General features: G+C 48.9%; 5 protein-coding genes across 5 annotated transcripts in view; 4 read left to right on the plus strand and 1 right to left on the minus strand.

Moving 5' to 3' along the window:
• E2F2 (E2F transcription factor 2) overlaps positions 1 to 2,811 on the plus strand; it is a gene marked incomplete at both ends in the record, with an annotated part of 18,822 nt that extends 16,011 nt beyond the window's left edge. Inside the window, 2 exons of the mRNA XM_081086692.1 lie at positions 1 to 540; positions 2,588 to 2,811. The exon at positions 1 to 540 is cut by the window's left edge and continues 593 nt beyond it. The remainder of the gene's footprint in view (positions 541 to 2,587) is intronic.
• An 11,783-nt stretch (positions 2,812 to 14,594) lies between these two features.
• On the plus strand, positions 14,595 to 62,752 carry ASAP3 (ArfGAP with SH3 domain, ankyrin repeat and PH domain 3). The gene is given in 27 exon segments (XM_081086683.1): positions 14,595 to 14,828; positions 38,454 to 38,526; positions 38,622 to 38,767; positions 41,222 to 41,296; positions 42,420 to 42,469; positions 49,341 to 49,499; positions 49,748 to 49,859; positions 50,077 to 50,162; positions 50,628 to 50,703; positions 50,880 to 50,966; positions 51,133 to 51,242; positions 52,781 to 52,850; positions 53,163 to 53,250; positions 54,313 to 54,361; positions 54,466 to 54,656; positions 54,743 to 54,876; positions 55,076 to 55,170; positions 55,394 to 55,571; positions 56,479 to 56,564; positions 56,726 to 56,841; positions 57,849 to 57,916; positions 58,007 to 58,114; positions 58,232 to 58,427; positions 59,264 to 59,474; positions 60,439 to 60,472; positions 60,474 to 60,530; positions 61,421 to 62,752. Coding segments are annotated over 27 exon segments (2,859 nt in total). The 5' UTR covers positions 14,595 to 14,699; the 3' UTR covers positions 61,496 to 62,752.
• A 2,855-nt stretch (positions 62,753 to 65,607) lies between these two features.
• TCEA3 (transcription elongation factor A3) lies at positions 65,608 to 108,996 on the plus strand. Its single transcript, XM_081088207.1, has 11 exons — positions 65,608 to 65,842; positions 70,216 to 70,278; positions 71,019 to 71,124; positions 71,675 to 71,819; positions 81,040 to 81,105; positions 95,449 to 95,615; positions 95,786 to 95,842; positions 98,428 to 98,582; positions 103,622 to 103,768; positions 106,185 to 106,256; positions 108,657 to 108,996. The coding sequence occupies exons 1-11, from the start codon at positions 65,774 to 65,776 to the stop codon at positions 108,663 to 108,665; spliced, it is 1,056 nt and encodes a 351-aa protein (XP_080944333.1). The 5' UTR covers positions 65,608 to 65,773; the 3' UTR covers positions 108,666 to 108,996.
• Positions 84,303 to 86,654, minus strand: LOC308517146 (ubiquitin carboxyl-terminal hydrolase 1-like; the record flags this gene model as incomplete). The annotated part of the gene is made up of 1 exon (XM_081088206.1): positions 84,303 to 86,654. The coding sequence occupies one exon, from the start codon at positions 86,652 to 86,654 to the stop codon at positions 84,303 to 84,305; it is 2,352 nt and encodes a 783-aa protein (XP_080944332.1).
• Positions 108,997 to 115,769: 6,773 nt separating the features above from the next.
• Positions 115,770 to 125,182, plus strand: ZNF436 (zinc finger protein 436). Its single transcript, XM_081088102.1, has 3 exons — positions 115,770 to 116,167; positions 117,090 to 117,216; positions 122,030 to 125,182. The coding sequence occupies exons 1-3, from the start codon at positions 116,135 to 116,137 to the stop codon at positions 123,280 to 123,282; spliced, it is 1,413 nt and encodes a 470-aa protein (XP_080944228.1). The 5' UTR covers positions 115,770 to 116,134; the 3' UTR covers positions 123,283 to 125,182.
• The last annotated feature ends 5,203 nt before the right edge of the window (positions 125,183 to 130,385 follow it).

Below are 130,385 nucleotides of genomic sequence, written 5' to 3' on the forward strand. Positions count from 1 at the left end.
TAATTCGGACCCTCAGTGTACCGCAGAGCACTTACTGCCTTTGTATTTATTTCAGGTTGAGTTTTGTTTGTGTGTCTTCCCTGGGTTTTAGCAGGGACATCGTTCTGGTTCCAGTAAGACCTCCGACAGGCCAGCACCGTCTGCTGTGCCCGGGCCCCTGGGCTCCCAGGGACGCAGGCCAGCTCCCCGGCCGCCCCGCCGCATGGGGGCGGGGCCCCTGAGCGCCTGTCCAGGCTTCTGGACCTCACTGCACTTCGGCTCCTAATTCTAGATGGTTCCAGGGAGCCGTCCCAGCACGGGTGGCACTGGAGCTCCCGAGGAAACCGGAATAGCCAGCTCAGGAGCCTCGCTCCCTGTGGAATCCCTGTTTCCCTGCCTGAGAATGTCAAAGTGATCCTCGAGGGAGAGCAGGGTGCTCCTGAGGGACAGGATGTGGGGGCAGCGCGGTGGCTGCTGCAGGCCCCTCCTCCGTTTTGGCCTCTCGCTGGGACTGTGTTACACGGAGGACCGGGAGGCAGAGGCCGCACGTGGAGGAGAAGGGTGAGATGAAGACAGGGAACCGCCAGCACACACCCCTCTAGCTGCAGGTGTCCCTCTCCCTTCCCTGGAAGGATTTTGGTTTTTGTTCTTTGTTTGTTGTTGAAGGGGTGATTCTTTAAGGACCCCCCTTCCCCCCAGCTCTCACACAGACCCCCAGGGACAGAGGTGACCAGGGCTGGATGGCATGTTGGCTCCTTTTGTCACAGGAATGCAGAAGGGGGGGGGGGGTCTTCGTTGCAACCAGACTTAGCAGCTAATGGGGAGATGGGCTTGTGTTACCTCTTCAGACCTGGGGTTCTGAGGTCTTTATCCCTCACCCTGTCCCCCCACCCCACCTGGGCTGAACCGAGGCTGTGCCTTCTGGAGGGAGGCAGCAGGGGCAGTGGTCTGAGGCCTATACCCCCCACCCTCAGGGAGCTAGGTTTACTTAGGGTCTCAGATAGGTAGCACTTTTTTTTTTTATGTTTGTAGCATTAAGTTGGTTTAAAACATGAATTTGGCTTCCAGGGTTGGCTCCTGGCCTGGCCGATGGGCATCTGGAGTTTGGGAGGTGGGCTTCTCTGGGGCTGGGGTCCCAGGTGAGCTGATGCCCAGCTGGGGACAGTTGTGCCTTGTCATTTGCAGGTCAAAGGTGCCCGGTTCTAGAATTTTGTAGGATTTACAGAAAGGCTTTTGGCCTCCCTGCCTCCACAGGTCCGCAGGGCTCTCGTCAGAAGCCTGTTTTGAAGCTCAGCATGGCAGGGCCACCTTGGCCCTTGCGGGAGAAGGGCGCGCTGCATGGGATCTGGTTTGGGGCATGTAGGGCTGGCGGTGGCATTGCTGTTCTGCGTTCTTTATTGGGCTGCTGTTCAGCCACTCACCATCTCTGAGGGCAGGGTTGTTGGACTTCCCTGCCTTGGGCTCTATCTAGAGCTTTCTCCTGGAATTAAACCAGAGAAAAGGAAGGAGAGGCCTGGAGGACCCACCGGGAATGAGTTTGAAGGGTGAAATCTGGCCAGAACTGAGGCTCATTCTCCAGATGCCCAGCCTTAGGGTTGGACAGAGGGGCTGCCCCTTGGGTGCATGGCCTGTATTCTGAGCAGCTGCCCTCCCTCTCCTGTGTTGTCCCCTGCCTGGCCCAGCGGCTGGCCCACCAAGGCCAAGCCTCAGGCTCTGGGTAGGATACAAGCTTGAGCCTCTTTCTTACTAAAGACACTTGGAAACCTCCCAAGTTCACTCAAGTGCTTTTAGGACACATTTTGAGGAGTATTTCCTTGAGATGCCAGGTAAACTTTAAAACAAGGTCAGAAGAAAAACCAGGTTCTTTCTTTTTTTTTTTTTTAATATATTTTATTGATTTTTTTACAGAGAGGAAGGGAGAGGGATAGAGAATTAGAAACATCGATGAGAGAGAAACATTGATCAGCTGCCTCCTGCACACTCCCCATTGGGGATGTGCCCTCAACCAAGGTACATGCCCTTGACCGGAATCGAACCTGGGACCCTTGAGTCTGCAGGCCGACGCTCTATCCACTGAGCCAAACCGGTTAGGGCAAAAACCAGGTTATTTCTAAGGTACGTTATTTCTGCCAGGAAGTTCCCCAGCCCCTAAGTCACCTGTGTCCCCAGGGCATCAAGGGCTCAGGGCTCCAGGGAACCCCATCGTATTAGATTGTTGAGTAGAGTCAGTGACTCTAAGAGATTTCTTCAAACAGGGACATGCTCCTGTGCCCCTTCTCGTTGGAAGTGTGAGCTAGACCAAAGTGGTTTCCCTTCCCCACTGCAATGCCGTCTGCCCCCTGCGGCTGCGGGGAGGAAGGGGGGCTGGTGAAGCTCTAACGCTGGTCCTGGGATGGTTTGGGCTTTATTTCCTCCCCACGTGTTCTCAGCATCAGTTCTGCACAGGGTTTAGAGTTTTTAGTGAGAGTTTGGATGTCCCCGCGTCCGAGCAGCGTGTGGCTTAGTGCATTTGAAGTGAAAGCCTTTTGGGGTTGTTTGCAAGTAGCTTTCTGGTTCTCATCGTTATGTCCCGAGGTCCCCGCCTCATTTTGGGACCCTGTTCTCCCAGCGGGGCCCTCAGTCACCAGAAGCCCAGCCAGCCTGGGTGCGGGAAGAAGCCATGTATGCGCCACATGCATCTCGAGGGTGAGCACACCCGAGGGGCCTGTTCTCGGTGCTGGGACCCTACGGGCCACTTCCCTCCGGCCTGGTTTCACCCTGGGCCCCACTTTGATGAGGACCGTGTAAACCTCTGTGAATTGTGATCATCGAGCATTAAACAGCAACTCCGGGCGCCTTGGCTCTTGTGCTTTCTGAAGGTCGTTACCCGTGTGGGTCAGGTCCCCCCAGGTCGGGCGCGGGGACTGTTCTGACCAAGCCTCCTGTTCCCACACTGGCTTATTCCCATGCCTGAAACCCCACCGTTAAGACCCTGAAAAGGTGGCAGCCCCCAGATCTAAAAAGCGAGTGCCTGCCTGGCTCCGCCTCCACCACCTCTCGCCTGGGCCATTTCAATAGCGTCCTTAATATCCTCTCTGCTACCCACCCCCTATCGCATCCTCCCTAGCAGTGTTTTTGTTTTGTTTTTTGTTAATCCTCATCCGAGGACATTGACATTTGTTCCATTGCTTTTTAGACAGAGTGGAAGGGAAGGGGAGAAAGAGAGAAACACTGATTGGGTGCCTCCTGCACACACCCCAGTTGGGGTCAGGGATTGAGCCTACAGCCAAAGTCTGTGCCCTTGACCAAAGTCAACCCCAGGATCCTTCAGTCCGCAGGCCGATGCTCAATCCACTGAGCCAAACCCGCTAGGGCTAGCAGTGGTTTTTACTTTATTATTATTATTTTTTTAAACTTAAAAAAAAATACATTTCCATTGATTTCAGAGAGGAAGGGAGAGACAGAAACATCAATGATGATAGAGAATCACTGACTGGCTGCCTCCTGCATGCCCCCCACTGGGGATCGAGCCCACAACCCACGCATGTGCCCTTGACTGGAATCCGGGGACCCTTCAGTCCACAGGCTGTTCTATTCATTGAGCTGAACTGGCCAGTGCTAGCAGTGGTTTTTAAAGCGTGGTCCTCAGACCAGCGTTACCTGGGAACTTATGAGAAATGCATATTCTCAGGCCCCATTCAAGACCCTCTGAAGAAGAAACTCGGGGCAGGACCCAGAACCTCATTTTAAACTTAGTAAGCCCTCCGGGTGATTCTGAGGCAGCCGAAGTTAGAGGACCACGCCCTCTGGTACCCCAGAGAGATCTTTCTAAAACACAGTTCTAGTTACACCGCTCCCCCACTTAATGGTGGCTCCTCTCTGCCCTGAGGACGAAACCTTCCCCTTTGCTTGGCACGAGGGCCCATGTACAACCTTACCACTGGCTGACCCTACCTTTCCAGCCTCACTGCCACTCCTTCCCACCAGCGGGCCACACCGAGCGTCTTCATTAGCACCTGGAAACAACCTGCCTCCTCTCTTCCGGGCCTTTGCACCTGCTGGCACTCCGCTTGGCGTGTGCTTCTCTCCATTTCAGCTGAACAGGCTCTTGGTTATTCTTCAAGGCCCAATTGAAGAATCTTTTGTAGTTTTCCTTGACACTCACATGTAAACTTAAATACTTTGTATATGGAAGGTTGCTTATGCTAAGCACCGCGGAGATAGAAGGGAATAAGGTTAGTCCTCCTCCTCAGGATGCTCACAGTACACAGACAAAAATATAATTACAAATGTGGCAGTTGCAGTAATAAGCATTATAGGAGTTGAGGGGTCACTAGGGAAGGCTTCCTGGAGGAGGTGATGTCCAAACTATGTCTTAACGGATAAACGGAGTAGCCTGGGGTTGGGCATATGGGGGATCAGAATCCTCCCAAGCAGGGCAATCAGTAACTTCTGTCCTGTGGTCCAGGAGACAGAGGTGAGTATCACAGAGCACTGCTCGCTGCCCCAACTCTGCCAATGTGGAGCTCTTGCCCAGAAAAGCCCCCTGAGTCAAAGAGGTTGGCACAGATCCTAAGGGCAGTGGGATGGGGGACAAGGTCTGGGGGTCCTGTTTGACCGTAGGGGTTGACTAATGAGAAGGGTCTGGAACTTGACACCAAGAAGTCAGTTTGCATGGAAGGCATGAAGACAATCCCTTCCAGGTAAGCCAAGAAAGGTCTAATTGGGGACATTAGCATAGACAAGGGAACATTAAAATATGCCATTTATTAAGCCTTTTGGGTGGCGAGGCCCAGCACTGTGCTAAGTCCTTGATGCATAATCTCATTTAATGTTCACTTAATGAAGTCAGTGTCGTTGCCACTTTACAGGTGTTTTAAATATGTTCCCAGGTAGCCCTCACGCTTTGCTGGTGGGAATGTAAAATGGTATAGCTATTTTGGAAAAACAGTTTGGCAGTTCCTCAAAAAGATAAACATAAAACTCTCACAGGACCCAGTAATTCCATTCCTAGGTGTCTACTCAAGAGAAATGAGAACATGTCCATGCAAAGACAGGACTTGCACATGAGTGTTCATAGCAGCATTATTCATAATAGCCCTGAACTGGAAAGAGCTAAGTATCCATCAACTGGAGAACAGAGACAAATGCTGGATCCATGCAGTGGAACACTGTTCAGCCATGAAAGGATACACTATGGATGCTCAAAAGCAATATGCTAAGTGAAAGAAGCCAGTCCCCAAAGATAATATCCATCCATCTGTACGACGTCCAGAATAGGCAAATCTATATATAGACAAAAAAAAACAAACAAACACCAACAACAATAAATTAGTGGTTGCCTGAGATTAGAGGTAGCAGTGAGATTAACTATAAATGGGCATGAGGGCTCTTCTGCATAGAGATACAAAAATTTTTCAAAAAACAAAACAAAACAAAAACACTAGCAAATCAAATCCAGCCACATAAATAAAAATAATTAGACACTAGGGCATTTATCCCAGGAATGTAAAGTTGGTTTAAAATCTGAAAATTAGTTAATGCAAAGAACCATATCAATAGAATAAAGGATGAACCACATGGTCGTCTCAATAGATGCAGAAAAAATATTTAACAAAATTCAACACTCCTTTGTGATAAAACAAAACAACAACAACCCTCAACATGATAAAGAGCATCTATGAAAAACCCACAGCTAGCATCATACTTAATTGTGAGATCCCAGATACTCCCCCTCCCACATCCCATCCCCCGCCAGATCAGAAACCAGACAAAGATGTCTACTTCCTTCATTCTGTTCAACATTGTGCTGGAGGTTCTACCCAGGGCGATTAAGCAAGAAAATGAAATAAAAGGCACCAGGTGAGAAGGAATGAAAACTAGCTCTATTTGCAGATAACATGATTTCATATATAGAAAATCCTAAGGAATCCATTAAAATATATAAAACTAATAAATGAGCTCAGTAAGGCTGTAGAATACAAGCTTAACATACAAAAGGCAGTTGTGTTTCTATACTCTAGCAATAAATAATAAAAATAAAGTTAAGATTTAATTTATAATCCTATATAATAAAAGGGTAATATGCAAATTGAAAAACCAGTCGCTATGATGTGCACTGACCACTAGGAGGCAGACACTCAATGAAGGAGCTGCCCCCTGGTGGTCAGTGTGCTCCCACAAGGGGAGCACTGCTCAGCCACAAACCAGGCTGAAGGCTGGCGAGCACAACGGCCCACCTCTGCGGCAGTGCTAAGGATCCTGTGGGGAGTGGGCCTAAGCCATCACTCGGACATCCCCTGAGGCCTCCGGGACTGTGAAAGGGCACAGGCAGGACTGAGGGATCCCCCCTCCCCAGTATGCACTGGGCCTCTAGTAGGATAAATAATAAAATACTTAGAAATAAATTTAACAAGTGCAAAACTTGCCTTCTGAAAACTACAATACATTGTTGAAAGAAATTAAAGAATACCTAGCCTGGCCTGTGTGACTCAGTGGTTGAGCATCCACCCAGGAACCAAGAGATCACCAGTTCGATGCCTAGTCAGGGCACATGCCCAGGTTGCCCACTTGATCTCCAGTAGGGGTGTGCAGGAGGCAGCCGATCAATGATATGTCTCTCTTATCAATGTTTCTATGTATCGCTCTTCTCTCTCTAAAAAGCAATAAAAACATTAAAATAAATAAAGAATACCTAGATACATAAAATGACATCCCATGTTCATGGATTGAAAGACTTAATAATGTTAAGATGCCAATACTCCCCAGACTGATTTACAAATTTAATGCAGTCTCCATTAAAATTTTACTGGCTTCTCTGCAGAAAATTGACAAGCTGGTTCTAAAATTCATATGGAAATCTAAGAACCCAGAATAGCCAAAATAATCTCAAAGAAGAAAAAAACGTTGGAAGAGTCAACACATCCAGATTTCAAAGCTTATTACAAAGCTACAGTAGTCAAGACAAAAAGAAGGACAGACATAGATCAAGGGATTAGAACTGAGTGTCCAGAAATAAGCCTTTACATTTACAGTCAGTTGTTTTTTTACAAGGTGCCAAGACAATTCAAAGACAAATATTTTCAATAAATGATCTGGAACAATTGGATATACATATGCAAAAGAATGAAGTTGGACCCCTAACACAACACAAAATGTGACTCAAAATGGATCAAAGACCTAAATATAAGTACTAAAACTATAAAACTCTTAGAAAAAAGCATAGGCATAAATGCTCATGGCCTTGGATTAGGCAATGGTTTCTTAGCCATGACACCAGGATATTGAAAGCCGGACCTGTCTCCAACGCTTATCTTCATTAAGCTCGAGAAAAGACTTTAGACCACTTATCATAGCCTCTACTTGAGATTGCGTGTGTGTGTGTGTGTGTGTGTGTGTGTGTGTGTGTGTTCTGTGTTGCTTCTAAGAGATCACTGATCACTAAGCAGGTTATTTTCCCAGTGTGGAGACCACTGCCCTCTGGTGGCCACTTTGACAAATGCCGAAATTGGAGGAAAAATTACCCTTTATTGAGACTGTTAAGGATCATTAAGGACCAGGTTTTATTTTCTTTAATCTGCCCAAAACCTTATTGAATAGATATTATTGTTCTCAGTGAGGCCCAGAGAGGTGAAGTTACTTTCCTAAGGTCACACAGCTGGAAGTGGCGGACAGGACCATGAATAGGTTGAGGCAGTAGGGTGAGGCCAGAGAGGCGCCTCACCTGTTTTATCCTAGTCCCAGCCCTGGTGATGGGACAGGACTGGAATTGGGCCAGCCAAACTCCAAGACTCCTGTTCTTCGCCACCAGGTGGCCCAGCCTCCTAACCGGCATTAAGGGGATTCCATTCTGACCTTGGACATTGCCTTTGTGTGTACAATGCTAAATGCTGGGGAAACAAAGACACAGCCCTTTACCCATGGAAAGCATGACTTATGTCATGAAACTGAGTTGTGAGAAGACACCTTGCTCCAGGAGCAGCAGAGGAAGCGGTGTGTGTGTGTGTGTGTGTGTGTGTGTGTGTGTGTGCTGTCCTAAGGGAACAGATCTTAGGGAAGTCTGGAGGCAGTGGTCCAGCCACAGGGCATCTGTGCATCCCCTGAGGCAAGCCAGCGGGCACCAGGCAAGCTCCTTGGAGGGGCTGAGGTAACATTGTTGGATAAATGACCATGAACTCAGGATATAGCTGATCTTCTGTCCATTGTGATGATACACATGACTGTTATTGTACTGTGTGGTCACGAGGCATAGAAGGAAAATGCTCACCAGTGTGAAGGTAATTAGCATTCCTTTCACCGAGACACACAGTTTGGCTATTTTAACTCTTCTCATTTTGCCAGCATTTTTACATCATGGTCCAAGTCGGCAGATTTCCCTAAAACCAATTCTCAGGTTTTTGTGTTGTTTATTTAAATATATTTTTATTGATTTCAGAGAGGACGGGAGAGGGAGAGAGAGATAGAAACATCACTGATGAGAATCATTAATGGGCTGCTTCCTGCACCACCACCCCCCACACACACCCCTGCACTGGGGATTGAGCCTGCAACCCAGGCATGTGCCCTTGACCAGGAATCGAACCGTGACCTCCTGGTTCATAGGTTGGCACCCAACCACTGAGCCACGCAGGCCGGGCACAATTCATAGTTTTTTACTGAGCACCCAGTAAAGTGTCCAAACAGAGGGAGAAGGAAATCATAGTGGTAGAGCACTGTGTCATTCATTCAGCACCGTCAAGGTGCATGGCGCTATCCTGAGCCTGTCACTCCTTACATCAGCCTAATGTGGGGGAGGGGGAGAATCCTTTTAGGGACGAGAAAGCAGCTCAGAGAGGGCAAGGATGTATCCAAAGCCTGCAATGAGAGGCAGAGCCGGGAGAGCCCTAGGCTAGCCTCATGCCAACACCCCAACTTCTGTGCCTGTGGTCCTCAAAGTGTGTTCCCTGACCAGCAGCATCAGGATCACCTGGGCACTTGTTAGAAATGCAGGTTACCAGGTCCCACTGCAGATCTGAATCCGAAATTCTGGATGTTAGATCCAGCAGCCTGGGTTTTAACAAGCCCTCCAGGTGATTCTATGCAATTCTCAAGGGTGAGAACCATCCTATATAATAAAAGGCTAATAGCAAATTGTCCCCACAGGCGGAAGTTGGACTGACCAGGAGTTAGATATGCGCTGACCACCAGGGGGCAGCGGGGAACATGGTGGGTGTAGGTGAGGTGGCACTGGCAGCGGGCATCAGTGGAGGCACTGCCGGCCCTGATGGGCCCCAACAAGAGCAGGACTGTGGCGGGATGGTGGAGCAGGTGAATGGGCGGTGCCAGGCAAAGGCAGGTGCAAGCGGGGGGCCCCGATTGCCCTGCTGGTCCACAGATGGCAATCAGCGGCAGCAGCGGGAGGTGGGGCTGGCGAGCAGGCAGCATCAGGCCAAGGTGGGTGCAACCGTCACCCTACAGATCGGCCCTGATTGCTGGCCAGGCCTAGGGACCCTACCCGTGCAGGAATTTCGTGCACCGGGCCTCTAGTCGACCTGTAACAGTCCCTGTGCTTCAATTGCCACAGTCAGATGGGGACTAACTCAAACCAGGACATACACAAATAAGCCCAGTCAAGACATTCTGTAATCGTGCCAGAGGAGGGAGAATCATTCTGAGGGCTCTGAAAAGGTTTCATGGAAGAGATAACATCTGAACTTGGCCATGATGAATGGAAGGACTTTAAAGATCGTAAGTGGAAGAAAAAGCCTTTTAGGTAGAGCAGAGGCAAGGAGGCCAGAAAGTGCCTGCTCATAAAAGGCCTTACCTGCCAGGCTGATAGGTCTGGCCTTATCCTGGAGGCAATGGGGAGCCATGGTAGGTTTTTGAGCATGGGTGTGCTCATAGCTCAGAGTCCAAGTATGTCACTGCCCAACAGTGTTTTCTTTCTTTCTTTCTTTCTTTCTTTCTTTCTTTCTTTCTTTCTTTCTTTCTCTCTCTCTCTCTCTCTCTTTCTTTCTTTTTTAAAAATATATTTTTATTGATTTCAGAGAGCAAGGGAGAGAGAGATAGAAACATCAATGAGGAGAGAGAATCTTGATCGGCTGCCTCCTGCACGCCCCCTACTGAGGATCGAGCCCACAACCCCAGCATGTGCCCTCGACCAGAATCGAACATGGGGCCCTTCAGTCCACAGGCCAACGCTCTACCCATTGAGCCAAACCAGCTAGGGCTCTTTTTTTTTTTCTTCCTGCTGCAAAAAGATTTATTGTTTCATTTGGTCCAATGCATAGGAGAGGGCTTCAGGGTGGTTAAAAGAATGGCTAGTAGTTTCAGGGAGAAGCTCAGGTAAAAGCCAGACACCAGGGGAAGCAGAGGGGCCCCCAAAGGCTCCTAGTCATGCTGGAGGGTGAGCCTTTCGAAGAGACACTCGCCCAGCCCAGCCTGGGGGCCGTCAGCCTGCGGAGGTGAGTCAGGTGTCCCCCATCTTCTTGATGAGTTTCACCTCCACACCTGGAAGTGGTTCTGCAGGAAGTCCCAGAGGTGAGGGTCTGTGCGGGTGGAACCAGAGCCGGCAGCTCCACCAGGGCCTGGTCAGGTGCCTCTCCAAGGCCAGGGCAGCTGCCATGGGCCCTGGGTTTTGCCCACGCATCTTGGGGGGCCTCAGCGGGTCCTGGGAGAGAAGGCGGCCGCCTCGCTGGTTTTCAACTTTGAGATGCTCAGCACCCTTGTGCGTCTTCTCCACCAACTCGGGGAAGAGGTGGCCCACGCCCTCCAGAGCCACGTCCTCAGGGGCGAAATAGAAGCCCAGAGAGGTAGGTGCGGGAGGCCCGCAGGGGCAGGCTGGCCAGGCGGTTGGCCGCAGCCTCCACCTCGGTGGAGCAATTCTGACGGATTTGGGAGCTCACGGTTGTTCGGCAATAAGGAGTTAAGGTAGAAAAAAACCGGTGTGTTGGCTGGTCCCGGAGGTGGTCCCTGCGTCTGTTGCATCCAAACACTGTTGAAGCAAGAGACAGATCCGGGACCGCCGAGGGAACTGCCCAACAGTGTTTTCTTCCCCCCTGTCGTAGGCAGAATAGTGTTCTAATCCCAGAGCCTGTGAATATGTTATGTCATGTGACAAGGGAAATTAGGATTGCAGATGCAATTAAGGCTGCCGATCAGCTGATCCTGAGATGGGGAGATCCTAGATTTCCAGATGAGCCCAGGGGAATCACAGGGGTCCTTCCTTATGAGTGAAAGAGGAAGAAGAGGCCATGCCAGAGTCAGGGAGGGACCTCAAGATGCTATACTGCTAGCTTTGGAGATGGAGGAAGGGGCCAAGGGCCAGGAAGGCACACAGCTATTAGAAGTGTGAAAGGCAAGGAAATGGATTCGTTGCTTTAAAGGAACACAACCCCACCAACACCTTGAATTTAGCCCAGTAAGACCCATGTCAGACTTCTGAACTCAGAGCTATAAGACAGACCTCCAGAAAACTGTAAGTTTTTTTTCTTCAATCAAAGACAAATAATAACGCCAGTCACCATTTTCTGGGCGCTTTAATCCTCACAATAGCCCCATAAGACAGGCATTATTATCTCCATTTTCCACATGGGGAAACTGAGGCTTTCCCAAGCTAATAAGGAGCACAGCCAGCATTGAGAGCCAGACCGGTCTCCAGAGCTTGTCTCCACGAGGCTCGAGAAAAGGCCTGAGACCACTCACCTCATCCTCCACTGGAGGGCGCCTGGATGGGCTTCAGCCAGAGGTGCTGGAGGTCTTTCCTGGCTGGAGCGGGGACAGAGGGCTAGAGGACCCTGGAGATCCTCCCCCTCTGAGGCAGTCAGTGAAGACAAACTTGAACTTTTCAGCGTTCCTCCCTGGCTTGGGTCTGCTTTCATAGACCAAGACAAACAGAAGCCCAGACATTGGGCACCGGTTCACAGCCAGATTGCCTGTGTTGTCTCCTGATTCCATCAATCACTTGCCAGTACCCTTGGGCAAGTCCCTTATGGCTCCCTGTCTTAGATTCCCATTCTGTAAAATGGGGATAATAATAGTACCGACCTTAGAGAGAATTCATGAGTTATTGTATGTAATGGGCTTAGAAGAGTACTTACATAAACTAACTCTGATAACGGTTATTGTTCTTATTATTATTTCAAGTTGTGGAATTTTGCGGGAGTGGTTAATTTAAAGATCTTTGAGATGGGGATTACCCTGGATTACCCAGGTGGACCCTAACTGTACTAACAAATGTGCTTAGAAGACCGAGGCTGAGGGCGATTTGACCACAGAAAAGAAGGCAGTGTGATGCCTTTGCAAGCCCAAGATGCCCTTGCAGATAGAGGAAGTCGGCCACAGGCCAAAGAATGCAAGGTATGCAGTTCTAGAAGCTGGAAAAGGTTAAGGAAACGGATGCTCCCCTAGAACCTCTGCAGGGAGTGTGGCCTGCTGATAACCTTGATTTCAGTCCTGTAAAATGTTTTCAGACTTCTGGCCTCTAGAATCGTAAGAGAATAAATGGGTGTTGTTTTAAGCCACCAAATTTGCAGTAATTTGTTAAAGCAGTAATAGGAAACTAGCACAGAAAACATCAACATTAACGGTGAAAAGGAATCTGGTGGTGTTGGATGAAGCCTGGGTAGAGTGAGAAGAGCCAGGGGTCCAGCAGAGGGCTCCCAATGGCTCCGGCATTTAAGATACACGCAGAGGAAGCACATTCAGAAAAGGTCTCTGAGAAGGAGCCCTCAGAGAGGAGGGAGGACCACCAAGGAAAATGACTGTCCCAGCCCTTGTCCATTTGGCTCAGTGGATAGAGCGTCAGCCTGCGGACTGAAGGGTCCCGGGTTCGATTCCGGTCAAGGGCATGTACCTTGGTTTCGGGCACAGTAGGGGGTGTGCAGGAGGCATCTGATTGAAGTTTCTCTCTCATCGATTGTTTCTAACTCTCTGTCCCTCTCCCTTCCTCTCTGTAAAAAATCAATAAAATAGATTTTTTTTTAAAAAGGGTCTCAGGTTCAATTCCAGTCAAGGGAACGAACGTACTTCGCCACCAATCGATGGGAGAGAGAGACACATGTTTCTCTCTGTCTCTCCTCTCCACTCTCTCTAAAAATTGATGGGAAAATATCCTCGGTCAAGGGAACGTGTGTTTCAAGAAGGAGTGGCTAACAGTGCCAGATGCTCCCAGAAACCAAGCAAGAGAATTAAGTGCTTCTTGTGTTTTAAGAGAAGGAGAGCCTAGCCCTGGCCGGTTTGGCTCCATGGATAGAGCGTTGGCCTGCAGTCTGAAGGGTCCCGGGTTCGATTCTGGTCAGGGGCATGTGCCTTGGTTGTGGGGCGTCCCCGGTTGGGGGTGTGCGGAGGGCAGCTGATTGATGTTTCTCTCTCATCAATGTTTCTGGCTCTCTGTCTCTCTCCCTTCCTCTCTGTAGAAAATCAATAAAATATTTAAAAAAAAAGAGAGAGAGAGAGAGAGAAGGAGATCCTAGTTGACCTCCTGCTAGTACTTGGGGTTGAAAACAGACTGGAGCGATTAAAAGGTGCCTGAGGGGTGAAGCAGAGTTGTACTTCACAGCACATTTGTCCTGTCTTCACCAGATTGTACATTTTTTTTTCAACTTTTAATTTTATTACCTAAGTAGTATATGTCCCTTATAGAAAAGTTAAGATACACAAATTAACCAAAAGAAAAAAAAATGTACTCAAAATGTCCTCGGTGGTAATATTTTAGTGGATAGCTTTCCAAGTTTTCTTTTTCTACGCAAACTATAAAATTCTCTCGATCTCCTTATGGGACAACATACCATTAGGCCATTTTAAGAGGAAGAGATTCCGTTTTAGAGAAGCAAGCAATTTCCTCAGCTGCACACAGCTGGTCAGTAGCAGCACAGGATTGGAACTTAGATCTATCAGACTCCACAGCCGGCTGGCTGGCTCAGTGAGCATGGACCTATGAACCAGGAGGTCACAGTTCAATTCCTGGTCAGGGCACATGCCCGCGTTGCCGGCTCGATGTCCAGTAAGGGGCGTGCAGGAGGCAGCCGATCAATGATTCTCTCTCATCATTGATGTTTCTGGCTCTCTCTCCCTCTTCCTTCCTCTTTGAAATCAATAAAAATATATTTAAAAAATATATATATAGCCGAAGCCGGTTTGGCTCAGTGGATGGAGTGTCGGCCTGAGGACTGAGGGGTCCCAGGTTTGGTTCCGGTCAAGGGCATGTACCTGGGTTGCGGGCACATCCCCAGTGGGGAGTGTGCAGGAGGCGGCTGATGGATGTTTCTCTCTCATTGATGTTTCTAACTGGGAACCAAGGGAGGAAGGAGAACCAGGGAGCGGGAAGGAAGGGAGCGGAACCTGGAGGTCGGCGGGGGGCCTTAGGAGCTTCAGGGAGGCCGGGGCGGGGCCGAGACAAGGGGCGGCGCCGAGAGGCAAGAGGCAGGGCTGTGGGGCAAGGGGCGGGGCAGTGAGCCCGGCGCTGGGAGGCCAGGGGGCGGAGCCGAGAAGAGGACGGGGCGGGGCCTAGAGGAGGACAGGGCGGGGCCGAGAGGAGGATGGGGTTGGGGACGGGGTGGGGACTCCGGGACCCGAGGTGACTGGACAGTGCGCGGAGAAGGCAGCCGGGGGCGGGGCGGGGCGGCGCGAGGGGTGGAGCGTGCGGAGGCCCTGACGGCGCCCTCGGAGGGCTGTGCGGCCAGCCCAGAGCTGTGAAGTGAGCGCGCCCCGCGCCCGCAGCCCCCGAGCTCCCGCAGCCCCGGAGCCCCCGCCCCGCACCCATCATGCCCGAGCAGCTCAGCGTCGCGGAGTTCCTGGCCGTCACAGTGGAGGACCTCAACTCCCCGGCTGGGGCCGCAGCCTTCGCCGCCAAGATGCCCCGGTGCCGGGGGGCGGCACTGGTGCGGGAGGAGGTGAGGGGGCCGAGGCGGGCGGGGTTCAGGGTCCCGGCAGGGTCTCGCCTTGATGTTCACCGGCGTGACGGCGTGACGGGAGCTACGTTGGCCCTTACCACTCCCCAAAACCTGCCCCCTTCCTAGATCTGTGAGAAGTGCGTGCATCTCAGACATCCGCGTCCTCACGTCGCGTCCTCACCGTCGAGGCCTTGGGGAGGGCCGGAGGGATGGTTTGTGGGGGGCCTTGAGGTCACCTCGACGACAGGTCACAGGTCGGGGCTCATACCCCCCGTGCTCTCGGTTACCTGCACCATCGCATGTGCTTGCTCAGCGCCTCACTGCATCTGTTTGCGTTTTCATCTTCGGAGCCCCACGGGTTTGGCCCCAAAGTCACTCCTCTTCTGGGAAGCAGGCCTGCCCGCCTCAGACAAGAACCTTTCCCTGGCTGCAGGGAGGCCCCCTCCCCCTGGCTGCTGGCTCTGAGATTTGGCCGGTGTTTGTGGAATGAATGCAAATGAGAAGGCGCCGGGAGCCGGGGTTCACCTTGGCCAGGCTGTTGGCAAGTCTCTAGTCTCCTCCCCTTCCCCTCTCCTCTTTGTCTTTCCCAGCAAGGCGTCCCAGGCCTTTTCTTTCCCCCTTGCAGGCTGCCCCACCCCATTCCCCTACTCTGTGGAGTTCATTCCTCTCCTGGGACCTGCTGCGCTTTACCGGGCTTCCCCTGCAGAAAATGTTCTAGGGCAGACACCCTGCAGCTCTGGGCCAGTGCAGGATAAGTTTTTGCAGCTCCCTTTCAGAGGGTGGCCTGAATTTGGGTGACATTTGGGGACCTCAGCTGTTGCCGTCACCTTCCATCCTTCACCATAAGCGTATTGAGCACCTACTGTGTGGCTGACACCAAGCTCAGTAGTTTATAATGCTCTGGATCAGTGTCTTGGGGAAATTTCTTTTCCTTCTCTCCTCGGGCAGGCTGCGCCCCCTTCTCAGAGTCTGTGTCTGTCACTTTGAAGTGGGGTGATAGAGGACTGCGGAAAGAGCACCAACTTTGGGGGAGGCAGACTGTGTTCAAATTCTGGCTCTGCAGTGTGCCAGCTGTGTGAGCTTGGGCCTGTGACCTGATTTGTTTGAGCCCCACTCTGGCATCTGTAAAATGGAGATAATGATATTTACCTACGGGGCTATGGTATTACGTGAGGCAATGCATGTAAGGCATGCATCTTGATAAATGGAATCATGACCAGGTGAACCGACGGACCTCTTTGCAGAGTGACTAGGTCTCTTGTCCACGTCTTTCACAGAGCCCAGCCTAGTGCTTTGCACAAAGCAGGGGTACAAGTTTTAATTAAAATAAGCAGCCAATCTTTGGCCGCCTTCCTTGGGCAGAACCAGTAGCTTAGAGTCCACCAACTATGACTACAGCTTGTATTTTACTGGGAGGCTCACAGGGAAACAGCCACAGAGCCTCATCCTGAGGAGAGAGCTTCCTCAAGTTTGTCTTCATAGTCTCATATTTCATGACCTGGAAGAATTCAGTGCCTTTGGCACCCATAGGGCTGTCACAGTTCAGCCTCCTTTTTGGGTTCATTAAAATGTTAAATCAGAGCAGGAGAAGGAACTGTACTATGAAGCCTTCGGCAGGGACAGAAATGCCCATTTATGCTGGTGCATCTGGCCTTGCCTGGCTTGGTGTGTGTAAGCACTTGTGTGTGTCTGGAGGGGAAAGGGAGCCCTTAAATGGGTCTGGAGGTGGAAGCAGGCTCTGGTTAGGGTTCAGCTTTGCCCCAATTCAGACCCAACAAAACTCGGTCCCTTTTGCCTTTGAGACTTTGATTTGGCGCACGTGAGGTTTGTTTTTACAGGAGAAAGCCTGTGGCACCCACGCGTTTCTCTGTCACTGCCCCAAAAGTTAGAATCTGACCTTTGGATTGGACTTGCCAGAGGTTTCCTGTTTGGTTTTCCATTTGTGTTTATATTTACACTAGAGGCCTGGTGCACGAAATTCGTGCACTTGGGGGGGGGGTCCTTCAGCCCGGCCTGTGCCCTCTTGCAGTCCGGGAACCCTCAGGGGATGTCTGACTGCTGGCTTAGGCCTGCTCCCTGCTAAGCCGTCAGTCGAACACCCTTAGCGCTACTGCGGAGGCGGGAGAGGCTCTCGTCACTGCCACTGCACTTGCCAGCCATGAACCCGGCTTCTGGCTGAGGGGCGCTCTCCCTGTGAGAGCACACTGACCACCAGGGGGCAGCTCCTGCATTGAGCATATGCCCCCTGGTGGTCAGTGCGTGTCATAGCGACCAGTCATTCCACCTTTTGGTCAATTTGCATATTAAAATACAACTGATTCTTTTTTTTTTTTTTTAATCTTTATTGATTTGAGAGAGAGAGAGAAACATCAATATGAAAGAGAGACATCAATCAGTTACATGCCCTGACAGGGGATTGAATCCGAAATCTGGGTATGTGCCCTGACTTTGGAATTGAACCCATGACCTTTCAGTGTATGGGACAATATTTCAACCAACTGAGCCACACCAGCCAGGGCACAACTGATTCTTAAGTCAAGTCTTCCACTCCCAGTTGGTTTCCGGGGAGTATCTAGGGACTCTGTCCTAGACTTGCAGACCTTTTGAACAGTCCTGCTGAGAAGGACCCTGGGCAGGTCACAGGAATCTAGAATATTAGCCCTGAGGGACCCTTTAGATAGAGATCACCAAGGGAGGCTCTTATTGGAGATGGGGAAACTGATGTCCCCGGAGAGCAAGAGAATTATCCAAGCTCCTATAGCTGAGTAAGGGAAGAATTGGCATGTCTACGCAAATTTCTAATCGCTGGTTCTGTTCTCTTCTAAAGATCTACTGCCTGTCCTCCCTTTGTAACCTCCCTGAATCGCAGTTATTTTCCCTTAAAATGGGTCTAATCATCCCTCCTTCTCTGGGTTGTTAAAGGTTTTTGTTTTTTATTGTGAAACTCTGTACAAAAGTGAGAGAGGGTTAAGACAGATCACCATTCTGTCAACCACCTTTTCCTGTTCTGGGGCCCCTTTACATCCATCATCTCATTGATATTCACAATAACACAGGTGAAAGTGGGCCCAGGAAGGTTAGCCCGTTGCCTTGTGTCACATAGTGAGTCTGTCTGACTCTAAGGTCTGACCAATTCTCCATGCCATCTCTATGCTAGGCACCAAGGACATTAAGATACTGCTCTTGTTTGCTGGCTGGTTGGGAGAAGTAGCCTATCTTAGAGAGATAAGTAGGTACCCTAGGAATTTGTCCTGAGTGCCCAGAGAAAGGTACAGTCAGTGCCATAGAGGCTGTTAAAGTAGGGCAGGGAGAGAGCAGTGAGGACTGGTGCAATCAGGGAGAGCTTCCTGGAGGAGGTGACACTTCCAGATGGGTATTGAAGGATGGGAAAACTCCATTAAGTGAAGAAGATAAGAGTGAATTTTGAGATTGGTGGGAAGAGAGCATATTCAGGAACCAAGTAAGCCATTTTGACCAGTGCTGAGAATTCCTGCTACATCATGCATCTCAAACTACTAGTGAACTTATATCTCCTACTGGGTCTCAAATAAAGCAGTTCACCACAAATAGGAGAGCTTCAAAGGTTTGTGAGATTATATATATATTAGACTTAATGAAGTTTTAATTGCACAAAGGACATAATTTTTAATTTAAAAATTTAAAAACAGCCCTAATCGGTTTGGCACAGTGGATAGAGTTTTGGCCCATGAACTGAAGGGTTCCGGGTTCGATTCCAGTCAAGGTCATGTACCTCGGTTGCAGGCTCGATCCCTGGCTCTTGTTGGGGCACATGAGGGAGGCAACCAATCGATGTGTCTCTCTCACATCGATGTTCTCTTTCTCTGTATCTCCCCCCCCCCCCCGCTTCCATTCTCTCTAAAAATCAATGGAAAAATATCTTTTGTTGAGGATTAACAAAAAAAAAATTTTTTTTTAAATATACTTCATTGACTTCTACAGAGAGGAAGGGAGAGGGACAGAGAGTTAGAAACATCGATGAGAGAGAAACACCGACTAGCCGCCTCCTGCACACCCCCCACTGGGGATGTGCCCACAACCAAAGCACATGCCCCTGACCAGAATCGAACCTGGGACCCCTCAGTCCGCAGGCCGACGCTCCATCCACTGAGTCAAACCGGCTAGGGCAACAAAACAATTTTTGAAAACATAACTGAAAAATGTAAAGTCATCTCTGACCATGTCTCACAATCCCTGTACTCTCCCCAGAGGTAATTGCATTGGGACTGTGCATGCTTTCCAATGTGTGTCCTCAGAGAAACTATATTATCAGGGAGAGGATGGTAGTTAGGGGGAATATTTGCCTAAATTGGTATCATGTCTTATAATTCACAGTTTTAAATTTTATTAGAGTCAAATTTATCTTTTCTTTTGTGACTTTTGCTTTTTTGTTGTTTTATTGATTTACTGATTGATTTTAGAGAGAGGAAGAGAGAAAGAAAAACATCGATTTGTTGTTCCCCTTATTTATGCATTCATTGGTTGATTTCTGTATGTGCCCTGGTTTTTGTATGAAATCTTGGTGTGTTGGGATGGCACTCTAACCAACTGAGCTACATGGCCAGGGCCAACTTTTGCTATTTTGAATCTTGTTCAGAAAGGATTTCATTCTCAATTCTTAATATTCTCGTGAAGTTTACCTGCTTTGTCTATATTCATTTTACAAAAACAATAAAAATTGTGTAATCTTGCCCTCGCTGGTTGGCTCAGAGGATAGAGTGTCAGCCTGCAGACTGAAAGGTCCCAGGTTTGATTCTGGTCAAGGGCACATGCCTGGGTTGTGGGCTCGGTCCAGCGTGCAGGAGGCAGCCAATCAATGGTTCCCTTTCATCATTGATGTTTCTATCTCTCCCTTCCTCTCTGAAATCAATAAAAAAATATATATTTTAAAAAAATTACGTAATCCTAGAGATGATCTGTAAGAAACATAAACCCTCTCAAGCTTGTTTACATTGAAGATAAATTTGTTTTAAAGATTTGGAGGTGCCTCGTGGGACTGAAGAGCTGTCAGTAAAAGTAGACTTCACCAGGGCCTCGGTCGTCAGGAACAAAGGCAGCTGCATCATCATCCTCTCTGTCTCTTGCCTCTATTTCTTTCTTTTTCTTCAAAATATCTTTTTATTGATTTTTTTTAGAGAGAGAGGAAGGGAAAGAGATAGACAGAAACATTGATTGGCTGCCTCCTGCGTTCCCCGCCCTGCTCAGGGGATTGAGTCAGCAATCTGGGCATGTGCCCTGACTGGGAATCAAACCGGTGGCCTCTTGGTTCCTGGGTTGCTGCTCAACCACTGAGCTACACCTGCCGGGCTGCCTCTATTTCTTTCTGCATATCTGAGCAGTGCTTTTGATCGCTTGTCATCACACAGGCCCCAAAGAGCATAACAATCTTCTGGGGAGGACAGGTAGCTTTAGCCCCCGCATTCACGTGACCTCACTGGTCCAGCATCTAAAAGTAATCAAGCCAGTCTTGTGTGCCACATCCAAGTTCTTGGCAGAGAGGTTAACGACCTGGCCTAGTTCTGGATTGGTTCCAGAAGCCGGGTCTCCACCCTGCTTTCATCAACAGAGGTCATGGAGACTTGGGCAGGGTAAACATGGCACAGAGTTCTACACTGGGAAGGGGTGCACTTCTCAGAGAAGAGGGGCAGGGCCTAGAAAGCACTCCCCCCACCCCCCCACCCCCCCGCCATGTCCATGGTAATTCTGCTTCGGTTGGGATAACCTAGGATCAGGGAGAGGCACTGTGCTCATCCTGTTTTGTGCCCACCTGGTTGTCCAGGTGTAGATGAATCCCCACTTTGGAAAGCTCAAGTGTAAGGGAATTAAAGAGATAGATTGGAGATCTCAGGGGATACAGCACGACTTGGAGGGCCTTGAGTGTCAATAAAGCATTTGGGCTTTTTGTAGAGACCAGTGGACCCAGTCGTGTTGGAATGGATGAAACCGGTCCTCTGAGGGACACAGCAGCCAGCATAGTGCCTGGGGACTGTTCCCGGCCAGGCCCTGTGTTAGTCACTGGGTAGCACACAGCTCATTAAAGAGATGCCGTCTCTGCTGCATTGGGCTCACAGTGTTCTGGGAAAGACAAGCAGCAAACAGACAAATCGGTAATTGCACGTTGTGACCAGTGGCAGGAAGGCTCATCCTCCCGGTCAAGGCCTTCCTTTAGGTTTGGTCCTGTGTCCTCATCTCTTCTCCTCCTAGCCTCTCTCCCCAGGCGATCTCACCCACACCCATAGCCTCAGTCCTCTCCCATCTTTATGTTATTTTTTAAAAACATACTTTTATTGATTTCAGAGAGGAAGGGAGAGGAAGAGAGAGAGAAACATTAATGATGAGAGAGAATCATTGATCGGCTGCCTCCTCCACGCCCCCTGTTGGGTGTGATGGTGGTCCCATAAGATTATCATGAAGCTGAAAAATTCCTATTGCCTACTGACATCGTAGCTGTTCTGATGTTGTAACGCAGTGCATTCACAATTGCCTACAGTGTTCAGTACAGTAACATGCTGGGTAGGCCTGTAGCCGAGAAGCAGTAGGGTAGATCTTATAGCCTAGGTGTGTAGGAAGCTATGCCACCTAGGTTTGTGTAAGTGCCCTCTATGGTGTTTGCACAACGACAGAATCATCTAACGACCCATTTCTCAGAATGTATATCCGTTGTTCAGTGATACATGACTATAGTAACATCAAGATTTGTTAATGGAGTACATGTGGGAGGTGGTCAAGAATGGTTCCCAAATTCCTAACGGGGGAGTGCCATTCCCCCTTCTTAGGAAGGGGGAACCTGGGAGAGGGACAGGTTTCAGGGAAAGTCAAGAATTCTGTTTGTACATCTTATAGGACTTTGAGACATCCAACTAGAAATGTCAAGCAGGCACTTGTGTATATGAGTTTGGAGATCAAAGGAGTGGACTGGAGATACACATTTGAGAGTTGTTAGCATTGAGATACTGAGTTTCAAACTCTGTGTATGAATCACCTGGCACCACTCCCAGAGAGTCCAATTCAGTGGCTGTATCTTACTTGGGCTTCTTATTGCGAGTAACAGAAACCAACCTGAGCTGATTTAAACAGAAAAGGAGTTCATTCAAAGGGAATATTCAGCAGTTTGCAGAATTTCTGGGAAGCTGGAGACTGGGGTAAGGCATCAGGCAGGATCTCAGCCAAAATCGCTCCACGGAGCCAGTTTGGCCAGGATGCTGCTACTACACACTAAATGTCACAGCTTGCACTGTCACCATCCCCTGGAGACTGGGCACCTTCACTGCTGTTGCCACCAGCATAAGAATGGATCTTCTACTCTCTCTGGCTCCTAATTCAAAGTTTGTAGTGATTGCCTCTTATTGGCCAAGCCTAGCTCATACACCTGTACCCTAGCTGCAAGAGAGGCTGGAAAAGCAAGAATTTGATCTTATTAGCTCTTCTAGGAGGCAAACTCAGCCAAGATTTGTGCAGGAAGTAATTTCCCATAGTGCCAAAAAAAAAAAAAAAAAAAAAGAAGAAGAAGAAGAAGAAGGAAAAGGGGCGGGGGGGGGGGGGTGCAAATGTCCTTGGCGGGTTTGCCAGCATGCAGGAGGGTGTCTGGGAATCTGCATTTTAACCAGCACCACAGGAGATGCTCAGGCAGGCAGTCCATGAACCACATATGCATACATTGAATTAGCTGGTGTTTAAAGCCGTGGGAATGGATGAGATCACCCAGGGAGAGGAATGAAGAGGGCCCAGGCCCAAGCTCTGGGGAGCTCCAGTGTTGAGAGGTTAGGATGGGAAGAGGAGTTGATAAAGGAGGCTGAGAAGGAGCTGCCAGTGAGGAAGGAGGGAAATCAAGAGAGTACAGTGCCTCAGAAGCCAGGGGAGGGATGTTGGGAGGAGAGAGCTCCCTCACATGCTGCCTGCGTGTCCAGAAATAAAATAAGGAAATGACAGACATGACCCCTGGCTTTGATAACAGGGAGGTCATCCATGACCTTAAGAATAGATTTAGTGCTATTTTCCCTCCACACCGGCCTGGGCTGATTTCAGGAGGGGGCAGATGAGAAGTCCCCCCCGCCCCCCCCGCCCCCCCCCCCCCCACACACACACATAGGGGAACAGAGACATGGATGGCAATCAGGGACCTGGGCCAAGGGCGTTCTCCAGGATGGACTTAGGACCAGCTCTGCTGAGCCCAGCTTCTTCCCCTACCAGGCTGGCTCTGCACAAGGGCAGGGAGTCTCCCTGGAGCTGTCAGCCTTGAGCTCAGTGTCCCAAAGTCTCCCCCCCCCTCCCCCTCCACCCCTGTCCTCAAATTTCTGTCTTCCGTGCTTAATTCCTTGTCTGGTGTTGAGGTGTTTCTGGCAACGAGATGACATAGGCAGGCTTGGGAACTTGAAGTCAGAGCAGAAGGAAAATGCTTTCCCCCAAAGGCAGACCTCAGAGATACTCAGGGTTCATTTCAGACCACTGCAATAAAGTGAGTTTGGCACTAAAGTGAGCTATAAAATTTTTGCTGGTCTTGGGTCTTGCCTTCAATTTGTAAAAAAAAGAAAAAAAAAAGCAACATCTGTGAAGCACAGTAAAGTGAAGCACTATAAAACATCTGCTTGTATAGTCCTCAGACAGAGTTATTGCTGGAAGTTTCCTTTGAAGGGCCAGAGCACATGGGGCAGTGAGGCCCACGGAGGCACAGTGAGTTCCCTGAGACACAAGGGCAGGACTCTGGGCTGTGTTTGTCCGGGGAGCATTGTGATTGGGCCTCACTGTGGAGGGTATGGGAGGCTGAGCTGGAAACAGCTGCCTTCAGTTCCCTAACTCAGCTGGTTTTTGACCTTGACTGCTTTTAAGAACTTCAGGCTCCACCCAGATCTACTGAATCAAAATCTCTCCCGGGTGAGGCCTGGACAAATAAGCAGTTCAAAAGTTCCCCAGGCAACGCTGAGGAGCAGAGTGAAAACTATTGTGAGCTATTGCTTGCCCACTCAAGGTTAGTAATCCATTGAAATCTATTTATTGAACCCCCTGTGTACAAAGGTGGGATGGTAGGTTCTGAGGGCATGGATGATTGACATCTGGGAAGGATGTCAGTCATTCATGAAAAGATGATCGACAACCCACAGCTTACAGGCTAGTGGCTGAGGTCTATGGAGACAGTAAGAAATAGACAGACCTGGGTTTGAATTCTTACTAGTTGAATGGCCTCAAGCAAATGACTCAACTTTTCTGAATCTCAGTTTCCGCATCTGCAAATCAGGCATGATAATAACAATCTTATGAGGTTGTTTGAGGGGGTTACAGATCAAGAACCTAGCATATACCTGGCACATAACAGATATTTAATAACTTTTTAAAATCCCCTTTTAGCCCTGACCGGTTTGGCTCAGTGAATAGAGCGTCGGCCTGCAGACTCAAGGGTCCCAGGTTCGATTCCGGTCAAGGGCATGTACCTTGGTTGCGGGCACATACCCAGTAGGGAGTGTGCAGGAGGCAGCTGATCGATGTTTCTAACTCTCTATCTCTTCTCCCTTCCTCTCTGTAAAAAATCAATAAAATATATATATTTCTAAAAATCCCCTTTTACTAAAAACACAAATACACCTGCACATGGATAGTTACAGAGATCAGGAGCCACACAAAGAAAAGGAGGAGATAATTGCAACAGGGATGCGGTAAATACGATGAGTGAATGTTAAAGTTGTCTGTGCAGCCCTGGCACCAGAGGAAAAAGAGAAATGGTGTTTACCTTGAAGTGTCCAGGAATGAGTAGCTGAATCTAGGCAGGCTCTCTGCCTGAGCTCTCTCCCATCCAATCATTTCTTCATCAAACACTTGTTGAGAGTCTACCCAGTTCTCAGACCTGGCTGGACATCATAATCCCCTGGGTTGCTTTTAGGTAGACTTTCAAAAGTTGAGAAAAATTCTCCATTTCAACTATTTTATTTTATTTATAAAAAGTTTCGTTGTTGTTGATTTCAGAGAGGAAGGGAGAGGGAGAGAGAGATAGAAGCATCAAAGATGAGAGAGAATCATTGATCGGCTGCCTCCTGCACGCACCCTACTGGGGATTGAGCCTGCAATCCAAGCATGTGCCCTGACCGGGAATCAAACCTGTGACCTCCTGGTTTGTAGGTCGATGCTCAACCACTGAGCAACACTACCCAGGCCATTTAAATTATTTTCAAGTGTTCAGTTCAGTGGTCTTTGTTCAGTGTTTTGCAATCCTTACCACTAATTCCAGAACATTTCCATCACTCCCAAAAGAAAACCTATGTTCATTAGCAGTTACTCCCCACTCCCACTCCCCCAGCCCTGGCAGCTTTCTGTCTCTATGGATTTGCCTTATACTGGACATGTCATGTCAATGGAATCCTGCGATATATGGCCTTTTTTAAAAAAATATATTTTTTTTATTGATTTGAGAGGAAGGGAAAGGGAGAGATAGAAACATCAATGATGAGAGAGAATCATTGATCGCTGCCTCCTGCACGCCCCCTACTGGAGATCGAGCCGGCAATGCGGGCATGTGCCCTGACTAGAAATCGAACTTGTGACCTCCTGGTTCATAGGTTGACGCTCAGCCACTGAGCTACGCTGGCCGGGCAATATGTGGTCTTTTGTGTCTGACTTCTTTCGGTTGGCATGATGTTTTCGGGGTTCTCCCATGCCACCTGGGTTCCTTTAAAAGCAATAAGAATAGGAATGGCAAACACCAGGCAGTGTTGTAAGCATTTCCCATATAGTGATTCATATCATCCCCATCAGGAAACAAAGGCACAGAGAGATAAAATAACTTAGTAAACAGGGTTGCCAAATAACATACAGGATGCCCATGCACTATTTGGGGCATATTTATACTAAAAACTTACTCGCTGATTGTCTGAAATACAAATATAACTGCATGCCCTGTATTTATTTTTCCTAAATCTGACAACTCTATTGGCAGGATTCGGACTTGGGCAGCCCAAAGCACTTGGGAGTGCTTCACCTCACTGCTCTGGTGATGCCTGGCTGCTCCTCCCCCTCCCCAGGGACTTTGATTTAACAGGTCTGAAGTGAGATTTCCGCATCCTTACTTTTTAAGTGCTCCAGGCGATTCCACTGGGCAGCCCGGGATGTTGTGAGTCAGGGCCCGGGGAATACAGAGATATCTGCTGGGCAGGATAGCCACCATGCAGACCTTCCTGTATGCCCAGTACTGGGCTAGGTGCTTAAATGCCTGTTCACATTCCTTTAAGATAGGACTGAATGTTATTATCCCATTTGACAGATGGGGAAGTGGGGGCTCAGATGAACTAAGTCCCTTGTCTCAGGTCACACTGCTAAGAGAACCAGGGTTTGGACTTAGAACTGTGTGATATAAAAGCTGGAGTCCTTCCCTCCTGCTGTCTTTTCTGTGTTTCCATGGGCCCTTGCTAATATCCACTCATTCGTTTATTCATGCATTCATTCCATAAACATTTATGGCTACTCATGTGCCGGTCCCCATGGATGCAGTGGATGCAAAAGCAAATGAGCTGATCCCTGCCATTTTGGCGTTTTTAGAAGTCAGGCATGTGGAATGAATAAGGGCCAGGAGTGCCCTGATAAAAATGGGCACAGGGTGGCACAAAGGCAGCAGGGTGAGTTCTGGAGGGGTCAGTTCTGTGTGGTAGGGATGGGGGTGACCTGTAAGCTGAGTCAGGAAGGATGGAGCGTGTACTAGGCAGAATGGGATAGGGCTCCCCAGGCCATGGGAGCAACATGAGTAAAAGTCTGGCAAACTGAGGAAATTGCAAAAAGTTGGACAGGCCTGGGGCTTAAGGGATTAGTGATGGACATCAAGTCCAAGTGGGGGGCAGGGAGGGACTCATCCAGACCTACAAGGGGGCCCAGAGGATGGGAAGTCATGGGACCCTTTGCCACTCTGTCCAGGAGGGCAGGCGGGCTCTCCCCAGGGCTGGGTGGAATTCAGGGCTTGGGGCCAGGCTTGGGTCGGACCACTCTCCGGCGGTCTGTCTGCGGAGTTCTTGCTCTCTTAGCTCATCACTGCTGAGCCGTCTCCTGAGGAAAGTCCCAGCCAGGAAACTTGGGTTTGCAGAGGCCTCAGCATATGGTGAGGGTGAGGCTCCCTTCCTGCACCCCCTCTCCGTCCCCTCTTCCCACCACCCTGCAAGGGGCAACTGGTGGGGCTGAGCTGGCCAGACTGGACAGGTTCCCCGGCTGGGGAGAAGTCTGTGCGGGCCCCACCGAGGGGCACGTGGGCAGTCTCGGGCTCCACAGTGCAGGAAGGAAAACAGCGAGAGGTGGAGGGATTCTGAAATAATAAATGTGAGAGCTGGCAGGAGCCTTCCACGTTCCCGCCCAACCCCTTAGTTCCAGAGGAGGAGTCGGGGCAAGGGAGGGAAGGAGACTTAGCGAGGTCACACCAGAGGCGGGGGCTGGCCTGGGTCCTGGCTTCCAGGCCTTCCATTTGGGCAGGGCTGGCGGTCCTTCCACACGGCTGATGCCAAGGGCAGCTGGAGAGACCCCTGCTCTCCTCTGGCTCCTCCTGACCGGCCCAGCCTGGACGCAGGTGCTGGGGGTGGGGGCTTGTCCACATGAAAACCACTTGGAGACTTTTACTCCTGAGGTGGCTGAGGTTGGAGCAGCCTTGCAGGTATGATTAACCTTGACTCTGAGTCCCAGAGCCTTCACCCCGAAGGGTGCTTAGAGTTCATGTTCGTCAGCTCTAAGCTGTACAGATGGAGAAACTGAGGCACGGGAGAAAGAAACTTGCTCAGAGGGGCTAATGCAGAGGCAGGCCTAAAATTTAGCATGTTTCTGCATTGCCTCTCAAGATGCCCAACATCCACCATTAGACAAAATATGACCTGATTGCATCCTCACAGCTATCCTTACAGAGGTAACCGGGGCTCGGGGAGGTGGGATGGGCCTCAGGGTTTGCTCTAGCGTGGCAGTGAGAGAGGGCTCTGGAGGCAGAGAGCGCTATGCTTCCGAGAGCTACCTCATGACCTTGAGCCAGTTGCGTAAGCGGCCCCAGCCTCGGTTTCCTCCTCTGTAAAAGGGGGAGGATAATGACTACCTCGCAGGGTTATGGGGAGGAATAAGCGAGGTGCCTGCCCCAAAGCCAGCACTGGGTACGTGGGCGGAGCTTGGATTCCTGTTTGTCAGTGGACTCACCCTGAGAGCTTGGAATCGAGTCCTTCCTGTTGGGTGATGTGCTTTGGGCTGGGCTGGGCTGGGCTGGGCTGGGCTCTCATTGCCCTATCATGCCTTGGAGACAAGGGCACCCCCTTTCTCCCACTTCTACAAGAGTCTGCAGCTGAGCCCCAGAGTTGATCTTTGTACCCCAAGAATTTATCAGTTCACCCTCTCGTTTAGAACCTCCAGGAGCTCCGGAACACTGGGGGGTCGGAGTGAGGGGGTAGCATGTAGAGCAGGGGTCCTCAAACTTTTTAAACAGGAGGCCAGTTCACTGTCCCTCAGACCGTTGGAGGGCCGGACTATAGTTTAAAAAAAAAACTATGAACAAATTCCTATGCACACTGCACATATCTTATTTTGAAGTAAAAAAACAAAACAGGAACAAATACAATATTTGTATTTGCCTGTGGCCCGCAGGCCGTAGTTTGAGGACCCCTGATGTAGAGGTTTTGGTTAAAACCTTGGACTCCAAAGATTAACATCTTGGTTTTGAGTTTAGGTTCCACTGCTTGCTGGTTGTGCGAGCCTGGGCACATGCCTTCTTCCCTGGGCCTCAGTTCCCTCCTCCGTAAAGACTCCTGGGGTTGTTGACAGGGTTACATGCAATACTATAAAGCGTGTCAGGTACTTAGAAAAAGCCTGGCACGTGGCGGTGATGACATAGAAGCATCTGTGCAGCTCTCTCTGTGAGCATGGCCTACCAGCCGCATTCAGGCCGCGCACTGCTCGCCATTTCCCCACCGGCCCTGGCTGTTCCCGAATGTGCTGAGCGCTCCCACCCAGGGACTTGGCAGGGGCGCCCCTCCTCTCAGAGTCATCTTCCCCGTCCTACTTGGCTTTATCAGGGTCTCCTCATTCTTCAAGGCTCTGCAGCATCACTTCATCCCGGGGTGGGGTGGGCGCCCCTCGTCTGTGCCCCCACACAGGTCCTCTCCTGCTCCAGGTTCTCAAGGCCTCCTCAGCCCTTAGCAAGTGTCTCCTTGCCTCCTTGTGAGCACCTTCAGGGCAGTGCCCTGACATCCCTCTCTCCCCAGCCCCTGCCCATGGTGTGTGTGAACGCGCCCCTACTATGTGCCAGTGACTCCGTTAGAGACTTTACTCTCTGCCCTGCTCGGTGGAGAGGAGCCGGTTTGCTGAGTTGAGATGCTGGACACTATTAAGGGAGTGGAGCTGAGCTGAGATTGCCCAGAGGTGGGATGCTTAGCAAATAGTTCTCAGCCCCACCCTTTCCCCTCCTTGCTGGCCACCCAGGAAGGCCCTGTGGGGCTCCCTGCATTTCTCTGGATCTGGTGATTGGGCCGGTAGGGGAGAAAAAGCAAACTTAGAGCATGACATGAATGGGCACTTCGTGTTTGCCTGAGCTTCAAACGTTCGTCATGTGACTTGAGTCTCAGTGGGAGCGGGCTGGAGCAGCAGCGACTGTCATTCCCATTTTGCAGATGCAAATTTGCCTAGAAAGGCTGGGACTCGCTCAGGGCCTCAGAGCTAGGAAGGAACTGGGTCTGGAATAGAACCCAGGTCTCCTCACTCTACATCCTGTATCCTGTGCTCTTTCTAAGTGTCCTCTTTGTATTTAGGCCGCGGAGCTTATGGCCACCTTTAGCCAGCAGATCAGTCCTAACCCCTTCCCGTCTCCCCTTCCTGTCCCTTGCCCTCCATTGGTCACCGGTGCCCAGCCCTCAGGTTGACTTCTCCAAAACCCGCTCTCTCCCATCCCATCCTCTGCTGAAAGCCAGGCCCAGACAGCTGCCCATTGACAGGGGCCAGATCACTAAGGTGTCAAGAACCAGTTTCAGGTAACTTGGTGCAGTGGTTCCCAACTTCACCTCTTGCCTTCTTTTATTAAGTTAGTATTGTGGAAAGTTTCAAACATACACAAAGGTAGACTCACCCAGTTTCAATGACTAATAATTTGCCAATCTTATATTTTCATCTACTATCTCTAACTTTTTTCTGATGATGGAGAATCTAGAATATTCAGAACAGAATAGTGAACCCCCCCCCTCCCCGCCACTTACCTGTAACCCAATCCTGCCTTCTCCACATCCCCACCTGCTTCCCTCACTCTCATCTTATTTTGAAGCAAATTCCAAACATCATATCATTTCATCCTTAAATATTTCAGCGTGAATCTGTAGGCAGTAAGGCCTTTTTTGTTGTTTACATAACTACAATACCATTATTGCACCCCCAAATATTAACAATAACTCCTAAATCATCAATTACCCAGCTTTCAGATTTCCAGCCATCTCATCATTGTTGTAATTTCAAGTTTATTTTCTAGTCAGACCCAAGTGTGTCCACTTGTTGATGTATTTTTTTTTTATTGCTTAAAGTATTACGAAGGGTATTACATATGTGTCCTTTTTTTTTCCCCCACCCTTGATGTTGATGTATTTTTAAGCCTCTTAGAGTCCCGCTCCATCATTTGCGCGCTTGTCTTTTGCAGTCCACACGTTAAAGAAACTCGGGGGCTTGTCTTGTGGTTTCATGCAGTCTGTGCTTGCCGTTGCATCCCTGTGCAGTGTAACGCGTCTCCATCTCCTGCCTTCCCATAAGTTGGTAGCTGGATGTGGAAATGAGAAACCATGTGTTGGTTTCTTGCATTCTACATATCATTTCATTAATTGTTCTAAGTCTTTTAGTTTGCTTATTAAAATGTCATTTTAATTTTCACACTGAACATGTCCATATAACTTAATCTCCTTGTGGACATCAGAGTCAAAGATCAAAAGAGCCAGTATTCTGCCACCTCATGGGAGGACCCCTCTTTTTAAAAATTGTTTTTAGAGAGAGAAGAAGAGAGAGAGAGAAACATTGATTGGTTGTCTCCCAAACACACCCCAACCCCGGAGATTGAACTTGCAACCTGGGCATGTGCCCTAACCGGGAATGGACCTGCAACCTCTCAGTTCCTGGGAGGATGCTCAACCAACTGAGCCACACTGGCCAGCGCAGGACTCCTTTTTAATGTCAAAGTTTCAATGACTTTCCCTCAACAGGTGTCCTAGGGCCCACAGACTGCTAATGAGCAAGGGAGTTAGTTATAGTCTAATCATTTTGGTCCCAGGTCCAAGTGTTATAAGCACTTTACCTATGTGAATTCATTGAATCTCCCCACTTTCTATCTGTGTGAGCTCAGGCTACTTTCTTTTCCTCTCTGGGCCTCATTAACTCATCAGCCAGATGGGGACGAAAGCAATGACAACCTCATTGGGATGCTGTGAGTCTTAAAGAGTGGGTGTCAGACTGCTTTACAAACTGTAAAGCCCTGTACAAGATTCGGTATGTATTCCTTTTTAGTGTGTTTGCATATCCAATGAGACCTGGGGCAAGAAACTCACCTGAGCCTTCGTTTTGCAGCCTGTAAAATGAGGAAGTAGTGTTAGGTTATCTCTAATATTCTGTGACTTCATCTCTCAAGGAACAACATCAGGGTCCAAAGCAAAGATAAAGGTTTCATCTCCTGTGCCAATTCTAGTGTAATAGGTAGAGCAGTCTTAGCAGAATGAGGAGCAAACCCCAGGGTCAGTGGGAAAAAGACTGTGATTGATTAATGATAGCTGTAATGGTCATGGGATGCCACAAACGTGGTGCCTATGTCTTATAATAGTCCAAAGGAGTGAATATCTAATGGTGGAATTTAATATGCAACTCCCAAGGCCTTAGCTTTAGCAGCTCTGCCCTCCTTGGCTGGGTCGCCATAGTAACCACAGCTGGCTCTGAGAGATCACAGGAATGAAGAATGGGTCCTATTGATGAATCCTGATTTGGGGGTGGGGGGGGCATGCATGTGGCCTTTGCTAGCAGGACAGCTGGGCATGGCCATCGTGCTGCCATCTGTGGACTTTTGCCTGTAGAGAAGACAAACCAGAGAGTCAGAGCAGTGTGTGTGTGCGTGTGCGTGTGTGCGCGCGCGCATGTGCGCATGCGTGCTTGTATGTGTGTGTGTGCGCGCGCGCGTGCGCGCGTGTGTGTGCATGTGTGCATGGTTTGGGTGGAGTGGGACAGTGCCACCAGCTGGAATTCAGGCTTTGTCTAGGACCAGCCAGGCAAGGCTATCAGCAGGCCTCCCATTGGTTTCCCAAGTTCAGACATGTCCCTGAGGCTCTGTGTTTTGCCTGTCTTTGTCCAATGCCTGCCCAGGCTCTTGCGTGGAGCCATGGACTCTTAGCTTTAAGAGAAATCTACGTGGTAGTCAATACTAACCCCAAATCCAGTGCCTGAATCATTCTCCAGCACCTGAAGTCCTCAGATACTTCAAGTGATGGGAAGCGTGCTCGTTCCCAGGGATCATTTCTTTTTTCTTAGGAACTTCTTCCTCTGGTTGAGCTGTAATCTGTTTTTATCTCCCCAACTTCCACCTCACAGCCCTGGGAATCCTCCCCAGGGCCAACCTGTAACAGTGGTGGGGCCCCAGCTGCAAATACTCCAAGGGCTATGCTACCAAAGAGAAAACAGATCTGTAGCTTTGCAGCTGGGCCCCACCACTGTTATCAACTTCACTTTCTTTGGATGGGTCTCTCTCTCTCTTTCCCTGTCCTCCCTCCCCTAAGTTTGAAAGGATGGTGAGAGGATATGGGAGAGGTGGTGGAGTTCGGGTTCTGGTTCAAAGCAGGTCTAGTCCCAGGATCAAAAAAGCCGTGTCCTCTAACCTTTGTGGGGCAGCCTGTTGGTATGGAAGGAACATTGGCTGTTGATTGGCCAGGTCTCGGTTTAAATTAGGACTCTGCCATTGTTGAGCATTCTGTGACCTGGACATACCTGGACATGTTCCTTCCCTTGGTAGCTCTGTCTCTAAAATTTGAATGATGATGCCTATCTCAAAGGGTGACTGGGAGAGTGACAAATGACATTCCTGGCACAGAGCCAGCACTCCGGATGTATAATATCTTGCACTCTGTGGCTGCCCAGTGGCAGAGATTTCAAGGCCACCGCTCTGTACCTGCGGTTCCCACATCTTGCTGAGCAGGATTATCGGGGGTGGAGGGGGTGGGGAGAGGTATCTTTAATTAGCTCAAGGAAAGTCAAGAAATTCCTAAACCAAATTGAGTTTAATTTTGAAATAGATAACATTACTAGCTACCAAATTATCTTATATATTAAAAGGGTAATATGCAAATCAACTGAATGGCAGAACTACCGGTCGCTATGACGCGCACTGACCACCAGGGGGTAGAGGCTCAGTGCAGGAGCTGACCCCTGGTGGTCAGTGCACTCCCACAGGGGGGATGCTGCTCAGCCACAAGCCAGGCTCATGGCTGACGAGTGCAGTGGTGGTGGCGGGAACCTCTCCCGCCTCCGCTGCAGGAGTGTGGTAATGAGCGAGGGGTTGAGGAGTCCCGGACTATGAGAGGGATTTCCGCCTGCTGGACACAGGCTGGGCTGAGGGACGCCCCCTCCACCCACCCCCCCACCCCCCCAGTGCAAGGATGTGGTGTACCGGGCCTCTAGTAGTGTTATAAGCACTTTACTTATGTAAATTCATTGAATCTCCCCAACAACCCTATGTAGTAGGAACTATTATTATCCTCATTTCATGAAGAGGGAAATTGAGGCACAGAGAGAACACATAGCAAGTACCTAAGGAGCTAATATTAAAAACCAGGTAGTTTGGGGCCAGCCCCATACTCTTGTCAATGATGATTTACTGCACCTCTGAATTAGACCAGTGATTCCCAAACTTTAGTATGCATCAGACTCACCTGGAAGGCTTGTTAAAACACAGTATTTCTGGGCCCACCCCAGATTTTCTGATTCAGCTAGAGAATTTGCATTTCTAACATATACCCAGGTGATGTTGATGTTGCTGGTTCAGGGACCCCCACTTTGAGAACAACTACTGGGGGTTGAATGGACCCACCTAAATCCAGACCTTATCCCCCCCCCCCCCGCTCCCCCTTAACCTATCCAGGCTCAGGCATGGGAAATAAGGGCTGATCTCACACAGGCAGAAAACAAGCCACAGTAAGAATCATACTCATTCTTTCCAAATGCCTCAAGCTTTGGCACATGTCTGCGATCTCATGTGGGTCTCATAGTAACTCTGTGAGTTAAGTGGAAAATGGATTTTTCCCGCCATGTTATATTACTTTTCTCCCATTTTAAAGAGGAGGAGTTTTGGAGAACTGACTAGGCTGTTATCTTGCAGGGAGATTATTTTGGGGAGACTGGGGCTAGCACCTCAGCTTGTGACACATCACTGCACCTTTCCCCAAATACCTTCCCATCCCCAGGCTATGATCAGAATCTCCTCCTTAAAAATATTTTTCTTTATAAGTAAATTTGTAAAAAGCATTTTTCTTTAGCTTAAGTCTTTGCCGATTGTATCAGAGAAAGTAAATGATTTATACCCCAGTGTAAACGATTTTCAGGTATTTTCTTGAGAAGAGGGTGATTAGAATTCTCCCTTCTTGTGCCCCCTTCAGGCACTTGTGTGCTTATATGTCTGTGAGCCGCTTGAAGGAAGGCCATGTCTGGCTGAAAGAGGCACCAATAGATGCCTGTTGGAATGAATGAATGAATGAATGAGTGAGCGAACTATGTTAATCTCCTTGCCCATTTTAAAAAAAAGTTTCTTTATTTTCCTTTTTTGTGTATGTGTGTGTGTGTGTGTGTGTGTTTCCCAGTTGCTGTTTTTGGTGTGTGTTTTTTTACTGATTTTTAGAGAGAGAGGAACGGAGAGAGAGGAAGAGAGAAACATCAGTGTGAGTGCAAAACATCATTTAGCTGCCTTCTGCACACCCCCTACTGGGGCTCGAGCCCAAAATCTTTCCACGCACGGGAAGACGCCCAACCAACTGAACCACATTGGCTAGGGCTCCCTGCCCGTTCTTCCCAGAGCAAGCCTCTCTCCTCTAGCAGTCCTGCCGTTTTCCCCAGCGCCCTATGCTGCCTCACAGCACAGTCAGTCTTTTCCTCCTGTCCAGTCCTAGAGACAAGCATCATAGCTTAAGCCTTAAGCAGTGGTTCTCAACCTTCCTAATGCCGCGACCCTTTCATACAGTTCCTCATGTTGTGGTGACTCCCAATTTCATTGTTACAAATTGAACATAAAGCATAGTGATTAATCACAAAAACAATATGTAATTAAATATCTGTTTTCCAATGGTCTTAGGTGACCCCTGTGAAAAGGTCATTCGACCCCCAAAGGGGTCGCGACCCATAGGTTGAGAACCACTGGCTTAAGAGAAGCCTTCCCTGCTCTTCCTGAGCAGACAGGGCTCTGCTTCCCGTGGGCTCCCTGGTACCTTGGTCATCTAATCACACTGTTTTACCAGGACCTATTTACTTGGCTCTTTCTCAACCCTTAGATAGTGATGTCCTAAGAGCTGAGATTGTGCCATTTTTTTTTATTGTTTAAAGTATTACAAATAGTAGTACATATGTCTCCTTTTTTTCCCCATTGACCTTCCCCTGGCCTCCCCTATGCCCTGGCACATGCCCTCACCGCACACCCCCCCCCCCCCCCCGCAGTGTCTTGTGCCCATTGTGAGATTGTGCCTTTTACACAGGTTATGAATGCACAGCAGGCACTCAATAACTAGTTCTTTCTGGAAAGCCGTTTCCCGATATATGTCTGACAAAGCTACCAAGGGACGGTTTGTGGGTGATTAAGGTGACATCCCCGCCTGTACAGTGATAGAATATTCAACGTAGCAGGAGCTGGGAAGTTACCAGAAGCCAGGGCAGCCCTTTTCTCCTGCCTTTCGGTGGCAGCATGGGTCTCATGCCTCTTCTACTTATCTGCTTTGTTCTTTTTCCTTTGCACACGGTGGGCAAGGTTTCCCAGCTTAAGCACGTTCAGTCATTTAGCTAGCTTCCCAGAGCCCAGTTCCAAACTCCTTGGAGAGAGAATCGAATTGGCCTACTTTGGTTCAAGTGTCCACCCTGGTCCAGTCAATGCTGGAACAAACAAGGCAGCAAGGGTTCACCTCTAGAGAAGAGGACGGCAGTTTTCAGAGAGTGGATATCGTGGGATGGAAAGATTCCCCAAAAGGCATCGAGAGCATGGACTTAGTAGACCTCTCAGGTCCGTGCCTAGGACTTTGCAAACTGTCATTCATTTAGGTAAACAATGTTGAGCATCTTCTGTGTGCTAGGCACACAGATCTACCTTCTAGAGCAAGCATGTCAAACTCGCGGCCCACAGGCCGCATGCCTTGTTTATTTGGCCCGTGTTAGCCTTTGAGTTTGACATGCCTGTTCTAGAGGGTTTTCTAAATCTCTTTGGAATTTGTTCACGTCTTTACCTTGTACTGTCTTTTGGAGTGAAGGCATCGCTCCTTAAGTTGATCACCTCTTAGCTTTCCCTTTCCAAGTTTCAAGGTGGGGATCAAGGGCTTCGGTGGACACGTGTCTCCCCGTCCGGGTCTTTGGGAACTATAGAGATGTCGTGTCCTTTCTCCTGGGTCTCCCCAGTAAAAAGAGTCTTAGTTCCTTAGCTACTCAATTATGACCCAATCTCCCTAAGTCCTTGACTTTCTTTCTTCAGTCCTGTGATGGGCTTCCACTGGCCCCGAACATGAAAGTCCCTCAAGTTCATACTCAGGGAGGAGAATATTAGGTTTCTAATCCATATAGGAAAAATATCCAGGATTTGATGGACCTTTTCAGCACCAGCAGCAGCTGCTGATCATGATCATAGGTCCTATTCATTGAGGACACACTCTGCTTAACACCATGGAAACCCTTTATGTGCATGACCGCCTACAAAATAATCCTCATACCAACCCTGAGAGGTGGGCACTGTTTCCTCTCTTTTACAGATAGCTGGTCAGGGAGCTCAGAGACAATAGGCAACTTGCCCAAGGTCACACAGCATCTGGGCGGTGGAGCTGGGCTTCAAAGCCAGACCTCCTCCCTCCAGAGGCTTCCCACATGCCAGAAGCTCCCGAGAACACGCCACAGGGCCTCTAAGCTCTGCCCCGGGCATGCCCTCTGTGAGCATTGTTTACAGTCCTTGCAGACACCATTCCAACGTGTTTGCTAACTCTTCTCACATTGCAGCAACTCTTTGGAGATGAAACTCTGATCCCATTTAGTCGCTGGACAAAACAGGTGGGGCTGAGGTCAGGGCGGGGCCGTGGATAGAGCACTGTCATGGGGCACCCCTGGAAGCCCAGCCTTGCTGCCTGCCCACTATTTGACTCTGGGCATGGCCCTCCCCTCTCTTGACCTCAGATTCCTAATCTGTGGCTCTGTGGGCCCTTTGCAACCCTAACATTCCAACTTAACTATATATTTCATGAGGGTTTCATGAGGTTGGCAGCTTCCATGTGGGGTGAGCTCACCTAGAGCATGGGAAGCCGGCTTCTTACCATATCTTCTGGCCTTCCCCAGTCTGCTAGTTGTCCTGTAACCTCTGAACTTGGACATGGCCTCATGTCGTCCCACCAGTTCTCTCCAGTGGGGTGTTGAGTGTGTCCCATCTGATCTCACTGCCCACCCATGGTATCCCGCCTCTGCCTCCTCGTCCTCACATGGCTGCTTACGGAGCCAAGGATTTTGGGAGCAAGCATTCCCCCATCATGTCTTTTTTAAAATATATTTTTATTGATTTAAGAGGAAGGGAGAGAGAGATAGAAACATTAATGATGAGAGAGAATCATTGATCTGCTGCCTCCTGCATGCCCCCTACTGGGGATCAAGCCCCAAACCCGGGCACGTGCCCTTGACCAGAATCGAACACGGAACCCTTCAGTCCACAGGCCAACGCTCTATCCACTGAGCCAAACCAGCCAGGGCCCCCATCATGTCTTTCGAGAATGTAGAGATGTCCACGTTCTCTCTCTGGTCTTTTGCTAAGCATTTTATACATGTCCATAAAACCATTAATTACCTCAGCAACTCCTCGAGTCCACAGTATCATCTGTACTTTGCAGACCAGGCGTCCAAGGCTCAGAGAAGATAACAGATTTGTCTAGGTTGACACACTAGTTAGTGCCAGAGTTGAGAGTCAGGCCAGGCCTGGCATATCCCACTACACTACACGTCTCAGGATCTTGACGTTCACTCAGCCTGCATTGGAATCGGGGAGAAGCTGCCTTCCTCCTGGAGTGGGGGACTGGTCCATGGTTTTCTGGGTAGAAGAGGGTGATCTGTTTATGTTGAGGGAGGTTGTAACGGAGAAAACTATTTTTTTCCTTTTAATATATTTTTATTGATTTCAGAGAGGAAGGGAGAGGGAGAGGGAGATAGAAACATCAGTGATGAGAGGATCATTGATTGGCTGCCTCCTGCACGTCCGCTACTGAGGATCGAGCCCACAACCCAGGCATGTGCTCTGACCAGGAATTTAACTGTGATCTCTTGGTTCATAGGTCAAACCACTGAGCACACCAGCCGGGCTGGAAACTCTATATGTGTGTTTGGAGGGTGGGATCATGGAGTCAGGCACCCCTCCCAGCTGGGCATGCCTGAACCTCTGTCCACATTTGCTTCCAGATGCTGGAGGGAGACCAGGCCATCCTGCAGAGAATAAAGAAGGCTGTTCGAGCCATCCACAGCTCTGGCCTTGGTAAGTGAGCCTGCTCGATGCCCAGCCTGGCCAGGCAGCCCCTTCCCCAGCCCTAGCCTGGAGCTAACTCTGAGCTCCCTTCCCTATCTCCGCAGGCCATGTGGAGAACGAGGAGCATTACCGAGAGGCCGTGGAATCCTTAGGCAACAGCCACCTGTCCCAAAACAGTCATGAGTTGTCCACCGGCTTCCTGAACTTGGCCGTGTTCACCCGCGAGGTGGCCGCACTCTTCAAGAACCTGGTGAGGCCCCTAATCCCTCCTCAGGCAGCCCCCAGCCCAGGCTCAGGGTAAACCTCGTGGACTGAAGAACCTGGCCAGGAAAGGGTTGGTTTCCACCCTTCTCCCAGGTTGTCACTGACCTATCATCTCCCTTCTTGACCTCTGACCCATGACCTGAGATCCCTTTCTAGTTCTGACCTGCCTTTGCATTCTTCTTCTCTGACGTCTCACTCACATCATTTCTCGTTGTCTCTCCCCCTTCCTTTCTCTCCACCCTCCTCCATGTCTTCTGTGGTGACTGCCCTGGAGCAGAGGGGATCTCACAGTGGGGAAGAGACCCACCCAGGGAGGGCACACTCTGGGGTTCCTGTTTATGCCACCACCAATCCTCAGCCCTCTTTGTCCCCCGCTTTCCCAGCCTCAAAGCCTAGACCCTGCCTTGTCTCAACAAGCCGCTCAGCTCTGCAGGGGGCCCCGTGGCCTCCGGTTCCTTCCTGAGACTGCCTCCTGCTCTGTCCTTGAGTCCCTGCCTCGAGGCCACCCGAGGTACAAGCTCTTCCTTGTGGAGGCCTGATTCTCAGTGTTAACTTCTTAATCCTGGAGCACAGCTCGGTGGGGTTGGTTGTACTCTTGTCCCCAGTTCACAGGCCAGGAAACTAAGACATGAGTTAAGCAATTGCCTGAGGTCAAATAGCTGGATTTCAACCCGGTTGTCTGGCTCCAGCGTCTGATCACAAGCCTGTCCCTGCCCCCTCCCAGGAAAGCCCCTCGCCCTCCAGGCTCCCTTGGACCGGCTCTAGTGGCTGGAGTCCCACCAGTGCCCTCCAGGGCTTGCAGGGTCACACCTCCAAGAAGCACTCAGTGCAGTGATGGCGAACCTATGACACGCGTGTCAGAGGTGACACACGAACTCATCTTTTTGGTTGATTTTTCTGTGTTAAATGGCATTTAAATACATAAAATAAATGTCAAAAATATAAGTCTTTGTTTTACTATGGTTGCAAATATCAAAACATTTCTATATGTGACACGGCACCAGCGTTAAGTTAGGGTTTTTCAAAATGCTGACACGCCGAGCTCAGAAGGTTCGCCATCGCTGACTTAGCGGTTAAGTACCTGCATCTCGGACTTGACTGGGCCTCAAATCCCTGTTCTGCTGCTCACTAGGGGTGTGACCCTGGGTGAGTCACTCAGTCGGCCTGAGCCCCAGGTCTCTGCTCCGTAAAACCGGGATAGTGATGGCACCCGCCCCACAGAGTTGTAATGGGGATCACACGAGTAAGGGCTCAGTAAGTGTTACCTAATATTGCCATCTGTCATTACATCTCTCTGTGCAGCGTGGCCTCGCACACTGGCCTGCACAGAGGCCTTTCTGTGTTTGAGCTGAGCTGAACTAGTGACCTCCTTTGTCTCTACCTCTCTTCGCCTTCTGTCACTCCAGCTGATGTGTGCTGAGGGTCTACCCTGTGGTAGGCCTTGTACCAGGGGTTGGTAACAAAGGAGAGAGTCGGGCTCTGCCTCCGAGAGCCACAGTCTAGTGGGAGAGACAGGAACTGACGAGGGCTGATACCAAGTATTACCAGCGTGGCACAGACTCAAGGATCCAGCAGGTTGGTCTGAGTAGTGCTGCCATGGTTCCGAAAAGGAGAGGTCAGCATAGGCCACAGGCAGGAGTGGTCAGGAAGACTTCCTGGAGGAGGGGGGCCTGGGCTGTACCTTGAAAGGTGGGCTGAAATATTAGACAGGCCATTGAGGTTGCCAAATAACAGAAACTCAACCCAAACGAGGTTAATTTTTAAAAGGGGAATTCATTGGCCCCTGTAACAGAAAGTCCAGGAGTGCTACTGGCTTTAGGCTCCTCCTTTCTCTTTGATAGTTTCTCCTGTCTCTGTTCGGTGTCATATCTTATTGGGAGAAAGATTGCATCTTTCTTTAGGCTTTCTCCCATGGCAGAAAAGTCCCACAAGGGATCTGATTGGCTGGCTTGGGTCACGTGCCTGTTCCTGATCCAACCACTGTGGCCCGAAGATGGGGTCCTCTCTGGTCAGCTCTGACTCCTCTCTTCTCCCCATGTGACCACAGGGGAGACTGGGTCTTAGACTGAGGCCTCCAATCCCTGCTCTGCTGCTCACTAGGTGTGTGACCCTGGGTGAGTCACTCAATCCGCCTGAGCCCCTGGGCACGACAGGAGGACTTCAGAGAGTCAGAGAGGGGAGGGAGCGTGCTCCTGGCAAGAGGACAGAGATGGGACTGATCGTGGATGTCCCTGGGGCAGTGAGGTGCTGAGGCCGCCTTTAAGGGCTGCAGCTTTTATGGGAAGCCGACTGCACCACCCCCTTCTACCTTCCCATCTTTGCATCTTTCTCTCCCCTGCTTCCTTGACCCCCAGCGATGTCCTTTGCCTCATGATGCCTCCCTGTACTCAAGCCCCTTGGGGCTGGGCAGATGGTCACCCAAGGTCTCTGCTCTTTCCAGGTTCAGAACCTGAACAACATTGTCTCTTTCCCGCTGGACAGTCTGTTGAAGGGGCAGCTAAGGGATGGGCGACAGGTGAGTTTCCATGTGGAGGGAGGAAGGGTGCCCAGAGGTGGTGAGATACTGCAAGACGGGCGGGCAGGGGACCACGGGGGAGGCCAAGCAAGGCGGTCACAGTAGAAGTACTGACTCCATATTGCGGATCCTTGTGGGACAGGAGCACCTGGCTCTGGGGTTAGCCTGGGATGGCCGGCCTACTGTCTGCCAGGGCCCTATGTGCAATAATTCATGGAATCCTTACAGCCTTAGGAAGTGGGTCCTGTAGGTACTCTCATCCCCATTTTGCCGTTGAGGAAAACAGGCCCAGGCAACCTGCTTACAGTTCACACAGCCAGACAGCGGAGGGGCCAGTGTGGGACCCGGACTCCCGACCCACCGGCAGCTCCTGGCTTGAGGCAGAGTGGAGCTCCACCGGCGACAATAATCTCCCTGGAAAGGCTGCCCTGGAAGGTCCAGGGCAGGAGCTGTCCTCCCCACAGAGGCTTCCCTCCTTGCCCCAGGCTAGACTCCAGATTGGGAACCACCCAAACCAGACAGGCAGCTTTTCACCTGGCTGACTGGGGCACCGGAAGCCAGGGCTGCTCTGAGGGTGTGAGCAGCTGGGCCCCGGCAAACTAGGCCAGGGACCAGCCAGGCCGCACTGGTTTGCTGTGCGACCTTGGGTAGGAGACCATAGGGGACGTTTTTTAGCTTCTCAGTGCTTCTGTCCTCTACCGAATATCAGGATGACCTACACCAGGCAGGAGAGAATGGTGGGGTAAAGTTGTGGGGGGAGGGGTCTGACTTCCATCCTCCCCATCTTTATCCTCATGGTGATCTCTATCATTTGGGGGCAGACCCCCCCCCCCCAAATCTCCCCACAGCCCTGGCCTGGGCCCACCAAACCCAATTGATTCTTGGGAACTGCGGGAAGAGGTCATGTGGGAGAAGGGGCTCAGCCCTGAGAAATAGGGTCAGTTTCTACTGGGGGTTGGGGCAGGTTTACAGTTAGGGCTGTGGGGGCAGGGGCTGGTTGGAGTGTGGCCTGAACAGCATAGAGGAGGACAGAAGTACAGGGTTCCCCTGAAGGAAGCAAAGTGTACTGTTGATTCCACACCCCAGGTGCCCCTTTGAGCAAATTGTTCTTTTTAAACCACAGGATTCCAAAAAACATCTGGAGAAGGCGTGGAAGGACTATGAAGCCAAAATGTAAGTGGCTGCGGCCAGTGGTTTGTCCAGGAAAGTGACCTTATGTTGCAACAGGAGGCTGGATTGGGGAAGAACCTAAACGCTGCCGGGACATGTCACCCAAAAGCACAAGACATCTTGCTCTCTAGAGGCGGTTACGGGAAGTGGGGTGGTTGTGGTGGGGGTGGTTTATGAGCAGGCCTCACTGGAGTCTGGGGGTTGAACCACAGACCGCCAAAGGGGAGCTATTGTGAAGGGACCTCAGAATGCTGCTCTTAGAGACCCCGCTGCTCGGTGGAGCCAGGTGTGCAGAGACAGAGAGGAGCTACCACTTCCGGAACACCTCCATATGCTGATCATTTAACCCTCACAATCACCCAGCCCTGTGAGGGAGATGTTAGTATCCCAATGAGCAGAAAAGGAGCTGGAGACTCAGAGAGGTTAAGTCACTTTCCCAAGACCACACAGCTAGGCAGATCTTGGGTTCGTGTTCCTTGATCCTCTTTCTGCAATACCAAGTGGTATCTATAAACATTTAATTGGAAGAGAGGAGAAGGAAGTTGATGTCATACCCTGGCCTCTTGTGTACACCACCAATGTAGGCATTATGGGGACAAAAGGAGCCTCGAGGCAGAGTGGAGCTCCAAGGTGACAGAAGGTCATGGTTTGATTCCAGGTCAGGGAACATGCCGGCAGCACAGTAATTTTATCATCTGGTTCCTACATGGTTGAGCATCTACCTAGGAACTAGGAGGTCATGGTTCGATTCCCGGTCAGGCCACATGACTGGGTTGCAGACTGGATCCCCAGTAGGAGGTATGCAGGAGGCAGCCGATCAATGATTCTCTCTCATCATTGATGTTTCTATCTCTCTGTCCCTCTCCCTTCCACTCTGAAATCAATATATATCTATATATCTATATCGATATAGATATAGATATATAGATATAGATATAGATATTTTTTTTTAAAGAGTGGGGGAAGGAAGAACTAGCAAAAACTAGGAGGAAAATCTTTAATTCCCAAGGCTGAAGTATTAACATCTTTCTATTTTCTATATATAAAGAAGTATTTTTATAAAACTGAGATAATGGTCGTACTGTTTTGTAATCTTTTTCGCGCTTAAAAGTGCATCTCTCTATGTCATTACATATTCTTATACAACGTCACTTAAATGGTGCAAGGTGTGCCAACATCTGCATAATCCACAATGTATTTCATCCACCCCTATCATTGGGGAGGCATCCTTGGAACTAAATCTTTGTTCCCACCCATAATTATTTCTGTAGGTTCGATTCCAAGAAGTAGGTTCTGGAGCTTTATTGTTCCAGCTCCCAGAGCCCTGGAGAGGGACCTCCCTGAGTCTGAATGAAGGTCATGACTGCTCCATCCACCAGCATCTGCATTTACACTCGAGCTGTGGGCGTAGATTCTGTGGTCACATGTGTGGGAGCTATTTTGGGCGTGGCCATCTGCTCTCATTAGAGGTGTGGACACAGGCTATGTTTTTCTTTATAATTTGATGGGGGTCACATGGCTTTTCCTGAGCTGCCTTGACTAGGCCTTAGCCTTTCAGGGCATTGTCTACCAAATGGGAAGAATAAACCCTACCCTGTTGGCTTTCCCCAAGAAGCTCTGCTTTTACCAGGTTTATATATTGAGCTTGCCTATGAGGTTACACTTAGAGAAAAGATGTTGTGTAATTGATGGGGGAAAGGGCTTGGCTATGACAATTTAGTGAGTTGTCAATAGGGCCTGGTCTAGAACCCAAAGCTTCTTAGTCCAGTGTTCTTCCTGCCATGCTATGTGGTCTCCTGGCTTTGGACAAGCGTGTTACATAGGTTGAGCTACATGTCCTGGCACAGGTATCTGTGTATATTTCTTTATAAATGTGTGTGTTTTTATTGATTTTTAGAGAGAGGAAGGGGCAGGGATAGAGAGGTAGAAACATTGATAACAGAAACATCAGCGATTGGCTGCCTCCTGCACATCCCCCACTGGAGATGGAGCCTGCAATCTGGGTATGTACCCTGACCAGGAATCGAACCAGTGACCTTTTGGTTTCTGGGTTGACATGCAACCACTGAGCTGCCCTGGTACATTTCTTTTTATGAGTGTTCCAGGTACAGCTAGCCATTGATGAGTAATTCCACCTCATTCTTTTTATATATATATATAATATATTTTTATAGATTTCAGAGAGGAAGGGAGAGGGAAGAGAGATAGAGAATGATGTGAGAGGATCATTGATTGGCTGCCTCCTGCATGCCCCCTACTGGGGATCGAGCCCGCAACCCAGGCATGCGCCCTTGACCAGAATCAAACCTAGGACCCTTCAGTCCTCAGGCTGACGCTCTATCCATTGAGCCAAAATAGCTAGGGCCCACCTCCTTCTTACAAACCAGTCTTGGCAGCAGCTGGAAGGGCCCAGGGTCCTGATAGCATCTGTGTGGTACCACCAGCAGTCTCACCCCTGGGTTGTTCATGTAGGAGGAGGGTTCCCCTCTCCAGCTGGGGCCGCTGAGAAAGGCATCCCAGGTCCTGTGCAGGGGCCACATTTGTCTAGGCCAGCGGTTCTCAACCTGTGGGTCGTGACCCCTTTGGGGGTCGAACAACCCTTTCACAGGGGTCGCCTAAGACCATCGGAAAACACATATATAATTACATATTGTTTTTGTGATTAATCACTATGCTTTAATTATGTTCAATTTGTAACAATGGAAATACATCCTGCATATCAGATATTTACATTATGATTCATAACAGTAGCAAAATTACAGTTATGAAGTAGCAACAAAAATAATTTTATGGTTGGGGGTCACCACAACATGAGGAACTGTATTAAAGGGTCTCGGCATTAGGAAGGTTGAGAACCACTTGTCTAGGCTGTTCCACGTGCAGGACTGTTTCCTCATCTGCAAAATGGGGCTAGTGATACCTTACAGGGTTGATGTGGGGATGAGATTAGTGCAGTGCCTATGAAGACCTGGCCCTGCATTTCAACAGGTATTCTTGGCCATCTTTCCGAGCCAGAACCAGGACCAGAATAACACAGCAAGGCGCCGAGAGGCAGGAGCCCAGAGCTCTGCGCCCAGCATTCCCTTGGCCAGCTTGGGATCGTGGGCAATCACTTCCCTTGCCTGGGTCTCAGCTTCATCATCTGTAAAATAGTCCCTGACCATGATCTATCAAAAAAGACACTGTGGCCCTAACGGGTTTGGCTCAGTGGATAGAGCATCGGCCTGCGGACTGAAGGGTCCCAGGTTCGATTCCGATCAAGGGCATGTACCTTGGTTTTGGGCACATCCCCAGTAGGGTGTGCAGGAGGCAGCTGATCGATGTTTCTCTCTCATCGATGTTTCTAACTCTCTATCCCTCTCCCTTCCTCTCTGTAAAAAATCAATAAAATATATTAAAAATAAAAAAAAGACACTGTGACCATCACCAGCTGGGGGAAGGCAGGAAGGAGGGATGGAACAAATCTGAGCACAGTGCTGGGTACCAGCGCTATCCTCAGGACTCTAGCACCATACAGACCTGGGTTCAAATCCTGCTCTACCACTTAGCTGTGACTTATCATCTCGGGCCCTTCATCTGTAAAATGGGGGATTGCTTTAGTGCTTAAAAATAATAATTAGTGATAATAGCAGCTAGTAGTTATACTTACGTAAGAGCTACCTTTGCACCAGACACGTGATGAACCCTTTACATCTGTTATCAGATGCATTGCCCTTGGCAGGGAGAGGTGCTGTTGTTAAAACTTGGTGGATCCCACTACGTTTTAGAAGCAAGGAGAGAGGTGGCTCAGTAAATAGTGAAGCACAGAGTGACCGAGCCATCATCAGCACAGAGGTGGCAGAAAAGGAGATGGTTTTGTTCAGGCGGAGGGAAGGGTGGTTGGAACAGGCATCACAGGAGAGGGGGTTCAAGGGCAGGCTGGTGGGTGCTTGATCCGTTTTGATCCCCATCTTCCTCCTCCATGACCTCCCCGCCCCCCGCCCGTAACCTGTTCCCCATTTCCTGAATGGTATTGCTGTCATCTTCTCCAGTTACCTCAGCCTTCCTAGTAACTAGCAATTCAGCACTTTTCTTTCTGCTAGAGCAGCGGTTCTCAACCTGTGGGTCGCGACCCCTTTGGGGGTCGAACGACCCTTTCACAGGGGTCGCCTAAGACCGTCGGAAAACACATATATAATTACATATTGTTTTTGTGATTAATCACTATGCTTTAATTATGTTCAATTTGTAACAATGAAATTGGGGGTCACCACAACATGAGGAACTGTATTAAAGGGTCGCGGCATTAGGAAGGTTGAGAACCACTGGTCTAGAGAGTGGGAGGGAGCGGGAGAGACAGAGAGAGAGAAACATCGATGTGAGAGAGCCCCAACCAGGGCCGGGGATCTAGCCTGCAACCAAGGTACTTGCCCTTGACCGGAGTCGAGCCCAGGACCCTTCAGTCCGCAGGACTGATGCTCTGTTCACTGAGCCAAACCGGCGAGGGCACCATTCAGCACTTTCCACTCACAAGTTCTTTTTACTCCGCTGCTGCCACTCCATTCAAAGGAAAGAAGAACCATCCTAACATCTGAAATGTTTGTAAACATTGGTGATCCTTTGAGGACGGGGAAGGCCTGGGAGTTGTTATTTTATGGATGGGTGGGGGTGGTGGAATAAAAAGCACTCCCCAGCTATTAGTATGAGGTGTCTCAGGTCATATTAGGCGACTATGTCAGACTTTGTAGGGTAAACCTCTGTAAATTACCAGAGCTGACGCTGAGGGGCAGAGCTATGGTAATTCACAAAGTCGTGTATAATACTTTACAGCTTATCTTCATCCTAAGCTAACTAACTCTGTCCTTTAATCTCCACTAGACCCTGTATTTAGAATATTGAATAAATAACTAAAAAAGTACCCTATACTAAAAAGATGATCTAAAGATTATCACCAATAGTTCTTATTTAGTCATTAGTATCATTATCATCACCATAATCCTGCCAATTATTGAAGGTTTACTGTATGCCAGGGACTATACTAAATGTTTCCCATGTATTCACATCTTCTGAGCACTAGGCAGTATTAGTCTCATTTAAAAAAAAAAAAAGTTTTTATTGATTTTAGAGAGAGAGGAAGGGAGAGGGACAGAGAGATGGAAACATCGATGAGAGAGAGACATCGATCAGGTATCTCCTGCATGCCCCCCACTGGGGATCAAGCCCGAAACCCGGGCATGTGCCCTGACCAGGAATCGAACCAGGAACCTCTTGGTTCATGGGTCAATGCTCAACCACTGAACCACATCAGCCAGGCTAGTCGCATTTTTGAGACGGAGAAACTGAAGCTTAGAAAGTTTTATGAAGGTTGAGTAAGTGAGGGAGCTGCCGTTCCGATCCAGAATCCACATTTCTAGCCACTGAACTATACGGTGACTTCCTTTCTGCCCATTTACTCTGCAGCAGACATCTTTCATGCCCCCCTATATAGAGCCTCCGCGTCCTTTGTAGGAGCTGTGTAGTATTCCTATATAAGGACAGAGCATAATTGATTTAACCACTTCCTGTTGATAGACATTAGCTTACTTTTCATTTTTCACTATTGAAAAATATAATAACAGTGTACACTGGAGAGAGTCCCCGCTCTCCCAGCTGCTCTGCCCGCTCAGTCTCCCGCCCTGCCTAGCAAGCTCCAGGCTCATCGTTGCCAACACACTGCAGGGCCAGCCGTGTGTCTCTCTCTCTACTGCTCATCTTCAGATCCAAAAAGAAGCATGTGCCCTGATCCAGCTCTTATGCCCCCAACCCCACCACCCTGCCACGAGCTCCCACTTGGAATGAAAAATAACCACTTGTGAGAAAATGTAAATAAAAATTCAAAAGCCTGCATAACCCCACTCTAGAGCAGTGGTTCTCACCCAGGGGTGATTTTGCACCCCCTCCCTTACCCCCAGGGGACATTTCTGGGTGTTACAACTGGGTAGATTGGCATCTAGTGGGAGAGGTCATGGATGCTGCTAAGCATCCTACAGCCACAGGACCCCACCCCCCAAACCCCCCTACCCCGCAACAAAGAATTATATGGTCAAAATGTCTTCAGTTCCGAGGTTGAGAAATGGCTCCACAGACAGATTCTGCATTTCAACACTGTCCCAGAGGTCTCACCTCAGTAAGGCCTGAAGCTTTAGTGCCAGAAAGAACCCGTCCAGGCCATCGCTCCCTCGGTTTACAGATGGGAAACTGAGGCCTGGAGGGGCCTACAGTCTTCCATGTACTAAGTCTTTTGCATACTTGATCTCATCTGGGTACAGATAAGGGTCCCCATTTTCCAGGTGGGAAGACTGAGTCTCGAAGGAAATAATGCAGCTCATAATGCAGCCCATGGCTGTCTTCTCTGCTCAGGGCTGGCACCCACTTGAGATGTCTCCTTTATACAGGTTTCGTGGTCACGTGTGCCCAGCCTCCGATATGGAAATACTCTCCTGGCTGGGGGCGGGTGGTCTGATGGGTGTGGCATTTTCGCACAGTTCCCCCCCATCCCCAAAGGGGCGGTGGGGTGGGGAACAGACAATCCTTAAGATCTACAGGGAGAAGGCCCAGGTAGTTACTTTCAGTTACAGGGATGGGAAGCCCTTTCTGTCTTCACTTAGAAAGAAAAGAACAAAGGTTTTCTAAGCTTTAAATGGGAAGCTCCATGGCTCAGAAGCTCCAACCCACTGGGTGCTACATTCCTTCCAGCAAAGTCAGCGGTGGTCACCCCAATTCCCACCTGGCCCTCATCTGAGCTCATCACCTCCCTGAATAAAAACCCTTAAGTCCTTCCCATTGCTCTTGGGAAAAAGACCAAGAACCTTGACAGGGTCTGAATCAGGCTCTGCGTGGTCTGGCCCCTCTTTAGCTCACCTGGAACCACCTCCCTCTCCATCTGGGCTCCTGATCCCTCCTGCCTCCGGCCGTCACATGCTCTGGTCCTCCTACCCAGCCCTAGATATCTCCAAAGCAACTTCTCAGACTTCAGATCCCAGCTCAAACATCAATTCCTGGGCAGCCGGAAAAGGTCGAGTCCCCCACTTTACTCTCCCACCGCTCTCCTCCCGGCTGTGATTTGATTCATGTCTTTCTCCCCCAAGAGCCAGTGGGTTCCCCGAACCTGCCTTGTTCACCGCGTCCCCCAGCCCTCCCACACTGATGGCACACAGGAGGGCCCCTCACTGTCCTGTGCCTGTGGCAGAGAGGAGGATGTAGGGATGGCGGAGCGTGCAAGGGGCCAAGAGGTGTTCAGGCCTCTCTTTCCTTGGGGCCTAGGGCCAGGCTGGAGAAGGAGAGGGACCGGGCCCGAGTGGCAGGGGGAAGCCACGGGGAGGTGGCCCAGGACACACAGAGGGAGCGGCGCATCTTCCAGCTGCACATGTGCGAGGTAACGGCTGCTCCAGAGGGGGGAGGGTGGGGCGTGTGCTCCCGCCTGCCTCTCCTGCACCTCCCAGGGCCCAGGCACAGGCTCAGCTCGGGCCCTGGTCAGATGGCCCTTGGGATGTCACCAAGCTTCAGTCACGGCCAAGAGGGGGACTGCAGGCCCTTGTCCCAAGGATTCAGCTTCTGCTCACGTGGCACATCTTCCCCTCCCCGCCCCCCAGTATCTGCTGAAAGCCGGGGAGAGCCAGATGAAGCAAGGCCCCGACTTCCTGCAGAGCCTCATCAAGTTCTTCCATGCCCAGCACAAGTAGGTTTCTCCCCATGTCCCCAACCCTAGCCCCATGTTCCTCGCCCCTTAACCCGTCAGGCAGCAGCGAACCAGGCCCAGGCCCAGGGCCTGGCAGACCCCCAAGGACTCTGTATGCCTGTACCTTCTTGGTCATGTTTTAACAGCTCTTCTTTATTGAGCACTCTCCATGAGTCAGGCCCTAAGTACTTGACTCACTTGATCTCACTCAATCCCCTCACGCCCCTGTGAGCAGGTATTGTTGTTATCCCCATTTTACAGATGTGAAAACGGAAGCTCAGATTTACTAAGCTCACACAGCTAGTAAACTGGGATCTGGACCCAGACATTCTAACTCCAGAGGGCCTGCTCTTGACCATCAGACTGTACTGCCCGGTGATCCTTGGAGCACCTTCTCCCATACTTCGTGTTTCATCTCTCATGTTCATTCCTCTCTGGTCCCTTGTTTGGCCTCGCACCCCTTAGCTTTTTCCAAGATGGCTGGAAGGCTGCTCAGAGCCTGTCTCCCTTCATCGAGAAGCTGGCAGCCTCGGTACATGCAGTAAGTCGGGCCTTACGCTTTGGCATGTGGTCAAGCCCCCTGTCCTTCTGGGAGAATCTGGGTGTGGAAGAGCTGCCCCCTGCCCAGAGAGTGGGGCTCCTGCCCTGCTGCGCTGGTCTGGGCTCTGCACCGGGCACATCTGCCGGCCGATGATGGGGCCTTGCCCTCTCCCATAGCTGCGCCAAGCCCAGGAGGAGGAGCTGCAGAAGCTGACCCAGCTCCGGGACTCCCTTCGAGGGACGCTGCAGCTTGAGAACAGAGAGGTCAGCCCCTGAGGCATCCCAGGAGTGCTTTCCCCCCAAGGCACACCCTGTGGGAGGTGAGGGGGGGAGGAAGACTTCTCAGAGTGCCCTGAGGTCTCCTCGCAGGAGACCCCTGCAGAACGGGGCTCTTCCCACCCTGAGGTCTCCTTTCATGCCTGGGGAGCAGGAGAACATGAGCCGGAAGAACTCAGGAGGTGGCTACAGCATCCACCAGCACCAAGGCAACAAGCAGTTTGGGACGGAGAAGGTGGGCTTTCTGTACAAGAAAAGTGATGGGTAAGTGACTTGGAGAACTTTAAGTAGCTTGACCAAAGCCACACGGGCAGTAAATGTCATGGTTGGAGTTACTGACCAAGGGGACTATTCTTATCATTTGAGGGTTCTTGGACCCTCCACCGTGGCAATGCAAAACCATCACAGTCCTGGGCACGTGAGCTTCTAAAAGCCACGGTTGGTCTTAACTCGAAGCAACATAGCAGCAGTGAACACTGTTTGAGCATTTATGCCCTAGAGCAGTGGTTCTCAACCTGTGGGTCGCGACCCCTTTGGCGGTCGAACGACCCTTTCACAGGGGTCGCCTAAGACCATCCTGCATATCAGATATTTACATGATGATTCATAACAATAGCAACATGACAGTTATGAAGTAGCAACGAAAATAATTTTATGGTTGGGTCACAACATGAGGAACTGTATTTAAAGGGCCAGAAGGTTGAGAGCCACGGCTAGAGAGTCTCCATGCCCTCACTCTTAACCTCTGCAATATATGGAATATGCCTGGAAATGGAAGTGTTGCCTGTGCCTTCCTCCCTGGGTGTAAAAAAATCAGTCTGGGAAATGCATAGGCCCTTATGGGAAGTGTTCATGTTACTACTTTCTTTCTTTTTAAACATTTAGCCACCTTTATTTATTTATTTTGTGTTTGTTTTTGTTAATCCTCACCCAAGGATATTTTTCCATTGATTTTTAGAGAGTGGAAGAGAGAGGGAAAGACAGACAGAAACATCGATGTGAGAGAAACACATTGATTGGTTGCCTCCTGCAGGAGCCCTGACCAGGGCCCGGGCCAGGGAGGAGCCTGCAACCAAGGCACATGCCCTTGACCGGAATCGAACCCAGGACCTTTTGGTCCACAGGCTGATACTCTATCCACTGAGCCAAACCGGCCAGGGCCCTGTTACTACTTTCAAATCAGTTTTTTTTTTTTTTAATATATTTTATTGATATTTTACAGAGAGGAAGGGAGAGAGATAGAGTTAGAAACATCGATCAGCTGCCTCCTGCACATCTCCCACTGGGGATATGCCCGCAACCCAGGCACACGCCCTTAACCGGAATCGAACCCGGGACCCCCCAGTCCGCAAGCCAACGCTCTATCCACTGAGCCAAACCGGTTTCGGCTCAAATCAGTTTTTATCAGAAAAGAATAGCTCTGTTAAACCAATTAATATCTACGGAAGTGTTAAGTAGCTCTGGAGCATGGATTTGCTAATTGTATTTTTAGCGTCTCAATATTCATGTTGCTTTGTGTTTAACCATAATTCACCTGTTGCGGTCAAGAGCCTGTCCCTCCTCTCACATAAGGTTGGGACTGTATCTTCTCCATCAGAGCAGAAGCGTTCAGAAGGTCACGTGCCCCCTTCAGAATAAGGATTCCCAGAGAGTGCGGCTGCTTCCCCCATCAGACCGGGAGCTTCTTATGGACAGAACTGCGTCTCCTCCTTCAGGAGACCTGGTCCAAGACTCTGTTTTTCTGCTACAGGGGACTTAGGTGTGAGCCTTGGGTCATTGTCTCTCTATCCTCTGGATCCTAGAATTCGAAGAGTCTGGCAGAAAAGGAAGTGTGGAGTCAAGTATGGCTGCCTGACCATCTCACACAGCATGGTGAGGCCGGGAGGGGTGGGGTCTCAGAACACCATGGGTCCTTTCTCCCTCGGTGTTCTGAGCAGACAAGTGTCAAACCCTCCCCTCTGAGACCTGGATCCAGGTTCCTGGACATGCCCTTTGGCGGGAAGGATGGGACCCAAAGCTCCCAGCCTGGTGTTGGCCCACACTCCACGACCTGGAGGTGCTGGGAGAGGGGACACACAAACAAGAACAGGATTATGCCCATTTAACAGATTGAGAAACAGGGGCCTACGAGTTTGGGAGACCCAGAGGGTAGCATGTACATCCTCCGCCCCCAACTTCCCACAGATAAACCGGCCCCCAGTGAAGCTGACCCTGCTGACGTGCCAAGTGAGGCCAAACCCCGAGGAGAAAAAGTGCTTTGACCTGGTGACTCGTGAGTAGTCCCGGCCCCCTCCCCACACTGCCGCAGGCTCCTCCAAGAGACCTGTCAGCCAGCAGGAGGCTGAGCCAGGGTCCATGTCCAGTTCCACATGTTTGTCAAACAGCCACTACTGTAGGCAGAAGACTCCCTAGGCTCTGGACACTCTGTAAAGCATATTTGAATGGACTTGGAGGGGTAGATTTTGGAATTATTAGTACTTTGGAGCCTTTGATGCCAGGCTTTCCTGGGGCAGGCATAGGCTGAGAAAAGCTTAGTCTCATCCTTAGGGAGCCCTCTCTGGCAGGGGTGTGATTGGGGACCCAGGACTGTAAGAAGAGGGGGGGTGTCCAGAAGAGAGGAGCAGATATAGCATGGTCAAAGATTAAAGAGAGGAAGGCCTGCCCTGCTCTGGGCAATCAGGAAGGCTGCTTGGAGGAGGCAGCACTTGACATTAGCTTTGAAGGACACAGGAGGTAGAGTTTGGGGAGGGCATTTCAGGGGACAGGATTGGCATGAGGAAAAGCATAAAAACAGGAGCGTGGGTCTGGCCAGTTTAGCCAGAGTGTGGGGTTCACATAGGCGTCGTAGGAGATGAGGCCTAGAAATGCCTCTTAAAGGTTTGGATCTTGTTTCCTGGCAGTAGGGAGCCAAGGGGGGTCTTGGGTCAGGGGAGTGGTGTGGTTAGAGCAGAGCCTTAGGCAACAACAATCTGGCAGTTGGTACCGGCTGTGCAGAGCAGGAGAGATGGAGAGCAGGGAGACCAGATAGGGGGCCGAGGGGCAGGTGGGGTGGTGGCAGTGGGTTCAGAGGAGACTGCCTCTGAGCTGCGTGGGGTTCTGTGCCCTTGAATACCTCCCCTGACCTGGAACCCCAGCTGCCCACTGAGAGCATTGCTGGGATCCTACTTTGGAGGTGATTTCTGAGAAACTGCCCCCTCTGCTGGCCACTGCCATCACCCGCCCACTCCTAGCTTGGCAGAGCCTGGCCTCAGGGACAACAGCTCAGTCTGGATCCAGTGGTTCGGGTGAGGGCACCCTGGGGCCAGGGAAGGCCAGACACCTCCTCTCCCAACAGACAACAGGACGTACCACTTCCAGGCGGAGGACGAACATGAGTGTGAGGCGTGAGTGCTCCCCCACGACCAGCTTGGGGGTGGGAGCAGGGGAGCCTGGTGGGCAGGACCCCAGGCCAGGGGTGTCATCCCCACGCCCCATGCACTCTCCGCAGGTGGGTGTCAGTGCTGCAGAACAGCAAGGACGAAGCTTTGAGCAGTGCCTTCCAGGGGGAGCCCAGTGGCATCCCGGGGCCCTGGGGGGCCGCCGGGCTGGACGGGGAGCTCCAGGACCTCACCAAGCTCCTCATCGCCGAGGTGAAGAGCAGGCCCGGCAACGACAAGTGCTGCGACTGCGGGGCTGCAGGTCCGGCGGTGGGGCCACCCCCAGGAGGGAGGTGGGAGTGGAGGGGCGGGGCCGCACCTCCAGGAACGAGCTGCTCTCCTTCGCAGACCCCACGTGGCTCAGCACCAACCTGGGCGTGCTCACCTGCATCCAGTGTTCGGGCGTCCACCGCGAGCTGGGCGTGCGCTTCTCGCGCATCCAGTCCCTCACCTTGGACCTGCTGTGCCCCTCGGAGTTGTTGGTGAGAGTGGATTCCAGGCGTGGTTTGATCAAGAGGCGGGCTTGGGCACAGTGGCTCAGCCAGAGCTTGGGGAGGGGAGGGGAGGGGGGTGGCTGGAGGGGGAGGAGGGGAAGGTGACGGTCAGGGCTGGGCCTCTGAGGGCTCAGTCCTCCAGGGGGCGCCATCCTAACCACCCCGTCTTACTTTCCTGTGACTCCAGCTGGCCTTGAACATCGGGAACACGCGCTTCAATGAAGTCATGGAGGCCCAGCTGCCCTCACATGGCGGCCCTAAACCCTCAGCTGACAGCGACATGTAAGGGGACCCTCAGATGGAGGGCGTCCTGGCTGGGGATTCCGCTTCCCCAGCTCCCAAGGTCTCAGAAAGATCTTGGACGGGAAGTCTGGGGAGAGGGGAGCCTCAGGTCTGGGAGAGTCCAGGACAGGTTCTCGGAGATCTGTGTCTCCTGTGGGAGGGCGCCAGGGGTCAGCGGGGTGGGAAGGGCTGACTGAGGTCCTGTATGTGGTGTCCTTGGCAGGAGTGCCCGCAGGGACTATATCGTGGCCAAGTATGTGGAACACAGGTTTGCCCGGCGCTCCACACCCGAGCCTCAGAGGCTCTGGATGGCCATTTGCAACCAGGACCTCCTGTCTGTGCTGGAGGCCTTCGCTAATGGGCAGGACTTCGGGCAGCTGCTGCCAGGGCCTGAGGGGCAGGTGAGAACCCCCTCCAGGGACCACTTATAACCCACCCGCATGCACATATGCCCCAGGCCTCCAGGAGCAGCTATCACGCCCCTCTGCCCACCTCTGACATCTGCTCAAACCTCACCCATCAGAGAGGTAAAAAGGAAAGAGCACATGTTCAGTCAAGCAGACCCGAGCTAGAATCCGGGCCCTGTCTTTCCCTAGCTGCGTGGTCCAGAGCGGGTTGCTTAACTTCTCTGAGAAAGAGATGAGAAAATGATAGCACCCACGTTGAAATGAGAATTGTCGTGTGAGTAAAGGGCCTACTGCATAATACTAGCATGTGTGCAGTAAATTGTTAGTATCTCTATTTTTCTTGAGTACCTTTGGAAATGGATAAAGGCGGGTCATATTAGAGCAGGGAAGGCCACTGTATGGCATTTTCAATAACAAACATCATATGAACGGGGAGTCGGGGGGAGAATAGCAGAGACATTTGAAAGATTAAATCAACAGGAGTTGCTGAACATCAAAAATTGGGTGGCATATCTTTGAGCGGCCTGATACCTCTGTAGGCTGTCCAGCGGGCAGGAAAGTGCCATGTGACGGGGAGGTAAGCACCTGGAACAGCCCCTGAGTGACAGCGGAAACATGAGGTTCGCTGAGGTCCTGGTGGCAATGAGAGGAACAAAGAGAGGAGCCCAGGGCCAAGAACCAAGTTAGGGAAACGTCTTCTATTGGTGGCAAGAGGAGCCAGAGCCACTGAAGGAAGAGATGTCACCCTCCTCTCAAACATGTTGTCCATTCAGTCTCATCTCTCAAGGGTTCTGGCAGCCTCATATCTGGAGGTGTCAGGGGACAGCAGGAATTCAAGGGGGTGATATTGGGGTGGGGGCAGGTGAGCCGGGGAAACTCAGAGGAGTGGATGTGTATTTAGGCACCTGGAGAGCTCGCCCTGCACTTGGCTGTCAGAGTCGCCAACCAGGCCTCCCTGCCCCTGGTGGATTTCATCATTCAGAATGGGTGAGAACCTCCTCGCCTGTCTGTCCATGGCCTCACACTGCCCCTGGCCTTGCTCTCCTCCCTCCCCTCCCTCCTCTCCTCTTCCTCTTCCTCTTTTTCCCCCTGACATTGACCCCTCCCCTATCTATTCCCCTTCCTTCTCCCTGACCATACCTCCCCAGCGGTCACCTGGATGCCAAGGCTGCTGATGGGAACAGTGCCCTGCACTACGCTGCTCTCTACAACCAACCTGACTGCCTCAAGCTGCTGCTGAAAGGGAGAGCTTCAGTTGGCACAGGTGGGGCTCAAACACCTCCTCCATCAGACTCCCACCCGTGACTCCCCCTCATGTGGGACCCCCTGCCTTTTTCCCAGACAGAGAGCACTGGCTATGAGCATGGACTTCACGGTCCAACTTGGGTCCTAATCCTGGCTTGCCTCTGACCATCTGTGTGACTGTGGGGTTTGTCCATTCAGTTCTTGAGCCTCAGTTTCCTCATCTGTAAAATGGGAATAATACCACTGACCTAGTAGGCCTGCTAAGAAGGTAAAATAAAATACAGTGGGGCCTTGACTTACGAGTTTAATTCGTTCCGAGACCGAGCTCATTAAGGAGCTCGTTAAGGAGCTCGTTAACTCAAATTACTCTGTCAACTCAATGCAAAAAGTCTGCGGAGAGACAGCTGGTATCTCAAAAAACTCGTTAGTCGGGGACACTCTTAAGTCAAGGCCCCACTGTATTGTTTCTGAAAGTACCTAACCAAACAAATAATGAGTTGCACCTGAATTATAGTGATTCTAATGGCCACCATTTACTGCTTGACATGTGCCTGGCAATGTGCCAAGTGCTCTACACATATTATTAACTCATTTAATTTTCACAACACCTGGTCAGGTAGTTGCAAGTATCATACTCATTTCATAGATGAGAAAATTAAGGCCCAAGGTCACTCAGCCAGGAGGTAGCAGAGCCAGGATTCAAACTCAGACAATTTGATTCCAGTGGCCCATCTTAACCTCTAAACCAGTGGTTCTCAACCTTGGCTGCACATTAGAATCACCTGGGAATCTTTTTTAAATCCTGATTTCTGGGCCTCATCCGCTGGAAATTCGGTTTCTTTGTTGTGGGGTGGGGCCACAACATCAGTAACAAAGAAACAGAACTTCCAGAGGCCAGGGCCCAGAAATCAGGATTTTAAAAAGATTCCCAGGTTATTCTAATGTGCAGCCAAGGTTGAGAACCACTGCTCTAAGCTATCAGGCGACTTTGACCCTGACTCAAACTCCTGACTTGACCCCTCACAGTGAATGAGGAAGGAGAAACCGCTCTGGACATAGCCAGGAAGAAGCGACACAAGGAGTGTGAGGAGCTGGTAAGGTCGAGGGAAGGAGCGGTACCCTGACCCTTCCTCTCGCTCCTCTGAGCCCAGACCCTCTGAACTGCCAAGGCTTTGTTTTGGCAGCTGGAACAGGCCAAGGCTGGGACCCTGGCCTTCCCTCTGCACGTGCACTACTCCTGGGGAGTCTCCGCAGAGCCCGGCTCTGACAGCGAGGAAGATGAGGAAGAGAAGGTGAGTCCTAGCCCCTGCCTCTCAGACCCTTAGAACCAGATTGGACCTCGTGTGGGGAGGGGCAGGGTGAACTGGGGAAACCAGGCTGTCCTCCCTCCAACACTTCTGTCCCAGCAGCACTGTCCTCTGAAGCCCCCGGCCCAGGCCCACTGGGCCAGTGGGAGGATGGACATCAGCAACAAGACCTATGAGACCATCACCAACCTGGGATCAGCTGCCCCTCAGAGCCAGAGTGAGGATTGCCCCCCACCCTTACCGGTCAAAAACCCTTCTCGGACCATGGTCCAAGGCCGTGCAGGACATACCAGTGGAGGTATAGTTGGCTGCCCAGAAAAATGCTCATTGTGCCATTCATTGAGGGCCTACTGTGTGCAGGGGCACTGAGCTTACAGTACATATGTTAGTCCATATCGTCCTCACTGTCATCTGACAGGTTGGGGTTATCATCTCCCCCTTATAAGTACAGGAACAGAGATGTTCAGTAACCTACCCAAGACCCCACAGCTAAGTCCCTTGTGTGGTAGTCAAACCCAGGTCTGTTTTATTCCAAATCTGTCAATGTTTCACTTAAATGAAAACAGAAAGACGCATTTACTGAGCAACTACTATGCCTTGAGGCCTTTGGGGCTACTGAGACACAGTCCAGTGGGGGAGATAAAAACGAATGCAGTCCCTTATAATATAAGGCACAATGTGCTATGGAATGTAAATCCCGAAGGACAGGGACTTTGAGTGTTTTGCTGACTATTTCTCCAGCACCTGGCACGGTGCCTGACTGTTCTCAAGAACTATTTGTTGAATGAATGGACAGGCTTGTTCTGGGAGTTCAGGGAGGGAGAGAGCACGTCCTGTTGGGACTGGAGGGTGGCTTAGGAAGGCTTCCTGGTGGGGATGGCCTCTGAGCTGAGCCTGAGGGATGAGCAGGAGAGCCCAGACTGAGGAGAAGGTGTAAGCAGAAGCAAAGCCAACCCTGGCTGTTGTGAATGAATGCTGTGGGTGAAGAAGACTGCCGTATGATGGGGGAGAGTTGAGGGACAGTGCTATAGAGCTAGATGGGGGGTGAGGAATGGGAGATCCTAGAGGCCAAAGACTACTTTGAAATTGAGCAGAATAAGAGATAAATACAGGCTTTATCACTTCTGATTCCAGATCATCCCGAAGTCCCCAGCCTGAGCTCAGAGCCTCCTGGGGCCCCCGAGAGCCAGAACAGTCCAACGTCCTCCTCCTCTAGCCTTACAAGTCCAGTGGAACTTGGGGGTACCAACCAAACCCCACCCAGTTCTGAAGAGGGTCTCTGTGAGCCCCCAGGCACCTCCCGACCCAGCCTGACATCTGGAACCACAGCCCCCGTCAGATTCAGGTTGGTGAGAGCCCAGCTGTGCAACCCAGGCAAGTGTCCTGACCTCTCTGAGCATCCATTTATTTCCCCACCTCTGCACTATGTCTGCCTGAAGACTGGGATACCTTCCAGCTCTGAGGCCCATGACTAACACAGAAGTGCTAGAGCTTAAATGGATGGTGATTGGACCGCTCTCCCCTTTACACACCTGCTCCTGGGATGTTGATTAAAAATCTGGGGCGCAGCCCTAGCCGGTTTGGCTCGGTGAATAGAGCATAGGCCAGTGGACTGAAGGGTCCCAGGTTTGATTCCAGTCAAGGGCACATGCCCCGGGTTGTGAGCTTGATCCCCAGTGGGCGGCCTGCAGGAGGCAGCCAATCAATGATTCTCTCTCATCATTGATGTTTCTATCTCTCCCTCTTCCTTCTCTGAAATCAATGAAAATATATTTTAAAAAAAAAAAAAGAATCTGGGATGCAGACTGCTGAAGCTGGAGTGGAGAAGGTGGGAACCTGTGTGGCTTGTTCTAGAGTAGCGGTTCTCAACCTGTGGGTCGCAGCCCCTTTGGCAGTCGAACGACCTTTTCACAGGGGTCGCCTAAGACCATCCTGCATATCAGATATTTACAATTCATACCAGTAGCAACATTGCAGTTTTGAAGTAGCAACGAAAATAATTTTATGGTTGGGTCACAACATGAGGAACTGTATTTAAAGGGCCAGAAGGTTGAGAACCACTGCTCTAGAGGCTGTCGGTGGGGCATTCGCTCTGTCCCTCCCTTCAACCCAGGATCCAGTCCTCTCTTCCTTACAAACTCTTCCAGTTCGGAGTGTGGGGAATAGACAGGGAAATCGCCAGAGCTCTCTGGAGGCCAGGGGCCTCGTGGACTCTAAGCCCCAGCCTCGCTCCACACCTGAGCCCTTTCTCTCTGCTCTGGGGGGCTCTCTGGGCACGGGGGTCACATTGGCCTCTCCCTGCTTTCCAGCTCCGAGAGCACTCGTTCCTACCGGCGGGGGGCACCGGAACCTGGAAGACTGTCCCTCAGCCAGGCGGCCTCCGCCCAGAAGGAACATGCTGGTAGGTAGGCGCTCAGGACTGTGGTTGGAGGGGAGATGGCAGAGTACCTGGGGGGCAGAGTTGGTCAAGAGTGGGTGTATTGGGGTGGGACACCTCTCCCCAGGATCGGGGTACACAGTTTGGCCATCCCCTGTCCTGGTGCTCCGCCTTCCCCACTCCAGCCCAGGATGGGTGAGGCTGGGGGGACCCAGGCCTTGAGGGATGGCAGAGGTGACGAGGCCCAAGCTCCGGCTGCTCCCGGGAGAGGATGAGCACAGCTGTGTCAGCCAGGCTGGTTGCTCCCCTGCAGTCGCAGGATTAGGGTGCCTGCGCACCAGTCCTCGGGTTGCCTGACTCTCCCCTTGTGGAGGAGTCTCCTGGAATCTGCCCAGACTGGCGGCTCCCAGGCATAGGGGATGTGCATATATTTAGTTGCGGAACCTGGGAGTGGCCTAGGACAGGGCCAGTAGCGTTGGGAAGGAAGCCTCCTCTCTTCCTTGTTCCCCTGGGAAGTCCTCGGGGATGGTGTTGGTTTCTGTGTCGGGGGTGGAGGAAGGCAGGGGCAGGAGCTGGGTCTCTCTGGGGAATTGTCATCCTCAGTCCACCAAAGTCAGGCACCAGATACCAATCTGTGTCCACAACCAGGTACCCATCCCTCAGCCTGGCGCTGACGCCTGTTGTTGAAGCACAGATGATAATAAGAGCCCCAGCTTTAGAGTGAGGAGACTTGGGCAAGTGGCTTCATTTCTTCAAGCCTCAGTTTCATCGTCTGTAAAATGGGGATACTTTCATCTACCCCCATATTATGATATAATGTCATCCCCATAAGACGTTTGTGAAACTGAGTGAGATGAACAGCTGGCATATAATAAGTGCTTTAAAAATGTCAATTTTCATCCTTCTCTCCCCAGGTTGGCTTCACTGAAGGAGAAGGCTCAAGAACTGGGGTTCTCCCAGCAAGTTCTGTGCTGCTTTTGCAAGACTAGCTCCTTGCTGGCCCTTGCATGCCTGAACCACCCTCATGCTGGACCCCAACGTTCAGAGCTAGGACTTGAGGCCACAAGACTAAGGAGCTGAGGTGTTCACTTCCTTGGGTCGTGCTGTCTCCGTCCCTGTGACCCTGTGGCTGGCCTTCACCCCTCCATGGGCCCATGCCCCTGCCAAGGATGCTGGGCCCTTCCGTGTTAGTTAGGGCTGGTGGTGGTTCCTTCCCCTCTATCTCATTGCTCCCCAGGTTGGGGGCGCCCTGTGGCTGGATCTGAGTGCTCCCAGCTGCTTCAGCTGCAGAACCCTCACTCCCTCATCAGACCAGGACTGTTTCTCCGTCAGCCTGAGGCTCCACAAGAGTAGGACCAGACTGCCTTCATCATTCTCCAGACCAGGGATTCTGCCAGGCTAGGGACCCTCTCCTCATCCATCCATTAGCGTTTCTTCGCTGAGTTCTGGCTCTGTGTCCAGACCTGTACTAGGCACTACAGATGCCACGTGACTAAGACAGGGGTCCTACAGAGGTGGTCCCTTGCTGGGAAGCTGGTCCCAAGGGTTGAGCTTGGGAATGGGCCGGGGCAGATGTTCTGGCTCGAGGGGCAGACTGACCACTGACCATGTGTGACTTGGCCGTTGCCTACAGCCCATCCATTCTGGTTGGTCGATGTCCATGCCGTACTTTCAGTTAAGTAGCCTGATTATCACTCCCTTCGAGGGATAGCACAGCCTTCTGGGGGACCTCTACTACATCCCCAGTCAAGAAGCAGACTGCCCCCTCTCCTTGACTTAGCAGGGAAGGAAGGGGTGGCCCCAGATGGTGAGTCCTCACTTCTCTCCTCTTTCTCTTGGTCAACTCAGGAGCCTTCCCGTCTCAGGAAAGGAAATGGTCACAAAAGGAGAAAGGAGAGAGAGAGAAGTGAAACAGGAGGGCAGAGACTTGACAGTTCTGCTCCCCAGTGCCAGAAATTCCATCCTGACTTTCAGCCCCATGTGAGCAAACACCTAAGCCATCACCAGTCTCTAACACCTCAGCTTTAGAGTCGCTGAGGAGCCAGGCCGAACGGGAGGCCAGAGGGTGCCAGTGGCCAACACAGCAGCCTGGCCTGGAGGCTGGGCTGTGTGCCCTGGGGACCTGGCTGCTCTGTGATGCACAGGAACAAAGCCATCTGCTGAGCCCCCAGTGTCTGGTTTTGTTCATCTCTGACTTCATCTCTGAATTGTTCTTTCACTTATCTGTAATAAAAAAATTTTTTTTTTTTAGTAAACCCCTGGTGGTTTTATTTATGTGACCTGAAGATCAATAGGGAAGGAGAAGGAATCTTAGGACTTGAAATTCTTTCTCTGGGCCCCGTAAGGGAGACAGCCTGGTGCAGAGCCGTGGTTTGCAACCAGGGGCAATTTTGCCCCAAGAGACATTTGGGGATGCAGAGATTTTTGTATTGCTCCCAGTGGGATGGTGCTACTGGCACCTAGTGGCTAGGGGTCAGGGATGCTGCTAAACATGCTACAATACACAGGTCGTCCCCTCACAGCAATGACTTACCCAGTCCAAAGTGTTAACAGTGCCATGATTGAGAAACCCTGGTGTGGAGGAAAGACCACTGGACCAGGAGTGAGGACACCTGTAGTTTAGCTCTGCCCCGTTCTTGCCTCCATTTGGTTTCCCCTGAGACAGGTATTTGTGGGCAAGCAGTTTACTTGTGAGGTGATCCCAGGAAGTGAAACAGAAAGAAGGTCAAGAAGCAAAAAGGGTGTGTTGCTGAAGTGCTATCACTGTATCTAGGTTACCTTATTGGGGAACCTTTGAGACCATATAGATTAGAACACACCTTCAACTTGTCCCACTGAGTGAAGAAATCAGTGTTTTTACCACAAACTCTGGTCTCTTTTTGGTTGGGCAGGTCCTTACTGGAGGTGTTCATTCCCAAGCTCTTCCAGTCTGCCCCAAGCCCTCAGTCAGAGAGAAGTGGGAAGATGTCAGAGTTTGTCCAGGAATTGCCTGCAGGCAACCTCCGGGGAGGACAGGTAGGCAGAGAGAATATGTTGGGTACCAAGAGTGTCTGAAACAGTTGAACCTGGACCTCCCTGGGCCTCAGTCTTTCCATTAGTACAATGAAGGGGTTGGACTCATTTTCTAAGGGTCTTCTGAGCCCTGATGATGTAAGAGTCTTGACTTTTTTAAAAAAAATATATATTTTATTGATTTTTTACAGAGAGGAAGGGAGAGGGATAGAGAGTTAGAAACATCGATGAGAGAGAAACATCGATCGGCTGCCTCCTGCACACCCCCTACTGGGGATGTGCCTGCAACCAAGGTACATGCCCTTGACTGGAATCGAACCTGGGACCCTTCAGTCCGCAGGCCGATGCTCTATCCACTGAACCAAACCAGTCAGGGCTGTTCTTTCTCTTTTTAAAGGCAATCCTAAGTAACTACAGACAGCTGTCCCTTCAACCTAGAGGAGCTTGCTTGGGGGTTGGCCAAGAGACCTCCCCAAATCCCAAACCATTAGTCTAACCTTCTAGAAGTAGCCTACAATGCTTTACGTGGTCAGGCCCCAACCATCTCTGATTTTCTGTCTCATTTCTCTCTACACTCCTCTCACCTCCGTGTTGTAGCCACACCAATTTTTCAGTTCCTGCAACCCTGACATGCCAGGTACCCTCCCATCCCTAAGCTTTGCACATTTGAAACTCCAGGAGGATTGCTTCGTTCCTCTCTGGATGCCCAGGGCTAGAACCGCCTGCCACATAGTAGGTGCCGATAAATTGAATGAATCTTTCTTCTCTTATGTGAACACTCTCTTCGTCCTGCCTCCAACTCCCACTCTGTACTTCTGCCCAAAATTTAAATTTTGTTTCTTCAGAGGAGATGACACCCCCCCGCCCACCACCAACCCCTCCAATGTGTCCTTAAGGTGTCCTCCCCTGCTTGCTGTCCCTCACCCCAGTTGTGGTAATACAGAATTGGCTCTGTCCTTATTTATTGAAGGTGTCTCTTGCCCACAGACCCAATCTCAAGCCTGCTGGGACTGGGTCTGTCTTGGTCATTGCTTGAATGCTCCATACATTTGCTGAATGAATGAAAAACCTCACCCCTTCCTACCTCTATCCCAGGACACACAGCACCAGTTAGAAGCCATAGGAGTCCACACCACACTGTCTCTGTGCTGGGGCTGGGCTGGGGTTCTCTAAGGTTCTATCAGGAGAGTGTGGGGATTTCACTGAACATCCCAAACCACAACTCCCCACCCTGTGCTCACGGTGGACCACTTTTCATGCCTCCCCTCCAGGTCCCTAAGCACGACCCCCCAAGATAATTTTCTGTCCATTAAACTCACTTGTTTAGGAAGAGGCATGGGTCTGCCAGGGACCCTTGGAAAGCCCCTTCCTCAGAGACACGGATGTGTGCACACTGGCGGCACAATTCTGTGTGTGTCCTCCTCTGCACCAAGATGAGCCTTCCAGACTCCACCCCTTGGGAGAGGCAGTGCCCTGACCCTGAATCGAGGGCGCCCGTGCTCCTGGATCACTTAAGAATCTCCCAGGTGCTCCCTCCTCAGCGCAGTCCCGGGACCGGCAGCACCGGACACATCCCTCCAGGACCTTGTTAGAAATACAAACTCTCACCCTTACAAAATAGTCGGAAACGGGGCCTGGATTCCCGTGCGCTCAGGATGTGAGCGAGCCCCGCAGGGCCGGGCGGCGCTGGCTTTAACGGCCATGCCCTAAAATGTGGCCTGAGCGCACCAGGTCGCCTCCCCTTGGGCACAGGCACGGAGCTGGGTTCGCGCGCTCTGAACAGTAACGGTGCAGATACCCGGGGGCCCTGAACTCCCGGCCGGAGCTCCCGGGCACACGGGCGCCCTTCTCCCCGCGACAGCCCTTTGTGATTCCGGACGACGGCCTCCGGACTCGCCAGAGAGCTCTCCTCCCCAAACCTCCCATCAGCACCCCCGCCCCAGGCCGGGAGGGGCCGGGGGTGGGGGAGTCCTCTCTCGCAGCCTCGTCCCGCTCGGGAGGCCCGACTGGCCGCCCCGGCAATCTTTGCCCTGACAAGTCCTTGAAATCTATATTTAGTGCACGCCACCCCTCCCCCCCTCGCAGGCCGGCGGGCGGAGAGGGGGACCCCGCCCCCGCCAGACGTGTGTGCCGCGTGTGTTTGCGTCCCGCGCGGGCTGCACGCCCTCCTCCTCCTCCTCCTCCTCCGCGCCTCCCGCCCCCGAGGCCCGGCTGCTGCCCCTGCGCCCCTCGTCCGCCGGGCGTCGTGGGCCGACATGGGCCGGGAAGAGGAGCTGCTGAGAATCGCCAAAAAGCTGGAGAAGATGGTAGCCAGGAAGCACACGGTGAGGCTGCAGAGTTTGGGCCACGGCGTCCCACCCCGGAGGCGCGGCCCGGGGGAGCCGGGGGGTCCGGGGGACGCGAGCTGGCGGGGCGCCGGGGACACGGGCCCGAGGGAGGCGCAGCGGGGCAGGGCTCAGCGCCCCGTGGGGACCGCGGGGCACCTCCGAGTGGGCGTGTGCATGGCCCGGGGTGGGCAGAGTTCGGCCCCGAAGACAGACTTGTGCATGGACCTCTGGACGCGTGGGGTCCAGGGCCCCGGGGTAGCTTGTGCAGGTCCGGGCAGGCGAGGGAAGAGACCGGGACGTGGAAAAGGACCTTCCGAGGCCCGGGACGGACAACGTGTGCACGGCCAGGGCAGTGGAGGCGACGGCGGGGCGGGCGGAACCCCATCCTGGGGGCCCCCAGAAGCGTCCAGGAAACTTGAGCTCGCGAGGGTGCGGAGCCGCGTCTGCCCCGCACCGGAGCGGTTCTGGAGGGAGGAGGGAAGGGCCACGGGTCCCGCGACCTCACAGTTTCGGGCGCCGGGAGCGGGTCTGTTTGCAGTCTCCCCTTCCCTTGGCCGCGGGGAGGGGCCTGCGCCCGGGCGAACAGGTGCGGGGCGGCCGCAGCCCTCGGCCGGGCGGGGGAGGGGCCGCTGGAGGCTGGGCGGTGCGCCCCGAGCTCGAGCGGAGTCCGGCGGGGCGGGCGGTCCTACCTGCGGGTCCGGGGCGCACGGGGCGCATGGGGCGCCAGCCGGCGACGTGCAGTTAATGTTTGATCCTTCGCGTGATCTTTGCCTCAGGCTGGCGCCGCGGGGTTGCCCGGCCAGAGCAAACTTGGCCTTCGTGCAGGGAGGATCTGGGCACACCCAGGGAAGGAAAAGGGGGGAGGGTGGCCCTGCGGGCCTGCTCCCCGCCCCTCGCCCCTCGCCCCTGGCTCCCCATCTCCCCTATCCCAGGGCCTCCCTCTCCCCACCATCGTAGCCGTGTGCTGGAGGCCTCTGTGACCCTAGGAACTCGGGGGAGGGGGTGGACCGTCAAAGAGGGTTTCAAGCCGAGAAAGGAGAGGCGTCGCTGGAACGTGGAGGGTCAGGAAGCCCTAGAGGAGACCTGAGTGGTCATGAGTTGATGTTAATGCCTCCGTGCCTTCGTCTGTGATAAGAGCTGAGATTGGCGGTGGCGCGCGGGTGAAGAGGTCTGAAACCCTTAGTAGGACTTGGGACGGCGCCAGCCAGGAGTGAGAAAATGAGACCAGCTTCTGCACCGCCCCAGGAAACAGAAACCTACCGAGTGCGGGCAGCTCTCACGCTGACATCCCAGCCTCCGCCCATCCCCATTCCGGATCTTCCAAAGACAGAGACAAACTGAGCCACAAGTCCACAAGTGGGGGGGAGGGGGGGGCACTATTCCAACTGGGGCAGCAGAGCCCAAACCCCGTCTTCTGAGCTAAACTCCACAGAAAGTAGACAGGTTACCCCAGCCCCGCTCCTTGTTGACCCTGGCTTGAGCCAGGAGACTCTGGGCCTCTGCGGGAGACAGGTGGAGGGTGGGGGACGGGGAGGTGGGGGACGGGGAGGTGGGGGGGGGGAGCGTAGGAGACCGGAGAGAAGCAGCTTGGTTGTGAGTGGAGCTCCGGCTGAGAAGGAGGGGACTGCCCTGGCTTCCGCTCGCTCTGCTATGGCCACAGGCCCACCACCTCCCCTCTCTGGGCCTGGCTTTCCTCTTCTGTGCCATGGGAAGAGAAATGGTGTTCCTGGGAATGTGCTCCTGTGGAAGTATTCAGAGCTCTGCCCAGGAAAGATGCAAGTCTGGCCACAGGTTCCCCGGAGCTCAGAGCCAGCCTGCAGCCACGTCTGTGCCTGGTTCTCCCAGCGTCTGAGTGGGCACAGAGCTCTGGGCATGTGATCAAGAAGGGTGGGGCTGCTCTAGGAGTGAAAATGGGCCGCCAGGGGTGGTTAGGGAGAGGAGGACATGCTTCCTGAAATAAGACGGATCCTCCACGTTGCCACTCAGGCCCAGGGGGCACTGCCAATTACTGAAGGCCCAGCAAGTTAGGGCTTTTGTCAGACGGCGTCAGCGTGCACCCATTGAAACAGCTTCAACATACAAGCGCCAAGTCACAGCTACACAATTACACACAACAATATAGCTACGACCACACAACAATAACTGAACAAGCGAGTATGAACATAATTGCGTATGAGACATGGTTACTGACCCTGACGTGATCGCTACACTGGCCGTTATATTTACAGAAAGATACACAGAAACAGTTACACAGGCACATGTGTGCATGCAGATAATAAGCAATACTCAGACATGCAAAACTACAAACTCAACAGCTGTGCTTACACATTCAGACGTTAGAACCCAGGCATCATTTCACAAATACAAACAGACATGTTTCACTTCAAGCTGCATGCCCACAGCGCCACACCTGGACAGAAGCTATTACATGCCCCACGCACGGGTGCAGAGAGACACACCTGGCAATGCAATGCGACATACAGAGACAAGTGTCCAGTGGTGAGATGGAATTGGCTTAACATTGGTGGTTGAAGTTTCAGGAATTTTGCAAGCCTATTGTTAAATAGAGCCATCACTTAAAAAAATTAAATTGTGCCCTAGCCAATTTGGCTCAGTGGATAGAGCATTGGCGTGCGGACTGAAGGATTTCGGGTTCAATTCCAGTCAAGGGCACATGCCCAGATTGTGGGCTCGATCCCCAGTAGGGGGCATGCAGGAGACAGCCAATCAATGATTCTCTTTCATCATTGATGTTTCTCTCTCTCCCTCTCCCTTCCTCTCTAAAATCAATAAAAATATATATTTTTTAAAAATTAAATTGTAAGCTTACAAATAAATAAATAATTTTTAAATAAATTATATTTAAAACAAAGGTAATAAATACTCCAAAATCATCATTTCCTAATTATTTTACTACATTTTACCATCATCTATGGTCTAGAGGTTATTTACTTCTATTACATCACTATGGTGGAAATACTCTATAATGCTGTTACTCACCAATAGCTCCTTCAGTTCAGTGACAGCGTGTTGGTAACTTGAGATTGGCCTTGGGAGGAGTGTTTACACAGAAATAGGCAAACAATACTAATGAGGTTTTTTCCCCCCTTAAGACCCGGTTGTTAAATATTGACCAGCATACCACTGCACTTGCCCATGTTGATATTCCATGATGATACAAGTCTGGACAGATCTATGTCCATACCTATGCAGATGTATAGTGATTCGAGCCTCAAATGCCTGAGTTTGAATCCCAGCTCTATTCCTTGTAACTTTAGACAAATTATTTAACCTCTCTGTTTCTTGGATTCCTTTTCTAAGAAAGTGGGATCAGCTATAAAAATGAAGATAGTAATAGTACCTACCTCATAGGGTCATTGTAAGAGTTAAACAAGATAATTCACGTAAAACACATAGAACAGTGTCCACACACAGTAAGCCTTTAATTAATGTCGCACACAGAGTTATATGCCCACACGTTTAGATGCACACGCAAACCCACAGGCCACACCTCTGAATACAGACTGTGAACCCAAGCTCTCAGGGAGGCTGAGGACTGGCCACCTTTGGGACGTGGTCCAGGAAGCCTGGCAGAGGCATACAGGACCCAGTCAGCTGGTGCTCCCCAGGAAACCAAGCTCAGGGCAGGAGGCCGAGGCTGGCTTCTAGGAAGTGGCAGAATAGTGGTGGCCTGGGTATAGGTTGGGAGTGCAAGGAGGGAAGGATTACACAGGGGAACGAGGAGACTGTGGGGAATGGTGGCCGTGTTCTTATCTTGATTGTGATGATTGTTTCATGGGTGTATACATGTGTCAAAACTCATCAAGTTGTAGCCTGCGATATGTCCAGTTTATTGTATATCCATTATACCTCGATAAAGCTGTATCAAGGTATAATGGATAGACACACACACACACACACACACACACACACACATCTCACTCTGCAGAAGCTCACAGTAGGAAAGTGAGTGAGGAAAGGAGGCTACTAAAGCAATAATAATAACCTTGAAAGTAATTAATTTTAGAGGAAGAGATGGAGAAGGGAGAGCATACCCAGTAGAAAGAACAGGAGAACCAATGGCTTAGGGTCAGGGAAAGTGGTTAGGGCTGAAGCCTGGCTCAGAGGGGCTTGAACCCAGCCTGGGTGGTAAGGGTGACGTAGAGAGCTGAACTGGGGCAGAATCTTTTCCTTCTCTCTCCTTCTTTCTGTCCCTTGCCTGTCCGCCGACTTCCTGTCTGCCCGTGTCCTGTAGCTGGAACAGTCGCCTCCCCACCACCTCCCCTCCTTTTCCTACCGAGACCAGATGGTCAGAGAGGGGCCTGGGGCAGAACCCACGGCCTCAGCCCTCACCTTGTGGCCTCCCACAGGAAGGGGCCCTCGACCTTCTGAAGAAGCTGAACAGCTGTCAGATGTCCATCCAGCTACTCCAGGTGGGGTGGGGGTGGAAAGCTTTGGGGACAGTGCTGGGGCGGGCGGGGGGGGGGAGGGGGAATATCCATCTGGGGGGAAGACCTCTAAGGGTGGGGTCTGGAGGCAATTTCTGAGGAGAGGGCTGGGGGATCTTGAGGTGCTCTGAGGGTGAGGACTGGGCGTTTAGATGGGCACAGGAGACCTTCCAAGCACAGGGGGCCCTCTGGGTCTGGGAGAAAGACTGAGGTATTTTCCTTGAATACCCCAATTCCCAAGGCCCTGGGCTTGTGGCATACAAGAGGCCAACGATCCAGTGAAGAGACCCCCAATTTTTTGATCCTCCCTGTGGCCCATATAACCCCCAAACATTTACCCGATGCTCTTGGCCCTGAAAAAGAATCAGCACAGACCCAAGCTGTAGTAGCCAGGGCTATATCTTAAGGTGAAACTTGAGCGCAAAGATATGCCTCCACCACACCTGGGGACCGGGAATGGGGAGGGGTCCTCATCAGCCAGACCCGCCACCACCACCACCACCTCAGCTTTTCACCAAAGCTATCCATCAGTGCAGGGGCTGAGCCTGGGGCACTGGCCCGCACCAAGGATGGCAGGTCAGGGCCTCAGTTCTAGGGTCAGGGTTATCTCAGGCACAGGTCAGGCTGAGGGAAGGGGTGGTCGAACTGAGGCAGGTCTTTTCAGGTAGGGCAGCCAATCCTGTGTGTCCATTCCCAGACCAGTCCCGAACCCTGTTGCTTTTCAGACAACCAGGATTGGAGTCGCCGTTAATGGGGTCCGGAAGTACTGCTCAGACAAAGAGGTGGTGTCCTTGGCCAAAGTCCTCATCAAAAAATGGAAGCGGCTGCTGGGTGAGAGGGGACCGTTTTCTCCCAGCCCCTGTGACAGGACTGTGCTTGGCTCATAGCGGGCACTCAGTGTGTGTTTGTTGAATGACTTAATAAATGACAGATGGTCTCTAGTGGGGAGGGCCCGTGTTTGTCTACTCAAGTGCAAGATTTATAGATCTGTAAATTTTCATGTACATGTGTGTATTTCATTTGCCTGTGTGTTTGCACATGTCTATAGAGAGCTATTTGTATAAACATGTGCATAGGTGTATGTGCAGATGTCTTTCTGTCCCCATGGTGAGAGCGTGGATTTGCACACATGTGCATATTGTAGGTACATCCTATATAATGGTTGTTATATAATGAAGGACGGAATAATGACTGGATCACGGATCAGCAGGAGGGTGGGGCAGCGAGCTACAAGTGGGCGGTGGAGAGCTGCAGGAGGGGGCAGGGCAGCAAGCTATGAGGCGGGGGGCGGGGAGGGGGGGGTTGGGGGAATGTGCAGTTGTTCCTGTCCTTGCCCTTTGCTCCTTCCTCCCCAAAGCTATGTTGCTGTTGTTGTTTTCAGACTCCCCTGAGTCCCCCAAAGGGGGAAAAGGAGAGGAAAGAGAAAAAGCCAAGAAGAAAGAAAAAGAACTCGACTGTTCCAATTGGAAGTCAGAGGCAGGCCTTTCTCCACCAAGGACAAAGCAAGGAGGAGAGCCCAAAGACAGGTATTTTTTTCTGGGTCAGAGAGAAGGGGGCTGACACTTGTCGCGTCCTCTGCCAGCAGTCCTGTTTATATATAACTTCACTTAATCCTCACCACCCGAGAGATGGCTGTTATTATTATCTCCCCCAGGCCCCCCTCACAAGACCCAGATAGGCTGTCCCTGGCACTGGCCTCATCTAGAAGGATGCAGGGGCAGGGAACGCAGTGTTGTTGACACACGCAGGCCTTTTCTCATCAGCAGGAGTTCTCATAGGGCACAACACCGCATCCAGCTACCCACCCAGTAACGCCCAAGTGCAGAGAAATGAGACCACAGTGGGAGGGAACTCCCTGACTTCAATGTCCTATGCCCTAAATCGATATCAGTCCTATAGACAAAGACATAGAATTCCAGCAAGGGCACTGACCAGTTACAAGATTCACCCACTTGGGACCAGCAAAAAGCTGTGGTTTTCCACTACTTACTTATAGTTCATTCCTAGCCCTTCCTGTGTAGACGTCACTTACTAATCAGGACTCATTTGTACTGGAAGCAACGTCGCCCAGTAATGCAGCTGATGTTCCACCTTCGTCAGGGTTGCAGGTAAATGGACTAGGAACTTACTTGCTCATAGAAAAGAAGCATTTTGTTGGCTCTCTATTCAAAATTCCTATTTAGTGATGAGGAGGCTGAAGGCTGGGAAGCAGGACTTTCCGAAGATCACACAGCCATTATGTGACAAAGTGGGATTCCAATCCTCGTCTGTCAGAACCCCAGAGGAATAGAACAGTCCCCAAAATTTCATGATTTTCAGATAGGGCCCAAAAGCCTTATCCCACACAGTAGATAAAAGCCTTCGTGAATGTATAAATAAGACCTACCTTTTTCATATGTGACAACACAGATTAATTCCTTTGCGGGGTGGTCCTCTGTTGTTCATAATAGATAAGGGGTGGTACTAGCTAATACTGAGTAGTATCTGATGGCACTAGATCAGTGGTCAGCAAACCGTGGCTCACGAGCCACATGCGGCTCTTTGGCTCCTTGAGTGTGGCTCTTCCACAAAATACCACATGCGGGTGTGTATGTACAGTGCGATTGAAACTTCGTGGCCCATGCGCAAGAGTCGGTTTTCGGCCTGGGCGAGTCTATTTTGAAGAAGTGGCATTAGAAGGAGTGGGGGGTGTCGGTCGGTCGGGCTACGGGAGCTGTGGCGCAGGTGGGCCGCGGGATACGCAGCGAAGGGGGAGGCGCCCAATATCAACAGTACTTAAACTATATAGGTAGGTTAATAACAATGAACCTACCTGTATAGTTTAAGTTTAAAAAATTTGGCTCTCGCCGAAACCGGTTTGGCTCAGTAGACAGAGTGTCGGCCTGCGGACTGAAAGGTCCCAGGTTCGATTCCGGTCGAGGGCATGTACCTGGGTTGCGGGCACATCCCCAGTAGGAGGTGTGCAGGAGGCAGCTGATTGATGTTTCTCTCTCATCGATGTTTCTAACTATCTCTCTCCCTTCCTCTCTGTAAAAAATCAATAAAATATATATTTTTTAAAAAAATTGGCTCTCAAAAGAAATTTTAATCGTTGTACTGTTGATATTTGGCTGTGTTGACTAATGAGTTTGCTGACCACTGACCTAGATAATACTACATAATCCGGACAATGCTATCCATGATTTCTCAACATCTTTAATGTACATACCTTTCCTCCCAATATATCCACTATAAGGGAATCATATTAAGAAATTAATCAGCCAAACCGGTTTGGCTCAGTGGATAGAGCGTCGGCCTGTGGACTGAAGGGTCCCAGGTTCAATTCCGGTCAAGGGCATGTACCTGGGTTGCGGACACATCCCCAGTGGGGGGCGTGCAGGAGGCAGCTGATCGATCTCTCTCATCAATGTTTCTGGCTCTCTATCTCTCTCCCTTCTTCTCTGTAAAAAATCAATAAGATATAAAAAAAATTAATCAGGTAAAACATAAAGATGATGTGTTCTGTGCATGACATTTTTAAAAAATATTTTTAATTATATTTTTATTGATTTCAGAGAGGAAGAGGAAGGGAGAGAGACATAGAAACAGCAATGATGAGAGAGAATCATTGATTGGCTGCCTCCTGCACGCCCCACACTGGGGATTGAGCTCACAATCTGGGCATGTGCCCTGACCTCGAACCGATTTGTGACAACCACTGAGCCACGCCGTTCAGGCTATGTATAACATTTTTTAGCTGGCATTTCTGAAACATCTTTCCTCTGAACCCTTTTGAAAATTTATTGATTTATTTAATTTTTGAATGAAGGCAAAGACTTTTCAGACATTAATTTTTTTAATCCTCACCTGAGGACATGCTTTCATTGATTTGAGAGAGAGAGAGAGAGAGAGAGAGAGAGAGAGAGAGAGAGAAATTGGGTGCTTCCTGCACATGTCCCAACCGGGGATCAAACCCACAACCTAGGTATGTGCCCTGGGACACATGCTCTCACCAACTGAGCCACACTAGCCAGGGCCCTCTGAACCCTTTTTAAATGAATGTTTATTATAATCCTATACTATAAGCCTTCTATGCAGAACACTTTAGGAAACGATGCTGTGAGAGGAATGATTCGTGACCAGGAGGGAGATATGCCTCTGCCACATGACTCCCATTTTTGGTTGTAAAAATAACTGTGGGGCTGAGGGAATGGTGTAGCTGCTGTTCCTGCAATGCACCAGGTCGTCCCACACACTGAAGAACCATTTATCGTGTTCAGAGTGCCCGCAGGGCTCCCATTGCAAAGCACTGCAGGGTAGAATATTGACTGACGTGGGGAAATGTCCACTGAGTACTAAGAGAAGCTGTGCACTGTATAGTATATATAGCATGATCCCATTTTTATAAAACTTAAGTAAGTGGCCCTAACTGGTTTGGCTCAGTGGATAGAGCATCATTCTGCGGACTCAAGGGTCCCAGGTTCCAGTCCGGTCAAAGGGCATGTACCTTGGTTGCGGGCACATCCCCAGTAGGGAGTTTGCAGGAGGCAGCTGATGGATGTTTCTCTCTCATCGATGTTTCTAACTTGCTATTCCTCTCCCTTCCTCTCTGTAAAAAAAATCAATAAAATATATTTAATAAAAAAAATTAAGTAAGTGAACTTTATGCACATGCCCAGGAGAAGAGATGAGAAGGGTATGTGCCAGGGTGGTAACGGTGATTATTTCTAATAGATAAGGATTGAGAGGGTTTTGTTTTCTTATTTTTGCAAATTTCTGTCTATTTTTTTCCAATAAATAATGTATTAATTTTGAAATAAGAAAAAATAATGAAACACTTAAAAATATATATACATGATTATAATTAAGAGCTTCATATTCTATATTATACAAGAAAAATTGTCAATTTGTATTGTTGGCTTTTTTCCCCCACAATGACCTTGTATATATATACATATACACCTGAGGATAGATATTTTTTCCACTGATTTTCAGACTGAGTGGTAGGGAAGAAGGGGAGAAGAGATAGATAGATAGATAGATAGATAGATAGATAGAGAAACATTGATGTGAGAACAAAACATCAATTGGCTGCCTCCTGCACGCCCCTCACTGGTGGTCAAGTCTGCAAACCAAGCGTGTGCCCTGACTAGGAATCAAACTGGCAACCTTTTGGCACACAGAATGATGTCTAATCAACTGAGCCACATGGGCCAGCCAGGGCTACATTTATTTTATACAGGCAATCACTTGCTCATTGTAGGAAGTTTAAAATATATAAATAGGAAAATTAAAAATCATTCATTTTTTAGAGACAAGTACACATATCCTGTATCATAAAAGCCCAATATGCTAAGTGCCTGGTAGTCTGGTTGGCCATTCAACCAATCAAAGTGTAATATGCTAATGATATGTATGCGAAGGCTGCTCAACTGCTCACTGTGATGTGCACTGACCACCAGGGGGCAGACAGTATACCAGTCGACCAGTCACTACGACGTTCACTGACCACCAGGGGGCAGACGCTCTGACCAGTAGGTTAGCTTGCTGCTGGGGTCTGGCTGATCAGAACTGAGCAAGACGGGCTGAAAGGCCCTGGAGCCCTCCTGCGGTCCCTCCCAGGCTGGCCCACCTCCCATGTCCCTCCCCAGCCCCGATTGTGCACTAGTGAGGTCCCTTGGCCTGGCCTGTGCCCTCTTGCAATCCTGGCTGAGGGACCCCCGCCCCCCGCCACCCAAGTGCACTAATTTTGTGCACTGGGCCTCTAGTATGTATATGTAATCATGTATGTAAACACATATATATCTACACTAATAAAAGAGAAAAATGGTAATTGGCGTACGATGATACCCTTTTCATTGGCTAATCAGGGCTATATGCAAATTAACTGCCAACTAAGATTGGCAGTTAACTGCCAACAAGATGGCGGTTAATTTGCATATGTAGGCACAATGCAGGGAGGCGAAAGGGAAAGCAGGAAGAAGCCCCCTGCCACTGACAGTGATCGGAAACCCAGGGGGGAGCTAAGAGCTGGGGGGCAGGGCAAAGGCGGCCCTGGGGCCGCCTTTGCCCTGCCCCCCAGCCATGATCGGAGAATCAGGTGCCTTTTCCGCCCTGGCCAGTGATAGCAGGAAGTAGGGGTGGAGCCAGCAATGGGAGCTGGGCACAGTCGAAGCTGGCAGTCCCAGGAGCTAGGGGCCTCTTGCCTGGGCCTAAAGTGAAGCCCACGATTGCGGGGCCGCTGCAGCTGTGGGTCCCCGCTGCCCAGGCCGGATGCCTCAGCCAGAGGCATCCTGCAGAGGCAGGGGCGGAGCCCACGTGATCGCGGCCTCCCCCCCCCACCCCCCGCTGCCACTGCAGGTCCCCACTGCCCGGGCTGGACGCCTAGGCCAGAGGCGTCAGGCCTGGGCAAGGGGCCGATCCTGTGATTGGAGGGTGATGGGGGTCAACGCCTGAGGGCTCCCAGTATGTGAGAGGGGACAGGCTGGGCTGAGGGACACTCCCCCACACACATACCCAGTGCACGAATTTCGTGCACCAGGGCCCTAGTATATATATATAAATCACATATATATCCTTCTAGACTTTTACCTGTGTATCATCACCATCCTTAAATTAATAAAATGGAATTATACTCTATATACTATTTTATAACCTTTCCACATTTATTTAAATAGTAAATCATGTTTAGTGTAAAAACTTTAGAAAAGCAAACACAAGAGCACAATAATAGAAATAACCACTGTATATCTCATCTTTTAAGAACATAGGCATGTACATTTATATTTTCTTAATAAAATTGGAAGCACACTCTACATACTGTTTTGTAACCAGCATCTTACATTTAACGTCTTGCACATTTCGTGGGAGGTGGAATTGTTAACGCTCGCTTTTCACAGGCGTGGCGCTGTCGTAGGAAGCTGTGGCTGAGCAGGGATGGGGGTGGTTGTCTCTCTACCTTGCTGGGTGAATCAAGCTTCCTTTCTTTTTAGTCTCCTTAACGATAATTCATTATTTATTATATAAACACTGTAACCACATCAGTGAAATTTAAAATAAGAATTAAAAATATTTGTCCAAAAACAGACCAACAAGCCTCAGAGGGAAGGCAGGGGAGGGTGGGAGGGGGAAGTAAAAATATATATATTTGTCCACAGTGTGCCACCTCTGACAAATAAAGCCGTTTTTATTTTTTTCTCTTTTCTCCCAATCCTGAAGTACTCACATATGTCATTTTTCCATTCCTGTAGGTGGAGTGTACAAACTACTATGCTCTTATTAATTTATCTTCCTATTGTATTCTAGGCATTTTCTTCATGTTCCCGAATAGTTTTCCTAATGATCATTTACAATAACTGCAGAATATTTCTGACTTGTTTTAAAAAAAAAAGCAATGAGGACAGGCCAAACAAATGGTGAGGCCCCAGGATCGAGGCTCATGTCTTCTCTCCTTTCTCCGCCTGCAAGATTTCTGGCTCCTGCTCTGGTCTACACTTGTCCATCCTGATAGGGTTTCAGGGAGGACCTCCCCCGCTCCCCCCAGGAGCTCCAGAGCCAGGTGTGGGAGTGGAGGGGCATGTGAAGGAGGTATCACTTCTCTCCCTTGCTGCTTTGCTTCCCCCTCCCCCCGCTCCGGTGTTCAAGCTGGAGTGAAGGTCCAGAGCAATGGGTCTGGTCCACAGGATAATCAAGGCTTGCCCCTAAAGCTGCCTCGCTCACTGTATCACAGACCACCTGCAGGATGAGATGGGAGCTGGAAATCCATGCAGGAATCCTATATAATAAAAGGGTAATATGCAAATTGACCCTAACAGCAGACAACTGGTTGCTATGATGAGCACTGACTACCAGGGGGCAGACGCTTAATGCAGGATCTGCCCCCTGGTGGTCGGTGCACTCCCATAGGGGGAGCTCCACTCAGCCACAAGCCGAGCTGAAGGCTGCTAGTGCAGCGGCGGTGGCAGGAGCCTCTCCTGCCTCCTTGACAGCGCTAAGGATGTCGGACTGAGGCTTAGGCCCGCTCCCTGGGGGAGTGGGACTAAGCTCCAGTTGGACATCCCCCGAGGGCTCCCAGGCTGCCAGAGAGATGTCTGACTGCCATCTTAGGCCCGTGGACATCCTCTAAGGGCTCCCAGGCTGCCAGAGAGATGTCTGACTGCCAGCTTAGGCCTGATCCCCCCAGGGAGCAAGTAGACATCCCCTGAGGGGTCCCGGACTGTGAGAGGGCACAGGCAGGGCTGAGGGACCCCCCTGAGTGCACAAATTTTCATGCACCGGCCCTCTAGTATTGTATAATTTGGAAAACGAGAAATCAGATGTCTGCAATTATGGAGCATAAGGACTTATTTGTGCTGAGAACTGCTGCAGGGACATGAATGATCTAATGTCTTCCTCCCAGACAGCCCCAAGACATAGGTTCTTTTCTTCTCATTTGACAGGTGAGGGGACATGGTGCTCGGAGAAAACAACCTGCCCTGGGGGTTAGAGCTGGGAATGCAACTCATGTCATCAACTCCCTTTTTATTTTTTATTTAAATATATTTTTATTGATTTCAGAGAGGAAGGGAGAGAGATAAGAAACATCTATAATATATGTAAAAGCCTAAGCGACCAAACGACGGGTTGACCGGTTGCTATAATGCACACTGACCACCAGGGGACAGACGCTCAACGCACAGGATCAGGTTCCCTCCTGTCTGGATTGGGCCTGTGGGGATCAGGCCGAAACCTGCTATCGGACATCCCCGAGGGCTCTGGGATTGCGAGAGGGCGCAGGCCAGGCTGAGGGACCCCACTGGTGCACAAATCTGTGCACCAGCCCTCTAATCAATGATAAGAATCATTGACCGGCTGCCTCCTGCATTGCCCCTACTGGGGATCAAGCTCGCAACCCAGGCATGTGTCCTAACCAGGAACTGAACCGTGACCTCGTGGTTCATAGGTCAATGTTCAAATCCTGAGCCATGCTGGCCAGGCTCGACTCCCTTTTATTTATTTATTTATTTATTTATTTATTTATTTATTTATTTAAAAAATATATTTTATTGATTTTTTACAGAGAGGAAGGGAGAGGGATAGAGAGTTAGAAACATTGATGAGAGAGAAACCCCGATCAGCTGCCTCCTGCACACTCCCCACTGGGGATGTGCCTGCAACCAAGTACATGCCCTTGACTGGAATTGAACCTAGGACCCTTAAGTCCGCAGGCCGACGCTCTATCCACTGAGCCAAACCCGTTAGGGCTCGACTCCCTTTTAGAATGACACATGTTATGTATGTTTGTATGCATGTAGAAAAAGACGTGGAAGGAAAGACATTAAACTTTATAGTTGTTACCCCTGGGGAGGTTTGTTTTTCCACTTTTTTAGTTTTTATATTTATTTCTGTACTATTTGACTTCACAACTTTCGGCCACAAATATTTGTAGAGCGCCTACTCTGTGCCAGGCACTAGTGTATGTGCTTGGGTGAGTCAGTGAACAGGTTAGACTGCGTTCCCCAGAAGCAGACCCTAAGACTTGGATTCGGGGCAGCGGGTTTACTTGGGAAATTATTTCAGGAAATGCAGATAGAGTGAGGAGGTGAGACAGGGAATGGAAGGAAGCCAGCACGGAATGTGTTAGTAAGCCGGTGACTGCCTCGGGTGACCAGGACTTAAATCCTGTTTGGCCGCTCTGTGTGACAGTGGAGAACACACCTCGGGTTGAGGCAGGTGGGGTGTGTATCCACCCAGCACTCGCAGCCTACTGGCCTGCTGGTCCTCACTGGAGCAGAGAACTCCCCTGGGCAGGCTGCACCCAGGGGAGCTTGCAGGAGAAAGCCCTTGTGTCCCAGGACACTGGGAGGATGAGTGCCCGAGGGGATATGGCCTCAGCAAGGACAGTGTCCACCACAGTGAACAAAACCCACCGAACTCTGCTCTTGTGGAAGTTAGATGGGGGGGGGGGGGGTACGGGACGACGACACACGCCATATAATAAGTAAGAAAATTAGAGTCTGTTAGGAGGTGACACCTTTGCTGGAATTAAAAAGAGAGTGAGGTAAGTGAGATAGGGAGTGGGTGTTGCAATTTGCAAACAGGTTAATTTTACAAAACCAATATAAGGGGAAAATGCATTCTATATCAAAAAGAATGTAGCTACATGCATTTTTGGAAAGTTGGGGGAAATTTCACCTCTAATCCCATCATCGTAATATAACCATAGTTAGCATTTGGATGTATTGACTTTCAGTCTCCGCCCCCCCCCCCGCCCCGAGGCATTTTCTGGCAAGACTTTAGGCACAGCATTCATTTAACTTCGTGTCCTGCTCTCTCACTTGTCACTCTAACGCAGCTCTTCGATCTCCAAGGCCCTCGTGCTTCCTCTCCTCTCCTCCCTCTAAGGTGCCTGCAGGGGAGGCTGGAGATGACCTCTCCCTCCCCCTGAGAATAAGCAATCCCAGGAATTCCAGTCCCCATGGATTCCAGCTGGCCAAGGCCTGCCTGTCAGCAAGGAAGAGCAGGGCCTGCTGAGAATTAGTTATTCATAATTAGTAACAGATGACATAACACATGTAACATCTGGCCTCACTGATGGAGGGTAGGTGAGGGTGAGCAGCCCCGTCACCTGGAGCTTCCTCTCCCGGGTAGCGGTGGTCCAGCCGGGCTCTGCCATCCTTAGCCCGGCAGGCATGGCTCCGGGATGCGTCCTGCCCAGCTCTGACCTCTCTAGATCAGCACTGATGCTGGCCTGGGAGAGAGTCTCATCTCTGATGTCTGTTCTTTCAGGAGAGACTCTGTGGATTCCAAGTCTTCTTCGGCCACCTCCTCTCCAAAAAGGCCATCGATGGAAAGGTAAGGGAAGCCAGGGACTTCTCCACCCAGAGAGCCTATGCTTGTGTCCCTCTCTCTGCTTTAATGTCGGAAGCCTGAGGCTGGGGAAGGAGGAAACCTTGTATGTTATGATGCCTCTGGAATCCAGGATCCACACAGTAAGACTAAGGGAGGGGGAGGGAGGGAGGTTGGGGAACTGGATGAAAAAGATGAAGGGTTTGAGAAGTACAGATTGGTAGTTACTAAGTAGTCCTGGGAATGTAAAGTACAGCATAGGACATATAGTCAGTTATATTGTAATAACGGTGTGTGGTGCCAGTTGAGCTACTGGAAATAACAGGGGGAACACTTTGTAAAGTATATGATTGTCTAACCAGCGGTTATCAACCTGTGGGTCACGACCCCTTTGGCGGTCGAACGACCCTTTCAGAGGGGTCGCCTAAGACCATCCTGCATATCAGATATTTACATTACGATTCGTAACAGTAGCAACATTACAGTTATGAAGTAGCAACGAAAATAATTTTATGGTTGGGTCACAACATGAGGAACTGTATTTAAAGGGCCAGAAGGTTGAGAACCACTGGAACCATATGCTGTTCACCTGAAACTAATACAAAATAGCGTTGAAGGTAAACTATAGTTGGCCCTAGCCAGTTTGGCTCAGTGGATAGAGCGTCGGCCTGCAGACCAAAGGGTCCCAGATTTGATTCCTGTCAAGGGCACATACCTTGGTTGCAGGCTCCTCCCTGGTCCGGGCCCTGTTCAGGGCTTGTGCAGGAGGCAACCAGTCAATGTGTCTCTCTCACATCGATGTTTCTCTTTGTCTTTCCCTCTCTCTTCCATTCTCCCTAAAAATCAGTGGAAAAATATCCTTGGGTGAGGATTTAAAAAAAAAAAAAAGCATGTACTAATGGTGATTATAAGACTGCTTGTAATAAAGAGAACAGTGTTGTTGTTGTTTTAAATGTAAGCTATAATTGAAAATTTTTTAATAAATAAATATTTTTTTAAAGATTAAGGGACCCCTGAATGAGAGGTGTGGCTCCTTCATGGTGGCTGACCAGTCACTGTTGCCCCATCACTGGGGAACGTTCTCGAGGTGAAGCTGAACCCAGTGAGGACATAGGCCTTGAGAGCCTATACCTGGGGTGGAAACTCTGGTTTGGGGCTGAACTGGTTAGGATATCTCCCCCAGAGTAGCATATATCATCAAGTCATTCATTTATCAAATATTTATTGAGGGCCTACTATGTGCCAGGAACTATTCTAGGTGCCAAGGATACAGCAGTGAACAAAAGAAACAAAGATTACTACAGCCCCAAGGCCTGTTTTCCAAGAGGGGAGACAGAGATGCATTAATAAGTAAGTCATACAACAGTTTAGAAGATGGCATGTGCTATGGAAAACAGCAGGGTGAGGGGGGTTGGGGAAAAGCGGTCATGGGTGGTCAGAAGAGCCCTCATTGAAGACATGACCTTTGCGCAAAAATCTTAAGCAGATGAGGGAATTAGCCACGCAGATGTTGGGGTCATTGCAAACGCAAGGAGCTGTGAGGTGGCCAGTGGGGCTGAAGCCAATAAGTGAGAGGAGAGTTGGAGGAGGAGTGAAACAGGAGCCACTGGAGGGTATTAAGCTTGTAAATTACATGTTCAACCTTATCAGGACCCCTCAGGCTGCTGTGCTGAGAATGGATTGTCAGGGCAGAAGTAGAGAGACCAGGTGTTGGGGTCCAACCCTAACAGGTCCAGGGGTTCCCAAAGGTGTAGAAGGAGTCGGCGAAGAAGGAATGACACGGAGACAGCATTCAGTTGATCAGCATAGCGAGGTTCCTCTTGTCAGGGTCTAGCCAGGATCTTCAGCCAGGTTCTGTGTTTTATTGTCTTGTTACATCTGACTTATACCAGTTGATTTTAATCCTGTCAATTTCTATTCCAAAGGTTAGGGTGTTTCTTATCTCCATTCCAGGGAGTAAAGATTATGTAGCTTAAGGGTGATTGTTTGTAGTTAAGGTGATTAACTACCCGCCTGGCATTTAATTAAGGGGTTTTATTCCCTCCCTAACTTCAGGGAAAAATCCCTACCTGGGGAAACAACCTTTCTCGGAGAGGTGACCTTGGTTAAAACACATAGCGCCAAGAAGCAGAGCAAACATATTAAGAACAGTATGCCATATACGCCAGGTCCCTTGAAACATATGCTGTGCAGATGTTTCTTCCCTGCAGCAACTGTGTCAAGCAGCAAGGATGGACCGGCTTCCGGCAATTTTTTTTTTTTTTAAGCATTTAAAATTTTATTGACCTTATTTTTTAAAAAAGTTAAACTTAAGGTCACACCTATAAGTTTGATATACTATATACAGATCGTGCAGAATATGACTATGAAGAGATACAAATTAGTCCATGCCCAAAAAGATTTACTAAAGAATCATCTTCATGCCCTAGTCGGCTTGGCTCAGTGATAAAGCGTCAGCCTGCGGACTGAGGGGTCCCGGGTTCAGTTCTGGCCAAGGGCACATGCCTGGGTTGCGGGCTTGATCCCCAGTGGGGGGTATGCAGGAGGCAACCGATCAATGATTCTCTCTCATCATTGATGTTTCCATCTCTCTCTCCTTCTCCCTTTCTCTCTGAAATCAATAAAGAAATATATATTTTTAAAAAAGAATCATCTTCATAAATACATATAAAATTCTTGTGAAGATAGGACTATCCAGGTTTTCTGAGACACTTTCAAAGCGACCCAAGGCACAAAATGTACACACCATTGTGAATACATACATATTCCAGACTTTGTGCCTCTAATACAGCCCATCAAAGATTTGGCTTCATGATTTATAAAACGAAATGTACTGAAATGATATTCTGCTTCTTAGCTGAAAAACCACAGGACCTATAAACATGTCATTACTCCAAAATATGGAGATACAAATACAAGCACTTTATTTTAAAAAGCAAACACAAAAAAGGTGTAAATTCAAGTGTTTAAATGCTTTTATTTTGGATAATTCAATTAAGAACCTATACAAGTTTTTCCCCAGAGCTAATACATCACTAGTCTCTACTAAGGAAAATGAATTCTAAAAATTAACATGGTTTTCAGTAATTCAAATTTCACTATACAAAAATCTAGAGACCAATAGTATCCAATACCTTCAAAAGATAAGCTATTCTTTTTGATGTAATCAATGTTATCAATGTTTGTCTGGGAAAATGTACACTCTATAGTTTCTTATAAAATAGCAAATAAGGAGTAGATGTAGGAGATGTAGAAGGGGAAAGAGAATTCAAAAAGTCCTTCTCTTCAGTAACTTTTACTTTGGAATCATTAAAAAGCAACCACTTCCCCTCATACTCCTTTAAGCTTTGTACTACATATGAAATTTTGTCCTCGAATCCACCAGTGTTAATGCCTGTTTGGTCACTGGATTCCTTGTTCCTATCAGATTCATGGGTCCCATAAGTAATGTTAGTCTCAGAATTTCTATTTTCAGCAAATGCTGTACTGGCACCTTTGTCAGGATTGGCTACTTTGTTGTATAGCTCATAATCTGCTTTGCTCTTTTGTCCTCCAAGAAGTCCAATAGCTTCTTCATTATTTTTGTTCAAAACTTTACTTGGCTGTGTGTTTCCATTGACTCTAATTGGCACTTCATCATCGTGCTTTTCAGCAAAACCCCTTGCTTCCTCCTCATTCAGTGGTTCTGGCTTACTCATTTCACACAACTGGTCAAGCACAAAATTTCCCTTATCTAGTTCTAAACTGTTAAGGTCTGTGACTTTAACAGAAGCAGTGTAGTGTCCACTACTAATTGTAGTGCCACTGTGCATCACAACTGCAAATAATCCATAGCTGTCATTGGTTGGCTTTGTACTCCATTCTTCTAGTGACAGTTTGAGAGGTGTCAGTAAAGGAGTGTTGATCTTGGAAAGTCCACCATCATAACAATCAAACCCCAAGCTACTAGCAGCAAAACACTTCAAATGAATGATTATCACTTCAGGCATTTTGTCAAACAAAAGACTTCGTTCAGCTTCAGTATAATGATGGCAATTTTCACAGAAATATTTATCTTCTCCAGCAATTCTCTCCACTGAAGCAAATTGTGAAATTGCCCACCTCAGGGTCTTCATTTCTGTTTTTGGCTCTGGAGAAATTTCAGAACTCTCCTCTACTTTAGAGAGCTTATCTTCTTGTACTGGCACACTGATGTCTCGAAAATCTTCTCTTCTTTCTGTTAAACTTTCACATTCTAAACAACGAGTTCTTAATACCAGCTGACCTTGAAATAACTTCTCTACAAGCTCAAAACCGATTTGCTCTGTGCCTTTGTTGATGGGCTTAACTTCATTACCATTAATGGACTTAACATTATTTCCTGGAGATTCAAGTCCACAGCCGTTAATTGTGTTATCATTTTCACACTTCCCAGAGTCCTCTTCAAGATCATATTCATTTTCTTTAGATTGTCCTTTGGATCCTTGCTTTATTTTCCCCAGACTACAAAATTTAGAAAGGATGCTGGGTTGCTTAGTTGCAGACTTTAACCAACTTGTTTTAACTTTTGATTTCTTCTGTGAGGGTCTTGCACGCTCATTTTCAGGAATGTGCTTAGTGACTATTTTAGGAGGAATCTCTACTCTATCACCTGTAGCTTTTCTTTTTGATCTGGTTTGTCTCTGGTTCTCTTCCAATGACTGGTGTTCCTTGGATACCTTAACTTTTTTCTTCATGTTACCAAATTCAGTGTCACTTTTTCTCTTCCCATTTCCTTTTGGGAGTTTTTCTTTATAGTCTTCAGTATGGCCCATATTGTCCATCTCTGTGCTATTAACCCCATTAATTGCCTCTCTCTGATTAGGTTTTTCTTCTACCTTGTTAGATAATTCTGCCACATTTTTCGCCTCTTCTTTTTTTAGGAGTTGGCATGTTTCTTGAATGTTTCCCAAAATACACTGTAATACTTCCTGTGCATCTTGCTGTAGATATCCTTCATACATAGGGTTGAGTTCCCTGAGTGTGTTAAGTAGTCGTCTTGGCTGAGTAGCAAGTTCATCGGTGTATTTTTCTGGATTTAAAAGAAAACTAGCCTGAAGCTGTTCAACTGAAATGATTAAGGACTGTAAACTGCATATTAGTTCATAACTTGCCAAAGAATCTTCTTTACAATTTCCCTTCTCTTTTTGATTGGCTTCATCTTTAAGAGCTTCTTTCTTCCTTGAAATAATATTAAATAAGTGCTTCACTCCAGATTTAAAACCAGGACAAAAATATAATACCTGAAGTATACTATTAAGATAACAAGTATTGCCAAGATTATTTAGCCCCACAAATGGTAACAAGTTTTCTCTCTTCTCACAATTCATAGGTGAGGACTGTGCCGCAGGAACAACTCGATCAATTTCAGATCCTCTATAATCAGACGAAACCTTTTCTTCATTTTCTTGAGAATCTGTGAAATCCAAGGCTCTCTTAGTTTCCTTTTTCTGAAAAAACGTAAAGGAAAGTCTGTTTTTCTTTGATGGGCTACCTCTTGAAAGCCCATTACTTTCGTTAGGTATGACACCAGGCATTTTTTCTTCAAATACCAAAGAGTTGACAAATACTGATTTATATACGGACGTTATAATCACCAATTATATCTAGGGGTTCCTGTTTGGGCACAGATGTTGGGGTCCAACCTCAACAGGTCCAGGGGTTCCCAAAGGTGTAGACGGAGTAGACGAAGAAGGAATGACACGGAGACAGCATTCAGTTGATCAGCATAGCGAGGTTCCTCTTGTCAGGGTCTAGCCAGGATCTCCAGCCAGGTTCTGTGTTTTATTGTCTTGTTACATCTGTATTTATACCAGTTGATTTTAATCCTGTCAATTTCTATTCCAAAGGTTAGGGTGTTTCTTATCTCCATTCCAGGGAGTAAAGATTATGTAGCTTAAGGGTGATTGTTTGTAGTTAAGGTGATTAACTACCCACCTGGCATTTAATTAAGGGGTTTTATTCCCTCCCTAACTTCAGGGAAAAATCCCTACCTGGGGAAACAACCTTTCTTGGGGAGGTGACCTTGGTTAAAACACATAGCGCCAAGAAGAGGAGCAAACATATTAAGAACAGTATGCCATATACGCCAGGTCCCTTGAAACATATGCTGTGCAGATGTTTCTTCCCTGTAGCGACTGTGTCAAGCAGCAAGGATGGACCGGCTTCTGGCAACCAGGAAACTATTTAGATTATTCAGGCAGGATATGATGGTGGCTGAGGGTGGCAGCAGTCAGGGAGAAGTCATGGACTCCACTCCAGATACATTTTGAAGGCAGAGCTGGTTGGATTTCCTGACAGGTTGGATGTGGGGCACAAGAGAAAAAGTCAGGATGACTCCAAGACTTTTCACCTGAGCACCTATCTGTAAGGATGGAGTTGTCACTAGTTGATAGGGGAGGACTGTGTAAATCAGGCTGCGGCAAGAGACCCAGAGTTCAGGTTTGGATATGCTGGATTCAAGGGTTATACCAGTCATCCAGGTGGAGAAGGTGCATGATCAGTTAGGTTATTCCAGGCTGGAATTCAGGAAGAAAGTCTGGGCCAGAAATGTAAACTTCAGAGTCAGTGTGTGGCTAGCATTTGAAGCTGGATGAGATCGCTACTGAGAGATTGTGGGTAAAGGAGTGACTTGTAGTCCAGGAGGGAGGTCAGAGGTCAGAGCAGGAGAAGCATGGCCAAGGGAAGTGACTTGGAGGTGGATTTAAGCAAATGATGAGGGTCCAGGGGCCAGAGTGGATGCTGGGACCACCAGGTGGGACGGTGAGGTTGGCTTCTAGGTCAGTGATGGCGAACCTATGACACGCGTGTCAGAGGTGACACGTGAACTCCTTTTTTTGGTTGATTTTTCTTTGTTAAATGGCATTTAAATATATAAAATAAATATCAAAAATATAAGTCTTTGTTTTACGATGGTTGCAAATATCAAAAAATTTCTATATGTGACACAGCACCAGTTAAGTTAGGGTTTTTCAACATGCTGACACACCGAGCTCAGAAGGTTCGCCATCACTGATCTAGGTGACTGTGAGTGGGAGACACACAGCTATTTTAGGCCTAAAGTGCAGTAAGACTGCCACTGGAAAGGAAAGAAGCACCACCACACGGGGTTGCTGAAGGCTCGATGAGGATGAAACAGGCCTGAGAGGCTGACGGGGCTGCTGTCTTGCCCGATTCCAGCTGCCAGCTCCAGCTGATGAGTGAAGGCTCTCAGTGCTGCTGGGAGAGGGAGGCTGAGGCTGCATCCTGCCTCAGAGAAGAGAGTGCTGTGGCCCCTTGGCAATGTCTGCCATAGGGAGGCCTGGGAGGCCCCAGGGCCACCCTGGCCTTAAACCAGTGGTCCTCAGCGGAGGTTCATTTAGAAATTCATGGGAGCATTTTCGGTTGTCACTGTGACTTGGGAGGGATCTTAGTCAGCTCGGGCGGCTATCACAAATACCATGGACTGCATGGCTTACACAACAGACGTTTATTTCTCACATGCTGGAGGCAGGGAAGGTCAAGGTGGCAGCCGATTCAGTCCCTGGTGCAGGCCTGCTTCCTGGCTTGCAGATAGCCACCTTCTTGTTTCTTGCTCTGTCTGCATAGGATTGGGGGAGAGGGGTGCGCTCTTGTCTCTCTTCCTCCTCTTAGAACAGCGGTTCTCAACCTGTGGGTCGCAACCCCTTTGGGGATCAAACGACCCTTTCACAGGGGTCTCCTAAGACCATCGGAAACCACATATAATTACATATTGTTTTTGTGATTAATCACTATGCTTTAATTATGTTCAGTGAAATTTGTAACAATGAAATTGGGGGTCACCACAACATGAGGAACTGTATTAAAGGATCAAGGCATTAGGAAAGTTGAGAACCACTGTCTTAGAAGGCCTATAATCCCATCATGGGCCCCACCCTCCTCTAAACCTGCTTATCTCTCAAAGGCCTCGCCTCCAAATACAGCCACATTGGTGGTTAGGACTTCAACATATGGATTGGGGGGGGGGGGGGATGCATATTCTGTCCGTAATGGGAATGGAGAGGGAACACCCCAGCCTTTAGTAGGCAGGGGTCAGAGACCCTAAACATCCTGGAACGTGAAGGGCATCCTGCATAGTGAAGGGGTGGCCTGTCCCAAAAGGAAACACTGACCACTCATCCAGTTCTGGGTTTGAGGCTATAAAATAACATTCAACATTAGTGGAGGGATTTATACCTCAGACTCCTCTCCTGACCTTGCTGGTGGCCCCCCCTGGCTCCCTCCCGTCATGAACTCTTTTCCTGAAGGTCAAACAGAAGGTGTTTATCCTTCCAGCCATTGTGTCATTTCCTGCTGGCTCAGTACTGGGGGCAGGCAACCCCAAGGGCCAGGAGCAAGTCTTGTAAATTCACTTTATCCTCTACCCAGACTGTTTCCTGCACTCTCTCCCTCTCCCTCTCCCTCTCCCATACATGCATGCATACAAGCATACATCGGTGTACATATTTGTTGAGCACCTCCTCCACAAGCATCATCCTTCAGGGGTCAAGGGCATGTACACACCCTGGGGACTCTGGCAAAATGGAGAGCGCCTGCCCATCTGTAGTGGGCACCCACTACTCCAGCTGGCTGTTGCTCTATGGACATGCAGACCCACTGTGCCATGTCTTGCAGCTTTTTAAGGGAAACTGGACATCTAGATTTTCATATGAGACTCCCGATTTTATTTTTTTTATTTTTTATGTTTTTTAGTTTTATTGCTTAAAGTATTACAAAGGGTATTACATATGTCTCCTTTTTTCCCCCACCCTTGACAATCCCCTGGCCTCCCCTACCCCCCAGTGTCTTATGTCCATTGGTTATGCTTATATGCATGCATATAAGTCCTTCAGTTGATCTCTTACCTGCCCCCCTCCCCTCCCCGGCCTTCCTGCTGCAGTTTGACAGTGAGACTCCCGATTTTAAACATTGGCAGCATATTCACCTTTTTCTAAGACACAATAGGGCAGACTAAATGTATTTGTAGCCTCCCAGTTTGTCACCTCCAGGCCAGACAAAGATTTAAACTCATGATCCCTGCCGTCCTGCAGCTTAGTTACTAGTGTAGAGGCAGACACCAAAATACTTGTTTTTTTGAAGATGTAACACACAGTGGGAACATGGGAAGTGTTTCCTTATGACTCTATAAGAAGTCAAAGGAGCCCTGGTCAGTGTGGCTCAGTTGGTTGAGAGTCGACCTGTGCACCGAAGGGTCACTGGTTCAATTCCTAGTAGGGCACATACCCAGGTTTCAGGTTTAGTTTCTCTCTCCTCTCTCTCTCCCCCCTCCCTCTCACTTCCTCTATCTCTAAAATCAATTTTAAAAAACATATTAAAATATAAGATGTTTTTTAAAAGAAGACTTCATGGAAAAGAGAGTATTTGGGCTGAAAATTGGTATATGAATGAATAGGATTTTGCCTGGTAGACAAGCTAAGAGAGGCCATCCCAGAGAGAGGGAATGGCGCATGCAAAGGTGTGGCAGTATGAGTGAGCATGATGCTCTGGGAAAGGTAGCTGGAGTACCAGGGAGCAGACCACAAGGGCATCACTGTGTCAGGGAAGAAGGCTGCTAGGGCCGGGCCCAGCTGGTTTTCAGGTCCTAGCGGTTCTCAACCTGTGGGTCGTGAACAATGAAAATACATCCTGCATATCAGATATTTACATTACGATTCATAACAGTAGCAAAATTACAGTTATGAAGTAGCAACGACAATAATTTTATGGTTGGGGGTCACCACAACATGAGGAACTGTATGAAAGGGTCACAGCATTAGGAAGGTTGAGAACCACAGGTGTTTGGCCGTGCAGTACCTGAAATGCCCTCGGGGTGGCGTGCAAGAGCAGCGAGACAGGTCTCCCGGTGCCTCTGCTCTGACCTGGGGTGGATGGATTTTCTAAGCACTGAATGGTTGGTATCAGACCACAGGCTGGTGCCGACACTGACACATCCGGGAAGCAGAAGGATGCTCTGATTAATCCAACCCCCTACCTCCACCCTCTCTGCAATTTGACTCAGTTCCCAGTTCTGTGCATTGAAAGCAAAATGAGCGTGGCTGCCTGAAATGCCACCTAGAAACAAATGCCAGCCAGCTCCTCGCCAAGAGGAGGCACGGGGACTGGGAGGCCCTGCCAGGAAAGTAAGAAAAAAACGTCAACAAGCAGCCTGGCCTTGCCCAGGTAAAGGGATTCAGGAAAACTCTGCCTTTTAGAGACACGGTGAAATGTATTGAAAAGCATTTGGAAGGCAGGCAGACCTAGATTTGTAGTGTGACTCTGCCGTTTGCTAGTTGGAGGACCTTGGACAAGTCAATTCACCTGTGAGCCTCAGTCTATTGACCTGTCAAATGGCGATAACTATGACCCCCTTTTCAGGTTATGAATGGGGGTAATGAAATGCTTAGCACTGTTCCTACTCCGTGTAAGTGCTCAGTAACTACATAATGCTCAGTAGTAACACTCATACTTAATGTGGTTACCGATGTAAATTGCCTAATACTTTGTTGCTGGAATTCTCTTAGGTGCTTTAATCCTCTTAACAACTCTATAAGGTGGGTACTATCGTTATCCCCATTTTACATGTGAGGAGATTGAGGCACCGAGAGGAGAAGGTACTCACCCAGGGTCACATAGCTACAAAGTGGTGTTGTCAGGCCTTGAGCCTGGAGTTTGGCTTTGGGGCCTGGGTCCTTAATAAATACACCACCTCGGTGTGTTTACATTCCCTAAATGGCAGTGTTATTCTTGTTGCTTGCTATCATGCCTTCCTCTGAGCAGCATCCTCAGGCTCCCCCTGGTGGTTCCCCACTGCTGAGTCCTAGACATTGAGGATGTCGTGATGGGGCACAGGGGTCGATGAGGGGCAACACCAGGAAGAATCTGGAACGCCATCACAGTTGTAGGAGATGGGTTGGTCCAGGTCGTAGTTGTTGACAGACACTGGCTCAGAGAGAGATCCTTCTCGTAGGTCACTGGCCTTCCAAAGAGGACCTGCCCCCCACTCAGCTCATCTCTGCCCAAACCTGTTGAATGCACCTTTCATCTCTCTGTGGCCAGCTCCCTCATCTCATTCTGCATTCATTCATCAACAAAGGTTCACCAAGTACCCACCTAGAGCGCTGCTAAAGGTGCTGGAAGACAATGGTGAGCCAGCCAATGGGGTTCCTCTACGATGGAACCTGTATTCTGGAGGTGAAAGCAGACAATGTTTATAAACACATAAGCAAGTTAATTATAGACTTGGACATGTGCCATGAATGCAAGAAATTAGGTCATGTGCTGGAGAGTTATAGGGCAGAGACAGTCTGGTTGGCTGGGGCGGGCAGGGAAGGAAGCCTCCCTGAGAATGTGATATTTGAGCAGAGGCCTGACTGGTGGGAAAGAACCGTCATAGGAAAAGCTGGAGGAGGAGCCTCCTGGGAGGAGGGGCCATCTGTGCAAAGGCACTGTGGTGAGAGGACAGGAAGCAGGAGGGCAGTAGAGGCTTCAGTGAACAGTGAGGGAGCTCAGCATGAGATCATGTCAGAGGGCTGGCAGGGGCCAGATGTGGGGGGACAGGGAAGCCACAATGAGGAGTGTGACTTTATGCTGAAAATAATTGGAAGCCATGAGCCTGGCAGGTGCAGCTCAGTTGGTCGAGCGTTGTCCCATGAACCAGGAGGTCGCCAGTTCGATTCCCAGTAAGGGCACATGCCTCGGTTGTGGGCTCAATCCCCAGTAGGGAGCGTGTGGGAGGCAGCTGATCGATGTTTCTCTTTCATTGATGTTTCTATCTCTCTATACTTCTCCCTTCCTCTCTTTCTAAAAAATCAATAGACACATATGAAATATTTTTTTTAATATTGTGGTAAAATATATGTAACAAAATTTTTTAGCATGAGAAAGAAGAGATATTTCATAATTTTAAATGAATTAAGATTTACCATATATATAAAACAGGTTGTCATTGTGTATTTCAGGTTTTCTGGCTACTGTTATTCATTGAGGTTACTATATATATATATATCTATTTTTTTAAATATGTTTTTATTGATTTCAGAGAGGAAGGAAGAGGGAGAGAGAGCTAGAAACATCAATGATGAGAGAGAATCATTGATCGGCTGCCTCCTGCACGCCCCCCACTGGGGATCGAGCCCGCAACCCGGGCATGTGCCCTCGACCGAAATCGAACCTGGGACCCTTCAGTCCACAAGCCGACACTCTATCCACGGAGCCAAACCAGCCAGGGCTATATATATATTTTTAAATACACTTTTGTTGATTTCAGAGAGAAAGGGAGAGGGAGATAGAAACATCAATGATGAGAGAGAATCATTGATTGGCTGCCTCCTGCATGCCCCCAACTAGGGATCTGGGCATGTGCCCTTAACTGGAATCAAACCTGGGACCCTTCAGTCCATAGGCAGACGCTCTATCCACTGAGCCAAACTGGCTAGGGCTGCTGGCAGCTCCTTAATAACAGGAAGACAGGAAGCCTGTCTGAGCCATCAGCACAGTTACCACTCATAATTGTCAAATGTTTTTTTAAAAAGTGTTTCTCATTATTAAAGTAGATATATTTCTCGTAGATTTAGAAGACATGTATAAGCAAAAGAAGAAAATTAAAATCTCCTATAATCCCATCTCAGAGAGACCATTGTTGCTAATATGGTGTTCTGGTCTGAATGTTATCTACCCCTCCTTCCTGAAATTCATATGTTGAAGCTCAATGTGACTGAATTTGGAAGCAGGGCCTTTATGGAGGTAATTAAGGTTAAAAGAGGTCATATGGGTGAAGCAGATCCCATAGGAGTTGTGTCCTTAGAGGAGGAGATCTGAGAGCTCACTCGCTCTCTCTCCCTGCCATGTAAGGGTACAGCGAGAAGGTGGCCATCTACAAGCCAGGAAGGAGAGCCCTCACATGCAACTAAACTGACCAGCACCTTGATCTTGGACTTCCCAGTCCCTGGAACTGTGAGAAATAAATTTCTGTTGTTTAAGCCACACAGTTCAGTATTGTATTTTATTATTTATTTATTTATTTGTGTGGGGGTTTTTTTTGTTTTTTTTTTTTAAGCCAAAACCAAAATGGGATCATTCTTAGGCAGTCTATCATAAGAGTTAAGAGTGTTAGGGTTAGGCCCTGGCTAGTGTGGCTCTGTTGGTTGGGCATGGACCCATGCACCCAGAGGTCGCTTGTGCAGTTCTCAATCAGGGCACGTTCAGGCTCGATCCCCAGTAGGGGGCACGCAGGAGGCAGTTCCCGCTCTCTCCCTTGCCCTTCCTCTCTTTCTCTCCAAAATCAATAAAAACATGCTTAAAAAAAAAAAGAGTGTTAGGGTTGGAATCAGACAGGCCTGAGTTCAAATCTCAAGTGATATAACTCTAGGTTTGTTTCCTCAGCTGCAAATGGGGATGCCAACAGTATTTACCTCCTAGGACTACTGTGAGGAGTAAATTAGAAGGTGCTCCTACAGTGCCAGCACCGTTCCCGGTACATGGTAAGAGCCGGCACTCTGAAGTGGTGGTGCATTCACTAGTCAGTAGACTATAAGCTCCTTGAGGGAGGGAGCTTTTCTGCCTTGTCTGCTCTATCCCTTGTTCTCAGCACAGTACCTGAGAATAGGTGCCTAATTAATATTTATTGAACTATTTATTGAATGAGTGAATAAATGGTTCAATGAGAGCTGAGAGAGAGGGAGAGGGAGAGAGAGAGAGAGGAGCTCTTGCAGTCCCTAATGGATATAGTTTTTGGCATTGTTACACCGTTCTGTAACCAGTAGAGCACAGTGTGAGGTTAAGAGCCTGGGTACTAGAGTTCAACTGCCTGGGTTTTCATTCTGGTCCTACTGGTTTCCGGATGTGTGACCTGAGTATCATTATTTAAAATGCATCTTTAGCCCAGCCCGTGTGGCTCAGTGGTTGAACATTGACCCATGAACCAAGAGGTCACTGGTTTGATCCCAGGGTTTCACGCTTGACCCCCAGTAGGGGGCATACAGGAGGCGGCTAATCAATGATTCTCTCTCATTGATGTTTCTATCTCTCCCGCTCCCTTCCTCTCTCTGAAATCAATAAAAACATATTTTAAAAAACCCACAGAAAACAGTTTGCATGTTAACTTCCTATTAGGACTGTAGCTAGTCATGGTTTGAGTTCAGTTGAGTGTTAAAAAAAAAAAAAAAAGAATAGTATCAACCTCATGGGGTTATGAGAATTAAATGAGATGATCCATATCAAGTACCTAAAATAGTTCCTACCTCATAGGCTTGTTATGAGATTAAAGGGATCATTGCTCAATAAATGCTTTATTTGCTTAGTATCAGAAAGTCGATTACTGATTGTCATCCTCAGATCAAACAGCAGCAAATCGAAAGCGGAGACCTCCCCCAAAACACCCAGCAGCCCCTCGAGCCCCACCTTTGCCCCCTCCATCTGCCTCCTGGCACCCTGCTACCTCACGGGGGACTCTGTCCGGGACAAGTGTGTGGAGATGCTCTCGGCGGCCTTGAAGGCGGATGGTGAGAAGGCCTGGGCCGGGGATGGGGAGGGAAGGGCTTCCCAGGGGCAGATGAGATGTGGCCTTTCTCAGTGCCATGGGAGGGTTCAGGATGCTGTAGTCCTTGGTACAAGCAGGCCTCACTGCCAAGGTCATGCCTGGCTGATGCCTGTGTTCCTCAATCTCTTTTAGATGATTACAAGGACTATGGAGTCAACTGTGACAAGATGGCATCAGAAATTGAAGATCATATCCTTGAGCTTTGCCAAGGCTGTGGGTGCCTGGACCGTCCAGCAGCAGGTCTTCCAAGTACAGGGGACCCAGGACAGTGAGCAGGGAGGGAAAGGGCTCCGGACAGCCCCCTGCTCGGCCCCCGAACCAGAGTTCTTGATTCTAGCAAATATTTATTAAGTCTTGCACCTGCCGGCCTCATGCTAAGCTGTGTATGAGCAGTACTTCATTCAGTGTTGAGAACAGTCTACGAGGTAGTTTCCTCATCAATCCTGTTTCTCAGATGAGGGAACTGAGGCTCAGAGAGATTGAGTCACTTGCCAAAGCTCACACAGCAAATAGTAGTGACATCGTTGAGACTGGAACCCAGAAAGTGTGATTCCAGAACCTGAAGGCTCAGTGTCTGTGCCAGTCTATGCCATAACATGCCTAGTGTGTGATGTCAAGTAGGTGAGTAGACAGAGAAGGACCGCATTTCTCACACTCAGCCCTCCCCCCTCTTCCAACTGCTGAAGATAACAGCTTCCATTTTTTACTCCCCAATATATTCCAAGCCCTGTGATGGGCAACTGACACTTCCTACCGCTATTAATTTTCACAACCATCTCTGTGAAGCAGGGGCTGTCGTTCCCATTTCTCAGATGAGGAAACTGAGGCTCAGGAACTACTGATGACAGAGCTGGACTGAAAACGTTGGTCTTTGGATTCCACATCCTGAGGTCGTTCCATAAGGAGGTGACCACCTACCTGTGTGCTATGGGCCTATTGCACCAAAAGATTTCCCTCTTGGAGGGGAAAAACCCCTCGGTGCTGGCCCCCCCCCCCCCCCCGAGTGAATGCTGGGATTTCTGTTACTGGAGACAAAGCTTTGCATGTGGAGGGAAGCGGACAGAATCCCCAGGAGAGAGGGCCTCTGAGTGTCACACTGAGGCATGAGTGACCCTCTTGGGCTTTCCCTGGGGAGCCAGCTGGGGTCAGGGAGGGGTGGAGGCCAATCTGCAGACAACAAACTTGCCTGCTTCCATCTCCTTCCTGCCTGAGGCCCACACGAATATCCTCCAACACATCTTCTGGGAGTTTCTCTCCACCATCATTTGATTATTAGCCACCCTTGAGCTACCCAGCATCTCACCAAATGCATACTCATAATTTCTCACTCACTCAGAACGCGGAGCAGGGCTTCCTCTTTGTTTTCTCTGGAACAGATGTCCCTCCAAGCAGGTCCCGTCCCAGTTTGAAACAAAGGTGGGTGATCTAGTACCTCGTTCCGCTGGCCTTTCCTCTGTGTTTTCTTCCTCTGAATGTCGGTCACTGAAGGAGCGGAAATCAGAGCCACATTGACCCTGTGTCCCCTTCAGAGTGACCCTGGACGAAATAGCGGCTGTGGGGCCCACGTGTGCTCCTTTGAGGGGCCAGTGACACCCAGGTCCGCGCTCTGCTCTACCTTGTCTTCCCCTGTGATCTCAGGAAACAGTCGGGAAGGAGCTGGTGCAAGGACTGCCAGCCCTCCAGGAATCCCAAACACAGATTTTTAAACATACGTTTTGGCTTTCAAATGCATTATGGCACATCCTTTCTTTTTACACTTTTATTGTACAAACAACATTAAAACAAAAACAGGAATAATACCACCTTCCTTCCCAAGCAAGTCAGCCGTTTCTGTTTTTCTACATTCCCCGCAGTCTCTTTCTCGTCTCTGGCTTGACCCAGCAAAGGCCTCATCTTCCTGCGTCTCCTTGGCTGAGGAGACCAAGCACACTCGGCTGTGTTCCCTGAGCTCCTCCAGAGGGGGGAGCGGGAGGCCTGTCTGGGATACGGCATCTGGACAGAGCGGTCACTGTGATCCGTGGCCAGTGGCAACTTCCTGCTGGCTGAGCAGAGAGCATTACCATTAGGAGGGGCTCTGGCATCCAGCCCTGTCTCTGCCGGGAATTTGCCTGTGACCTCGAGCAAGGGCCTTCATTCTTCCTAAGCCTCAGCTTCCTCATCCATTAATGACCAGCAATTCCCAAAGTAGGTTCCAGGGAATGATGACAGAGAACTGGGAGCACTGGATCAAACAAAGCTCAGCAATCGATTTATTGCAGTATTCTTAGAGCCTTAAACATGCGGCTCCTATCTTGTTTTTCTCTGCCAGCCGGACTCACAACCCTCAGGTAACTAGAGGTAACCTTCATCATTATCCTCATAACAGCCCCTAAATGTTGAGCTCTTGCTATGTCCCAGACACCATGCTAGTGCATCATGCAGCTTTGATTGCTGAATCCTCATAACAGCCCCGTATTTTATAAATAAGGAAAGTGAGGCACAAAGAGGTCACGTGAATCACCTGAGGTCATACAAGAGGCTCAGACAAACCTGGGCTGCCCATTCCCGGAGTCCCAGACACCACAGTGCTTGCTGTAACCTTAGAAGTTGTTTCCTGTCCCCTGCACATGGCTAACCCCAAATGCCTACTGAAATTCCCTCAAATGCCACAGAAGTGCCCGATCCTGTACAAGTCCAAAGAGAGGAAGAGATGGCCCTGGATCTCCTCAGGCTTCCAGGAGAGGTTCCCCATCCTCCCCTCTATGAGCAGCTGGGCTGGCCCTTGACCATGTCACATATCTACCAGGAGCTCAAGAGCACGGATATGAAGTACCGGAACCGCGTGCGAAGCCGAATCAGCAACCTCAAGGACCCCAGGAACCCTGGCCTGCGGCGGAACGTGCTCAGTGGGGCCATCTCCACCGGCCTCATTGCCAAGATGACAGCAGAGGTGAGGGCCAGGCTGGGACCTCTGCACAGTGGGGTGGGAGGCCAGGCCCCTCCAGCTTGTCCAAGTTTGAGAGGCAGTGGCTTGTGACTCCATAAAAGATGAGCCAGGGAGCTCTTACAGTCAGACCATCTCGGACTCCCAGCCTCTCAAGGCTTCTGGACCATCAGGATGGTGGACACGGCTAATACGAATTAGGCACTGTGCTGAGCACTTTAGGCACGCTGGCCAATTCTATCTTCACACCCACTAAGGTGGGAGTGTTTATTATCCCCATTTTACAGATGAGGAGGCTGAGGCTCAGAGGAGTTCACAGATTTGCCTATACGCACATCTAGAAAATGTTCAAGCCAGGAGGCGAGCTGTTGGGTCTCAGAGTTTCACTCTTCACTGCTTGGTTATCTGCCTCCCTCCTCTGCCTGTAGCCCATTACCGCTCTGGGCCCAAGCCAGAACAGAAGTCTCTGTCTACATGGAGCACAGTCCAAGGTGGGGAGACTGATATACTTACAAGTATGTGTAAAACAGGTGTAAGTGCCATGATAGAGGCATCGTGGGGACTTAGAGGAAGGAAGGATTGCTCCAGCTTAAAAGGGTCAGTAAGGGGAGGAAAAGGGAACACGCCTGTTTGCGTTTGAATTCTGCCTATACCACTTAGCTGTGTAATCTTAGGCAAGCCACTTAACCTCTCTGTGCCTCGGTTTTCTCATCTGTAAAATGGGATAATAATAATAATAATAGCTATCTCATAAGCATTAAATGAATTTAGAAGATTAATATATGAAAAGCCCTCCTCAGAATTAGTGTACGATAGGCCCATTCACCAACCATTTCATGTAACCCTCAGCGCAATGCTATGAAAGAGGAAATAGTATTCTGATTTTTAAAAATAGATATTTTTATTGATTTCAGAGAGGAAGGGAGAGGAAGAGAGAGAGAAACATCAATGATGAGAGAGAATCATTGATTGGCTGCCTCCTGCACGCTCCCTACTGGGCGTCGAGCCCCCAGTCTGTGCATGTGCCCTGACTGGGAATCAAACCTGTGACCTCCTGGTTCATAGTTCAATGCTCAACCACTGAGCCACGCTGGCCGGGCTAGTATCCTCATTTTATGAATGAAAAAACTGAGGTCCCACACAACTTATAAGTGACAGATGAGGGTGTAAAGATCTTTACACACCCCCAGGTACAAGCGGCTCTTTACCGCCACGGCTAACAGAGGGATGCCCCACAGCGCCTGGAGATGGCACACGAAGCCCTAGTCAGGGAAGTGGCCCTGAGAAGGGGAGGGAAAATGCATGACATCTGAGTCTGGGTGTGCCTCAGGGTATCTGGGAATCTGCTGAAACTCTTGGCAAGAGTGGGCCTTTGTGTGTGTGTATATGATGTGTGATGTGTGTATTTGGTCTATGTGTGTATGGTGTGTGTGGTTAGGGTACGTGTGGCATATGTAAGTGGTGTGTGCTTGTTATGTAGTGTGCATGTATGTTTTTCTGAGAAGCTAATAGAGGGAAGCTAACTGACTTCCTCAAATACCCAAAATAAGGAAGATAATATCCCCGGCTTTCAGATAAAATGGTGAACTAGGCCAGTGGACCAGGATTGTCTTTCTGCTTAATTTTAAATATCTGATCTTTTTAGGCAACTAGCAATCTATGCCCAGGGTTACCACTGCAACTTGGCTTTAGGCACATGCTCCTTCCCTGCAAGGTGTAGCTGTGACCTTTCTGGAAACCCAGCCTTGCGTTTATTCCTCTGTCCCGCGCCCGTGGCCCTGGGGTCACGCTGCTTCTCTGTGTGTGTGCTGTGGGATGCTATCCAGAGTCTGTGTTACAGGCCATTCCAGAGCATGTTGGGAAACGGAGCCCAGGGGAACCAGGAGCAAGGTTTGGCACAAGTTTGAGCCAAACCCAGCAAGTTCCCAGAAGCTGGAGGTTAGAACAGAGCTGAGCGTCCAGATTAGGCCAGAGACAAGCCCCAGAAGTCCCAGCAAAGCAACTGGCCAAGCCAGACACGTGGATGAGATCAGGCCCCACCCAAGGGCTGTTCACTAGAACAGGGCAAGAGAATCGGGTGATTAACCCAGACCCAAAAAAGAGGCTGACCAGACCAAGGGGAGCAGGCCAGGAATCTAGCAGGCCCTTGAGAAGGGACTGCCAGGGCCCGCCGCCAAGGAACCCCTGCCAGCAACTCAGCCAACATGGATGCCAAGGAGATCTTCCTCAGGTCACCTTTTGCTCCAGGCAGGAAGTTTCTATAAGAAATATAGGACGCTGAAACCAGTTTGGCTCAGTGGATAGAGCGTCGGCCTGCGGACTGAAAGGTCCCGGGTTCGATTCCGGTCAGGAGGCAGCTGATCGATGTTTCTCTCTCATCGATGTTTCTAACTCTCTATCTCTCTCCCTTCCTCTCTGTAAAAAAATCAATAAAATATATTAAAAAAAAAAAAAAGAAATATAGGACCATTTTTGCTCCAATAAGAAAAATAACAGCATTGTGTGGGCTGCTTGCAGTGCTGGGCTCAGAGGACAGGCAGGTGCTGTCAGGGAAGGCCTGGGACAGGGGAGGCCCATGGGGATCGATGTCCCTCTCCACGTCCCTGTCTCCCTAACTCCCTTTCTGTGTCTCTTTCCTTGTCCATCTGATTCCTTCATGCCTCCTCTCCACCCAGACATGTCAAAGAATGGAGTAGAGTCTGAGATACCCATTAGAACTGTTGCGTGGACATACTGTCGGTCCCACAAGGAGAGGGATTTTGTCTGCTCACTGAGTCAGGGCAGAGCTAGGTAAATGGATTTGTGGGTGAGTGGATAGAATATTTTTCTGTTTTTATTCCTTAGGTGGCACACAAGACTGTCTTTCTACAATCTGACCCTCAGCCATGTCTCCCACACTCCTTGCCCTGAGCCCCACTCTATATACCCTTCCCCAAACATGTTATTGATCTTTTTTTAAGTTTCATTTCCTTAAAAAAATTTTTTTTTATTGATTTAAGAGAGGAAGGGAGACAGAGAGAGAGAGGGAGAGAGAAATATCAACGATGAGAGAGCATCATTGGCTGGCTCCTACACCCCACACACTGGGGACCGAGCCCAGAACCCAGGCATGTGTCCCGACCAGGAATCAAACCTGGACCTCCTGGTTCATAGGTCGAATGTTCAACCACTGAGCCACACTGGCCAGGCTGTCCTCTGAACTTTTGCTATTAGCTAAGGACTATTCGCTAAGTCTAGAATGTGCCCTGGAAGTTTGTTTATCTTTCAAGATTGGTTAAGGTGTCAGTTTCTTTAATGAGTCTTTCCTGCCCCCAAGCAGTTAACCCCACACTAGGGGTGGGGGCTTTCTCTGCATTTTGTATGCCTTTGTTTTAATACTTCATAGGCTATCTTGCTATCCTGTGTGAATGCTAGGCTACTAGACCAGATTAGCATTACCTGGGGACAGGAACCAAATCTTATCTTGAGGGCTTAGAGGCAGTGGTGTTCTGAAACCAGCTCCAACCAGCTCAGGAGACAGGATTATGTGTAGCTACTCCCAGCTCTGCATTTAGTGACATCCACATTAGTCGCTTGAAATTGGCCCTGATGGAAATATTTACACTATGGAAATTGATAAATACTACAAATCAGCCTCCCCTATGGTCAAACCCGGTTTACCAGCACACCAATGCCGTTAAAGACATTCAATAAATTAGCATCCCATAGATTTTGAATGGATAAATGCATTATGCTCTGGGAAATTGCCCCCAAATTAAAATCAGCTGCTTTTTGCTTACCAGTATATGGCCTTGGCTGATGTGCTTTACCCCATTGTTGGTTAGAACCTATTCCTTGAATTTAACACAGTAGAATTTAAACATTTGTGTGCACCAGAGTAACTTGGGGACACTAGTAGAAATGCATATTCCTGGGCCTGCCCTTCGAGTTTTCGGTTCCTAGGAATCTGCATTTTGACAAGAAGCCCAAGTGGTTAGAGCGCAGTGGTCAGCATTAGATTTAGTGGTCACTAAAACAGTAGAACCTTTGTGCCAGCTCTGCTCTCCGTGGCTGAAGGAGTCAGGTTAGAAAGCAACGGTGGAAATGTTGAGCCACTCCCAGACCCTCACTCATTTTAGCCTCAGCCTCTGCCTTCCTCCTTCCCCCACGCCAGCCTTCCCTAGGACTCTCTCTGGTTTGAGTGACCCCCTCTCTGTTCTCATCTGGCAGAGGTTTAAGGGCAGTCAAATGGCCAGGGAGAAGGATAAAGAAAGGAAGGACCTAGACCAGTGGTCGGCAAACTGCGGCTCGCGAGCCACATGCGCTCTTTGGCCCCTTGAGTGTGACCACGAAGTTTCAATCGCACTGAACGTGCGCGCCCGCACGTGGTATTTTGTGGAAGAGCCACACTCAAGGGGCCGCAGTTTGCCGACCACTGCCCTAGACACTGCGGACACTGAGTTGACACAAGACAGGAGAGTCTGGTCTGTAGGATCTTAACGATGTTCTGATGCACTCACAGGTGAGCAGTTAGTGGTGTGAGCCCAGGTGCTTCAGGTCCCGGGTGGTTGGGGACAGCAACAACAAGTCATGGTGAGACCAGGTCCCCACAGGCAGAATGGGCTGGGCAGTGATCACAGCTCAGGCAGGCCTGGGTCATGTCCAGACTAGACAGATAAGAAGAACATCATAGATCAGGTGGTCACTGGTCAAGTCAGCTCAAGCAGGAAGGTTCAGGCAGGTGCCCAAGGTCCAGGCAGGCAGGGTGAGCACCAGGTCTGAGGAAATGTGCCCCAGAGTGTTGAATCGGGGGCAGAAACAGTTTACCTTCTGCTCTCCTGCACACGCCCTTCTGCCTTGCCCACCAGACCCCCCCAGGTTTGCCCCTCCACCCAATGGGGATGGCCTTTTCCCTGCGAAGGCAGGGCCAGGAGTCCAGGCCTCCCTCCAGCTCCTTGTACTTAATCCAGCAGGTTCCCCTCCTCTGTTCAGGCTCCCTCGACACCAGGTATGGGGCAGGGCCCCTGGGACTCCCGGCCCTGAAGGACAAACTTGTTTCTCTCCAGGAAATGGCCAGTGACGAGCTGCGGGAATTGAGGAACGCCATGACCCAGGAGGCTATCCGTGAGCACCAGATGGCCAAAACGGGCGGCACCACCACTGGCCTCTTCCAGTGCAAGAAATGCAAGAAGAAGAACTGTACCTATAACCAGGTAAGGTGAGGCGGAGGAGGAAGCCACAGGGGCACAGAGGTGGAGAACCAGAGAGAGCTCAGGGAAGAGCCAGAGCGGGGAAGGGTTAAAACTCCAGGCTGCAGAGAAAAGGACAAGCCTTGGAACACCAATACGAACCCATGGCTTCTGTTTGTTTTGTTTTGTTTTTGTTAATCCTCACCCAAGAATATTTTTTCCATTGCTTTTTCAGAGATAGGGGAAAGGAGGGGGAGGGAGGGAGGGAGGGAGACAAGAGAGAGAGAAACATCGATGTGAGAGAAACACATTGAATGGTTGCCTCCCACATGAGGGATTGAGCCTGCAACCCAGGTACATGCCCTTGTCCAGGAATCGAAACCACGACTCTTCGGTGCGCAGGTCAACACTCTAACCACTGAGCAACATCAGCTAGGGTCCCGTGGCTTCTAGAAAATGACATTCTGCATATACAGCCACCCAGATTTGTGTCTGTGAGGCTCGGCCAGCATGTTCTGGCTGTACCTGCAGCAAGGCTAAGAGGAACCAGACTCACAGGGCACAGAACTGTAGTCACAGGTGGCTGGGAGGGAACATGGCAATATAAAACTCAGCTCTCTCACTTTGCACACAGGGAAACTGAGGCCCAGACAGGGGGCAAGCTGTGCAGCTTTGTCCAAGATGGCAAAGATGGTCAGTGACAGAGACAGCAATAAGTCTAGATTCTAGACCTTTCTGCCTGCATCACAGCCAACTTTGTGTGCAAAGCCGAAGGGTTTTAGCCCCAAGTGCTGAGGATGAAGACCATTGCCCCTGTATGGGGAGCCACGTAAGGCATGGAGGCCCCTTCTCGGGGAGACTTTAAACCAGAGAACCACCTGCTGTTTCTGGGTGGCACATATTATGCCCTTGGGGCACCAGTGTTCTTGGATTCTAATTGATACCCAGTCATTCTGGAACTCTATTCACTCCTCCATCTGCTCAGCAAGCAGGTGTATCAGGAGCACCTTGCCTGTGGGGATCTGTGGCTACAGCAGAAATACAGTCAGCCTTGCCATTCCGGAATCGCCCCTCGGAGAACCCCGATTCAGGAATTCCGAGATGTTTGTGCAAGCTCCTGCCCTCCTCCGAGCACTTCTCGTGTGGAGGGTGTGCGTCCTGCGCCTGGCCTCCCCCGAGAAGTACACTGCCCATCAGCAACGTTTCTCTGCACAGAGGAGCCCCAGTGCTCTCCTTCCTCCAGGTGCCATTGCTCTCCAGGGACGAGGCGGTGCTAAGCTGCATCCTCCTGGTCGGCTGTCGGGCTCCCTCATTAGCCCAGGGACTACCTCCCACCCCGGGGACTCCCAGCTGACATCATTCATAGCTGAGTGTCAGCAAAGTGACCACGTGCTATATGTCATGGCCATTTATAGAAAATCAGAACAACACGCCGAAACCGGTTTGGCTCAGTGGATAGAGCGTCGGCCTGCAGACTGAAAGGTCCCAGGTTCGATTCCGGTCAAGGGCATGTACCTGGGTTGCGGGCATATCCCCAGTAGGGAGTGTGCAGGAGGCAGCTGATCGATGTTTCTGTCTCACTGATGTTTCTAACTCTATCCCTCTCCCTTCCTCTCTGTAAAAAAACAATAAAATATATTTTTTAAAAAAAACACAAAAAAAAAACAGAACAACAGCCCTAACTGGTTTGGCTCAGTGGATAGGGCGTCGGCCTGCAGACTGAAAGGTCCCAGGTTCGATTCTGGTCAAGGGCATGTACCTTGGTTGCGGGCACATCCCCAGTAGGGAGTGTGCAAGAGGCAGCTGATTGATGTTTCTGTCTCATTGATGTTTCTAACTCTATCAATCTCCCTTCCTCTCTGTAAAAAAACAATAAAATATATTCAAAAAGAAAATCAGAACAGCAATCTTTAAATCTGGAAATGCCAGGGATTTGCTGTGGGAAATCTGCACCTGACTGGTTTGGGTAAGGGGGTGAGAAACTAAAAAAAAAACCCATTACATTAAATAGTCCCCATGATCTTCAAATCTTTTTTCCTCTCTGGCCTCAGTTCTACCACCTATAAAATAAGGAATGAACTGAGTGATCCCTAGGGGTGCTTCCAGCTCACCTAATCGGGCATGTTCAGAGGTGAGTCAGGGAATACTTCCTGTAGGAGATGAGTCTTGAGGCAAGAGAAGAGAGCTCAGTTCAGAAGGATCAACAAGAGTGGAAGTGCCAACGTCAGGTTGAGCCAGTGAGATACTGAAGGTGAGCTGATGGACCTGCAAGAGAGGAAAATACACATTAGAGAGTTCTCAGTGATAAGGGCTTGCCAAAGTGGGGTGGGAACAACAGAGCTAAGCTCTGGGACTTGGATCCACTTCTGCAGACAGTGGGAGCTAAGGCAGGTCCTAGAGCAGGGGAGTGACTTCATGAGTGGGCCTCTCTCTGTCTCAGGTGCAGACACGCAGTGCTGATGAACCCATGACTACCTTTGTCTTATGCAACGAGTGCGGCAATCGCTGGAAGGTCTGTATCTTTCTCCCTCCCCCCCCCCCCCCATCATCCACAGACGCTGCCCCCTATCAGGAGTAGTAAACCCACAGCCAAGAAGGGGCCTTGTGCACAGGGGCTTACCGGCCTGCGCAGGGTGGATCCGCAGAGCTGGAGATCGTGGTGGGTTGTTATTGGTGAGGCAGGAAGAGAGTGCACAGGCATGTGTGTGTTTTGGAAGGTACGCGGCTGGGATGGGAGCAGCAGCCACATTTCATCAGAGGATGGGCAAGTCCCTCATCTGAGCACAGAGGGAGTCAGTTGCTCCACCCCCCACCACCCAGTTCCACAGAGGAAAAACAACAGCGCTCTCCACTTGGACCACATTGCTTTGCAAAGCGCTTTCACAGATGCTATTTCCTTTGGACCTGGCCACGCCAGGAGTGCGGAAGGCTGAGGTCCGTCAGAGGGGCCTCTCCCGCAGTGCTCCCAGGTCATCCTCCCTTCCCCAGGCAGCCCTGGAAAAGCCTGCGTTCCCCAAGGCTGTCACCTGGGCTGCCCAAGCTCCTGCGGAGCCAGAGGTTTTGTTTTCAGACACGAGAGCCAAGCAAAGACTCCTCCATGGTGCTCCTCTCTGCCGTGTCTTCTTCCGAAAGAACTCAGTGTGGTCATGTGATCAGTGTCGGCCTCCAGTACCACCTGACTCGCACGTGCACTGTGTGATGTCTGGGCCACCAGGCAGGCTGTGGGTTCTCCGTAAGTTCTAAGGTCCTTAGCAAGGAGCCCCAGACCGAGCATGGGACTGGGCGTCGGGAGCCCTGCTTTCCGGTCTCCACTCTGCCCTACTCGCTGTGCGACGCTGAGCAGCCTACTCTCTCCCTGGGCAAAAGGACAGTAACGCCTTTCTCCAGTGATTGATGCGAAGCAGATTACATATGCATGCACGCTTTGCAAACAGCTAGGAGAAATGTCCCTTTAACTACTACTTTCACTTTTGAACGAGGAAACTGAGCTGCCGAAATGTTTCACAAGCATAAGGTCACACGGTTTGGAGCAAATTCCTGAACGATTGTGTTTCTGCAACTTTACTGAAGGCCTCCATAGCCCCGGGGCCTCATTGGATCTGCCATATTTTTTTAATGCGAAAGTCAGACCAATGTGTATTTTTCCTTCGTTCATCTATTGAGCACCTAGGGATAGGGCCAGTACAGCAGCCTAGTGGTTTAGAGTATGGGCCGTGGCATCGGGTTCAAATCCTCGTTCTATCACTTTATTACAAAGTGACCTGAACGCTCTAGGCCTGGATTCCCTCCTCTATAAAATGGGAATGTTAACATCTAGCCCACAGAGCTGTTGTGGGGGTTAGGGAAGGTAATACACGTGAAGCATTCACAGGGCCTCTGGTGGCTCAACTTGCCCCTTTTGCCAGGCCCTCCTGTGCCGTGAACAACCCGTACGACCACACAAAAAAGCCCTGGGCACATATGTTCCTGGCACATAGAAACCACCGTTCTTGCTATCCCGAGTCTGGCACTCACTAGCATTACGGGAGCTTAGGCAAATGACTTAATAACCCCTCTGAGTGGCTTCTTTACCCGTGAAAATGGGAGTGACGTAGTGCCTACCTCCTAGAGCAGTGATGGCGAACCTATGACACGCGTGTCAGAGGTGACACGCGAACTCATTTTTTTGGTTGATTTTTCTTTGTTAAATGGCATTTAAATATATAAAATAAATATCAAAAATATAAGTCTTTGTTTTACTATGGTTGCAAAGATCAAAAAATTTCTATATGTGACACGGCACCAGAGTTAAGTTAGGGTTTTTCAAAATGCTGGCACGCTGAGCTCAAAAGGTTCGCCATCACTGTCCTAGGGTGACTGTGAGGACAAAATGAGTGGATACCTGTTAACACTGCCTATCCCAGAATTACTAGTCGGGAGTGCCCAATACATGACAGCTCTTGTCATTGTTGCTGCTGAGGAGCAGACATTCTGCCTGCTGCAAACCCAGCTCCTCCTCCCTTCCCCATTAGTCAGAGAGGCTGGACCACTAGAGGTGGCAGCGACATGGCTTCTGACCACATCTTCAGGTAGTGTCCACGGCCACGTGGAAGGCCTAGAGTCTAATCAAGCGATTGGTGATCATCACAGTGATATTTTGACGATGAGTTGAGAGCACACCCCATGTCTGGCATCACATTTCCATTCATTTATTACCCAATATCCTTCTTACATTGGCCGGCATTGTGATCCCATTTTACAGATGAGTGATTTGTTCATAGTCACACAGCTAACGATGCCAGAGCTGGGATTTGGACTCTGGTCTGTGTGGCTCCAGACCCTGCCTTCTTTTTCATGTCCCCTCCCCCTTCCCCTGCCTCCTTGGGGGGCGCAGGAAAAGCTCTAAAATTCTGTTGCCTTTTTGGTTTTGTAGTTCTGCTGATAGAACTGCCAGCCAGGATTTCAGTGAACAAGTTGAGGAAGAACAAAGAGAAAGCGCTAAGCCATCGTAACTGGAGAAAAAAAATAAAATGTAAAATGAAGACAAACGCTGAACTCTGAATGGGGTGCTAGGGATCAGAGGGTGAAGCCTTTAATCCCTGGTTATGAATAATGATTGGCTACTAGAGGGAACCCAATTGGGATACCATGCGAAGAGTCTGTGTTCACAAACCTCTTGTAGAAATCAGAGACTCAGGTGTCAAAACTTTGACGCATTGGCAGACCTTTGCTTTGCGTCCCTTCCCTCACATCCCAATCTCCCAGCCTTTGCTGAATTGAAAAATAAAATAACAGACTGATGCAAGTCTTACCCCACCCCACCCCACCCCAGAGTCACACACGAGAACACTTGGCACACGATTTGGCTCCGGCAGCCATGACTCCACGCCACGTGGGAGATTTCTTCCCTGCTCTGCATCTTTTCCCAAACTCTGCTATTCCCTGTTCATAGCTGGCTTTGGGGGCCTTTGAACCAGGGAGCAGATCATCTTGAACTGAGTCTTTCTGCCTGAAGAGTACAGTCCCGTCCCCCCCCCCCCCCCCAGTTCCATGGCCCCTGGAAGGTGCTGAGCCTCGGAAGCCGCCTAGGCCCTGGCAATGCGTTCCTCACAGCTCCATCTGTGGCCCCCGCTTCGGAGGAAGTCTGCAGGGAGGGTCCTTATCATGCTTCTCCCACGATGACATCGGCTTGCTTTTTATGCCGATGGGAACCTTAGGCAAAGCTGGAATCTTCTGGAAAAGCCTGGGGAGCAGGTCAGGTAGGCCTGTCCTGAGTCTAAGCCTCTGTCCCTGGCCTTCCAGCAGCCCCAGCCTGAGCCTCCTGGGCTCTGTGTTTCCTAAAATGACTGACATGCTGGAGCCTGTGAGCGCTTGGGCAAGTCACTTCCCCTCTCGGGGCTGTTTCCTTACAGCCGACCTCAGAGGGTGACAGAGAGGCGGCTGGGTCTCCGTCTGCCTTGGTACAGCCTTAGGGCAGCTGTTCTGAGTAACTTCAGCCCTTTATATGCCCTGGGCATCAGCCACTCTGAACTGGTTATCACCTTCCTCCTTCCACCCGCCAAGTGCCTCCTCCTAGATGGAGCCTGGGAATAAACTAGAAACCTACCACCATCTTCAGTTCCAGCAGTCAGATTCGGGGCGGGGCCTTTGGAAGGCGTGAGAATCCTCTCACAGAGGACACAACATACACAGCCCGCAAATGGCAGGATCAGGACCGAAACCCAGGTCTCCCGCTTCCTGTCATTGTGCTCGATGCAATGAGAGATCCAGGGCCATGCACAATGCTTGGCGTATACCTCCCAGGAGTTCCCAGCCTGGAAAGAAATCATAGGCACAGGCTTCCATAGCAGACGGGATGTGATACATGCCTGAGGTACGATATTCCCTACAGAAGTCTGGAGGGATGTTGCTTAGATATCCAGGAGCTCCTACACTTTAACATGGGTGGGAATCCCCGGGGACTGTGTCTGGGGTGGGGCCCGAGATTTTTCATTTCCAATAGGCTCCCAGGTGATGCCCACACCGCTGATCCACACTGAGGAATAAGGGTTGAGATATCCAGATTTTTCTCTGCATTATCGAATCCTCCATCTAAATGTCTAGAAGACAAAAGCGGAACAAAATAGCAACTACTTTTTAATAGCAATTACAATTTAATAATGTCATCAATCAGCTGCCTGGGATCGAACCTGTAACCTGGGCATGTGCCACGACAGAGAACTGAACCAGCAACCTTTAGGTGCAGGGGATGACGCCCAACCAACTGAGCCACACTGGCCAGGGCTATTATGCTCTTGGTTGTTTTAAATTGTAAAAGATACATAACATACAATTTACCATCTTAACCATTTTTAAGGGCGCATACAGTTCAGTAAAGTACATTCACATTGTTGTCCAGCCAATCTCCAGAACTCTTTTCATCCTGCAAAACTGAACGTCTTATGTGTATTAAACAATTCCCCATTTCCCCTTCCCCCGGCGCCTGACAAGCACTATTCTACTGTCTCTATGAATTGTATTATTATACACTTTTCACACACTGAGAAAACCAAGGTTCAGAAAGTAATTTGCTTCTAGGAGACAGAATCTGAACTTGAACCCAGACCCCTATTCACATCCTGAGCCAATTTAAAATATGGCTTCACTTCACAGCACATGAGGCATTTTACCTTCCCCATAGCAATGATGGCCACTGTGAACCAAGACACTCCTCTGTGCTCCTGTTTTTTGCAGCCATTCTCACATTTAATCTTTTTATTATTATTATTATTTTTAATATATTTTATTGATTTTTTTACAGAGAGGAAGGGAGAGAGATAGAGAGTTAGAAACATCGATGAGAGAGAAACATCGACCAGCTGCCTCCTGCACATCTCCCACTGGGGATGTGCCCGCAACCCAGGTACATGCCCTTGACCAGAATCGAACCTGGGACCTTTCAGTCCGCAGGCCGACTCTCTATCCACTGAGCCAAACCGGTTTCGGCAAATCTTTTTTTTATTATTGATTTTAGAGAGAGGGGAAGGGAGAAAGAGACATTGATTTGTTGTTCCACTTTTTTTTTTTTTGCTTTGTTTGTTTTTGCTTTATTAATCCTTACCTGAGAATATTTTTTCCATTGACTTTTAGAGAGAGTGGAAGGGAGGGAGAGAGACAGAGAGAGAGAGAAACATGAGGTGAGAGAGACACATCGATCGGTTGCCTCCTGCACGCGTCCCAATTGGGCAGGGGATGGAGCCCTTGACCAGAATGGAACCTGGGACCCTTCAGTCCTCAGGCCAACACTCTAACCACTGAAAGCCAAACTGGCTAGGGCTATTCCACTTCTTTATGCATTCATTGGTTGCTTCTTGTATGTGTCCTGATCACAGATCAAACCTGCTCTAACCAATTAAGCTACCTGTTGGGCCCTCTCAAATTTAATCACAACAGCCCTGCAGTCATTGTGTGAGGGAGTGCCCTATCTCCCAGTAGTGTCTGGTACAAAACAGACTCAGTTAACATGCTTGGTGAGTATGGGCCTATTTGATGCCTTTAAGTAGTCTAAACAAACTAAATAAGTTTGTTGTACATTTTTAATGCAATTGTTTACATTTTTTGAAAATGTTGATTCTCTCAGGAGAAAACCAGCTGAAATGCACGAAGGTCATAAAGAGCTTCCCAATCCTCTGCACTCCCCCCTCTTCCTGCAAGGTCCATCTGCTCTTCTCGCCCCAGGCCAGTCCCAGCCTCCCCCCCACCTGCACCTCACCACCAGCTTTTGCTGATCCACAGCCAAAGGCAGAGACAAACAGGCAGTGGGCAAGGGGACATAAGAGACTGTCCCTGCTGTGTTCCCTTCCCCTGCCACTCCACCCCCACACTCTTCCTTCCAGCCATACCCAATCCTGACCATTCTGAACACCCTCTGTCCTTTCATGCCTCCATGACTTCGCACATGCTGTTCTTGAAGACGGGAAAGCGCTGTCCCGCCTTGTTCGCCACCTGTAAGATTCCTACAGTCTCCGCTAGCCAGCTCAGATGTCATCTCCTCTGTGAAGCCTCCTCCCATGCCCCCCAGCAATGAGTGCACCCCTCTTCTTGGTGCAGACTAGCTAGCTCATCATTCATATACTATAGCAGTTTTACTGAAGTCAGTGTGTCCCCGTGTCCCCAACTCCTTTGGCTGTGTTGAGGCTTCATCTCTGCTCCTAGCAGGGTCTAGAGAGAAGCCCAGGTTACTTCATTTTTTAAAATATATATATTACTGGTATATTTGAAAATGAAGAAATGACAAAACAAGACCACAAATATTAAGGCATATTTTTCAATGTTTAACACATTAATGCTTCTAATACAAAAAAATTACAACATAATTGTGCGGTTCACAATTATCGATTTATTAAAACATAATAACTTACAGTGCTCCATAGGCACTGTGGTCTATTAATAAGAAACAAGCTTAAAGATATACTAGGAGGGTCTTGGATTAAACTGGTCAGTGGATCTGACAACCTATAACTCCATCTGGAGATCCTGGACAAATGGTTCTCCTGGACCCTTCCCCCGGTGATAGGCTGTGCTGCTGCCTCTGCACACAGTAGGCGCTCATTGTTTGCTAAGTGATGGGACACATACAGTTTTCCGAACTGGTTATTGAAAACCCACATACGATATTCCTGAGAAACAATGAAGCCCTGAACAATGAGGCAGGAAGTCACTTCCTCCTCCAGGGACCCAACCCTCAGAGTCCCGCTGAAGGCTGCAACAGGAAGCCCCTCACCCACTTTCTTTCCTCCCCCTGTTCCACTCCCCCCACCACCACCCCTACCCCAGGGGCACCAAAAGAAGTCAGCCTTCCATCTCTCAGCCTCTCTCCTCCACCCTCTGGAGGGTCCCAGGTGAAGAAAGAGAAAAGCACTTACTCACAGAAGGAGGCAAGCAGCCAAGCAGGGTTTAGAGAGTCGCCCTGCCCCCAGCCAGGCCTGGAACTAAAAGAAACAGCAGAGGACAAAGAAGGGTTTAAAGCACTGGAGCAGGGGGGAAGAAGAGGCCTAAGGAAGTTCACAAAGCAATCTGTCAGAGAAGGGATGAAAAGGGAGCCCTGCTGGGCTGAGGGGCTGGGCGCCCAGCTCACCTCACCTTAGGCCCAGTTAGAAACCTGCAATTACAGTATTCAGCCAAAGAATGAACCCATCTCCCTTGACCCAGAGGTTTTTTCCTAAGGGTGAGGCCTTAACTTGCTGGATTCCTGGCAGCTCCAAAGATCTCTGCTCTGCTGGGCTCAATTCACCAATCTGTCTGAACCCACCAAACGGGTCCAACTTGGCGTTCCCTCTGGATTTCCAGCAGAAACATTATGTGAGAATAAGGTCACCAGCCGATCCTCACAGCTATGGAGCCACTCCGACTTCCCAGGTTTTTCTGGGCCAATGAAAATACCCACAGAAAGCGCTCACTTTCTGGAAGTCTTCCCTGCACCCACAGCTGTCATCTGAGTGCCCACTTTAAGTCATCTCAGTGCTCACCATCGCCTTGGGTGTGATTACCCCATTTTACAGAAAGGGAAATGGGCCTGGAAAGATTAAGTGACTTTTCAAAGGATATACAGCCTGGATTTCAACCCAGGTCTGTCTGACCTTGACTGCCTTTCGGGGGACCCTCTGTGATTCCATTTTTTCAAACTTTTTTGGTGTGTGGCGTACCCATATCAATTTTAGGTGGGGTAAGATGGGACGATTTTGTGGTATCTAAAGAATTCCTCCCCGCACAGTTGGGGGTGTGGAGTGGGAGAGTCTGCCTCATGGCTGGGGAGAGTCCTAGTTCTTTTCAGACACTTGAGTAATTTAACCATCAATAACTGGGGGGCGGTGGGAACAGGACACTCACTAATAAAAGCATAGCCTGGAGTCATGTTCGAGGAAAAAAATTCAAGTCACTCGGTGGGTAGATGTATCTGCAAAACAAAAGAAAAGCCCCTTTCCCAGCGCCGGCAGAGAAGTCTCCTGAACAGTTAGAGACAACAGGCTTCTGGGCACATGGCCAAGGTTCTGGGGATATTTATAACTTGAAGAGGGTGGGAGTCCCTAATAAGCTGCTATATTCTTTTTCCATCACTTCCCTCTCCAAGGCTACGGCGAGCTCAGAGCGCTTCTCCACGCAGAATGCCTGCTATTCCTCGTGCTGGGCTTCCATTGTCTCATTTTCTCATCCTGGCTGGGGAAGGGGAAGGGGGCCAGGGCTTCCGTTCGGAAGAAACCCAGCTGCATGCAGCCTAGCTGCTGCTGGTGTTTCTTGGCCAGCTCCTGTGGTCTCTGAGGGACCTGCCTGTGAGCCTGTGGTTTCCGAGCTGCCTGAGCGTCTGAGGTCTCGGCATCTGTGCGAGTCTTTGGGATCTCTGGGCTTTGCCTGCAAGCCTGCGGATTCGAGATCTACCTGCAGGTCTGAAAGAATCCGGAAATCTGCCAGTCGTGATTTCTAGAACCTTCCCGAACGCCTGAAGCCTCCGAAGAACGCTGCCTGCGGATTTGGAATCTGTTTGGGGGCTCGCGGATCTTGGAGCCGGCGGTCTAGTGGACCTTTCGCGGGCCAGGAGGTAAGTCTGCTCGTTCTCAGCTCGGGTTTTCGGCTTCCTATCTTCAGCGATCAGAGACTGCTAACATGTGGAGGGCCCGCCCGGCTCAGGCCCTCAGGGGCCGGTCCGTGTCAAAGGCGGCCAGGAAACCTTTGAGCAGAGCAGCCCTCGGAACGATAAGGTCGGTTCTGCCCAGCGCTGGCGCCTGGCTCGCTCCCTTTGCACGCCCTATCCCCCACATTCGCTCAGCGTTTTGGCTTCCCGCTCTGCCAGCCACAACTCTGCCCGCCCCTCAGGGGCGCCCTCTTTGGAAGGACGCAGTCAGACTCCCCTACAGGGTTAATAGCGATGGAGCTTGGACACCGCCTGTCCCAGCCACCGACCACACTCGCTAGCTCCCCGGCGGCGCGGGGCCTCTTGGAAGTTGTAGTCTGTGTAGCAGGGTGCGAAGGCCGCAGGCGCTGCTGGGACATGTAGTGCGTGGGCGGAGCTCAAAGTTCCAGCGAGGCCGCTGAATCTTCCCCGGGGAGTGGGCGGCTGCCTCTTTCCTCTCAGGCCCGGCTGTCAGATGAGTGTTAATCCGAGTGGAACCCAACACAGGCCAGCACCTAAATTAGGCCAGACGTCGCAATTAAGGTCCGATCCACGATAAGCTTCTAGGGACGTGAGGAGAAGCAGGGCAACTTCCCTTGCTTAATCGGGCTGTTGTCTCCGACAGAAGAAAGCAGAAGATACTCTGTCCTGAGTAGGAGAACGCGGTCCTTCCTTCACCCTTTTGTTCTTTTCCCTCCTTGGCTTTTGGCCCCTGAGTGGCCTTTGTACGCCAGAATGGAACTCAAACTCCCAGCAGGCCGCAGGGGTAGGCGCAGGCGCGATGGAGGTGTCCAGCCTTGTTACAAGAGGCGGGCCTAGTATTCGGCTTGTAATTGGTAGAGCGTTTTTCGAGCTTCGCTCGCTGATTGGCTGAGGCAGCTGCCGGAAAGGCCTCATCCTGGAGATGGAAGAGCGGAGGCGTTCTGTGGGCTGGGCTGAGAGCCGCCTCCCGGAGACTGCAGCGGCTTGAGCCCCGGCGGGAGGGACGGAGCCAGGGAGCTGTCTTGTCCTGCTAAATCCCGGCATTGCCTCCACCCCGTGGTGGCGGAGACACGGAGGGCGGGTCGCGCTCGAGGGTCACGGAGGAGAGTGACCCTGCCCGGGTCCAGGGCCCTCCCTAGCCGCCTGGCGGCCAGAACTCCAGCCCTGGGGAGTGGGCAGGGCCTGTGTTCTGTGCCTCACGCCCTGCTTTTCGCCTCCTTTAGTGCTGTCTGCTAGCTGCTTTTCCTGCTCTTTCTCCTGGGAGGCGAATCCTTGAGCCCGAGATGGCAGCCACCCTGCTCATGGCTGGGTCCCAGGTAAGCCGGGGGTGGCTTCGCGGACCCTGCCTCTGCTTATCCACCTGGTCCCGGCGTTTCTTTGCAAATCCCTGTGGGAAATTCCCTGGAAATAGTAATTAGCTCGCTTCGGTATTGTGCCTCCAGGAACCCAGACCGGTTTAGCCACAAACAAGCATTTATTGAACACCTGCTGCATGCCTTTAAATGCCGGGGAGACAAAAGGTGGATGGATGAAACGGGCTCTCCCGCCCGCTCACAATCTATAGGGAGACAGATGCATCCGGCTAACCGTGATACAACGTGATAAGAGCTCCATTTGCTGTAGGAACGAAGTGCTTGGTGTGAGAAGGAAGGCGTGGGAGTGATGAATTCTATCTAAGGGGTCCGAGGGAGGAGTGGAGCCAAGCAGAGGGATGGGGGGCACCGAAGAATAGTTGGTACTGGAACAGGACCCAAAAGAATAGTAGGATACCTGGAGGAGGAGGGCCAGCGCTTCCATTCATAACTTATTTTGCTCCTTACATTCTTTTTATTTCTTAAAACCCGTTGTCACTTAAATATTTGTCAGTGGTTTTCCTCATCTGGAATAAAAAAAAGAATAATAGGATTTTTCTGGTTTGAGAAAGATATTCCAGGAAAAGAGGAACATTGTGAGTAAAGTTGTGGTGCCATGTAGGTGCGAGATGTGTTCTGAGCAAAGTACAGGATTCCCGTGTGGGGCAGGGTTGTCTGGCCATTGGACCAGAGCAATTAGCTTGTAAATTGCTCTCTTCTGTACTCTATCTCTTTTTAGCTTGTTCATTTCTTCTTTGGACTCTATAAATCAGATTTAATACCCTTTGCCTCCTCAATAATTCTAGCTGTGTCTGTAATTTCAAGGAGAAAAACTGGTACCAATCTATGAGATGTCAAGTAATGGGGAAGCATTGTGTGATTTCAGGCACCGGTGACATTTGAAGATATGGCCATGTACCTCACTCGGGAAGAATGGAGACCTCTGGACCCTACGCAAAGGGACCTTTACAGGGATGTTATGCAGGAGAATTATGGGAATGTTGTCTCATTAGGTAAGTAAGGGTTCTCTACCATTCTTCACCCCACATTTTGAGACTAGCTCTTTCAACACAACCTAGTTGTTTGATTTAAAAATATATATATACATTTTGCCGAAACCGGTTTGGCTCAGTGGATAGAGCGTCGGCCTGCGGACTGAAGGGTCCCAGGTTCGATTCCGGTCAAGGGCATGTACCTGGGTTGCGGGCATATCCCCAGTAGGAGATGTGCGGGAGGCAGCTAATCGATGTTTCTCTCTTATCGATGTTTCTAACTCTCTATCTCTCTCTCCCTTCCACTCTGTAAAAAATCAATAAAATATATTTTTAAAAAAATGTATATATATATTTACATTTTATTGATTTCAGAGAAGAAGGGAGAGGGGGAGAGATAGAAACATCAATGATGAGAATCACTGATGGGCTGCCTCCTATATGCCCCCTACTGGCGATTGAGACCACAACCCAGGGCATGTGCCCTTCACTGGAATCGAACTTGGGGCCCCTCAGTCTGCAGGCCAATGCTCTATCCACTGAGCCAAACAAGCTAGGGCAAGTTGTTTGATTTTTAAAGCACTTAATTGGATATTGACTTGAGTCCTCAGACAAATGTTTGAGTGGGAACATCAGAGTCATATTGTCTATTTTTTAAATTTTATTTATTGATTTTAGAGAGAGAGAGGAAGAGAGAGACAGAGAAACATCGATTTGTTGTTCCATTTATTTGTGCATTCATTGGTTGATTCTCATATGTACCCTGTCCAGGTATCAAACCTGCAACCTTGGCATATCAGAAGATGAGGGGGTTCTGAGCTGGATTAATGGGAGGGCAAAAGCCACCTCTCTGTGTTTGTTTTGACTTTGGAGCCTTAGCTTTGCCTTAGGTCCTTCATCTGGAGTAGGTGCTAGTCTAGAGATGTTTCAGAGTTGATCATAGATTTTGAGTATGTCAAATGTTCCAGGAAAATCCTGAACTATTAAATTAGATTACAAATTATATTATTGAGGAAAGCTAATTTTTAAAAATTATATATTTTTTTATTTCAGAGAGGAAGGGAAAGGGAGAGAGATAGAAATACTGCCCTGACTGGTTTGGCTCAGTGGATAGAGCGTCGGCCTGCGGACTCAAGGGTCCCAGGTTTGATCCCAGGTTCGATTCTGGTCAAGGGCATGTACCTGGGTTGCGGGCACATCCCCAGTGGGGGGTGTGCAGGAGGCAGCTGATCGATGTTTCTCTCTCATCGATGTTTCTGGCTCTCTATCCTTCTCCCTTCCTCTCTGTAAAAAATCAGTAAAATATATTTAAAAAAAAAAAGAAAGAAAGAAATATCAATGATGAGAGAGAATCATCGATCAGTTGCCTCCTGCAAGTCCCATGCTGGGGATTGAGATCGCAACCTGAGCATGTGCCCTGACTGGGGATCGAACCATGACCTTCTGGTTCATAGGTTGATGCTCAACCACTGAGCCACCCCGGGTGGGCAAGAAAGCTAGTTTTTTTTGATGGTCTGCAAACCTGTCTTTTTAAAAAATATATGTTTTTATTTATTTTTTTTTTAGAGAGAGAGGAAGGGAGAGGGATAGAGATTACTACTGAGCTACACTGGCCAAAACCTGTCTGTTCTCTTAGTTATCCTTTGGTCTGAGTGTAACCAGAACAAACAGTATATTCTTGAGCTGGATAGCCTTTAGACCAGTGGTTCTCAACCTTCTGGCCCTTTAAATACAGTTCCTCATGTTGTGACCCAACCATAAAATTATTTTTGTTGCTACTTCATAACTGTAATATTGCTACTGTTATGAATCGTAATGCAAATACCTGATATGCAGGATGGTCTTAGGCGACCCCTGTGAAAAGGTCGTTCGACCGCCAAAGGGGTTCCGACCACAGGTTGAGAACCGCTGCTTTAGACTCATGTTGTCTTGTGTTTAGACTCAACAGAAGTTAGCAACCATGTATGGTTCACTAGGTCATCTGCCACTCATTGAGGACTAATTTTTTATCCCTATAGCCTTTTCCAGAGAAAAGGCAAATAGAAGGGGTTTTCTTCTTCTTTTTTTTTAATATATTTTTTTGATTTTTCACAGAGAGGAAGGGAGAGAGAGAGTTAGAAACATCGATGAGAGAGAAACTTTGATCAGCTGCGTCCTGCACACCCCCTACTGGGGATGTGCCCGCAACCCAGGTACATGCCCTTGACTGGAATCGAACCTGGGACCCTTCAGTCCGCAGGCCGACGCTCTATCCACTGAGCCAAACAGGTTTCGGCGAGACGTTTTCTTTTTAAGTGGCCTTTCTCTGATATCCAAAGTTTCTTGGATCCTTCCTTTAGGAAGCGACTAGAAATTAAGTTATTTACCCAGATCTATTGCAGTCTGTTATCCAAATATTCCACTTAACGCAACAAAAATTAGAAATGAGAATCTCAAAGAAATATGAATCTATATGTCTAAGGTTGAGTCCAAGGAACACTTAGGGATGGAAACATGGAAGCACAAAAAAAAAAATTATTTGCCCAAATAAGTGGGTTAAATAATGTTAACAAGGTCTCTTTACCTCAAGACTCTTTAGAGCCTTTATTATGTTATCAGGCAATGTGAATTTCTGAGATGTTGTTGCATGCATCATTTACCAAAGTAATTTATCCTTGGGACCCTTTTCTCTCAGCATACCTACCTCTTTCTGAAGAATGTACTAAGAAATGCAACTTGGAAAATGCAGTGTCTGGTAGAAAGGTTTTTTTTGTACACAGTGGTTTTTTTATTTTGATTCTCATTTGAAGACTATGCTTAGTCAATGCCAGGAATGTTCTAAGCTAGGCATCTTTTTTGCGTTCTCCAATCTTCCCACCCATTTTCATTAAAAGGCCCCTAGAAAGTAGCATTTGGCAGTCACTTTTTCTGTCAACTAAGATTTGAAAGAAATAGATAAAAATTCATTTTATCCATGCTAACACAGTAGGTTCTTAGTAAATTTATATAATGGTAATGATGAAGGCTTGATTAGTTAAGAACAAGCACATATACATACATACATGCCTTCACATACAAAATACCTAGGTTCTTGGCTCTTAGAGATTCTAATTTAGAGTCTCTTATATTCTCTGTTTCCAGTATTCTCCTTTTTTGAAAAAAACACACAACATATTTATTGATTTCAGAGAGGAAGGGAGGGATAGATAGGAACATCAATGATGAGAGAGAATCATGATTGGCTCCTCCTGCATGCCTCCTACTGGGGATCGAGCCTGCAACTTGGGCCTGGGCCTTGACAGGGAATCGAACCGTGACCTCCTTGTTCATAGGTGGATACTCAACCACTGAGCACACTGGCCAGGCTGGTTTTCTCCTTTTGAGAAACCAGGAATATATACAGTTTTTATAAAGAACCATTAACTGTATTGATACAGAGTATGAACTTTTATCAGACAGACCTGAATTTGAATCCTGGCTCCACCATTTATGACCTTTTGTGTGTTTTTTTCCAACTACAGTTTACATTCAATACCATTCCACAGCAGTTTTTATTTTTTTTTTATTTTATTGATTTTTTTTTTACAGAGAGAAAGGGAGAGGGATAGAGAGTTAGAAACATCCATGAGGGAGAAACATCAGCCAGCTGCCTCCTGCACACCCCCTACTGGGGATGTGCCCTCAACCAAGGTACATGCTCTTGACTGGAATTGAACTTGGGACCCTTCAGTCTGTAGGCCGATGCTCTATCCACTGAGCCAAACCAGTTAGGGCCCACAGCAGTTTCAGATGTATAGCAAAGTAGCCAAAAAACCATGCACTCTACAGAGTGGTCCTTTCGCTGACCCAAGCACCCACCTGGCCGCCTACCCAGTTATTTCGACATTATTGACAATACTCCCCATGCTGCAATTCGGATCTCTGTGGTGATTCTACAACTATCAGTTTATACTGCTTAATCCCCTCCTCACCTTTTTCTTTTTCTTTTTATATATTTTTATTGATTTCAGAGAGAATGGGAGAGGGAGAGAGATAGAAACATCAATGATGAGAGAGAATCTTTGATCGGCTGCCTGCTCCACACCTTCACAGGGGATTGAGTCCGCAACCCAGGCATGTGCCCTTGACCGGAATCGAACCTGCAACTCCTCAGTCTGCAGGCTGACACTTTATCCACTAACCCAAACTGGCTAGGGCCCCTCCTCACTTTTTCACCTAGTCTCCCAAACCCTCTCCCCTCTGACAGCTGTCAGTCTGTTCTCTGTATCTATGAGTATGGCCTTTTGTTTTTAGTTTTTATTTAAAAAAAATTTTTAATGAGTATGACCTTTTGGAAGTCATTTCTCTCAGTCTTAGGTTTCTTTGTTTCTTTCAATATATATATATATATATATATATATTTTTTTTTTTTTCTTTGTTAGAATCTTTTTTATTCAGAAAAAAACAAAAATTTTTTTTTCTTTTAATAAATATATTAAAAGAAAAAAACTTTTAATATATTTTTATTGATTTTAGAGAGGAAGGGAGAAGGATAGAGAGATAGATAGAAACATCAATGATGAGAGAGGATCATCGATTGGCTGCCTCCTGCACGCCCCCTACTGGGGATTGAGCCCACAACCCAGGCATGTGCCTTTGGCTGGAATTGAACCTGGGACCCTTCAGTCCCCAGGCTGATGCTCTATCCTCTGAGCCAAACCAGCTAGGGTATAGGTTTCTTGTTTATAAAGTGGAAATCATAATTCCTGATTCAGGGCAGTTGAGGTACTAATTCATGTAAAGAACTTAACATAATGCCTGGTACACTCTTTGTGTGTTTACCAGTATTATTATTATTATTTACTTTTTATTACAGATTTTGAGATCAGGAGTGAGAACGAGGTGAATCCAAAGCAAGAGATTAGTGAAGATGTAGAACTTGGGACTGCATCTGAAAGACCTGTTGGGAATACAGAGGAAAATCCTGAAAATGAAGAGGCCTTTGAAAGCAGGGATAGATCAGAAAGACAGTGGGGAGATTTAACAGCAGAAGAGTGGGTAAGCTATCCTCTCCAACAAGTCACGGATCTGCTTGTCCACAAAGAAATTCACACAGGTATTCAGTATCATATATGTTCTCATTGTGGAAAGGCCTTCAGTCAGATCTCAGACCTTAATCGACATCAGAAAACCCACACTGGAGACAGACCCTATAAGTGTTATGAATGTGGAAAGGGCTTCAGTCGGAGCTCACACCTTATTCAGCATCAAAGAACGCACACTGGAGAGAGACCCTATGACTGTAATGAGTGTGGGAAAAGTTTTGGAAGAAGTTCTCATCTCATCCAGCATCAAACAATCCATACTGGAGAAAAGCCCCACAAATGTAACGAATGTGGGAAAAGTTTCTGCCGTCTATCTCACCTAATCCAACATCAAAGGACCCACAGTGGGGAGAAACCCTATGAGTGTGAGGAGTGTGGGAAAAGCTTCAGCCGGAGCTCTCACCTAGCTCAACACCAGAGGACCCACACAGGTGAGAAGCCTTATGAGTGTAATGAATGTGGGCGAGGTTTCAGTGAGAGATCTGATCTCATCAAACACTATCGAGTCCACACAGGAGAGAGGCCCTACAAGTGTGATGAGTGTGGGAAGAATTTCAGTCAGAACTCTGACCTTGTGCGCCATCGCAGAGCCCACACAGGAGAAAAGCCGTACCACTGTAATGAATGTGGAGAGAATTTCAGCCGCATCTCACACTTGGTTCAGCACCAGAGAACCCACACTGGGGAAAAGCCATATGAATGTAATGCTTGTGGGAAAAGCTTCAGCCGGAGTTCTCATCTCATCACACACCAGAAAATTCACACTGGAGAAAAGCCCTATGAGTGCAATGAGTGTTGGCGAAGCTTTGGTGAAAGGTCAGATCTAATTAAACACCAGAGAACCCACACAGGAGAGAAGCCTTATGAATGTGTGCAGTGTGGAAAAGGTTTCACCCAGAGCTCCAACCTCATCACACATCAGAGGGTTCACACGGGAGAGAAGCCTTACGAATGTACTGAATGCGAAAAGAGTTTCAGCCGGAGCTCAGCTCTTATTAAACATAAGAGAGTTCACACTGACTAAGTCCTGTAATTATGACTGAGAAACAATTCATTTGAAGGTACAATTTTATTTGATATCAAAGAGCTCTTTTAAGACTGAGTTTCTTATACCATACCGAATTTTCTGGTTGTAGGCCACAGTTTAAAATATCAAAGAAGACAAGCCATTTGAAATTCTGACCCACGGCTTTGGGAATATTCCCTCTCCAAAATAGTGATTTTTATTCACTCAATGAAGTACTTCATCGAAATCAGCCCCATGAGTAACTGGAACTCTGAAGTCTAGATAATAAATGCTGGTAAATGCTCAGGACTGGAAATAGAGTACATTTTTAAAAGGTATTTCTCCTTGCCTTAGCTCAAAAAACTGCTAGGGGAAATGTTGGACTGTAATAGGGTGGTCACAGCTGCTTTGGAGAAAGATGAGAGACTGCCTGAACTGCCACACTTATTCACTTACCATAGTATTTGGGCACACACATCTTACCATTCAAAAGGCTTTGTCCTTGAGTTGCTCATGCACTTGTACCTTTCTGACTTCCTGAGAGCTGGATTCTGCATGATGAAGGCAATGATCATAACATTTTTCCTTCTCATTGTTTCTAATTAACTTTCTAAAAGCTTGCATCTTTGTGAAAGCTAACTGAAGATACAGATTGCAAGGATAAATGAAACACAGGTTTGGGGACAAGGACTCATCAATGGTGGTGACTTTAGGAAGTGATGCCCACTATTTTTATTGCCATTAGTCAGAATTTATTAATTTCCTTTGGGGATCACTCTAGGGAACATTGTAGGGAAAATGTCTTCAAGGAAAGATAGGACCATAAGTGTTGGTGGAGTGTAAGGAGCAGGTGGATTTGACAATTTCAGGGGAGGAAGCACAGAGTCCCTTCCCGAGGAACACAGGTCATTTCTGTGTACTTTCCCCTCTACCCTTTAAGATCAATCCTCCCTATACTGCTAACTCTAGGATTTGATAAGGGCCACATCCCAGTGTTTCTCTTAGCTTGCATAAGAGCATGTGTATGTACAGTAAAATGTGTATTCTTGTGGTTTTTCCAATAGCAGAAACTGAATTCACACAGAATTAGCATGTTCTTGGGTGATGTTGATTGTGTGACAGAACTACAGACACACTCCAATTGAAAATTTTTTTTTTCATTCTTTATGATGAAAAAATTTAAACACTAATGCTTTAATGTGCACTCTTGTAAGATCTGTCTTTGTACAGAACTACACACTTGTTTATATTTATCAGTCAATTGTGGGAGATAACTGATTGTCCTGTTCTCAGAGTGAATGTCTCTTTGGGCTAGTAACAAGGAATTAATAAGCCTATAGGAATGTATTTTCATCCTGTCAGCCTACAGATATAAATGGTTAAAATAAGAGTTGACCCAATGTAAGCCCAGTAGTGTCAGTTCTCCTTATCTCAGCCCAAGTAAGAATTAAGAAATATCCCAAATGTTGGTGCTTATCCAAGTACTTGGGGGTGTGAGTGGAAGAAAATTGATGCCCAGGAAATGGGACTCACGGAAATTTTTGTTTAGCGTGTCTCAAGTTATTTCTACTGTGCTTTATTATGAAAGTTGTAACATTTGAAAACTACTTTTGCCATAGCTCTTTGGGACTTGGTGTTAAAGAGCTCATGGTCTCTAGGGTCGGGTACTGTAGTGAATTATGACCCACAGCTGTGTGGGACTGCATCACTTGCAAATGACACAACCTCGAAAGTAACAAAATGAAAAGCCACTCCACCGAGGAGCTTTCTTTCTGTTGCCACTCCTATTTAAATGTAAACTCGGGCAAGAAGCATGTTTTCCTTTCGATACAAAATCTAGCCGACTGTGGGTATTCATATTTTAATTGTTGAATGACTTACATGTTCTTAATGACTAAACGCGAATATGTCTTTACCATATCAGTGTTGCTGATGGTTTTAATGAATATCAAAGTTCTCCTGTTTCTGTGAGCCATTAGGGCATCAGTTTTGGAGTGGCCATAGAAGACAGCATCTTCTTGACCTAATTGTATTTCACTCCCTTTTTCTTCCCTTCTCTCCTGCCCCAACCTGAAACTGCGCCTGTTGCTGCTTTTGGCTCCTAAGTACCCCAGCCATCTCTCCAAACATGTACACTCCAGCTGGGAAGTTAAAAGGGCAAGGGCCAGACCAGCTCTTTCTCCTCTTTTTCTACCAATTGCTGCCCATATGTTGAACTTTGTGTAGAAGTTATGCATCAGATTCTCTTTGCATGCCTTCTGCTCCCAAGATTCTGGCTGCTTCTGCACATACCCTGAACACTTTGTGCCTGTTTTCTATGGTTGTGGAGAGTGAATGAACAAGTAAGTACGTAGAACAGTTTTCCTTATGGTATTGGTCAGTTATCCTAGTGTCTATATCTGTATTATTCTAACAATATTCTATAATTAAAAGTATAATTTTTAAAATAAAAAAACCTGAGAATTATTTTAGTAATCCAGCACGGATTCACAAAATGGGTTTTTATCGGATTCATTAAAATTGGGCACAATCATTCTTTACATTCATTCCTTTGTACAGATGTTCTTATGGTAATTTAGAGTACATTGTGTTCACACATTGGTGAACCCTTTGGACAGGGGTCCTCAAACTACGGCCCGCGGGCCACATGCAAATACAAATATTGTATTTGTTCCCGTTTTGTTTTTTTACTTCAAAATAAGATATGTGCAGTGTGCATAGGAATTTGTTCATAGTTTTTTTTTAAACTATAGTCCGGCCCTCCAACAGTCTGAGGGACAGTGAACTGGACCCCTGTTTAAAAAGTTTGAGGATCCTTGCCTTTGGATATTGCCATATTTTGGGAAGATGCAAAAACTTGAACAATTTCCTATGAAGTTTAGGCTGGTGGCAAGGCAACATGGACATATTTGGTATGAATGACTGGCTCATTAGCTTTGTTGGAGAAGAGAAAAGAAAAAACAAACAAACCACATCCAAAAGGAAAACTGAAAGGAGGCCTTGTTGCTTTAAGGAGATATTTTTGGTATCTATTAAACAATTTCTACTGAACCTGTGCTGGGAGTCCAGAACAGATACCTCTTAGAAACAGTCAAAGGCTCTCTATTCATGACACAGTTGCACCATCTGCCTAAGGCAGTGATTATGTGTTGCCAGGGTGTGGCCACAATTTTCAAATGACTTACCAGTAATTTTCTCTTATGAAACTTTTTTTTTTTTTTTAATGAAGGGCCAGTCTAGGCAAAGGTAAGGAGTGGAAGTGCTTTACATTGGGCAAAGATACAAACATGGAAGAAAACCTGAAATAATCTCATAGCCAAGACTTGGAAAAGAAATTTTATCAAAGCATTTTTTAAAAACGATTTTTCCATCTACAAGTTCTGCATTTTTAATTTCTGGGGAGGAAAATGCCATTTCACCAGGAGAAATTCACCTGGAGCCTTCCCTCTAAGGCTATTTGATGTGTTAATATTTCCCTATTATAACAAAGCAGATTTCCTCTTTGTTCTCTAGGAGGCTAGAGAGTGGTTCTCAACCTTCCTAATGCCGCGACCCTTTAATACAGTTCCTCATGTTGTGGTGACCCCCAATTTCATTGTTACAAATTTAATATAATTAAAGCATAGTGAGTAATCACAAAAACAATATGTAATTATATATGTGTTTTCCGATGGTCTTAGGCGACCCCTGTGAAAGGGTCGTTCGACCCCCCCAAAGGGATCGCGGCCCACAGGTTGAGAACCGATGGGTTAGGGCTATGCTTCCAGATTAGGACCCCACTGAGTGCACTGAAATGATAATTTGTTAAATGGTTCCCTTGTGCTTCAAAAGTTAGTGCTGTACAAAGGAGAGTTCCTATGTCCTGGGAGAAAAAGACGGTGGTGTAGACAATTTGGGCCCTGCTTCTCTTTAGACTTCAAGGTAAGGGCCATTAGTGAAAAATAACTGAGAAGTAAAATTAATAGAAAACTACCCTGTAATGATCTAATACTGTTTTGTAGTTAAAACCATTGGAGTAAGTTTTTCTAAATGCTTCATGTTCAAAGTTTGTATAGTTTTCAGCTTTTCCAAAGGTGGTTTTGATTTTGCTGCTGGGAGAGGTTGAGGCTGATGACATCAAAGACTCACTTTGAGGTTCACACCAGTCCCTGCAGCTAGCTGCGTTGTAGATATCTCCACTTGGCAACTACCCAGGCACGTTAAAATCAAACCTCAAACTGAACCTACCACTTGCTTCCACCACCACCACTTGCTTCTGTGTTTCCTAACTGGCTCATTACCTAGTTATCCAAGCTAGAAACTTGCATATCATACTTGGTAATTCCTGCTCCTGTAGCCATCCTCCCAAAATCAATAATGAGTTGAATAGTCACCTAGACATGACCATACCACCTCTTAAATATTTTTCCAATGTTCCTACCTTGCTCTACTGCCACCACTTACCTTGTGACCTTGGACAAATTATTTAGCTTTTCTGTTCCTTGGGTTTCCCATCCATTAAACGGGGTAATTATATCTACCTCATAGAATTGCAAAGTTTAAAAATGAAATAACAGGGCTCAAAATATTAACTGCAATTATTCAGACCACTACCAGGCCACATCTTTCTTACATAACCCCATGATGAGCCTTCTGTTTTCAACCCCCTTCAGTCTACTCCCTTACTGCAGCTAGTATGAGCTTTCTGAAGGGCAAATCTCTTCTTGCCACTGTTCTATATAAAACCTCCTCATGCTTCCCATCACCGGCAGCACACAGTGAAACTCCATCAGTGTGACTTGGGAGGAGGCCATCTATGATCTGGCCTCTGCTGCTCTCCTCAGCTTCTGTTCTCTGTACTTTCCCTGCACTTGCAACACTATCCCAGCAGCATCTCTTTCTTTCTGGCCGACTCCTCCTCATCTTTCAGATCTCATACCTAACTTGTTCTAGGAGTTACTAGGGTTTGAGTCTCAGCTCTGACTTGAGCCTTAGTTTCTTAATTTGTGAAAGGGAGGTGATACCTTTTGGTACTTGGCCTCATATTCATATATTGTTGTGAGCATTAAGTAAGATAATATGCTAAATTCTTAAGTGTTAAGTAATATTATGAAGTCCATAGGGGTAAACCTTTATGAAACCTTTTCTTTTTTGTTAATCCTCATCTGAGGATATTTTCGTCCATTGATTTTTAGGGAGAGTGGAAGGAAGGGAGGGAGGGAGAGAGAAAAAAGAGGGAGGGAAGCATCGATGTGAAAGAGACACATCAATTGGTTGCTTCTAGAATGCGCCCTGAACGGGACAGGGGTTCAAACCTGCAACCCAGGTATGTGCTCTTGACTAGGAATCAAACCCGAGACCCTTCTGTGTGAGGACTGATACTCGCCACTCAGGCATGCCAGCCAGGGCAAGACATTTTCCTTTCTAACAAACCTACCTGAAGGTTTGTTGCTCCCCAGTGCTGAGATCTTGTGAGGCCACAATTTTGTTTTGTAGATACTGTCATTCCTCAGGATAAGCTCAAATTGCATTGAGAAACTAATTTGCAAATCATATGAAGAAATGTTCTCATTATGTTTTTTTTTAATTTGAGAGATTGATTGATTTGTTGTTCCACTTATTTATGCATTCACTGGTTAATTCTTGTATGTGCCCTGACTGGGGATATATCAGGACAACACTCTAACCAACTGAGCTACCCAGCCATGCCTATTCTCGTTACCTTATATCACAGTTTGCTTTGGTCCCTAAATAGTATCTTCCAACTTATTAATCAGATGACTATGATTATTATTTGACTAGTAAAAATATGTAGCTTTACATATGAAGAATCTGCCAATGCTGAAACTTCATGTTGAAAAACAGCTTAGTGAAGTAGCTTTGGAGTCACACAGACCTGAATTTGAGTCTTAGTTCAGCTATGTGGTTTTGAGCAAATGTTTTAACCTCCCTGAGCCCTGTTTTCTCAATAAAACGGCATGATATTATTAATCTTTAAGGTTTGTGTAAGGATCAGCAATAGTATATGAAATACAATTGACAGGGAGTAGAATGGTACTGATAATTGTTTAAAATGTTGTGCCACTAAGATGAAAATATACTTTCTTCCCATTAAAACAGCTTTGGTGAATTTGAGAATTAGAAGGGAATTTAATAAGCTAGCCCAAGGATAATCTTTTAAAAAATGTTTAAAAAATTACAATAAAGCAGGCATTCAATAAGATCTTAAGGGTAGGTTGACTACAAGATATTGCAAGTCAGCCATATGGCACCTTTAAAAAAAATGAAAAGCAGCCTTCAGTTCTGGTCAACTTCTATTGGAGCACCACCATTTTGGAAAGTGCCTTAAAATAATACAATTTATTAAAGTTTGAGAAGAAAATAAATAGTTCTATTTGACAACGAAACAATTCAAGGCAAACTGAGGTTTTCAAGTAAAGCTGAGTAGAGGACTCTTGGCACCTAAATGTCAGCATGAGTTGATTTTTAATGCACTTTCCACAAACAATCTACACATGGTGTTTCTCCATTTTCCATTTCTCTCTTGTGGTTCTTCCTTTCTACATTGTTTCTTTATTTTCCTTTTTCCTGTCTGTGCCTTTGAACTAATGCCCGGGTGGCTTATTCTTCTGAGTGGCAAGTGAAGGCTTTTTGGAGAGGCTGAATAGATGTAATCATGTTTGGAGTCTGAGGAATAGGCTAGATGTTATGAAACAAACAAGCATGATGAAGATTAAGGATCCAGTAAGAAGGTTTGATAATTTAAAACATCCTCTGTTAACTTCAGGTTGTAAGTCAAAGCTTCAATTTGAATATTCTGGTGCCCTGTCATTGTTTTAAGAAGCAAAAACATGTTCATTGACATACCAACTCAGACCACAGATTTGGTGTGTGACAGGGAAGGGTTGTGGAATGGCCTGGTGCACTGATTTATTATCTAATCTCAAAAGATTAGGGATATAGCTGGGGCTCTTGTTAACAACTAATTTTTATTATATGCATATATTTTTTAAATGTATTTTTATTGATTTCAGAGAGGAAGGGAGAGCGAGAGAGAGATAGAAACATCAATGATAAGAGAAAGACTCATTGTTTGGCTGCCTCCTGCACGCTCCCCTACTGGGGATTGAGCCTGTAACCTG

This window comes from Myotis nattereri, assembly GCF_964212035.1.
Source record: "Myotis nattereri genome assembly, chromosome: 3".
Lineage (NCBI taxonomy): Eukaryota > Metazoa > Chordata > Mammalia > Chiroptera > Vespertilionidae > Myotis > Myotis nattereri.

Coding starts and splice junctions, on each gene's coding strand:
- ZNF436 (XM_081088102.1), top strand. CDS start 116,135: ATGGCAGCCACCCTGCTCATGGCTGGGTCCCAG. Junction 116,168..117,089: donor TGCTCATGGCTGGGTCCCAG/GTAAGCCGGGGG, acceptor GTGTGATTTCAG/GCACCGGTGACATTTGAAGA. Junction 117,217..122,029: donor TGGGAATGTTGTCTCATTAG/GTAAGTAAGGGT, acceptor TTTTTATTACAG/ATTTTGAGATCAGGAGTGAG.
- TCEA3 (XM_081088207.1), top strand. CDS start 65,774: ATGGGCCGGGAAGAGGAGCTGCTGAGAATCGCCAAAAAGCTGGAGAAG. Junction 71,820..81,039: donor GGAGGAGAGCCCAAAGACAG/GTATTTTTTTCT, acceptor CTGTTCTTTCAG/GAGAGACTCTGTGGATTCCA. Junction 103,769..106,184: donor AGAACTGTACCTATAACCAG/GTAAGGTGAGGC, acceptor TCTCTGTCTCAG/GTGCAGACACGCAGTGCTGA.